General features: G+C 29.7%; 8 protein-coding genes across 12 annotated transcripts; 5 read left to right on the forward strand and 3 right to left on the reverse strand.

Annotated features, from left to right (window-relative positions):
- Positions 1–3453: 3453 nt before the first annotated feature.
- Positions 3454–25184, forward strand: LOC132935616 (hatching enzyme 1.2-like). Its single transcript, XM_061002215.1, has 7 exons — positions 3454–4017; positions 19233–19342; positions 19456–19552; positions 19746–19875; positions 22009–22205; positions 22631–22730; positions 24960–25184. Exons 1-7 carry the CDS (start codon positions 3891–3893, stop codon positions 25132–25134), a joined length of 936 nt encoding a protein of 311 aa, XP_060858198.1. The 5' UTR covers positions 3454–3890; the 3' UTR covers positions 25135–25184.
- Positions 24957–29905, reverse strand: LOC132935614 (mitochondrial thiamine pyrophosphate carrier-like). 4 transcript variants are annotated; one of them, XM_061002213.1, is made up of 7 exons: positions 29747–29905; positions 28396–28534; positions 28110–28265; positions 26311–26481; positions 25834–26008; positions 25607–25758; positions 24957–25439 (listed from the first exon to the last, which is right to left on the reverse strand). In XM_061002213.1, the coding sequence occupies exons 2-7, from the start codon at positions 28522–28524 to the stop codon at positions 25260–25262; spliced, it is 963 nt and encodes a 320-aa protein (XP_060858196.1). In that variant the 5' UTR covers positions 28525–28534; positions 29747–29905; the 3' UTR covers positions 24957–25259. The 4 variants fall into 4 exon arrangements, with proteins under 4 accessions (XP_060858196.1, XP_060858194.1, XP_060858197.1 ...); XM_061002211.1 differs by having other exon boundaries at positions 28396–28549; XM_061002214.1 differs by lacking the exon at positions 29747–29905 and adding an exon at positions 29296–29736.
- Positions 29906–35501: 5596 nt separating this feature from the next.
- On the reverse strand, positions 35502–44165 carry LOC132936383 (D-glucuronyl C5-epimerase). The gene is made up of 10 exons (XM_061003103.1): positions 43693–44165; positions 41883–42054; positions 41082–41204; positions 40715–40889; positions 40394–40621; positions 40119–40288; positions 37869–38009; positions 37584–37771; positions 35896–36169; positions 35502–35837 (listed from the first exon to the last, which is right to left on the reverse strand). The coding sequence occupies exons 2-10, from the start codon at positions 42012–42014 to the stop codon at positions 35571–35573; spliced, it is 1698 nt and encodes a 565-aa protein (XP_060859086.1). The 5' UTR covers positions 42015–42054; positions 43693–44165; the 3' UTR covers positions 35502–35570.
- An 836-nt stretch (positions 44166–45001) lies between these two features.
- Positions 45002–61149, forward strand: LOC132935478 (uncharacterized). Of its 2 annotated transcripts, none has more exons than XM_061002047.1 (5): positions 45002–45204; positions 54869–55073; positions 57550–57624; positions 58087–59199; positions 59751–61149. In XM_061002047.1, the coding sequence occupies exons 3-5, from the start codon at positions 57595–57597 to the stop codon at positions 60651–60653; spliced, it is 2046 nt and encodes a 681-aa protein (XP_060858030.1). In that variant the 5' UTR covers positions 45002–45204; positions 54869–55073; positions 57550–57594; the 3' UTR covers positions 60654–61149. The 2 variants fall into 2 exon arrangements, with proteins under 2 accessions (XP_060858030.1, XP_060858031.1); XM_061002048.1 differs by lacking the exon at positions 45002–45204 and adding an exon at positions 45252–45592.
- Positions 48055–51864, reverse strand: LOC132935480 (uncharacterized). The gene has a single exon (XM_061002049.1). The coding sequence runs from the start codon at positions 49088–49090 to the stop codon at positions 48383–48385; it is 708 nt and encodes a 235-aa protein (XP_060858032.1). The 5' UTR covers positions 49091–51864; the 3' UTR covers positions 48055–48382.
- A 17830-nt stretch (positions 61150–78979) lies between the features above and the next one.
- Positions 78980–94592, forward strand: LOC132935888 (uncharacterized). Its single transcript, XM_061002525.1, has 3 exons — positions 78980–79490; positions 86239–86662; positions 89853–94592. Exons 1-3 carry the CDS (start codon positions 79219–79221, stop codon positions 90216–90218), a joined length of 1062 nt encoding a protein of 353 aa, XP_060858508.1. The 5' UTR covers positions 78980–79218; the 3' UTR covers positions 90219–94592.
- A 12263-nt stretch (positions 94593–106855) lies between these two features.
- On the forward strand, positions 106856–114615 carry LOC132935618 (dnaJ homolog subfamily C member 1). Its single transcript, XM_061002218.1, has 7 exons — positions 106856–107282; positions 109504–109649; positions 110528–110848; positions 110918–111021; positions 111080–111208; positions 112572–113100; positions 113230–114615. The coding sequence occupies exons 1-7, from the start codon at positions 107276–107278 to the stop codon at positions 113335–113337; spliced, it is 1344 nt and encodes a 447-aa protein (XP_060858201.1). The 5' UTR covers positions 106856–107275; the 3' UTR covers positions 113338–114615.
- A 17453-nt stretch (positions 114616–132068) lies between these two features.
- LOC132941587 (uncharacterized) lies at positions 132069–132641 on the forward strand. Its single transcript, XM_061009710.1, has one exon. It carries the CDS (start codon positions 132069–132071, stop codon positions 132639–132641), a length of 573 nt encoding a protein of 190 aa, XP_060865693.1.
- Positions 132642–144179: the final 11538 nt, after the last annotated feature.

Genomic DNA, 144179 nt, shown 5'->3' on the forward strand with positions numbered 1-144179 from the left:
GACACGGAAAAGCTAGGGAGGGACATGTAACCCCCTTGCCTCTTTAATGGACGCCCTTGCTCGTTAAGTCTCATCTGTATCATGTCTAGTAATTTAATTTAATATTTTATTTCATGTGCTGAGAGTTGCTGATACTTTTTTTTTAGAGAGGATAATATGAACAAGTCCCAAAATAACACTTTCTAGAAGAAAAGCATAACAAAATATGTATATAGGTATAACTATACTTATATATTAGGTAGGTACGATGGATGTTTACAGTTTACGTCTTAATTATGTGACAAGAACAATTTATATCCTTTTTGAATTCACAACTTTACAAAAATTATTTTTTTATTTTTCTACATAATAGGAAAAATGTCGAATACACTGTTCCTATTGTTTTATAATAAGAAGCATTAATAACAATAAGTAATTTTAAGGTGACGGTCTGGCCATTTATTTAGAGGGAATTTATATTATTTCTGAGCATATTTTAGCCTATGATATACCTACCGGTACGTACTTGGCTTTCAGACGTGATACACTGATACACTAATATATAGGTACCTCCTACTCCTATACTGCTATACCGGCTATACCTACATCGCGAAACGTCATGGAACCGTTTGCAAAAAGTATCTAATCGCCGCTGCGGCGCTCGGCGGCTGATCTGCCTACAAGATAATCTACGCGCAATAGGTACATCGTACAGGTACATTAGGCATGTCACGCGCGTTCTATACTATATATATTTATCATTTTATCAACATAAAATAATATATATTACTTACCATAGGTACCCGCGTACACATTTCTATTATACAGTGTGGTACGCCAGGCATATGTGGCATGCGCTCATCCCCATGCTTTCCTTTAATAATGAATTCGTTCAAATTATCATTTTTGGAATTTTTAAGTACAGTCGTACAGTAGTTATACCTTCCTCTCAAATATTTAGATTTTTCATTTGTACCATTCAAGGCTAGTTGTCCCCTATGGTGATACAAACTTCTTTATTTTAAACGAGAATCACCATTTGTCCCTGTAAACTGTCGAGTAGATTATTTTTTTGAAAAATTTAGTTTTTAAGTTATTTTACTTTGTATGTTATAACTTATAATAATTGGAGAATATGGAGGATGTGGAGAATATGATAGTTTGAAAATTATAGCAATCAACATTTTATATTTTGTAAAAGTTGTCCAAGTACCTGTACCTACTTATATTTATAGAAATACCACGATTAAATCCAATAATACATATAGGTGTATCACATAAATTTTATCCTTGCAGGTACCTATATATTTTAACTATTCAGAAACTACTCATCATTCAAATTATGATTTGGACAGGTATGTAAAAGTTTTAAAAAATTATCTGCTTCATAAATTGCAGTGAAAAAAAAAATCGTTTATCATTTGAAAAAATAGAAGTTTGTATCTCCACTGACACTCTTTAAGTAATCTAAAAATCTAAGTATCTTAAAATACTGTCATTAAGTAATAAGTAAATACCTACCTACAATTTTCAGGATTTATAATTTGAATAAATGCCAGACTTTAGGAGTAAATGGGGGTGAGCATGCTTGGTGTATCACCCTGTATACTGTCATCATGTGTACCTATATGAATATATCGATACAATGAAGCAGCCGTACCTAATTCTACAAAACAAAATGATCGATAGAAGCTATATATAGGTACACGCGCGAACTTTCATTTACAAATATACGAAATCGGTCGTCGTCGGAGGTCGACGTATTAAATCAAAATAGTTTTTGCTAACCACTGGGATCATGTCGATGACGGCTACGGCAGCAGCGTGTATAATAAATAATAATAAAGATATATTATGTTATTATAAATCGATGCAGTCGATGACAGACGGCTCAAACGCGCTATATACAGAGTGATTCACCAAGTATAGTCTGTCCAATTTTTCCATCATAATGAATTTATTCAAATTCTAATTTTTTAAATTTTTAAGTACCTATACCTGTTATTATACTCAAAAACCATGTGTCCATATTATATTTTCAAACACTCTGATGCCACTCTAGAATTGTCCTGCAGCGCTGTGTCGATGAAAACTTATTTTTTAAAAATCAGCCTTTTTTACTGTACATGTTTGTGTTTTTTTTTTAATTTTAGATGTATTATATTAACCAAAATTAGTAATTTTTGAATTATTAAACTTTATAGTTAATACTATAGCTCACGATAAAAAGTTTTAAGATACTTGAATAGTGATTTGAAAATTATTATTATTATCTTGTATTTAGATACAAATTAGCAAACGGTAAAAACTGTCCGAGCGTAACTAATAATTAATAAAATATATACCTACAAAAATTAAACTAATTTTATATTTTAATAAACCCATTATTTTTATAGGACTATTCCCCTTAGTAAATAGTTTATGGCTCAGACATAACTCAGATTCAAATGATTTAGATTCGACAACATTTTCAAAAACAAAAACTGGACTGGTATGTCTTGTTACATTTTTACGGTAAGGTAAATGTACGTACATTACACAGATATTTTTACAGCTCATCGAATTGAGTGATTCCTCATTGCAATAATATTATTTTCATGTGCAGAATAACATTATTTTAATAATATTTGGTTCACGAGTACAGGACGGTGTGACAAAATATTATTATAAAGGGAAATTATGATAATTTTATAATCATGAGTGTGGTAATATATTTATAATAGCAATAAAAATATTATATTAATATCTATTACAATTAATCGATATGACTAATGATACAAATATTATTGAGTTCATAATGAACTTACCTATCAGGCACGCCCGTAGATAAGTAGCTCACTAGGTGCAAAATACTTTTATTGACAATATAATCTTTGACCAAATTAAATGTTATAACACACACGTGGTATTGCCGTTCTTTCATCACTGTACCCTATGCTAAAGTTCGACAAACGACGGTTTTTTAGAATAGGCGTTTACTATATTGGGCATAATTAAGTATAAAAATTATAAATTAACAGAGAAGGAATTTTAATATTTTATTTTTTATTTAAGTTCTTAGGTGGTGCAAACCCTCTGGGCGTGCCTGTTACCAGCTAAAATAACAAATTTTCGTACAATTTAACCGTAAATGTACCAAACATTTTTTTACGGCACATAACTCCCATCACTACACAGTTCGAATCTGAAAACAAGCCGTAATATTGGGTAAAAGTACGACCTACCTATACCTACCTATTACAGCTGCCTATTTAGTACCGGGATACTTGAAAATTCAGAAAAATATCGATTCTAATAAATGCTTCATGTCGAGGGGGGGAGGAACGGGGGTGATCGTGCACGGTGAATCACCCTGTATACACATGTATCATGTGTGTGTACGTCGAAATCGACACGCACATCCTGGTCGATTCGATCGCACTAGGTACGCGCGCACCACATATTATATAGGTAGACACGCGCGAGCGTCCGCGTTTATATATCAATCGTTAAACCTCTAACGAGCCGTCAGTAGTCTTCCGTCTCCCGACCGTTCCGTCTCGCGCGCGTATATTCACTGCACGCCCGGCCCGTTACCGCCGCCGCCGCCGCAGCTCGCGTATTATACACGATATTATTATAATAATATATCATACAGCGGTATACAGCGGTAACGGTATAGGCAGGTATATAACATCATTATATTATTGCTACCGCGTTTACTACCGTCCGCCGCAGTGATGCTGCACGGCCGCGCCGGACCGCCCCGCGCCGCCCTGCAGAGACGACGGTAGAGCCGCACCGAAGACCGCGACAATTATTTGCGAACAAAGTGCCTACCTACACAATATAGGTTATTACCTATATACCAGTAATTGCATGTAGGGAAGACGAAGACGACGACGACGACGACATTCGTATAATTATATAAAATGTGGCGGCTACTGTTGATGGGAACGCTGCTCCAGTCGACCGGAATAGTCGTCCAGTGCAGGAACATCAATCTGATATTGCCCAGCGTACCGGACGTCCTACACCCTCCGGTGCCGTCCTCCCAAGGTCAGTTTTTTTTTAAATCATATCTTGTTATTTCGTGTCCATACACAATATTATCATGGCACTTTTTCTATTAATTAGTATATCGTGTGTACCTCAAGCGGCCGATCGGCTACTGGCGGAAATCTCGATCCGGTTGCCGTAGGTATACCATAGGTTATAGCCTACAGGTAGGGAGGTACTCCAACCTGCAGTTTAGTGTATTTATTTAAGGTAATATTTTGTATTTACGAACGCACATACGGGGATAACATTGAATTGAGTCAAGCAAATACTTTTGGGTTATCGGAGTCGAGCCCGACCAATATTGTTAGGTTGTTCGAGTTACCCAGGACACACCACGTGGAGGTTAGCAGAGTAATCTCCCAAAAAATGTGTGTGATTGTTTACACTGTTTTTTTTTTTTTAATTGTAATAATTAGTATAAAGAGTCTATATTATGGACTCAATTCAAAGATATTAAGATAATAAGCTCAATTCAGACACATAAAAGTAGCATGGACTCGATTCAATATCACCGACATACGGTGCATATTGTTGTTAGGTACCTATGTACTTCTTAATCAGTTATAACAAAGAAACTTTAACGCAAATAAATATGTATAATATAATATTATAATACGAATGTAAAACTGCAAACAGTTATAGCTATGGTACAAATGTATTTATAAAGGAGACTTGTGGCATTTATTATTTGAGTAAATAAAAAGTTAAGTAGTATCAACTTGTGTTTTTTAGAAGTCGGAGAAATTCACATGGGTAAAATCTAACGGTATATTATAGACCGATGAGTACCTGAGAGTTAATTTATTCCGCTCGTATTAGTCGATCGCCATAAACGATAAACCATAAACGTGAAATATTTTAATAGTGTTTGCCCCAATTATATATTTTGTGATTTTCCTACGTACCTTTATGTCGAAATAAATACGTATTTAACTAATATGTAACTACTTAAAAACTTTGGAGTACGATGAATGATAAGTACCCATAATTATATGATACCTATTCGTGTTCGCTGTAGGTACTCGTGGTTTCCGAAGCAAACGAAACGAAAATAGTTAGTAAGTACGTTTCGTTTATTTTTTCGCTCATAACCCCCTGACCACTAGGTACCAGTGCGGTAAGAGGGTGGTTACCATGTGTATACGGTAACCTTCACAGCATAAAAATATTTCCTAAATCTTATATTCTATAATTCTATATTCTTTGGCCAAGAAGTTCATATATTTTTGAAAATATTTTTTTAAAAACATTTTAACCATATAATATTTTCAAAAAACATTTTACGGAAACTTTATAAAAATATTAAGTCAACATTTTTGTGCAATCATATTGTACAATATTTTTTTTTAAATTGAGAAGAAAATATTTAGAAAATAATATTAAGCAAATTTTCATTATTCAAGCACATTAAAATATTCACAAAATATTATCATTTCCCAAATGCTGTGTGGGAAACGATCGCTATTACTATTCGATTTTTTACGTTATCGTTATTTTTAATTTTCAATACAAAGGTCAGAGGTCAACATTAACCTGCAGAACCAAATTTCTATTGTTACCTAACTTTAATAATGAAGTGAATTATTAACCTATCATCAAATGTATAGGTAAGATAGGATAATCTAAGAAATCTCATAAGTCATAAGATTTTGTTGATATTTCCATTTTAAAGTGATCAATGAGCATTTTTAAATTGTAAATTGTTATATTTCACATACCTATCATAGCTTCAAAATTAAAATATCGTTAAAACCGACTTATCTACATACTACGATATTCAGACCCGTAAGGATTACCTCAATTCACTCTAATATTAAAGGCTAACGACACAAAATTGGTTCAGCTGAACGTAAATTTGATGTGCGTTACGGTAAGCTTAGGTACGTTTGTAAGACGCGGAGAAGTGAGAACAACATAATATTATTATACGACAAACGTGTATGTGTGTATGACGTCCTCTCAAAATAATAATATTGATAGTAATTAATTATTGTTATTCGCAAACGGTTTAACGGTTAAGGGGATTCGATACCGTGATTTTCTGTTTTTGTCTAACACACGCGTGACATAGTATTTTAGACGTGTTTTTTGCCAAACATTCCAATTGATCTATTGAAGCTATACGAATTCTGAAAACAGATTTGAATTCGTCGTCAAGTCTACTTGAAATCGACTTTGACACATTTTTAATATTATCCCCCAAATTCCAGAAAACGTCATATTAAAAAAGAGTATTTAAACATTTTTGTATTTTAATTTTTGAAGAAGCTAAAATCAAAATTGTGGGAAAGTCGATTTCAAGTAGACTTGACAACAAATTCAAATCTGTTTTCAGAATTCTTATCACTTTATTAGATCAATTGATATGTTTGGCAAAGAAACGGTCTTAAATCCTATGTCACGCATGTGTTAAAATCACGATAAGGAATCCCCTTAATATATATTACATTTTAACGAAAAATAGACAGCTACGATATAATTATATAATTATTTGCTGAAAAGAAAGCATGATAACTTTTTTAAATATTCGACCGTCTTCGTAATATTGAACTTGAAGGTTAGGTTTGTGGAAATATTGCGTTTAAAATAAATAGGTACCTATAAATAACAAGTAAACATTGTATGTATTATATGAAATATAACCTGTATAACAGAGTTAAATGTATGCTGATAATATGAGAATAAATATTATAATTATTATGTGTTCATACTTAATATTTATGAACTAACGTTTTTTTTTTTTAAGAAAATGTGGTTTTGCATTTTTTTGCACATTGCCCTAGAAACAGTACAATATATTTTATACTATAATACTTTACAAGTATTTACAATTTACTATTTAACTTTATACACTTTTACTGATTTTTTCTAAACCATTCCCGTTGAAGTATAAAAGTAACCTTATTAAAAACGTGTAGCTAGTGGACAAAGTATCTAAAAAAAAAGCCGTTAAGTAGGTAATAAATAAAAACCACTCTGCTGTAGTGCTGTACAGTTGTAGGTGTTAAATGTAGACACTAGGTACCTTCCATTGATTAGGTTACTGTAATTGACGTGTTAAATTTTAATTCAATAATTCGTATAATATTGTATACGATTAAAATGATTCTAAGCGGACTATCAGAAGTTTAATTTTTTGGTAACTATGTGGTTACCAAACTATTATTTTAATAATAATTGATATACCTAAAAATGTTAATAAATGGTCGTATTTTTTCTCCGATTATTTAAAAAAAAACTGAGAAATTTCTTATCAAAGATAAATACTATTTTATGTATTCAATTTTTTACCATAAACCTTCATCAAAGTCGAATATTGAAGCATTAATTGTTTTACCATCAAAAAGGTTTTCTCAAACAAAAAAAAATACATATCATTGTTTTCGGTGTACCACATTTTTCCGTTTACTCCGACTAATAAATGGTGGAGAAAAAAACCGTTTGAGCACGAGTCTGACGAATGAAAACTGATTATATCTGATACAATTTATTAGAATATACATCTCGTCTAATGAAGTTTTGAATTGTAGTTATTTGTGTAATTTATGATTATGATTATAATATATAATATTATATTGAACTCGGAGAAAGCGCATTTAGCAAATTATAATAAGAGTGGTTGTCCGGTGTAAATCGAGGGAAAGGTGGTTTCGAGGACGTATATGTTTTATATGTATAGTATATAAATCCGCAAATTTTTGAAATATGCCAAAAGTGTATAATATATAATGTATGCATAATATATGTGCCAAACTGCCGCAGTTGTATATATTTAGTTATGCGTCGCGTCGAATAATTTTTCGGCAGAACAACCGCTAATACCTGCATCAAGTATCAACAACGTAAAGTATTATACAGGTTGTTTGCCAAGAATGCCACCCCCATTTTAGATCATGAATGAGTTGATGAAAGTGTTGATTGTAGGTACAATGGTGCGTGTTTTTTATTCTGTCCGTAATCATTTTTCTAGTAGAAATAATATGCTTGGATTTTCAACTTAAGTATCTTTTCTGGTGGGAAACTGGGAAGGTGAATCTTGTTGGTACTTTTAAGATGATTCAAGATTAAAAACTCCCAGTAGTTTAAAAAAACTACTGGAAAACCAAATACTATTTTCAAAAAACATAAAGTTTTTGACAAAATCGCTTTTGGTTTTTTGTTGTTACTTAAAAAAAAATAAACTGTAGCTACATGATATTTTCACCAAATGCTTTTTTATGAATACAATTTTCAAAATATTTTGACTCTAAAGTTCAATTTCCATAAGTTTTTTTATAAAATAATTGTCGATAAAAATAATTTCGATCAGTCAAAAAACTTGAAAATTGAATTTAGGTAGACTTATTAGGGCTATATAAAGTTACAATGCCTAGATTTTTATTAGTTGTTAAAGGAAATAAAAATAAAATGGGAAACAATTCTACAATAATTTTTATGAGCGTCTGAAATTAAAACTTGACAAAATTCATCAAAATTACTAAAATTTGCAAATTATTTTAAGTTAGAAATAAATAAAAATGGTTTTATTTATTTAAGATTTAAAAATGTAATACAAGATGCATAATACATTTTTCCCTAGCTACACAGCTAACAAAAAAAAGTTTACTGGAACTTGGAAGGTCAATTATTTTTTTATAATCGTTTAAAGTTCATATCTTGTTGAATTTGAATATTCATCGTACATTTTTATAAAATTCGATGGCTAAGAGACTAAAAGTTGTAAGTCAAATTTTTCTCAAAATCGTTTTATTAGTCCGTAGGGATTATCTGGGTCGTCTTTTTGATTCGGTAAAACATTACAAGTCAATATCATAATTAAAACATGTTTTATTTATACTTTAATTTTTGTGTTAGGTTTTTTTAGTGCACACATATAACAAGTCCTAATTTAATGAGACATACAATAAATATTTTAACATGATCTAAATATCAAGCGGACAAATATAACAAGTCCGGACTTGTTACTTTTGTCAAAAACAATACATTCAATTTTGGACGTGTAATAATTTAGATAATATTGAATTTGTTTATCTATTTATAAAAAATTAATATGTCCGGATGTATTATTTTAAATAATAAAAATTTTTAATTTTAAATTACACTAAATAATATATGTTCAATTCGCATAAAATATCATTAAACACGGGTTTTATTTGACTAAAAATTTGATGAAAAATGCTACTTTATTATTTTTACATTCAATAAAAAATTGCAATATTTTTTTTACTTTTTTACTGCAATTATAAAAACAAATTGAATTTTTTATATCAAAAAAATTAGTCTTACGTACATTTTAACTATTTATATAATAAATTAATTAGAGTTTATATTAAATTAACAACTTTTAATATGTGTATCAAAACTTTATATGTCTACGGTAAAAATATATTATAATTGCCATTCATAACAAGTCCCATTTAAATTTAAAAGAAACATTATAATTACGTTGAAAAACAATTTTAAGACCTAAAAGTAATAATTTATGTAATCTACAGAATATTTTACAAATAAATCAGTTGCGACACCGAAATACAAAAATCTAGAACACAAATGTTTTGGTGTAGAATAATTTAAAATCTTAAACCTGCTCTCCTGTAAAATTTAATGTTTGGGACATACTTTTGGCCTTTTAGCTATCGAAATATTTTAAGTTCAAATTTGGATGAAATTAGATATTTAAACGAAGAATAACGATTTTGGTTAATTTGTTTTAATTTAAAAATATTATTTGTGGGTGCTTGCCACTTTTAAAGTATATTATTATATCTAAAATAAATTACTTCAATAGCAATAATATTATAAAATATACATAGTAGTTAGTAATATAGTCTGACAAACCGTTTTTACTCAGATTGGTTTTTTTTGTATGCACTGATTGAATTCATCATTGAATTCAAATTTAACATAATATCTATTACAGCGATCCCTCTATATAAACACCTACTATACCACCTTTTAAAAATTAGAGTTAATCGACGTATTATAAAATTTAAAAGTAAGATTATTATATAGGTAATCTCGTAGGCTTTTATTGATATTTTAATTTTGAATCAATTTATGATCTTTTTTAAGTTTTTAAAATATGTACAGTTTTCAAATGCTCATAACTTACTATAGACGTTTGTAAGAAGAAGACAACATATGAGGATGAGGTGTCCTACCGTTCGAGTTTTTATTTTAATATCTCAGAATTTGTAGAAAAAATATCTGCTAAATAATTTGCAATTACAAATTAGGTTCTCAATTGAAAAACAGAAGTTCATACTTGGATATTTTCACAGTACACTCCTTAAGTAAGTAAATCCAACGAAAAATCTCAATAATTTTAAAATATACGGTCTTAAAGTACAGGTATTTAAAAATTACAAAAATTAGATTTCGAACAACTGCATTATTGAAGGAAAAAAGAGAGGAGCATGCTTGGCAAATCATGCTATACCTAAATACTAAATATATGAATACGTCATGTACGTAATGATATAATATCTAGTTTATACATTGGAAAACTTAGGGAAGTTTTTGAAGGGAGCAAAACATCCCTAGTTTAATTTAGGTACCCCCCCCCCCCTCCCCACAGGGCCAAGACAACTAATTCCAACATTTTCAAAATTAAGACAATTTTTAAAATTATTATGATTGCAGTGCACACCGCAGTTGTGTTATAGATTATAATTTATTGGTGATATGAAATCATTAATACCTATGCATGGACATTAATAATTTGTATAAATGGTCTTGTATATTAAGTATAATAAATACTAGATCCAATATTTTATTTTTTTTTCTGGCTTTTACGGGCCATTTAGGTCCATTGCCGCAACAACCACTTGCCTCTATCCATCTCTATCTTGAGTTAGTTCTTTTTCGTCGATTACTCCCAAACTCAATGCATCTTTTGTAATCCTGTCTTTCCATCGCTGTCTGTGCTGTCCTCTCGGCCTTCTTGTGTCCGACTTCCAGCCCGTGGTCAATCCTATAGGGCCTTCGGACCTCCACATATGTCCAGCCCATCCCAGTCTACTACTCTGAAGGACTCCAATTATGTTTGTTTTGCCATATAGTTCTTCCACTTCTCGGTTTGTTCTTAATTCAAAGTCCCCTAAAGCGTTTCTTTTTGGCCCAAATATCCTTCTAAGGACCTTTCGTTCGAACGTAGCTAGTCTATTTTCAACAGTCTTTGTTGTTGCCTATGCGTCACAAGCGTATAGTGCTACCGGTCTTATCAGAACTTTGTACAGCGTTATTTTCGTTTTCCATGATAGCAGTTTTGACTGTCAGCATTCTCATTAATATTTACCCCTAAGTATTTGAAGTTTGCCATCCTTTCAAAGTCTTATTTCATGATTGTGTCTCGAAACTATCATGTATTTAGTTTTTTCCTCATTCACCATTAATCCAATTTTTTCACCATCTTCTATCAGTTTACAAGTAGTTCTCTTAAGGTTGTTATCTCCATTATTATAACATCGTCTGCGTACCCTGCCACTACCAGTTGCTGGCCATTTCCCAATATTTCATTTATTTTTGTAAAACCATTTTTAAAGATTATATTATCCTTAGTATATAAACATTTAAATAAATACAGAGTAACTATAATACTCGTTTGAATTTTGGATTAGGTACATCAACATTTTCAGAAAAATTATCCACTAAATTATTTCTACAGTAAAAAACCCCCGTTATCATTTGAAAAATATAAGTTTGTATCATCATAGGACACTTCTTAAATAGTGTTTACAATTTAAAGAATTTAATAATAATAAGGTCTTTAAGTGTATTTAAATATTATTCCAAAAATTAGAATTTGAATAAATTCATAATTAAATGAAAAAATAAAAAAATGGTTGTGAGTATGCTTGTTGAATCGCCCTATATATTTTATTTTGTTATCAGTGTTGTTATCATATAATGTGAAACCAACTGTCAACTCAAAACGAAATGAACCACGAGCACAGCGTGAATAAAGTGTGACAACTCGACTCGAAAGAAAGTCAACTGACCGCGTTGCAAAAATGGTTCGGAATGTGAAAATTGGCTATAATATATAATATTATGCTGCCGAATGCGTTTTAATATATTATAGTGCAGTTTCTGAAACGAGAGCTGAAAAGTCGCAATCACGCATTATAATATGTTATGTATATACTATACATCAACACATCGTATTTAAGTATTTAGTTGTAGGCATACCTACTAAATAAAATAATATTAGAATAAAAATAACTGTAGGTAGGCATGTACGGTTTGAGATACGTGGTATGCCCGATGAATGGCAATACACCAGTGGAGTATTTAAGATCTTAGCGAGGAGGGGATATGGAAAATTAAATTGTTCATGTCCCACATTACTTAATCATATATCAATAATAAACATAATCAATTATATATAGTAAACTGTATAAATTTATTTTTTAAGGCAAAGGCGCAAAGCACTTTAAAGTTTAAAGATAACTTCTTCATATATACTTATATTTCTTCTTCTTGGTGGCATGATAACGAGGCCGATCCATTTATATAGTATTAAATCCTATTATAAATACTATTATAACTTAACAACATAAGAGGACGTCACACCCGCATGTGTTGTCTCCGTCTTACACACGTACGACATAAACAAAACGCGTTTACGCAGTCTGAGAGAACTCGCTCGATTTTGACGTTACAATAAAAACATCTATTACAAAATTAAAAGATGACAATATTTTGGAAGGCAAGACGTTGGGTTTTTTTCAAAAATTTAAATTTTTAAAAGTAAAAGGTATTTTAAAAATGTTGACATTTTTGCTATTTCTAAACGATATAATGAACTTTATATTGGGTATAATGGAAAAACGCAACTACTTGCCCTCAGAAATACTGTCACAGTTCAATTTTATAATAGGTATTTTTTTTCTAGAACCAAAATTGAGCGATTTATACTCACAGCCTCAGACTGCATAAACGCGTTTTGTTTATATCGTAGGTACCTACGTGTGTAAGACGGAGACCACACATGCGGGTGTGACGTCCTTTTAATACAAATAATGTATTTTATTAAGTTGTTCTTAGTATTTGGTGGGTACTTAGTACATTGATAGCTATACGTTTCCAAAAGAAAAATAAAGTTCAAGGAAATATTTTATGTAATATTTAAAAAATAGTTTGTAAAAAGTGGAAACCATAGTGGGGTAAATGACGTACAAACTGCGTATAGGTTAGGTCTTGAAGAGCAAATCGCAGAATAATAATATTATGGAAGTAGAAATATATATTTTAATCCCCGTAAAGGGCGATCACTAACACGAAATATTTATCAAGTTTTTGACTGGCACAAAATGCTAGTATACTATTACCCTACGGCCTACCATAACGTAATTAAAAAAAAAAAACACAAAATGCACTGTGTAAGATATGATTATTGAATTTTAAATCATATTATTCAGTATGTACCTATATGTATTTACTATAATATAGTCATTATTCATTAGTCATAACTCATAACGCATAGTATATTATCAGTGTTGTCGTGTTGGGCAATAACAATAAACTCAAGTTAGAAGTTACTCTAATGAAATTACTTTTTAAGTACCTAATTTATACGTTATTTAAGTATTTTTTTGTACTAAATTTACTAAATTACTCGTCATTTTATTTTATACAATACCCACATTTTAAGAACCAATATTGATAATATGTGTAATTGTGTAAATATTTTTAAATATATCGAATATATATGATTTTCTGGCAATAACATTTTTGTTATATGCAGTTATAGCTGTTGGAAGATAAAGTTTAATTTTTAAGAAGTTAATTAGTAGTTTGGAAAATGCATTGTAATTTAAAATAAATTTAAATATAAAGAATACAATTCATAAAAAAATTGTATTGTCTTTTTCTTCTTAAATAAACGTTTTATGTAATTTAATTTTGTTGATTTTCATAAACTAAAATTCAATTCATTACCATTACCTAGTTAATATTGTATGGACAACAAAGGTAGTTATTAAACTCCAGTGATATTTTTGAAAATAAAAAATAAGAAGTACTTAACTTTAATTATGATTAAGTAACTTTTTTAACTCAATAAGTAATGTGACTTGACCAAATAAAAAAAAAAGTAACGCAACAATAATTTAGTCAACATTTTGAAAGGTGTAATGCCATTTAATTAGGTACCAAAAAAAATAAAAATATAACTTCCACAACACATTATGTACTATAGTATGACTACAAAAGTACAAGTTATATAAATACAACCAATTAACAAAAATAATATAAGCAAAGCAAATGGTAAATTTATCAAATTTCATGTAGGTACCGTAAAATACTATAATGTATACGAATTTTTGTATTTTATTTGAATAATGTGAATGTCTATGGAAAAGTGGGAAACTCCACCCCGGGGGACATAATTAATTTATGATAATGGTGGCTAAAACCTATTATCTATTTGAAATTTCTTATACAGCATTCCAAGTAATGTACAATAAATAATTTGAGGAAATTAATATTTTTTTTTCATTGTTGTTCAAAATGTTTGTAGCTTTAGTTGGTACTTGCTAGTATTATAATTTGGTTCCGGCGGCAATAAAGACCCAAATACCGTGCTAATACTAGCGCCTAGCACTGATTATAAAGTTGTTCGTTATTTGTGGGTAGCTTGTAATTATTATATTATTATTAATTATATTATACCTATATATATAATTTATTATTTATACCATTATGTCCTTTATTATTTACCTATGTAAAGATCTTTGAGGTGTTTTGTACTTTTGTACTTTAAAATAATTTAATGTTTCGAGTGTATTATCAGACTTTGAAAATATTAAGATTTAAAATATTATACATAGGTACTTACCTATTGTTTATGTCATGGGCAAAAAGTATATCGACAAAATTTTTTTCTTCTCGATAAAAATCATAAAATGTATTGCAGTTCACATAATGTTCTATTTAAAATTATACCTATACTAACTATTAATACCTATAATGTAGGCAGTAGATACTATAATATAATATTATTATAAACAGTATAAAAAAAATAATATTAACTGGGTAATAAAACTATATTATGTACTATTATATGAGTAGGGCAATGAATTTGTAGAAACATGCATTATTTTTAGCTTATTATTAATATGTTACTCAACAAAACCATACAAATGTTTGGTTCCTTGAAACGTAACTATCGAGAATATAACGACCACACTTTAAAAACGTTATATTATTCATTAATTAACGTTTTCTTCATATGATGGGTCACAAATTATAGGGAAGATTGATATTTCATATCTAATATATTACGATGAAGTTAGGGTTAGCTAATTCACCGCTCAACAATTTATTTTTATTATTATTTACTAATATAATTAAACAAGCAAAACAAATGTTGAACAACTTTACTACCTACCCAGTACCCACCCAAATTATTATTTATTTTTTTAAATTTAACTTTTCATTTTTACTAATTTATTGGTAAATTATTTTTGGTGGACAGAGATAGTCACCTCCTCGGTGTATCCTATAAATAATTCTAAATGGTTATCGTACAAATAATATTACTTATAAATTTAATTAATTATCGCTGCTGAGCGCAATTTATTATTACTTTAGAGAAATATATACCTACATGAAATGTATTGAGAGCAATTTATTACATATAAATGTATACCTGAAGGCTGAAATGTATTGAGTGTAATTTACTACATAGAAATAATTTATACCTGAAATGTATTGAATTGAATTTAGAATTTTTCCCTTCGTTGGGCGCAATTTATGTTTGTCCAAAAACGTTAAAAACAGAAAATAAATAATTTAAAAAAATTTTAAAAATGTGGATAGCGCTCTGCTGTACAATAGGTTAAAAGTGGGTCACTGTATGGATGGTTTTAAAGATTAATTCAAAGATATAATAATATAAGTATATACGGAAAACGATTCTGAGCGGAAACTGATAACCAAATGTAGGCTCATGGTTCAGTAGATCACATTTTCTCCGTTAGTTTAAAAATCAGAGTGAATCAACCTATTATTAAACTTGATGGTAAAAACTATACCTGTGATCGTATGTTGATTTTTTTACGATAGTTACATTTTTTTAGCAAGTTATGCGTATAATGTATATAATATACCTAGCGTAAATTAAAAATGCTCATAACTCACTTAAAAACTGAATAGGTAATTGTAAAAAACCAACATACGAACACAGATAATGTACCATCAAGTTTATCATAATAGGTCGATTCACTCTAATTTTTAAACTAACGGAGCTAAACGTGATCTGCTAAGCGTACATTTGCTATGTTACGCACTTGTTACACTGGCGTATTTAGAGGGGCGAAGGGGGGAAATTGCCGACGATATGCCAAAAAAAATAATTTTTCTTTTATTTTATTGGATTTGTTGAGAAATTATGTTAGTGATAATTGATAAGCGATAACCTATATCTTTCTTATAATATCTTTTGCATTTATATACATATTTCTGTATATAATATATATAATGTATATATATATTTATATATGTATATAATATATTTTATTATATTGTCACAAAAAAAGGCTAAAATCTAAAACGGTATAGACTGGTTTCAAGCCCTGCATTTTTAACGGAGAGAAAAAGTAAATTGTAAATTAGAGGAGGCTTGAAAGTGTTTTGTGACAATGTGTAATAAGAAACTGAGAAAAAAGGGGCGCCAAAATGTGTGTACCTATAGGGGGCCAAAATCGTAAATACGCCTCTGCTTGTACGACAGAGCAACACACGTGGGTGGGGCCTCTTAAGTCCTCTTAAGACTCATTTTATGGCTAGAAATAAATTATTGTTGGTATGATTATTGTAGGTTGTAGGTACTCATACTGATAAATAATATTTTAAGAGTTCATTAATAAAAATATTGGCGTATTTGGGGGGGGGATTATACCTTTGCCCCCCCCCCATCTCTCACTGGAAATTTCAACACTGTCACTATTTATTTTCTACTTTTATTATAAAAATAATTAATTACAAATATATATAATATAATATAATATCTTGAGCGGGCTATAAATATTTTCGGGGGTTAAGCCCTCTAGCCCTCCCCAGTTGCCCTTATAAGTTATATTATAAAGTACCAGTAAGTAAGTATCTAACTAAGTAAGTTAGGTTTTCTGTGGTACCTACCTATAGTAGTGTTTGAAAATGTCATAACATTTAAAATTGTGACTTGTGAGTATTTAAGTATTTCAGACTTCAGTATTTTAATACATTTGTTTTTTTAAAAATAAGTTTTATATTTACATATAATTGTCATTTATGACCTTCATAATTTTATGGTATATTTACCATACCTAATTTTTTACTTTCGTTTTTTCACTTATGATTTTCTCTCTAATACTGAACTGTTGAGCTATAATAATTTAACATGTTGAGTGCCACCTAGTATTTGGCGCACTGTCCAAGAATCGGGCCCGCAATTACGTCAGCCATCTGCGTATTGACGGCGACCTCCAGTGCAATGTGGTTGTTTTTACTTTTTTTCTCTACATACAACATACCAACTTGTTATTATTATTTACTATTTAGTGTTTGAATGATTAATATAGAATAATAAAATGTATAAATATCTTGTACCTGTAGGCTGTAGCAACGAATAATAATATATAAACGATGTATACGAAATAATATTATGATGTAAGTTCCTTGTATTATTTTCATTTATATATAAGTAAATTAATTACGAAAATTATATAAATAATAACATTAATAACTATATAACTGTATATTGCAAGAATAATGTAATATAATGTAGATATAATAACTATATACCTGTAATCATAAGCAATCGTTGAGGCGACGTAGTCGCTATCGACTATTTCCTGTGAAAAATAACCATTACTTTGCTGAAAATAAAATCTGAGTACACCGTTGAAAAATAGACATTTCACTGAATAACCACGAATAAAAACAGAAGCATTGCTCTGATAATCGAGTAAATTATAAAGCCATTACAAATTGTCAACTACCAGCTATGTGTTGACCGCGGTCCTGAAGACCGTGTAACATTTGTCGACTACGTATCGTCCGTGGCACTCAACGTGTATTAAAAGATAAATAAAAATAAAATATTTACCTAACCTTTGGTATTATACATTTAAAATGGTATTCAACATTTTTATATTGGTAAAAAACATACAAAAATGTTTAAAATATGTTTAAATGTTCAAATATACAATATTATACATAATATATACCTACTACAGTAATATGTCAACCACAGCAATCATATTTCATTAATATCAACGATAATACCTAGTACCTAGGTATTATTGGACTATATGGTTAATAATTGATAAATAATAAAATAACGATCATTAATATTTGTATTAAATACAATTTCAATGTTTCACGTTTTTGTGAAATATTTCACCATATGTAGGTAGTTCATATTTCATGAAATATTTCATACTTCAAACACTAGTCTATAGTGGTACCGCTATACCATAATATGCTTTACCATAAAATCAATAAACAATATAGATAAACAAGGCGCTTGACGCTTGTAGGCTGTAACCAGTGTAACCTGCAGGTTTCCATGCCGGATTGCATGAATAATCACTAAACATTTAACCAATCAATAGTGATCGCAATAGTGATGGCTCATTAAATTGTATTGAACCATTAAATTAATAAATTTTTCATGCAACTTGGCATTAATATACGGAACATGACATACGATATAGTATGTACGATACAATGTCGAAACCTACAGTAAAAACCAAATCCAAATCTGTGTTAACGCGGTCTTGGGAATACCTACCGAAATATTGTGAATATTATCGAAGCAATATTTATTATTTGTGACAACCGACGTACCGTAACTACTACCGTGCATGTATGCATGTATGCATGTGTATATTTATAATTTATACCAATATACATATTAATACCTACATGTTTTCTAAGCCAGAATAGGTTAACCAGAAAAAATATAGAGAGTAATATAATACTGTATTACTGTGTATCATATTATAAAAGTATCCTAGTTTATCTACTTATCTCCTGGCATTTTTAGGGGCGTCTACAAAAAGGTATTTTACCCTCCCCCCCTCTCCCGACAATGGATATGCCACTGAATGACACAATCCAATACCAAAAAATGCCGATATTTTCTAAAATAGGAATATAGTATCGTACTATAATAGTATACTTTACGGCTTACGTTAATGTGTTTGTAAAATTATGATTTACAGCCGGATATGATATAAGAGGAGATGATGTAGATGGTCTCCAGTCTGAGGAGGACATGGATCCGGAGGTAAGACCTGGCCTATTTCAAGGGGACATGGCAATGAACAACGAGGTAAGCCCACTGCACCGGTAAAGTATTGCACCGCTCGACTAGTCTTGGATGCGGTCTCATCGGATATTACTCCGTTTAACATTTAACGTATAATATTGTACTTGAGTTTACAGATTTTTGATTATTGGCGGGTCGGCCTACGATGGGACATTTTCCCGGAGAAACTTTGGCTCAACCGCACCGTGCCGTATTTGATCAGCCCGCTTTACGGTATGCATGCAATTATAATTTTAACAATCCTCATACATATTATATATTTATTTACATTGTTATTATATAGAATATATAATGTTAGGAAATTATTACAAACTGGCCGCAACGTGCGTAATTTATGCGATTACACGATCGATCGAATTATCCTATTTTGATATCGCGATAATAGTCTTTTGTCTTACTGTTGCAGAAACCGAACACCGGATTCTGATATACCAAGCCATCAGGACGATCAACTTTCTGACTTGCATCAAATTCGTACCGTGGACCGGCAAAGAAAAGGACTATTTGCTGATATGGCCTGTGAAATATCCTTCTGGGTGATTAATGATTATATATAATAATAATATGTTATTAAAATGTATGAAATATTATGTGATCTGTTCTACGAATAATACTTATAGTAGTATCGTATAGAGATAATACCTAGAAAATTGCATACAGTTAGGGACGTGAGACAAAAATTGACGAAGTTTTGATGATTTTAAATATTTAAATACAAATAAATATAATAAATATTAAAAAAAATACATTTATCGGCTTTATGGCGTTCGTTAATTTCATTAGGTACTTATTTAATATAATAACGATGTCGAGTACCTAATATTTCCACACCACCTTTATCTTATATAATATAAATATAATATGTACTAGCTGTATAACCCGATTTTGCCCAGAAAATAAATAAACAATTAATATAAAATACTGTGCTATAATAATATATAGGTGTATCAGTATCTCGGTTGTAGTTTTCCTCGAGTCATGGAGTATTCAGCATCGGTAAACCTCGCTTTGTGAACTTAATCGACCGTGATGGGCAATCCACTTTGTCGACGTTGTATATTTTTGAACTTGGTTAAAACTATACTCTCTACATTTCACCGATATCGCTAAGAACAATTTCTGAAATTTTCCTCAAAATTGATAGAATAGTTTTTGGGTAGGTACCGACATAGCTAGGCTACAAACATTCATTTATTTTAGATTTTGAACGGAGTAATGAATGTATTGATTTTACTATGTATGGTTTTTCTTTTAGTGCGTCTGTCATCACCTTTTGGGGCAGTAAAAATGCATCAATTGTGCACACAAATTATGTGTGTTTTTTTTTCTGTAGATCGGCAACATTTTGGATAGTAAAAATGCTCCAATAAACGAGATAAGCATCTTTTCTGATCGAAAAGTGAATCTTATTAGTTCTTTTGGGAGGTCAAAATTAAAAATTCCAAGTAGTTTTAGATAAAGTCAAGAAAAACCAAAAAAAAAATTGAAAAGTGTTAATTTTTATGCAAAACAAATTTTTTATAAGATTTTATTTTTTTGGTGAAACTCAACCCTTTGAAATTTAAACAAAATATTTATATTGGCATTTTCTATGAGTGGTAACAATTTCAAAATATTTTGAGCTTTTCGAGATAGTTATAGTTATAGCCTTGAAAAATTTTCAGAAATTTATAATTTTTTTTTAAAATTATTCTCGATAAAAACTTTTTCACTTAGTAAAAAAGCTTGAAAATTTAATACAAGGTTCTATAAGTTTTGTTAATTTAAGTTCAAAAATATTAGAAATACGTTGGCAAAATTATTTTTTAAATGCATTTAAAGGTAAAATTTTGAAAATGTTCTAACTATTTTTTATTTAGAAATTTATAAGTGTTTTTCCTTTCATATCTAACATTAGAAATGGTGATAAAAGACTTTCCACAAATGTTCTTACCTAAACCAAATAAGAAGTTTACCGGAAAGTAACTTTAACTTTTTATGAGTATTTAAATATTAAATATTTAAGGTATTAGATTTTCATCGGTAAATTAACAAATTTTCATCTCAAAACGAATAACCGTAGACTCTTCTGCAAATGTTTACTAAACATTTATATTGGCAATTTCATGGTAACATTTTTAAACTATTTTGATTCTTTTTGAGCATTTTATAGCCATAATGTTTTTTTCAAACTTCATAACTAACATAAGAAATATAATAAAAGGTTCCTAAAAAGTTTTTCTACCTCTATCAAAAAGAAAAGTTAAAAGTTTAAATTGAACTATTTATAGCCATGAGATATTTTAGATTTTTATAATAATTGTTTATTATTAATTTGATCCATACCTAAGAGGTGTAACAACTAAAATTATCAAGCTTGTATAATAACATGTAATTATGTACATTCCTATACTCGAAAATCGGAATAGTATATTATGTTGACTTATTATATTAAATATAATATAAGAAAAATAAAATAATATATCTGGTAGGTAGGTATCAAAAAAAATAAATATATTATACCGGGATTCGTAAAATAATAATTTAAAGGCAATCTACTAAAATGTTACAATAAATTCATCTTAATATTGTTTCAAGCTGATTTTCGTTCAATTAATATAATATTTTAACACGGCGACTCACCGTTGACAAATATTAATACGACTGCTTTTTGTATTTTAACAATACAGGTGTTGGTCGTACGTGGGCCGTTACGGGGGACCGCAAATTGTGTCTCTGCAGCCACCGGACGAAACTGGAGCCAATTGCTTAGGTACCGACGGACGACCTATTCACGAATTATTACATGCTCTAGGCGTTTTCCACGAGCAATCCAGATCTGACCGTGATAAATTTGTTAAGATTAATTTCGAAAACGTCATACCACGTACGTAATTAAAAAAGTATTATTAATTTGTTAAGGGGGCTCCAGCGTATCATGTTTTAAGGAGTAATATTTAGGCAATTCACATTACATTTAGACTATGCTCTTTAGGAATCACTTTTTTGATTTAAAATTAGATGTGCCAAAATAAATACAATTAGTGTAATGTAATTATTTCATGAGATTTTTAAAAAAAAATCTTAATTTTAAAGCCTTTTAAAATTGAAAATCGACTTCCTAAAAAGCTTAGATATTTTGTCAAAGAGTTCATACCTACATGTATACAAATTTAAAATCAAACATTCTGGAAGTATTTGTAATTTACCATTTCTTATTGGTCTAAAACGTATGAAAAATACGTGTGCTGCGATCCCCTAACCTCGGATCTTAGGTACTTATCTAACAATAATATTATTACTATTTTCTAGAATACCGTTCTAATTTTGATAAACAGAGTTTGAAAAACACCACTTATCAGTTTGAATATGATTACGACAGTGTCATGCACTATGGCAAAAACTTTTTCAGGTAAGTCAAACAATTCATTAATTTAATGGTTCACTAAAATCTATAAGCTACGGAATTGGTTCCCTCCCGAGTAAAAATAAAGTGTTCGAATTGGTTCTAGATAAAAATTACTCATACCAACTGTTTGAATTGATTCTCATACAAATATGTAAGCTCATAATATTTTTATTAGGTTTTCGATAACTGGGAAAGTTCTCATATCATATAACAATTTTACAACTAATATATTGGTTATATTTTTGTCCCATAGTCAGTCTTTATTAGCTAAAATTTTGTTCATTCAAAATTGCTAAAAATATTAAAAATTGAATGATTGTTAAATTTCGAGTTTACAATTTATACAAAATAAATATTGTACAAATATTTACATACATTTATATTAAATATTATATATTTCGTATTTACCTATTTTATTATTATTAGCATTGACAAATATGCTTATTGTTTGTAAAGAATACGGTATAAGTTATATTTGTATATAGACTAACTAGAGACTAGCATCACTTTTAAGTATAATATCAAAGTACTCTAGACCAGAATTTCCTTACCTTTTTGGTATGGTGCCCTACAAATTTTTTTTTATATAGGTATTGAATAATGAAATAATTAATACTTAAATCTGTTGAATAATGAATAATATATAGATTATTTTTGTAGTTTCTTATTGTTATAAGTTTACGACAGCGACCATTAAAAATATTTAGAGAAACACTGCTCTAGACAGTCCTGGGTCTGTGTAAAATGAGAAGAAAATTGATGTTGGTTAAATATTCAAGAGTTGGAAAAAAAAATTTAATTTAGTATATACTCTATTCCAAATAAAATCAGGCTTTGGCGGCGACCAGTTTTCGTTTCGCGACGATCAGACGTCGTCCCCACTACGGCGGCGCGTCATGCGCTGCCACGGAACAAAGCCACGCCCATGCGCACAACTCGGCCGCCGAAGCCTGATCTTATTTGGAATAGAGTATAGTTTTATTATCATTATGAAAGCTCATCAAAATCTTGACCGATTTGTATATTACTTGTAGACAATCCAGGAACCAATTACCAAATTATAGGCATCCATAAAATTTAATGGCTCAATCATGGGCTTCTTAATCGTATTTAATTATTTATTCATTAAATATTTAGAGATTGCTTATGCAACACAACAGAATATGTATTATATTGTATAAACGAGATAGGATTTCATGTTGAAAATAATATCAGTTTTATTACATAAATCTTGGATTATAGATGATAGCGCAATATATGTTTTCTCCCTCTGACCCATGCAAAACATAGATAAAATGTTTTCACCAAAAATAGTTTTAATGATTTTTGAGTAAAGCAGAATAAAATCACCTATTACAAAAATTATAAAGAATAATATTTTTGAGGGTATGACATATTGGATTTATATTTTATTATTATTTGACTTTGTATTGTTGTTTTTGTAATGGGTGATTTTTTACTCTAATCTTACACAAAAACATTAAAAAAATGATTCTATGTAAATTTGTTTTGTCTATGTTGGGCTTGGGTCAAAGATAGAAAACAAACTGTGAACTGACATCCATTAATATTAATTGAAGAAGTTAATTTGGTATGCATTTTACGAAAAATCTATACTAAACTGTTATAAAAACTGCATAAAACTGTAATAAATGATTAAATATGCATTATAATACAATATGCTAATTTAAAATAGTTTGTATTTAGCATTATTCGATCCTTAAACAAAATTATAGCTCATTTCATACCTATACAATGATTTATAACGAGTATGTAAAACTAAATCTGATATTTTCTATTCAAGAATTTTGTTGTATTGAAATCAATGATAAAATTTTATATTCATATAATATGGCATCTTCTATCAGCATATCTAATTAACATTGATTTTTATTAAAAAATTATTTTTAGAAGACTGACAACTTTCTGAAAACGCCAAATTTGAAATGTTAAAACAATTTGTTTAAATTATATTGTTCATAATAATATATAATATTACATATTATATAAGTTGAAGAATCTTAATAAAAATATATTTTGTAAACTTATACTGGGTTAACACAGTTACAGAAATATATTTTATAATTTATATATTATCGTTTTTAATGATTGAGATTAATATTCAGCGGGGAGGGAGGAGCGACAAAACTATCACAGTCAAATTATTATTTTTGCAACAATTTAATCAAATACATTAACTATTATAACTTATGACACTATTTTTTACTGCAGCATTGGCAAAGGAAAGCAAACCATTGTTCCAAAGATGGAAGGTAAAACGATCGGGCAGAGAAAAATGATGAGCAAGACGGACTGCTTGAAAATAAACGATTTGTACGGATGTCTAGGGACTCCGCCAAATTACAATTATAAATACTATACATTATGTAATTATATGGGTCTTTAATTGGCAATTGTATTTAACAACCAGAAAAATAAACGTTAAAAAAAATTGTACATTATTTAGTAATTTATTTCCAAGCTAAATTTCTAAAATAAAATGGTAATCAAATTGGTTTATAGCTATTACAACTAATAATTGTTGACTAAAGGTTGAAGCAACTTTAAGGTTTGTTCGTAAAGGGTTAGATGTAATGCAGTCGTGAACCCAGCTTTAATCAATGATGGAGACAGTCCTTTAAATAGACCAGTAATAGATTCTTCTCGAAGTGTAACATAGATACAGTCCAATAATCCATTGCACATAAATTTCTAAAAAAAAAAATTGGCATTGAATTAAACGAGTTTTAATCGAAATGTTAATTTTTCAGTTTGTAGAAACATTTTGTTAGATGTCAGTACAAGGTACAACGGGATGTGAAATCACCACATTTAAATACAGGAATAAACAATAAAATAATAAAACACGACTAGTTTACCTTGCCAAAACCATCCCTAGAATGAATAAAATCTTGTAATTGTATCCGTTTTTTTGCTACATCTAGTGGGTACACGATTGTTTTTGCTGCTACACCAGCCATGAATCCAGAGCTGAATTGTTTAACACTGTTCATGTGGTTGTCATGAATAGCTATAAGGCAAATAAATAAAGTTAAATGCATAAATTTTTTTATCCATCATTATTAGCATTGATCAGATCACATACTCGTATTAGTACTAGTATTCGTTGAAGAAAACTTTGAAAATGTGTTATAAAACATAAACAAGAAACCGCCTTGCAAAGCATTTTGCAGTATGGTAGGAAAAAACCCTCTGTAGTATGCAGATATACCTTCTGTCCTATACATGGATATGGCCACACTTCTCATATTTGCATAAATCTACAACATAAATACAAAATTTGTTTTAGGATTATTTTCTTTCTTTAAAATACATGTTATTATTTGATTAATAAATGTGTACAGTCCCTATGCATAATATGGTAAGCACTCTATTTGGTTCCTTTGTGGTTAAATCAAAACTTGGTCAAATATAAATCATTATATGTTAAGGCTAAATAGGCAATCTGTTTAATTTTAATAATTTGAAATTTATTATTTTTTAATATTTTAAATTTTCAATTGTTTTGTATTTGAATTTGTGTTAAAAATCATATATTAAATTAGTCATATATTTACATTACTTGATTAGATTTTTGAGCTACTAGACGAGTGCGTACAACATCAAATGGATATGACACTAAAGTAGCAGCAGCGGCAGACGAAACACCACATAGAAAATGAACACTTGAGGTCTGATTTAATTCTTTCTCAGTTATTGATAGTAATGCCAGAGTTTTTTGAAAGACTAAAAACTAAAACCATTAATTAAATATACTTTATACAATATAACTTAGGATTATAGATAGTAGGTGATATTCGAGGTGATATTATATTATACTTCTAAGTATTTATAAATACAGTGAAACCTTGATTTCTCAAATCAATAGGGGAAATGTGAGTTAATGTGGTTCTACTATAATAAATTATGTAACAAATTATGAATTCCTGATTTAAGAGTATGGGAATATAATATATACATGCACACCATCAAAATGTATTCACACAAAATCATTTTTTTTTTATCTTTTTAGGTAATCTAAGAGTAATTATACATTAAAAAAATAATAAACTCAAAAATTATAAAAAATAATAAACTCAAAAATCATAAAACCCGATTTTAGGTGAATGCGATTTATGTATTTTGCACATGTATCTGACAGAGAAAATATATTGTGCTGATAATTTCTTAATAATAGAGACTACAAACTCATTAGGCTTTAACAGTGTTTTATTTAGTGTTAATTTACACAGTGAATAATTGTTTGTAACGCATTTTAAACATTTGCGAATAATCTTTTATGAGTACATTAAAAATATTTATTGTTACTTTAAGATGAAAAATAATAATAATACAGACACTGTTTAACGTTATATCTAAAACTTTAAATTATGCAGATACCTAATACTATTCATATCTTGGGTAAAAAAAACTGTCATCTAATAATCAATGATAAAAAAATATCATTTAAGTTGATTATTATTAAATGGGAGTCTCATCAAAAATAACAAATATATTATGCATTAGGTACATTACCTAATATTATATTATATTATTTTGTATAGTTATATTTATAAGACAAAATGTTACAATTTGTAAATAAATCTAAATAAATGTATTATTAAACAAAGGTTATCTTCATATTTTTTATAAAGAAGAAATAAATACATTTATCTGGCTTTGCATTGACTACCTACAACTATTAATAAGTATATTAATTATCAATGCTACAAGTTTAAATTCAGTTTTGTACAATCCTGTTTTACATCAACACTAAATGTAACAAGTATGTATCAAAGTTAATCATTTTTAAAAAAAATACTATTTACTATGAATCTAACCTATTATTATTATAGTAGCAAGATTCTTAGGAGATATTTTAACCTATTACCAAAAATAAGTGAAAGTGGAATTAATTATTTGTGTTTTATAAGTTTGCATATTATTACAATATTGAATATTTAAAGTGAGAACTTCTTTTGTTAAAAATATTATAGAAATAGAAAAGTAAAATAATATTTTTTTTATTGATTTGATATTAATTATGGTATAGTAATTTTGTTTTTTAATAAGTTAATTTATTCATTCATTATGACTATATTTACCCTACTCATTCACAGAATAACAACCAGGCACTTATACAAAACTTGACTGTGGAATGATATTAGTCTTGTTAAGTACTTCAATATTAAATTATTTAGTAAATAAGAAGAACTAAACTACTAAATATAATATCTAGTATAATGTAACCTACCTAATTCTAGTATTACTTAATACATGGATGTATATAGTTAATAAAAACAGTGTAACGAAAGAACATACTTTATACAAAAACAATAAGTGTATAAAAGATTGAACTTTTAATGGAAAGGAACTAATTACTTGTGTTAATCCGTAGGTAGTTGATAAGAACTGTCCCGGTAAAAGACCTTTCCATAATGCCTTAAAACCTTCTTCTTTGTATATAAGATTAATTGATTGGTGAATAGATTTGTACTTGGAGTTATTTGAATTTCTTGATAATGGCTCAACTTGCAACTAAAAACAAAATATACACATAAAATAATATTATATATATTATAAAATAATATATATATATATATATATAATAAAACATATTAAATAAATATAAATACTCCCAGGATCCAGGGAGACAACTTAAATTTACCTGAAATCGTATTTTGAGTACATCAAATGGTTGACAGACCAAGCGTGTAAAAGCTCCACTACACGCGCCAGCCGTGCTATGTAATAACCATGTTGTTTTTTTTTCGTCATTGCTAATATCTAACGTCATCAATGAGGTCCTTTAGTACAAACAACTAAAAGTAATAATTTTTTAAGACATGCAGGTACCTTTCCAAAAATAATTAATCAAGTACAAATACATAAATGATGACGTTTTTTTTTTTTTTTAGTATTCAAATAATTGACCCAAACAGTCATCAAGTTACATAGGTAATAAAAACAATAGTGGTCACACGGTGGTGGAGGTCAACACTCCATGAGAATTGGTGAGGGTATTAAATTTGTACGCCTAATGGGAATATAAATGAAATCATAATTAGTATTTTAATAGATTTGAGTATTAGCGACAGCTAAATAAAATATTTTGTCCTAATTGGGTCTATGCATATAAAGTTATGTGTTCTAATTGGGTCCATATAAAATTATTTAATCTTATTAAGGACTAAATGGTGATTACAGAAAAAAATAAATTAGGTAATTACCTAAAATATTTTTTGGACTTTTATTCTAACATTTTTACACCCAAGCGAAGTTGAAAAATGTTTCACAAACAATTTTGTAAGTAGGTACTCATCGAGATCTCAAACAATTGCAAAAATTCATGGATTATTTATACTATGAAACAAGCATTTAGTGTAATCGACAATTATTTGTAAAACCATATCAAACAACAATAATATTGGTTGGTGAATAAACGTCTGTCAAACTATGGCTGAAGACGATGGACTCGGATCATTCAGAGATGAAACAAGTCACAGCTAGAGTAACAGATTAAGTAGGTAGTAGGTACATAGAAATAGAATAAATCTCAGCAACTTACGAGCAATGGGCCCGGTTTTTTGTGGATCACTTGTAACATTTGAATCTGGGATCCAATTAGTATGCGCTGATGGTAACTAGGTAACCGTCTCAAAATACGAATCGAATTTGTGTTCAAAACTCTGGAACGCACATGGCGTGTAATCGACTGTTATTCGGAAAAACATACCATCAAACGGCAATATTATGGTTGGAAGCAAAGTAACTTATAATCGACTATCGTCGTCAACACATCGCAAGCGGTGGTAAGTGCTCAGCGACGACCATCGTCAACGATAACATCGATCGACGAATAAATCCGTCAAATCACGGCCGAATACGGCCACATGGTTAGTACGAGTGACTTCCGACTGGACTTCCAAAGAGACACGAGTCCCGGCATTCCCAGCCCCGGTAAGTTAATAAATAATAATATTATAGAAATATTAATAGAATAAATCTCGGCAACTTACGAGCAATGGGCCCGGTTTTTTGTGGATCTGTCACAACAGAGATAGTTGTCCGACCTTCGACGAATAATGATAAGGAACTCTTCCAGCAGTCGGTACAATTAATTAATATTATTTATTAGGTACGGGCGTGAAATACGTGAATACTGCAGGCTGACGTCCGTCAAGATAACTCCCGTCCGTTGGCCACTTATCACTTCAGCTGATAAGGCGATAATCGCAATACTGCATATTTAATTGCCTATACATATCTCAAAGGGGGTTATACACTTATAAATTATACATTATTAGTCTACAGCACGGATTTCTATGCGGTTGCATGTTTTTTTCCATTTAATATTTTTGGATTTTTGTCAGTTATCTCCACGAATCATCATAATTTGAAATTAATGGTGAAATTTTTTTTTGCATATTTCTGCATATTTAAATGTTATTGCATATTTTGGCAAAATTCAATATTTATTGCATGTTGAAGCAAAAATGTATAAAATAATATTTTGTCAAGTGGAAAAATTAAAAATAAATATTATAGTCATCAAAAAACTGGAAACTCAAAATATGACTTTACATAAAAGCTTTTCAATAATAATTGACAAAACGAGAGAAAAAAATCACTCTAGTCCTGGATCGAAAGGTGCAACATCTACAACAAAATTAAACGAGCTTTCCAATAAAAAATAAAGGTCTGGAAATTCTATGAAAAATGAATGCAGTACTATTAGGTGAAAACGTTCAGCTCGAATAAGATCTTCATCAACAGCCGATAATACTAAAGGTATATATGCCTCAACAACTTCAGTTGACGTAGAACGTTGATACGTACGTTCTCAGTCTTTAATAATATTATGTTAACCGATAAACGTCACAGCTTCACAGAAGAAAAAAACTCCAAATTCATAGTAATATGATTGTTCGTTTTAATAATAAATACAATGCAAAAAAAAAAAAACATTGAGTTGTTCAGAAAATTCCCTACATTTTTTTTATTAAGTATTTAAGTAATTAATTATTATAAGTGGTTTAATTTGTAAATTTTGAATAAAAAAAAAATTCTTGCATATTGTTTGCATGTTTTCACTATTTTTACTGCATATTATATGGCATATTTCAATACTTTTTAGTGCATAAAAATCCGCGCTCTAATTATTACCTTACTATATAGTTATTATCGTATGGTATATATTATTGTACATTTGTACATTATAATTTATATAATATGAGCAAGCAAATAAAATTAGTTGTATAAAAAGTTAACACATTGACGTATAATACAGTAACTGCTATAGTAATATTAGTAGTTATATTAATTTAAGTCGCAATATGACCATGACTGGTATAGCAGTTGTATATAAAAAGTCGTAAAGTGGCATGACTGCTAGAGCAGTTGTGTTTCTTATGACTTCACCATATTGGAAATTATCTAGTGTCCTATTGTAACTTACTAACAATTCGGGCAAAAAAAAAAATCTAAAAATCTATAGATTATTCCCAATTAGAGTGACTACCAAATTACAGTAATTAGCCGTCATGTCCGCAACGCGTTAAAAATTAAATAACATATTATTAGTTATTACTATTATTTAAGATTCAAGTTCAAGACGGATAAATAATAATTATGATTATTATTGACTATTGAGATTATACCAAGTCTGGATTAAGGGCCATCTTCGTGTCTATAAGGGGCAATGTTTAGGTATCTAATAATATTGTGCAATCTACGGTTGCCGACCGTGGCCTTCGCGTTAGATGTAAATATAATATAATATAAATATAAAATATAAATTAAATATAATTATTAGATAATTAACAAGAGGAGACGTGCTTAGAGTATTAGATCATATTATATACTACGGATGCACATATTAGCGACGAGTCTGACGAAATATCTGCGAGTATACTGCATACGCGAGTATACTCGTTACATATTTATTACTCGTTATCACATGTATCACTGGTTATCACTCATAAATTCTCAGGGAGAATGCAGTTATTAGGATAAATGTGCGACGAGCATTAACTCCATACCATAAACATTATTAATATGTCTATAATAATATTAATATGTCTAATATGTTATTATTAATATGTCTATGCACCATACATAGTATATTATTATGATCTAACAAGACGTGTGAGTACTGTGTAGTAGTAGTTATGTAAGTCGGTAATACAACTTTGGTAAAGTATTATAGAGTAATTTATCTGTAAATAATAATGTGAAGTCCAACTAGTATTGTAGAATATATGATATCGATTTTACATTGGATATCAATCCATTTTTAGTAATCTTTATATTATTTTAGGCCCCAGATGCCGAATGGACTCATTGTATGCTTCACAGAGAGCCACTTGTGTTAAAAAAAAAATGTAAATTAAATAAAATTCTTAGTGAATCTGTTAAAATTATTAATTTTATTAAATCTGGAGCATTAAATAGTAGATTGTTTTACAAACTCATAATATTGTATGTTCATTATTTGTACACTGTATAATGGTAATAGTGTTTTTTGTTCCTTTATTTTACTAAAAAATAATTTTTATTTCGTAAATTTTTAATAAATACTATAAATTCATTGAATTTCCATATACAAAACCCTTCCGATAATATAGGTAGTTTGACTAAATGAATACTAATGGTCACTAATTATTGAAATATAAACAAAATCCAGTCGAAACGCATTAGAATATTGGTTCGATTTGGCCTCCAAAATAGTTTGTTTTATAATTATGTGATATACCTACTGACTGTAACGAGAACGATGTGTTGAAAATATAGCAGTTGAAAATACCTACCAATATAGTATTACATGTTTTCGTTTTTTATTCAAATTAGAACTTTATATTTTGGATTTACTTCACCCCATAATGCAAAATAAGAAACTGGTTTAAGATAATGAATATCAACTGAAAAACGACTTAGCTGCATTAAAATTGTTAAAGTTTGATCGCAATCTTATGACTATTAAATTCAGTACTTACAGGAACTTACTGCAACACACTTTAAGGTATATTACATATACCTTACTAGTAAAGATATCTATGAAGTTGGGACTAAAAATAGATTACCCACAACTATTAAAAAATACTTTTAAATAGTCAACTTAATTTAATAATAATACTATTCACTGTGGACTAATAATAAATACTTGAACATATTATAATAAACATTATAAATAACATGATTTAATACCTATTAATAATAATAATAATAATAATAACATAAATATTTAAATATTTAATATCTATTTTTGTCACTCCACTGTGTTCATCGATCACGGCAAAGGTAATGCAAGGATTTATGCAAAAATCACAGGCGGGAATCTATTGAAATTTATTTCAGGAGTGGCTAACATTAATGTGAGCAGGGGTTTTGATCCGACAAAACTAAAAAAGGAGGGACTTGACGGATGTTTAGGGGTTATGTCAAGTTGAAAATGTTATACATTTTTAACTAGGTACAAAATAATTATTAAAAAAATGTGAGCCTATGTATTTTTAATATTTTTCAACTGATAATGTATCAATATATCAGGAGCCTTGTATTATATTTCTCTCCAGTTTTGACCCAACAAATAAAATTTTAATGATGTTTATAGAAAAAAAAAAATAATTGAAAATGTCAAATTTCAAGTACCTATCTATAGTTATTTGTTTTTGAATAATAACAAAATAAGAAAATCTGTACATGAGAAATCAAGTGAATATCCAATATTGTAAAAATTTGAACTTCGAACGCTCATAACAATTTTAGACAATTTTTATTTAATAATAGTAGACATGCTTTTGAGGAATCTTTATATTTATATTTAAATCAAATATATATGTTTATGTATTTTATAATATAGTTATGGAGCATATTATAATAATTTCTATAGTTAACAATATTGTAATACTATCCTTATACATAGTAGATTTTATAATAACTTATGAGATCACTAGTGCAGTTATAGGCAAGTTAAGAGCAATGGGAATCATATAGTGTATAGTCATAAAGTTAATAGTATAAACTGTATAAAAATAAGGCGATATTATAACTTTTGATTGTCGCTATAATTCTAATGGAGTGTATTCATAAATTTACTTGCAATGGTTCTGTTTGTAAATTGTAACACTATATGATAATCATATAACAAACAAACATATAACAGCCAGATTAAAAAAAAACAACAGTTTCATGAATAATATAATATAGGTAGACTATAAAATAACATATTTTTCATTGGAAGTGAATTAAAACTAAAATATAACGGTTTAAAAAAAATAATACGAGTCTAAATACTTTTTCTTTTTATAGTTAAATTAAAAAATGCTAAATAATCTATATATTTTTAATTAACTACACTATTTTTTTTTTCATTTATAATAATATAATTTAATATTATTTCTAATTGTAATTATTTTAAACATTTTTATTAATACATATTCAATTTGTTGATTAAGTAGATATGATTTCAATACAAGGAGTATTTTTATTTTTATATTAACTCTCTAATTTAGTTATTTGTATATAAATTAAACAATAATCATATGATATAACTATTTATGATTTTTAATATAAATATGTTTTGGGCAGGCTACACATTTTTTCTGACCGATTTTCGTAATGTTTATAACATTTATTATTGTTACCATGGTTTTTGTGATAATATTGATATAAATATACAACTAGGTATGTTGACAAATGTTTACAAAATAATATGAAAAAAAGGCAGTTTGTAAGTGGTATTTTTTAAAAATAGTTCATAGACAATGTTCAGTACCTCCTTCACGCTAAAAAAAAACCATATTTATAATTTTTAGCTTTTCCTTGCAGGGTGCTAAATTTTTTTTTTAATTTGCTTTACTAAAAATGCAATACTATTATGATGTAATGTTTGATTTATTATTATATAATATATAATTTTTTTTGTTTTTGGCAAAATATGATTTGTTAAGAGGTTAATATTATAATTAAATGTTTATTAATGGCAAATTATCTGATAGTTTATCTTTATAAAAATTAAATCAGAAGATTTAGCTGTAACAAGAATATTTTTTGCAATTTTAAATATACAGAGGAACCCTGATATTTTGTAAACATGAAATAATTCTATGTTAATATTTAAAAGTATATGATGATAAACTAAATTAAAATAGGAATGAAACCATTTTTAAATATTTATCTTTTAACGATAATATGTCATGTTTCTATAATAAATCCATTAGAATAGTTATATTTAAAAACTTTTGTAACCAAAGTTAAATTATTTCAAAACATTTCATACCATGAAAATAGTAATTCAAATTAATCGTTGTTGTATAAAAACCTATCTAGTGTTTCATAAATTGTTTCTTATATTATGTTATTTTTAATACTGATTAGATGAAAATCAATAATTTGATTTTCTAATGCATAAACAATACTTTTAACCAATCCAATCAAATTTAAACAAAGTATTTGTTTTAAATCATTAAACTATAAGATTAAACTTAGGTCAGTATTTAATTATTGAATTTTTAATATTTTTGGTGACAAATCCAACATGACTTATTGATATTATAGAGTTAAGCATTATAGATTTCATATCTAAAACAAAAAAAAACCCCTTTACTGAAACTAAATGTTATACTTGCAATGAACTCATAGTTTCAATATTTAAATTACAGGTTTTAATAAAAATTAAAAATTTAGTTTTTTTTTAATGCACATTCCCCCTAAAAGTATAAAATAAATTAAAAATGCAACATATTTAGGAAAAAAAAATTGTCACAGCCATACTTTTTTTCCAAAATTATCTTAAATATATTTTACTAAATTTATATTCAATACTCTTAGTGTCTTAATAACTTAATTGTGCGATGCACGAGCACCATTCATATAACCAATCCATCTTTTGGCTGTAGTTTGTATAACTGTTGCATTGTCCAGTGTTGCCAACAACAATAGTTGGTTGATATGTGTAGCGTGATAATCCCATCGAGCAATATTTGGCGCTATATCAAGTGTTACATGTCTGAGATCATAGGCTGATCTTGACCCCATGTCAAACAAAGGTAACAGATTTTTCAATGATGTCATACCTTGTTTCCACAATGAATGAGCTTCTTGTGAAACCTAAAATTATTGTGATGTATGAAATATAGAATTATAAAAAGTACACATTTTAAATTACCTCTGAACCATTGGGAGCTAATGAAAACAAATCATATAATCCAATCAAGGAGTACATAAAACCATTTAAAATGAATATTGGTGGAACTGTAGGATATTCATCATACCATGGGTGTAAATTCATAAACTCAGACAAAACGCCACCATTTTTAGTTGAAATTTTAAAGGGCTTTAGAGCGGTATGAGCTGTTTTTAAATACATTTCATTGCCACCAGAATGGAAAAATGCCCTGGAGAGCAATGATATTGCTTGGCCCTGACCCATAGCAGATAACCTATAAGTAATTATTAATAATATTATTTTTTCAATTACTGTGCAAATATTGACAGCTTACAAAGTATAAAACATTTTTTAATATGCTAGTGCCTGAGTAAAACTTAGGTTTTACAATAAAATTGTCATCAATAATACAGGGTGTAAAAGAAAGAACTGACAGATATGATAAACAAACTATGTAATAACTTTTTTCTAATCAATTTTTAAAATTTAATTATTATGATTATATTAATTATCAGTGGTCGGGAGTAGCACGCTACTTTATTTGTAGCAATTGACAAAGCTTTGCTACAATACTTCTAATGTAGGGAAACATTTTAAAATGATAGAAATTTTTGGTTAGCGTAGCATAAATTACCATTATTTTGTCGCTACCTTCAACCTATTTGGTGTACAATAAACTACCAATTTTCAATTCGAACGTTTTAAAAAAATGTAGCGTAAAAGTAGTGATAGCGAGCTACTTTTATTGAGAGAGTAGCTGTAGAGTTGGTGTGCTTCAAAAAACCAGCAGCGTCCCGACCACAGTTAAATTAATATATTAAAAATATATATATGTTTCCGTAAAAGCCCGATTACTAGGTAAAGCTAGGTTTTACTAGTTAATGCTATGATTTACTGTTTGTACTCAGTAAATGCTAAAAATAATAATCTTATTCGTACTTTTACTAAACACGTTGTGTATATCCTAGGATTACAAATTGAGTTAGTCAAATCTGATAACAGTTACATAGTAAGTATATTTAGTACACTTCTTGCAATTATGTAACAGTTAGTGCCATAATAGTATATTGTGTACAAATAAATACTTTTTTTTTACAAAGAATGAAATAATTTTTTTTGTATAAAATCAGTAATTTGTTTTCATAATATATAATTGATAATTATAATTTTTATTTGCGTTAATCATAGCTTTTACTAACTCAATTTGTACATCCTATAATATACACAAGGTGTTTAGTAAAATCCTGAATAAAATTATGATTTTAAGCATTTACTGAGTACAAATAGTATATCCTATAGCTTTACCTATACTCTGTTCGGCAAGATAATGCAAGTAGCTTGCGCATTCAAATGAATGTGCTTCACCGTCTCAAGGTCTAAATTTCACACCACCGGGTACCTGAACGTGTATACAACATTGCCGCTGGAAGTTTAGTGACGACAGCTGCGCTTCACATGTGGTGCTCGCACTGGTAAAGTGGTGGAAATGCGCAGCAGTAGATAAGTTTTGGTCGGCACCCACTTGCATTCTCTAGCCAAACGGAGTTTAGTAAATGGGCTTTTACGATAACATATATACATACTTATATATATATATTACATAGTTTATTTCATTTGTCTGTTATGGCTGTTTCACTCTGATTCCATATACATTTATTTTATGATTAGCAACACTTTAGTAAACTTACCAGCCTGGCTTTAATGGTTTGATAACAGGAGATATTTTACGAGTAACTGGATTAATCCAACCTCCAGACTCTTTATCTTGATGTTTATTGAACCAATGTGCTGCAGCATAAAATTGACTAATATGATCACTAGAACTGAGTGTTAGGTTGTCCAAGAATCCAACTCCATACAGTTTAAAATCACATAACTAAATAAAATCATAATTAAAAATGCAATGCATGATTAATATTAAATTCTTCCCATAAAAAAATAGGTATTTTAATAATGAAGAAAAACTACACTACCTTATATTTTGAACGAAACATTTTTGTTGTTGTTTTTTTTAATACATGTAAGCCCTTTTGTAAGTCAACTAATACATTTCTTGTCAATTTTTTCCAACCAAATTCTCTACCACAATGCATTCCATGATAAATATTATGACCCTATTCAAAAAAAAAAGCAGCCATAAATAATTATGGTATTTAGGTACTACAATAAATGTTATATCTTTGCATAATTTATCATAAATTCACATTTATAATCTATGTTTGAACTATTATAACTGCATACCTATAAAATAAATACTATTTGAAAAAAAAAAAAATATAGGGTAAATGGAATCATTTGTTTTCACAACGGTTGGATGGCATGGGCTTTATTATTTTTAGTATCCATTGTTATCCCGATTTTAATAATAGCGGTTTTTTGTTAAATGTTATTTGATTTTGATTATTTTCATAATGGATCAGATATGTATGTAATCTCATTGAGTGCGATTTCTTCTTTGGGGATTTCTAAAGCCAAAAGTGTATGTAAACAAACCTTGAAGAATACCATAGTTAAAGAGAGATTGAAATAGTCATTAAGAGGACGTTACATGGACATTTGTAGTCTCCGTCTTACAAGTACTCAAAATAGCATATTTTACGCTCAGCAGATCACGTCTAGCTCCGTTAGTTTAAAGATAAAAGTGAATTGACATCTTATACATTTTTAAGCCTAGATTATTATTTAGGTCATCTTATAGGCTTTTTATTATATTTTAATTTTAAAACGAGTTATGAGTATTTTAAGATCTACAAACAATTTGCAATTTTAAAATATACTCATAACTTGCTTTAATATTGAAATAGTCATTAAGAGGACGTTACATGGACATTTGTAGTCTCCGTCTTACAAGTACTCAAAATAGCATATGCCTTAGAATCTAGGTCAGCGATTCCTAAAGTGTGCGCCCCAGTGCCCTGGTGTGCCACGAATCGCAATGTCTTTACAGGGGCACCGCTCCGCCGAAGAATTTTATATGATCGAAAAATAAATTTGAAAACCCAACCATGGTGACGGAGATAATTACGATTATGTAAATACAAATGTGTAAATTATGTGTAATTTAAATTAAATAAATATTTTCATATTACCCATCACAATCTTTACTGGTTTTTACTTTGATTTTTCTATTTTTTATGATTAGTCATGATATGACTTGGGGAAGGGTTGGTTCAAATAGGGCGCCGCAAACCAAAACATTTTGGGAACCCCTGATCTAGATAATAATCTTAGCTTTAAATTTTATATGAGGTCAATTCACTACAGTTTTAAACTAACAGAGCTAAGCATGATCTGCTGAGCGTAAAATTTGTTATGTTATGCACTTGTAAAGCAGAAATAACAAATGTCCATGTAACGTCCTCTTAGTGATATGCAATATGCAATAAAACTTTTAAAAATAAAAAACATCCAAATATGCAACAAAATGCAAAATCAAGATCACCCAAAAAAAGATACACTTAGCATTAAAATCCGGGCCACACATATTACAGAAAAACATATATAATATTATATAATATATTGATATTTTTAGCTTATAGTTGGTGACTATGACAGGGATATATTGATATTATTATTATTCATAATATTGAATTTGTATACACAAAAATACATGATTGCGTGTATAAGCGGTTCAAGGCTTATAGACGTTCAGATATGTAAATTTCATTTCATATTTGTTCATAATAAAGGGTTTTTTATAATCAAGGTTCTACTATACAGTATGTCCCAGAAGTCCCGTATCTCCATGGAAAATCAATATATTTAAATGCAGGTTTTTTTACAGTCATAAGTATTAAAATTCTGATTGAATAGCATAAAATTCAATTTTTTTTTTCAAAAATTCAAAAATTATCCTAAAAAAAATTTTTGAAAAAAAAAAAATCTAATATTATGCTATTCAATCAGAATTTCCATACTTATGACTGTAAAAAAAAACTGCATTTAAATATATTGATTTTCCATTAAGATACTAAGGGTGACACGGGACTTATGGGACATACTGTACAATAAAAAACTAACTATTAAAAAAACAGTATGTGTTTTATTGAGTTTTCTAATTCGGCGCTATATATTGGATACCCTATAATATTATAATTGTAAATTAAATATTTTATTTTTGATAATAATTATAAATTAGAATGCTTTGCGAGGAAATATTTCAATATGTCATAATATTAACAAGAATACATTTTATTTTATAGACAAAAAATTATTCATTTTACCTTTGCAAATATAAACGTTCTAGAACATATGTAATGCAGATTCCATACTTCTTGATCCTTTATTTCTTTTATACTAATAACAATGCTACTACTTGTTGATAAAGACAAAGCAACATCAAAACTAATGAAAAAATCTTCTTTGCTGTCAATTTTTAACAAAATTGGTTTATCTAAATAAAATAATTTTTAATGGTTTATTAGTAGGTATATTAAGTTGTTTGAATTAAAAAAGTATGTTATAAATTTATAACATAAATTACATTAATTAAATATACCTGTACTGAAAAAATCTATAACATTACTATTGACTTGAGCATTGAACGCTATTTGTATTTTTGAAGTTTTGGGAACATTCCATAGAGGATTTAACTGACCATTTTCTAAGACCCTTACTTTTGGTGATGGTAAAGTAAGATTTTTACTATAATGAGATAACCCAAATTGAGCTATTTGTGTTGGATAATAATAACCATGAGGATTCCACTGAGTCGATACTGGGACTCCTATGATTATTAAATATAATATTATTATTTTTTCCACATTTCAAATACTTAAATACTTATTTCATATACGATTGATTGTAACTTAAAACTTGCCTTCAGAAGCACTAACACACTTTACACGATCTCTTTCTTCAACTTTATAATTTTGGAAATTTGTGAACACACCCCGAGAGTCATATTTTCCATTTTGATGATATATTTTGGAATAGCTATGTGACCAATGGAATTTTTTTTTGTTTTCATCAGTTTCAATAATTTTTCCATAAACCTTAACAGAAAATAAAATAAATTTTATTTGAGGTAGTTTTTATATACTAACAATTTAATAAACAAATTGATAGACTTAAATGTTTTGTGCAGATTTCTTTCAATTAGTACATGATATAATAACATAAATAGTTTGATAAATTATCAATACATTCATGCAAATGACAGAAAATAATATTAAAGAAGTACAAACCTCAAAATAGTTTTTAAGAAATGAAAATGGAATATATACTGTGTTGTTTTTTATAAGGCAATCCACATGAACATTATTTCCATTAATGAGACAGTCTATTGGTTTTATATTTTGAACTAATGACTGAAAAAAAAATGTAAGTACAAAAGATAATAAGATTTATTTTTAAAATTTAAATAAAATGTAATTAATTTATATAGCATTTAAATATTATGTATTACGATTTACAATATCCTAGTTGAAACCATCTATTATACATTCATCATTAAATAATGCATTTGAGCATTGATTTTATAATATAGAATATAGAACGCTTGTATTAAATTTTCAAGTGTTTTGACTAATAATAATCAAAAATTAGAAATAGATCAGCATGAGTCAAAATATTTTGGAATTTAATGGTGTATAGAAAATGCTAATATAAACATTCAGTGAAAATATCATGTATCTATGGTAATTTTTTTTTAGAGTTACACCAAAAACCGATTTTGCGTAAAAATTCTCGCATTTACCGTCACTTTTGGAAATTACTAGGAATTTTAAATTTTGACCTAACTGGACTAAACTAGATTCACTTTCCCATTGGCAAAAAAACCGACGTTGAAAATCAAAGCATTATTTCAACTACTTATCGTGTACACACAAAAAAAAACACATCTTTGTAAAATTAATACAAAATTAGTAATAATTAATAAGTGGGACATTGATTAAAAAAAAAACAAATATTTTTGATACACTTGATACTGATTTTATTATTAATGTTATTTTATTTAATAAATATTATAGTAATTTGTTACTTACTTCATAATTGGGTTTAATATTCTTTGAAAATGTATCAAAGGTTTGATTTGAGCAATTGGACCATAGTGACAATGTGCATACTATAATTAAAGAAGAAAGAACTAAAAAGAGAGTTCTTATGTTTAATCTCATACTGGTTTAATGATCATTTGAACAATTGAATGATGAATAACTGCAAAAAACAATCAAATTAAATAATAATCTCATAAAATTGTTAGTTTGAAAATATTATCTAACTGTATTGCAATCTTTATGTTATAGATAAGTACATTATATTTTGCAATTTAATGGCTATTTTAGTATTAATCATCTTATAAATTATTAATTGAGTACCTTATTCAGTAAGTCAGTATGAAAATTGATTGGGCATAAAAAAATTAATTACACATTCATTAAAATAGTATGATGTAAAGATGTTGTTTTATAGATAGGTACTTATAGAATTATATTTTATAGGTACCTAATTGAATTATCTTATATTTCTATGAATAATTAACTAATAATTTTATCGAATATATTTAAAACTGCAGTAGGTATATGGAATCTGAATTGGTTATAATTAAAAATAAATTGTTAGTTACTTATACACTATACACTTTATACATTCATTAAATTATTAAAAGATAAATAAGTAAGTAAGTTATTTACTGTCTTTCGATAGCTAATCTTAAGAAAGGAAAATCTAAAAATGTATGAGTTTCAAACCATTAGTTTATTATATAATATTAAGTCTGAACTATCGTGACATTTGTGTAATTAATATAGTTATGTAATAATAAAAACTTAGCCAAAAATGTCCATATTCCCGGTTGAAATGAATTTATGGGTATTTGAAAGAAACTTAAATTCAATGGTGTCTGAGCATTTGCAAGGCGAGAATTTACCCCAGTCTAATTGTAAAAGCGGTCAAATCATTGGGCTGGTTGTTGGTAAAATAACATAACTATAATTTAGGTAATTTTGAGGAAATATAATATTGTGTAAGCACTATAAAACTATACTCATGTTAATAATTAATATTTATAGTTTCTTAGTTTAAATAAATAGATACAGACACTATAGAAAGTCTAAAAACAAACGATATCACTTTTGAATTTGTCCATGATTTTGAAAAATCCTCTATTATAGAAGGAAGGTACCTATTTAAAATTTTTCAAATTTGTTTTAGCAGTCGTGTTTCTTATTGTAATTTAATTTGTTCAACCCCACTAGAAAAATAAAAAAATTTGCACTGAGATAGGAAGATATCATAATTATTCGAGATTATTTAGCTTTTCCACATCTTTATTACTTTAAACTGCCTCAGACATGTATTAAGTTATAAAATATGGGAATAAATGTATCGAGACAAAAAAGTAAGTAGAAATTAGTTTGGAAGAGAAGATATTTGTTTCTTTTTTTGGTTCAGTTAAGGTATGGTTTCGTTTCCGCAGTTGACTGCAGCAGTCATAGAAAATACCGGTGCAGTCGACTGCAGACTACTGGTGCTCAAACCAGTCATGCAGTCAACTGCGTAAATGAAACCGTACCTTTATTTGAGCTGGTCAAACATTTGCCCATTCCAATTAAAAACTGAAATGATGCCACTGCTTAAATATTATCCAAGAAGAGTTGATGAGACTCACAATGATAATTCTACATAAGCTATGAATCATATTACAAAGCTCTGATTGTAGGCACTTATTTGGCCCTATCACCGTGGTCATACATAAATGGTTTTTAAAATTCCGAAAGTATGGGTAGGCTCAGTGAGGACAAATGCTATGGTATACCTTAATGTGTAAATGTGTAGCCTTCAAAGTCCGTTTACCTGTATCATTGGAGCCAGACGATGTCCGGTTGGGCGGAATATGGCGACGGTCCGATCATTTTACATGGCCGTCGGCGGATGATGAATGTTATTCTTATTACTTATTTCTGCGACGATTGTTCCACGACAAAATGCCGCCCATCGTCAGACAGCAATCGTTATGATAAAAGTTTAAAAAAAAAGCTCGCCAGTGCCTATTGCCCAATAACCGGTACTTAGGTACGCCTCACTAATATTTATCACGTCGGCCGAGTGGATCGACTACGACGATTGCTTTTTTAATATTATTTCAGCCGGACCGTTCATAGCGGAAAATTGCGACGACGATGGACGATGATGGCTAATGTTGTTACTTTCTCACTTGTTACTATGTGTATAATACTGTAATTTTATGAATAATAATATTATATTTTCCGGTGGCTGGCAGTATGACTCGGACTCGCGGTCGGTGCGCTTTTACTCATAAATGATAAGTACTGATAACTGATAACGACTAACGAGACTGGATTTTGATATACGCAAAAAATTGCCAGAAATTGTCACAGTACGGGGGGGACGGGGGGTTTGGCACAGCTGTAGCTGTAGTTCTATGACTGCAGTGTTATTAGCACAAATTAAGAAATTAAGGTATATTATCTTAATTCGTTGTTATTAGTCACCTATTAGTAAATATAGAAGTATTGTTATTTTATTTCGACGCGAAGACTCGGTACCACGGTTCTTAGAAGATGAGGATGTGCTCTGCTCGGCACAGAATAAACAATTTGGTGTTTCAGTATAGGCAATCGTGATTCCTTGATAATAATATTATAGGACCTCAAGACCATAGACCTATAAACTACTTAGTTTATAGGTCTATGCTCAATTTTAGCGGGGGCCTCACTCACCGAGGCTATCCGACCATTTCTTTAATTAACTTTATTAGGTATTTATTATCCATCTAAATTATGAATCATAATATTGACCTATTGTACCTGGTTTTCTACGCCACATAATATTATTGTTTTATTCCGTGGTAATTTTATTTAATATTTTGGCACATAGTATTTTACATTATTACCAATGCAAAGTGCGGCAATCACAAATATATATATACCTATCACCATGAACTAGCTTAATCTTAGTTCATGCTATCACGGACTGGTACCAGCTATATAACTATATTATTTAGTTACTAGCTCTTCGAGCGTCGCTGGGGGAGACCCCCAAATCCCCCGGGGTTGGCGAGGAGTGTTGCCGATGTCGGAAGCCGCATTGGTCTCGCGGAGGTCTGTGAAAAAATTAGTGATAAGGATTTTGGATTTATGATAAGATTGGTGGATTTGCGATAAGGATGGTGGATTAGTTAACCGGATAGCTGTAAGTTTTTTACTGCCGTCAAAAACGCCAAATCAAGTAATAAAATTCAAATATTTCGGACGGTCCAACTAATCATATAGCCACCTCGATTTATTTGGGGTCTAGCAGGTCAGTCACCTACGTCAACGTTGGACTTATACATCTCGGCAACAGGTATGCAACGTTCATAACTGCTGCAGAAACCACAAATTAAGTAATAAATTACGTGGAAAAAAAATGTAAAACATTTCGGACGTTCATGCAAATCATATAGCCACCGTATTTTTTTGAGTGTCTAGCAGGTCAGTCACCTCGAATGACGTTCGCCGTAGTAATAAGGGTAGACTACTGGGCGGACAATGTACGACGGCCGGGTCACGTCATCGGGTATGCAATCCGACTGCGTCGAAAAAAAAATTCAAAACATTTCGGGCTTCAATGCAAATCATATAGCCACCGTCTTTTTAGGGTGTCTAGCAGGTCAGTTACCTCAGTGGTCCGGGTAGGCAATCCGACTTCGTCGGATAGCGGACAATGTGCGACGGCTGGGTAACTTCGTCAGGTATGCAATCCGACTGCGTCGAATCGCGGACAGCGTTCTTTACTGTCGCCGAAAACGCAAAATTAAGTAATAAATTCAAAACATTTCGGGCGCATATATTCAAGCCTGTATAAGATAGTAATAGCGACACGACGGCGGAGCTCTCCGCGATGTCAATCGGCCCCCGGGACTCGTCGCGAACGAAGGGCGGCCTATACATCTAGGAGGGAACGCGAATAAGGTTTCAACGGAACTGTACGGAGTCCGAAAAGGCGCTAAAACTCGAATTTTGAAAAAAATCGTAAAATTTTCGTTAATTACAAATAATATAGGCGGAAGTGATAGCAAAAGGTAAATAACGAAAAAAAAAATACGGATTATCACGGCCGCCGCAAATTAAGGACAATCCCGGCGACCGCTAGCGAGTTGAAAACTAACGTCAAATCTATGACTCTTAAACCGTAATGCGCGAAAAAAATCTAACCCTCCGACGCATATATTCAAGCCTGTAAATAGTAATAACGACGTGACGTTGCTAAATTAATTATTGTTGTTTATCAATTATTTATTTAAAAACTATATTTACTAAACATACCTACATAAGCAATATCAAACAGTATAGGCATATCATTATACAATTTAACTACCAGACTTTACTGAAATATATGAAGATCTATTTGTTTATTAATATTGTATTATATGGTATCTGCAGCATTATAGTTTTTAATTTCCTCAACCAATCAAGTCACCTAAAAACTGTAATGAATTAAGTGGGTATTACATAGTATACATGTAGTTTAGTTATATTGTACTATTGTCTATTCAAGTATAAATGAACTATATAATCCAGCTCTTGTTAAATAATATAGGTGAGCTGCTCAATAAATGTGTAAATAATAAAATAGTCATATCATTATACAATTTAACTGCCTGAATTTAATTAAATACATAATAAGTTATATTTTGTCTATTAATATACATAATTTGACTCACATAAAAACTGTAACATTTTAAGTACCAACTACATAGTATATTATTTATTTAATATTTAACCACATAATCGAGCCAATGTCAAACGAACAAACCTTCCTATATAAGTAATATCAAATAGTATAGTCATATCATTCTACATTACATCAACCAATTAACTCACCTAAGCTGTAATATATTAAGCACTACTATTATTACTTTATTATATTATTCAAGCATAAAAGTACTATACCATGTAATCCAGCCCATGTTAAATGAGATAGGTGCGTTGCGCATAAACTATAAATACAATTTAATTGCCAGACTTTAATTAAATACATACATTTTTACTATGTTTATTAATATTGTATTTTTTAAATCTGTAGCATCGGTTGTATTCTACACCAAATTTGACTCACCTGAAAACTGTAGTACCCACCAGTGGTGGCTTGAACTTTTTTTTTCATGACTCACATTTAATAATTTTACACCAACCACCCTAAAAATTTTTCACTGCTCTCCAAAAGGTGAATTCATAGTTTTTTAGCGGATAAGTTATGCCAGTTATAGGTATTTAATTGGTATACACAGTAAATATTATATAACCCTGTATCACCCCTGAACCATATAATAATTGTACTTATTTTACATATCAATATATGCATTACATTTAGAAAATATTATATAATAATACATTATATTCTAAATGTTAAGTATTAAATGTAATATTTTCACCAATAATCTAAACTAAAAATTTAATTTAATGATATTAATTTTAAAAAAAATTCATGTGATACCAGTTTGTACTTTGTATTCACTAACCTGTAGTTATTGAAAATTTCAAGATAATTTCTTATTTCTTACTTATTTTAACGGTTTAAAGTCAATTGTGAAAATTGAGTGAATATAATAAAATTAATTGATGTGGATACATTATTAATATAACCATGAATCATGATCCTCATGAGAAAAAAAGTTAACCGGCTCCAACTTAGTAAATTCGAATATTTTTTTATTGAAATAATTACATTAAATTGGAATTCTTTTAAAATAAAAGTAAATAACTTATATTGTGATATTACTATTTATTCATTTTATTTAAACATAAGGTGTGATTTTAGTAAATCTGAAGAACAACCAAATCTATTTATAGCTTCTTCAATATTAATATCTATCCTTTTCACAACTTAAAAGAATAAGACTTTCAAGTCGTTCTTCAAACTACGTTGAGCGTAGTCTCGTCTTCACTAATTTTACCTAAATGTACATTAAATGGTGAGTCATCAATCATAAATAATTTCTACTCATAGTTTGAAATAATTAGAGAACAGATTTAAATGCTCTAAAGGACAAGAAAAATGCATTAAAAAAATATGGTTGAATACACTCATAACAACAATTATTTTTAACATTGAAAAAATTTGTTTTGTTATTATAGAAATTCTTATTCTTATTAATTATTTTTATCATCGTATTATTATTTTATTATTCATTTTATTATTTCGTTTGAAAAATCGTATAAAATAGAAGTACGACGAGAAAAAATAAATAATATTTTATTTTATTCTTTTAGAATGAATTTTAATTAAATTGTTATCAAATGTTATCTATTCTTATATAAAAATGACTTAAATAAATAAAAAAGTAAAAAATGCTCTAAAAAGTAAGTCTTAAAAATGCACAATTAAAGATACATTTTTTAATTCCTTGATGTATGAAATTAACTTTGTGCTTGTATAGCAATGTTTTCGGACATTCAGAAAAAATTGCAATCTACATTCAAATTCGTTCCCTAGTTATTACAATTTACAATAAACATTATTATTATAAAATATTATGAAATTAATAATATACCTTAGAAAAGCTTCGCTCAGCCGACGCTGAAGATGCTGGTACTGTTCCTAATGCTTTGTAAGCCAAATATAAGTTTGGGAACGCAGACACTAAATCAAAACTTGTTAAAACATGTAGGATACTAGATACTGTAATAGTATTTTTGTAACATATTGATTCAGTTTCATCATGATCAATTTCAGATTCACTGGTTTGTAAGGTTTCTGATTTTGATTCTGTGGTTTTTTCATTGATAATGCTTGTGTCGTGAAGATTAGCCGGAAATTTATTTCCATCATGCAAAGGTACTACACTAGTACTAAATACTTTGTACTCATTTTTTAAATTTTCTAATGATATACCCTCGATCCATTCTGCAACATAATTAAAGCAGTTTTTTGGTAACTCTTGCTCGGGATCTTTGCCAAATTCAATTAAACGCTCAGGTGAAAGTAAAGCTAAGTCTTTTAAAATATCTTGAGCACCACTGAACCGTGATATAAACGATGTTGTTATTTTATCTAAAGCCATAAAATATGTGTTAATTTTATACTTTTCAAATGGTGAATTTAAATTTTCTTTTTCAGCATTTTCATCAATTTGCCTCTTCCGTTTTTTTAATCTAATAATTTTAAAGTCCTTTTCAGGCTGATCATGTTCTTCACAAAATTGTTTGGCTTCATCTATAATTTTCTCATATTTGATGTCAGAACGCATAGATAATACATTTTCTTTTGCGTTATTCACAAGTCTTAATGCCTCAATAAAGTCTAGTGATTTTGACTGTAAATAGTGGTGTTGTGACCGAAAAAACCTTTTTCATAAAAATTAATGTTACAACAAAACTAAATGTTGAACAAATACTTTTAAATATACTTGCATTTGAAGACGTTACTCTATCATTGAATGATTCCAAAATATTTAGTGATTTTAATAATGCTTTAAATCTTTTGTATACAACAGTAATTACGTTGATGATACATCATGAGATGTCCATCTCGTATTAAAAAAACTTTTGATACGACGAATCCGTTCTTCTGGATATAAATCATGTTGACATTCAATAAACACAGCAGTCCTTTTTCTTGCCCTCATAAATTCAATAATTGATTGCAAGTGACCAAAAAAATTTTTTGTACCTGTACAAGAGTCATATGTATCAACCACAACCAGATTTAATAAGTGTGCGAAGCACCATACATAAATAGCCCTTGATTTTTTACGTTGAATATATGTCCTTAACCCTGAATAGGTACCTTGCATTGCTGCAGCGCCATCGTACGCCTGCGCACATAAGTTTTTCTTCCAATCAATGTTATGCTTCTCTGTTATTTCACAAAATTTTTCATACAATCCTTTTCCAGTCCCGTCAGCTGCAGCCTCTAATGCTACAAGCCTTTCTTCAATATCACCATAAATATTGACAAATCTTATTATAAATGAAAACTGCTCAATATTAGCAACATCAGTGGTTGTGTCAATAATTACTGATAACAATCCAGCTTTTTTAATTTTAGTTGAGATTGAGGATCTTACTAATCCTCCCAATATTTTAAGAATTTTATTTTGACTTATTTGAGATAAAAAAGTAAGTCTATTTAGTTTTTTTTTTCAATTTATCTAAGTGTATTTTTAAAACAGCATCATGGTGACTAAGAAGCTCTACTAATTCTAAAAATTTACCTCTATTTTTTGAAGTCAACATGTCCTCTCAGGGCTATATTCTGACGTGCTGTAAATATTATAATTTCAATGATGACACGAAGAACTTCTCGATTTTCGGCTATATTTCTATTTGCATTTTCCATTATATGCAAATCAATTCTATAATTTTTTGGTACAATCCCCGACTAATTTCAGATTCCAAATGTTCAGTGCTGCATTCGTGATTCTTTATATTTCTATTGAGGTTTGTCCAATCATTTGATCCATTGGCCATGACTGATTTTTTGGCTTTAGTAAATCCAAATAACTTGCAAGAAATACAATATATTTGGTCAGAAGAAGGAGAGTAGGAAAGCCACAATCGTTTTGCTGGTAATTGATTTACAGTTCCTTTAATATAGTAATATGTTTCATGGAAAGACCGGCTTCTACCTATAGAGTCTTTTTTAACAGGAAATGAATTACCAATTAATTCATTAGGTAATGGCTGGCAAGGTCCTAAGTCAACAAGATAATTTAATAATGAACTTTGCACTTATTGAGGGATTAAAGCTGGATCATTTGCATACTTTTTTGATTCAAGGAAGTCAATGTTCATATTTTTATTAAAATTCAAATCTTCAATTGAGTAATCTGGAAAAACAGCATTTACATTTTATTATATTTACATTAATAAAAAATACAAACATCACAAATTACACAAATGTTACAGAAAATTAGTTGATCCTTTCCTAAGGAAGGATTTTTAATTAAATAAATATTATTTACCAGGACATTGCCGCTGAGTAGAATCAGTTATCGAAACACACTCTAAGTTTGACCCATCATTCTCTAGGCTTACAGATTCTTCATTAATAAAACAACAGCAATTCAGTATTTTAGTATAACATAATGACAAATAAAATAAACAATTAAAAATGAATTTATAAAATAAATATTATTTACCAGGACATTGCAGCTGGGTAGAATCAGTTATCGAAACACACTGTAACTTTGATCCATCATTCTCTGGGCTAGCAGATTCTTCATTAATAAAACAACAGTAATTTAGTATCTTAGTACAAAGCATGACAAATAAAATGAACAATTAAAAATTAATTTATAAAATAAATATTATTTACCAGAAAACAGCTGAAAATAATCAATAATTGAAAATTATTTATTTATACCTAATAATTTTATTGTTGATACATAATTACCTAATATATTTTTATGATTCAATATCTTATTGTATAAAAGTTAAAATAGGTAGGTAGTATATTTAAAAGAAAACAGAGACGGGAGCAAATTCAATTTAATGCATTTTGCATAATATAAACAATAGTTAGGTATTTTTTATTTCAGACACATAAGTTATAATTAGTGCTAGGATTTATATGTAATAAAAAACCAAAATTAAGTACATTTATATGTAATTAAAATTGCCAAAATCTGTAGTATAAAATAAAAAATATGTAATAAGAAAAATTTAAAAATATGTTAACGTGTTAAATTAAAATACAATTCTAAATCATTTTTGAATAATGCAATTTATTGTTTTTAATTTCTAATCAATACTACTACAGTACTACTACTACTAAACCACCAAAATTGTCAAAATGTACGAAATATGTAAAATTAAAGCAGACATTTTACAAATTATGAAAAAATATGTAAAATTATATAAAATAAAATATTTATTTTTTATCTTTTGTATTGCAAAACATGTGAAACGAATCTATCATTTGCAATAAATAATTTATTATGATTTAGTAAAAATATGTATTTACATACAAATCCCAGCCCTAGGTTTAACTGATAAGTAGTTACTGGACTTATAAGCAATACAAATCTATAAAATATGTAGATTCATATAATTATTTAAAAAATACGCAATATTATTATGTTTCTTACAAATTGTATTAAACTACGATTTTGACCAAAAATATTAAACCATCTACCTAAATAGTGATGAACTGATAAGTCATGAAGACATCAAGTTACTTATATGTTTAAAAAAATCCCTTTAAATTAGGTATCATAATATTTCTGTAAATTTTGAAATTAATTGTAATACTTTAGCACTATTTTGGGTAAAAAGTAAAAACAACGTAATATTTTGTTAATAGAACAAGTTTATAAGTACTTACTTAAATGTAGTGAAAAAAAAGATTTTATATCTTGCGTTCGTCCTGCACCATTTTTAATGTTATTCAATTTACAAGCCTTTAAATGCTTGTTCCAATTCCATAAGTTCATTGATGCCTTAATTTTACCACACGCACATTTTGTTTCATTTTCATCCATAGCATATATTTCAAATGTTTACGTTTTAACTTTAAAAAAACACAAGTTTATTCACTGTAAGTTGCAACTGCCAATACTGTAGTAAAAATAAACAGTATTATTATAAACTTCAAAATGTATAAAAATTGTATACATTAAATAAGAAAGAAAGTAATCCGATTATGGACACGAAGTGCAATCAAATGGTTATCAAAATACCAAGCAGATATCGAAAAATAACAAAAATATTCAGAGATTCTATTTATAAATATTCGTTCGTTCCCCAATACCCATATGATATAATATAACATATCTAATATAATAACTGCAACAAGCCAACAACTATTTTAATCAGTAACCAGAGTAACCTACTATTATAACCAACGTTTATAGTTATCTTTCATCGATAATTTCTTTGAATTAATAAATATAATATTTATATTCCATTCTTTACACATGTGGGTACCGGGATTAACCGCTTAACCTAATGTTGGCTGTTACTGTACGACTTACGCTGATACACATGTAGTCAATATAGAGCTGAACATTATATTTCTAATTGAATTACCAACTTTTAAAACTTCTTCAAACTACCTTTCCTAACCACAGGACACCCACCCACCCATTAATATTTCTATGAATCACATGATTCAAATATACCTCCTTCGAGCCGCCACTGGTACCCACTAAATAGTATATTATATATTTAATATTTCACCCCATATTCGAGCCCATGCCAAACGATTTAAGTGCGTTGCTTTATAAACGTAGATAATAAAAGCTATAGCTGTGTATATTTGTTATTTATTAATTTGATTTTATGCTAATGATTAAATCTATCAAACGTTGCTCAATAAATGTAGCTTATTATTTATCAAATAGTTTAATTGATCACTTAATACTCATAACTAAACCTACCTACATAAGTAATATCAAATAGTATAGCCATATCATTATACAATTTAACTGCCAGAATTGAAGATCTATTAGTTTATAATTATTGTATTATATAGTATCTGCAGCAGTTTATAATTAGCAAATTACATTACCTCAAACAATCAACTCCCCTAAAAACTGTAATATATTTAGTACTACCTACATAGTATACATGTAGGTAAATTATATTACTAGGTATTGTCTAATTCAAGTATAAAAGAACCGTCACATATAGTCCAGCCTATGTTAAATAATAAACGTGCGTTGCAAAAGAAATAAGTATTATTTATTAAATAGTGTATTTCATATAATACTCTAACCTAGCTATACATGTTATTTCAAATAGTATATGGTATATAGTATTTACTCAATTAAATATATGAAGTTCTATTTTGTTATTGTATTAATATTGTATTATTTAGAATCTGTTGCAATATATTTTGTATGCTACACTAAATGTATGATTACCAAATTTGACTCACCTAAAAACTGTAATATATTAAGTACCTACTACATAGTATAGGTATTACATATTTAATATTTAACCACATAATCGAGCCCAATAAATAATGCTCAATAAATGTAGACAATAAAAGCAATAGCTGTGTATATCAATTTGTTATATACCTTATAATTATCTATTTATTAATTTGATTTTATGCTCTTTATTATGTAGTAGGTACATAATATATTACAGTTTTTAGGTGAGTCAAATTTGGTAAACAAAAATTTAGTGTAGCCTACAAAATATACTGCAACAGATTCTAAATAATACACTATTAATACAATACCTAACAAAATAGAACTTCATGTATTTAATTGAGTAAAGATATGGCCATATACTATTTTAAATAACATGTATAGCTAGGTGCCTAGGTTAGAGTATTATATGAAATACACTATTTAATAAATAATACCGAGACCGATATCTGTGGCTGCAATTCATTTTTTTATGCTCATATCATAATAGTGGACAGTGGATAGTGTATTCCAAGTCTGCCTTGTAAATTAATCTTAGTCTGTGCAATTATTATGCATCCAAGATACATCATCTTCTTTCAGATCTTTAGAACGTAAGTTAGGTACTAAAAACATTATTAATTATGTCGATTGACTTAACAATATTATTATTGATTATTTCGAATATGTGTAATGCACCTAACACAATTTTAAATTTTACGAAGCTTTCTCACATAGCTTTACCATGGTTAGATCACTATCATCAAACATTTTAACATACAATTTCATGAGTTTAATAAAATCAATGCTCATGCATCTGTATAATTATTATTGGACAATCATTTGGATTAATTGCTTACCGTAATGAAAAACTGCTATTGAACAAATTTTTAATAAAAGTAATTCATTATTTTTCATAGACCGTTCAAACCCAAAATAATTGATTTTACACTAAAAATAATAATCACACTTAATTGTAATAAGTAATAACTAATAAGTTATATTTAGGTACTGCACTAATTACTAATTTATATTATTGATATAATTTTATAATTTTGGTTTAAGATCAAGAAGCTCAAAATGATTTTATCATGGTTAAACTATCATTTTCTTATTATTTACTTAGGTCTTAGACTGAAGTATATTAATTTGCTTTGATTTTATTTCCAGATGATATTGATTCATGTTCCAAGTTAAGAAATATTTGAAGTCAAAATTTTGAAAAGATACTTTGACAATTAAATTACTGATTTGGCAGTAACATGAAAACATTTAGCAAATGATTTTGTTACAAATTGTGGTATGAATATATGATTAATCATCTTGTCACACAGTCACCTAGTCTTTCCATTAATCAAGCCATTGTCCATACTAGGTAATTACTAATGTATTTTAAAATTTAAAAAAATTAAATCATACAATAATGAGAATTATATAGTTATATGTTAAGCTATTTATAACAATTTTAGTATAATAATTTAAAAATTTAAAAATTATTTGAGTAGGTAGTAGCACTAGTAGCTTCTTACTAATTACAATTTATATAGGGGTTGCCAACCCTTAACAACAAGTAAGCTAAATTTAGTTTTTTAAGTATCTGATGATCAGGGTTTGGAACTTAAAAACGCAAATATGCAGTATAATATTCATATATTATATTATAAAAAAGATATATTTTAAAGTATAATTATAAAAAAAAATTATTTTTGAATCATAAATATTTTATTTATATTTTTCTTTTGATAATTTGAAGCTGTTATACTGAATCTACTCCCAGAATCCTAAAAAAAAAAATAGAATTTATCAAATACATTGATTATTAAATAATGTTAGGTATTAATTGTTATATTTACATGAATTACACTGAATGATAAGATGCTTTTTTATATTTTTGAGTTTAAATTATCGTCTGTTGTGGTTTAGAAGGTTTTTGTAAATAGAAAATGATCTTTCGACATCCACGTTTAATTGGTGCATACTTGTAAAAAATAAGGTCATTTGTTGTCAGATCTTCGGGAAGACCATCCATGGTGGAGATGGATCCACTAAGTATTGACGAGATTTGTTTTAGTGTTTTTAAACCGATATTTTTAGATAAAAAGTTTTCTATTTTTTTGTAGACTTTTTTCCCTGGTTCGTCTTGAACGGATTTTAATTGTGTTTGAACATTGTCCACAAACTCAACGATTCGGCTAAAGACATGTTTTTACTCGGCAGTTTTAAAATTGATTCAGAAAGAACTTTAAAATTTGAAGTACTATACACTAAATTATTTTGAATGTGTTCTTTTTCCAAATTTTTTTATGAAACTTTAATATTTAATGCATTATTGGAGTCCAACATATTTACATCATACATTTTTTCATAGTATTTAAAATAATAAAGTATAGCATTTATCTAGTTACCCCAATGGGATATGATTGATTCTAGAGGTAAAGGGATCTCCGGTGCGTAATTTTTGAAAATTTTATTGTTGATTTCTAATACGTTTTTAACATAAAATGCATTTATATTCTCAAAATCTTTTAATATGCAGAATCATATAAATGTAGTAAAATATACAAAAATATGCAACATAAATTTTTATATTTCAATAGTATGGTTCATGAAACAAATATATATTGAATCAGATTTGAAATATCTAGCCTCCTGAGAAATATGCAAATGCATAAAGTTCCAAGCCCTGGTGATGATCAACCACTACTTTTGTACCTAGGTAGGTATATAATTTGTATTATTACATGTAGTATAATAATACATTGTATAATAATATTCTTCTTTTATTATTAATTCTCCATCGTAAAATACTTTATTTGTATATAAAGCATAAAAGTGTGTTAAGTGTATAAGTATTTTAAAATTGTAAATTATGTGTACATCTTAAAATACTCATAGCTCGCTTTGAAATTAAGATATAATAAAAATCTTATGACATTCCATAGATAATTATCTTACCTTAAAATTTTATAAGAGATCAGTTCACTGTAATTTTTAAACTTACGGAGCTAAATGTGATCTGCTGAGTGTAAAATTTGGTATGTTACACATTTGTAAAACAGAGATAACAAATGTTGGTGTAACGTTCTCTTAATGATAAAATATAAATAATGGTACAATAATTTAAAAAATAATAATTTGGTTGTTTCCTTTTAAATATGCCGCCCTTTAATATTTTACTTATAGAATTAGAACAATTTCTTAATCAACTAAAAATGCAATCTCATTAATCTAAACTATATATTATTTAATCATCATATCTGGGTAACTAAACCAGCGCTGTGTATTGTCCTCGTTAATAGAGAAAAATGCTCCTGAATACACTTGTGTTGAATGAATTGTTAACATTTTTTACCTTATATAACTTTCAAATAATGATATGTAAAATCCTAAAATTCTACACTAATACTTAACTTTTGGGTTAAAAAAAAAAAATCTTTTATAAGATTAATATTTAATAAGTTTAATATATTAAAATTAATAATATAATTGACAAAACATAATTTTTATAGATCGATAAGCTTGTTTTGTTTCTTATGGCTTTTTTTTCTCTAAACATACTCTAATGTAAATTGTATTGATTGTTCAGTTTAAATTACAATATGTAAAATGTGTCCCTCTTAATATTTTTTTCCCGCTTAACATTATGTTTTTTATTAACCTTACTCCCACACTAAATAATGACATTCTGTTTGGTTTTATTTTAAACCTAGCCCAAAGTTCAATAAATTATCATTTAGCTTTTTTATTTATACAATATTGATATTATAACTTAAATGAAAATATAATGTTTATGTGTTTGTAAAATGATTTAATATTAAGATTAATATATTTATAATTATTTATATTTTTAGGAAATCTTACTGTTGGCTAGGGACCGAATTTGATTGATTTTCAATATGGATGGAAACCAGGAAAATACCATTAAAGTAAATATAAATTAATTAATATAACCTTCATGTTAATTAATAATAGGTAATAATAAAAAGTACCTATACTTTACAATTAATGTTAAATATATTATTTAAGTCTTCATTATTATTATTTATTAATTTATTATATTTACAGCTATTTAACATAAATAATAATTTCTATTATACTGTAAAGGTGTAAACAAAAATAAAAAAAATAAAACAATATATTTTTATCATTTATCTTAATAATATGTCGTAAACATACATACTCAATTTATTAAACATTCTACATTATATTTAAAATTATTAAACAAAACAATTGATTAGCTTAGAAGATAACACTTGTACTTTCAACAATGTTTTTATATAATTATACAATTACAACATATTTTTATTTTATTCAATTAAAACTTACCTCACTTACCTATTGGTATTTCATTTATTAAAAATTAATTTACCAAAATTTTATTTTTTCAGAAAGCACTTCAATTAATTAGACATTTGGAGTTTTTGCAATATTCTTTTTTTGACGGTCGGCCAGAATGGACAACCATAAAAAAGAATGATCTAAAACTGTTTATGGCATACACATATTATGACTATCCATTAAATGATGAACACAATAATGATTTAAAAGATATTGATGGTGAAAATCTTGATGATATATTTATATTATATAATAATGAAATTCAAAAAAGTATCTTGACTATGGTTAAGAAAATAGAGAAATTTATTCAACCTAATGATCAATGTAGTAGTATTGAAGTAGGAGTAACTATAACATATAGTATTTGTAAAATAAAGTGCAAATTGCTTGATACTACTAATGCCTGTTGTATTTCTCCTGACAAGGATATTATACATCAATGGAAATTAATCCGAATAAAGGTAAATAGTCAAGTTTTTTTTGTTGATTTTATAGCCGGGAGAACATACAAAAATTGGGATGATTATATGGAAAATAATACACTTCCTGAAGGAAATATATTCTACCCAAAATCAGGGATTTATGATGAAACAAATTCTTTAATACCATATACAACACCGGCTTCTAGAAAAAGCAAAAAAATTTTAAAAAATGTTGACCTATCCATGCGATTAGCAAATGCTGTTGGCGGTTTATCATTAATCTATGGTTTGTTAAATCCAATGACTGCACCTTTAGTGATCTTTTCTGCAGCATCACTTGGATCTTCTTCTATATGGGAAACAGGAAGAGAGATTCAAAATCTTATAGACATTTATCGACACAAACAATGCTTAACAGTATCACAATTATGTAAAGAATGGGTTAAATTATCGCTTACTATAACTGGTGCAGTAACAGCATTATTACCAGTAAAGGCCATAGCTTCAGTAACTACAGAAGTCAAAGTGATAACTAATGCAACAAAACTGGGAAAGTCTATGGCTCTTTTACAAAAAGGTGTTAGTATTACCCGATATTCATTAGAAATCATCCATACCACCCTGAATATCATGGATAAAAAATCTAAACTAAGATGGGAAGATGCCTTATCACTCAGTTTGGATTTGTTCGTTATTACAGGATCACTAGCTCCTATAAAAGATATTCAAAATATTATAATTGTAAGTAGCTACATGTGTTTAAACAAATTTAAATTTTTAAAAGTTATATAAATTGATTATAAATTGTAGGTGTAATATGTAAATTATCATTATGTTCAATATAAAAATAATATTTTACAATTTTTTGATAAATTTGAATACTAAATCAAAGTATACCATTTAAAAGTTTTAGTTAAAACTTATAATATCAATTCCATTGGTTAAAATAAAAATAGTTAATTTAAAATAAAGTTAATAAAACCAAAATGTTATTTTGAATACTTTCCGTCCATTGCAAGTACTTAAGTCCTACATGCTAATGTGATACGAAGAATAATTGTAAATGCTTTCCATCAATTATAAGTACTTAAGTACAAAATTTTTCTCTCCATATTTCAAAAAGGTCATTAGCATATTAGTTGGAATATTTATAAAGAATTAGTTTGAAAAAAAAATAATAACATTAACTGATTTTATAGTAATTTTGAAAATTAATATTATGGCCTATGGGTATATGTGTATACATTATATACATTCAGGCATTCTAATTTTGAATTGAATTATTTTTTTAGGGCATGTCATCAGAAGCCGTGTGTTTACCGATTTTCAAAACCATGGAGACATTTCCTTATTATCTAAGTCAACACTTCTGGAAATCCGTTTACTTTTTCAAAATGCACTTTGAGGTGTTTGCAGAGCGAGTAGTGATGTTTCTCTTGGGTAAACTCACGCTGGACAATCTGTTGTTCGCGTGGCAGAAGATCTACCATCTGATGAACGTTTACCAGAAACAAATGGCTGCACTGGACGACAGCGACCTGTTGCGGCACGTCGTGGACGGCATCACGGCAGATGAGAGACTGAAGTACGTGCTGCGTGGCCCACACATTTCAAAGCTGCTGGATGGTTTGCGCAGGGAAGCAATGGAGAAGCCCGTAACCCACCGGGCCCAGGTTAAGTATTGCGTGGATCGCATCATGCGGGAAGTGAAGAAGTTGTCCTCGCTGCACGACGACTCCTTGGCCGAATTAACCAGACTGGGTGAGGCGCACTCAAAAGTGAACGAGGAGTTTTGCAAGATGTTCGGGCTGGACAGGTGTACTATGGACCAGTACGCCAAGTGGGCCATTTTCGAGGTTGGCCGTGACCCGGCAGCTCTGTTGGCTGAGTACCGGGAACACGCTTCGCTCCCAGAAAACAAGTATAATGACCTACTGTTGTACAGCAACACCCTCAGCACCGGTCGGTCGATCAAGGCGTACTCGCTGTTGGCGCCTTGTAGCGCGCTGGAATTAGAAAGCTGTGTGCAGTTTGCCAACATGATCTATCCACAGCCCCATGGGTACCGAAACCACAAATTTGTGCAGTCCCCCGATGAAGACATATCCTTTCTCGTGTTATCGAGCGAGATTGTGTTCTTCGGCGTCAAACTGTTCGACGGGGTGCCCAAGATGAATGTCTGTTTTTACGGTTGACCCGGGAGCCTACCAAAAGTGGCCGCTGCAGAACATGCAGTTGTCTTCTAGATGGAGCAGAGGCTAGATTGTTAAGAGCACAGTACTGCCGGATCAATGTCATCATTGTCTCGGTTTTCACTTACCGACGTCTGTCCAGCAGTCGACTTCTCACGTTTTCCTATCGCATCTTCTATGCGCTTTTGTTTTACTAACGTCTTGGATCTATTTGTTGATATCGACTCGTTTCAAAATCCTACTTATATTTCTTAAAAACTTTCTAAATATTATGTACCTTAATATTATTGAATTTTAACAATTTTATTTGCACATCACATACTTACATATCATAAACATTAATACTTACTATGATTATTACGATGGTTTATAACCATGACCACATGGAGAAATTAGTATTCAAATGTATTATTATTTTTATTTTGTAAAGTTGTACCTAACAGCTAACTTAATGTTTTTATTTTTTATTTATAATACATTATATATTATTATCTCAATATTTTGTTGTTAATAATGTACGATCTACTTATTATTTCATTATTATTACAATATTTACCTTGTGTATAATATTATTTAGCAACCAAACCTCAAGTTACCTATAATATGAACTATGTCTGCCTGTGTCACTGGTATCATTAAACAAATACTTAATTAAACGGCTTACCCCATGTTTAAAAATAGTTGTTATTGTTAATTTTCTGGAAATTGGCAATTGTTATTAATTGAACAAAGTATTAGTTTATTTGATTACACAATAATTATTATATTATTTGAAAAATATGAAATTAAATTTAAACAGTAAACTCTAAATATCTTATGCATTATTTAATACATAGGTAATTATGTCTTGAACTGCTGTTTAATATGTTTCTATAATAATGACGTTCAATTTCTACAATATTCATATTTTTTTATGAAATTGAACTTTTCTTTATTTTGAATGTTAATTGTACTTCAATATGCATTAATTTTGTTCCAATAGGAGTATAGGATTAGAAAAATAAATATAATATTTAATATCAACAATTTTACTATAAACAATATTATTGAATTAAAATTTTTGTATAATTGTGACAATTTTATACTTATTTAATTTCTAAATTCTAAGATATTTTAGGTTCTGATGAATTTATAAGTTTTACAACAAAAGTTTGTGTCTTTCATCACATTTTGTAACAAAAAAATGCATACATAAAAATATTGTTTCTCTTATTCATTAAAATAAATACATATTATATAGGTAAATTCAAATTCACAACAAAATAGAGTACAGTACCTGTACTTTGAAATTAGGCACAACAAAATAAAATATAATATATTTTGTTCCAATGCCGTAGTCAGAACATATTTTTTCTATGGTTTTGTAGTACTAGAATACTTATCACTTGTTATTTTATGACACCATCGCCATTGTCTATAAAATTATTTTGGGGGCACTTCCCCTCTAGCTAGTCTAGCTGGTTACTGCACTACGTCGTACATAAAAAATATTATGATATAATATCATTGTATAAGAAAAACGATTCTGAGCGAAAACGGTCAGTCAGACTATGATATTACCAAGTATATTTGATGATATTATTGTGAATAAAGTCATTTATATATAATTTTTTTTTGTGGGCCTTGTTTTAAATTTTTAATCCCTAGCTATAAAAGTTGAACATTTTATACATTTTTAACTACAAAATAATTATTTAACTTTAAATTTGATAAATTTTGTCAAAATTTGAACTTTAATGCTTATAAAAAAATGTTGTGCCTATGTATTTTTAATATTTTTCAACTGCTATTGTAACAATATATCAGGAGCCTTGCATTAAATTTTCATGCTTTTTTACCCAACAAATAAAATTTTACTGATATTTATAGAAAAAAAAATAAAAAAATTGAAAACTGACAATGTTTGTAAACAGCTCAAAAAGAGTTAAATTATTTTCAAAATTGTATTGTGTATAGAAAACAAATAGAAAATGGTTTCTGTGAGAACTATTAGTTTGTTTAGTCCAAGGATACAATTAGTATACAACCACAATTAAACGATTAAAAACAGAGTACAAATTAATCAAAAACAAGAAAATTTGAGCTGAAGTGCATAATAAAAAAACTTATTTTTAAATACTTAATATGTGTCCTCGAAAACAGGGTAGGTCTATTGTATAATTAAATTACCCATATTACTTTATAGTTCATAAAGTTTCATGTAAAATCATGATAAGTTTAGGGTACAGTCCTTTATTGCAGAGTGATAAAAAATCATTAAATTTCAATTCATCATTGGGCATTTTGTCTTTATTATATGCCTTTTTTGGTACATAATGAACGATAAACAGTTTATAATATTTTATAGTAAAACACAATTACTGTTATTATTTAATATTTGATTGGAAATGATTTTTATGAAATTATGTTGTTACTACTACTGTCCCTACATTATTTCTCGACGTTTTTTTGCAGTTGAGTCCTGCATTTTAAACTAAAGGTCCAAGAAATCTATTGGTAGAACATTTTAAAAACAATAAACGATTTATTTACTTTAGCACATCATAAATGCATAATATTATATTATATTGGGTACCTAGAGCCTACAATCTATATTATTCAATTTACAGTCCAGTGAAACCTGCAGTATATTATGACGGTAAGTCGCAGCCCACGGGACAATAAAAAATGTCCACTACAGACAGGTGTCTTTTAATGTAGACAAACTTTAGCATTTCTTTTTAGTCAAGTACTCATACGTTCTATCCAAGGGCACTGCCTGTGTCTGTTTAATAAGGGGCAATACGTAGGCAATATAAAAATCACGCGACCTTAGTGTTGTCGTAAACAATATTAACAGTGCACTCGCTGCACTGCACGGCGCAAACATGTCAACGGCATCGTCGACTAAAATTGAAAAACGTGACTTTTGCTCAAAACATGGTTAATAAGAAAAAAACTAGCTTGTATCATATTTAGAGTGGTCTGAGAATGATTTTCTACAGGGTGCATGGGACTATGATTTTTGATAACGTTGCTTAAAAAAAAACTAAATGTTGTAAAAATTGGTCACATTTAAAATCACTAATAATACCTATATTATGATTTAGAAATAGAATTTTTAAAATCGATGTCCAATAATATATATGCCCTGTATACAGTATACATTCTCTATATTCGATAAATAAAAAATCATCCACGGATACGTGAGAATTGTTCTATGTAAAGCATGTTTTGAGCAAAAAACCCGGCCTCTAAAAAAATATATATATTTTATTTTTATGAAAAAAAAGCTAATAATAAACTATTATATTAATACATACTACGTATAAGGGTCACATATGCATGGATACATGGTTAATTAAAAGCACGTATATAATTACATGTTTAATATACCATCATATGTAATGGCCCGACTAATGGGTTATTCGGTCGTAAGTGTGGCCTTGACCGTCAATGTTTTAATATACCTACACGTAATGGCGAGCACCGCGTTGACGCGAACGGTGACTCTGTGGCGGAGTGTCCATATTATGACGTAGGTACTTATTACACAGGCGTGGATCTAGAAATCCAAATGTTTTTGAATACTATTGTAAAAATAGTAAAAATGCAATTTAATATGATAATATTGTCATATTCTAAGACAGGGTGATGCACCATCACCTGTATTATTTAACTTAGCGTTAGAAAGTGTGTTAAGGAGAATGCCACGACGACAGATAATGGAATTAAATGAGAACCATACCCTACTAGCATATGCGGATGATATAATAATTTTAGGTGATACGAAGCAAGATACCGTAAACAGTATGTCAGATCTAATGAAAGTATGCAAACATATAGGGCTGTCTATAAACCAGGAGAAGACCAAATATATGTTCATGACAAGAGAAGCACGAGATAATGAAGATGATTCAGACTTGGAAGTCGATGGGATATCATTTCAACAAGTACATGACTTCAAATATCTCGGAGTCAACATAAATAATAGAAACTGTATGCATAATGAAATAAAACTCCGTTTAAAAGCTAGGAATGGATGTTACTTTGCTATGTCACATCTGTTTAAGTCAAAATTATTATCTAGGAAAAATAAAGAGAAGGTATATACTACGTACCTCAGACCAGTTGTGACTTATGCATGCTGTACTTGGGCTACAACAGCAGGAGATGAGAATAAACTTAAGATATTTGAAAGGAAGGTGTTAAGAAAAATCTATGGTCCCGTATATAATCCTGATACCCAAGTGTGGGAGAGAAGGTCAATCGAACAAATACAACAATTATATGGAAAAGGAAATATAGTACAATTTGTAAAAGGCACTAGAATGGAGTGGGCTGGTCACGTTTGGAGAGCGGATAATAGTATTGTCAAGAAGGTAATTGTAAACAACTTAAACAGGAAAAGACCTCGCGGCAGACCGAAGCAGCGTTGGATAGATGCAGTCAAAAGAGATATCCAGGAGTTAAGACCAGATTGGCATGGAGACCTAATGCATGCATATAATAGAGAAGAGTGGAAGAATTTGATATTGGCAGCAAAGGGCCTAAATGGCCTATAATGCTATATAAAAAAAAAAAAAAAATATTGTCATATTTTAACAGATTATAATACGGGTAGTTAGGTAACGTTATAGATAAGATTTAACTTAACATTTTTATTAATAGCCTATATATTTTGATAGTTATGGATTTTAAGGCATATGAACTATTTATTATATAAATAAATACATAATATAAAATATTTTCAACGTGGATTCCAATTAGCCCCCCACCCCCTTAGGTCTGCGCCTGTGTACTAACGTATGCAAATATTGTATTTGAGTTTGAACCACGGTATATTATAGTATAATAATATACCGTGGTTTGAAGTTAGAATTAAAAATTGAGATTGTTCTCCGTTCTCAAGGTATCGGCGTATCGCGGGGAGAAACACTGTACTGTTCGTGTTACAGAAAGGGTTCGTATAGACAGTTTGAAATAGGTAGTATAATATCTATATTTTTGACGAAATTTAATTATTTTGTCAGTTGAGAGAAGACGTGTCTGGCAGTTACTAGTTGCCTTCCAAAATATACGAATTATTACCTCCTCATCGTAAATAAAAAGGTAATTATAATATACTATAGTTGCCTCGGATGATCATCGGGTAGTTCATAGTTATGTACGAGTTACCTACCATCTATAAATGTTAAGATTATAGTTGTCCCCAATATAGAAATAAAAAGTGATTCTTTAAATATACCATCGATTTAAGATGAATTTATGTATACATATTATATTGTGTTATAATACCATTAATACCTAATTATAAAATTAAGTTTACAGTGACATATATTTAATAAAATATAAATTAATGTAATAATATTACATAATAATGATTAAAATTAGTCTTATATAGACATATAGTTATATTATTATAGATAGTTTTTAATAATAATTAAACATCGTGATTTTATTTTTATACGTTTTTAGATATCTATAATTTAGAATTATGTAGTAGATACTATTAAAATAATATCAGTCTTAGGTAGGTATTTGTTATATAAATATAATATATACAAATACAACTATTAAAAGTAATGATAATAATATAATAATTGGTCAGTAAAAAGACATTTGGTAATATAATTAAAATTATAAATGTATAATATATTCATGGAAATATTATAATTTTTATATAATTTAAACATATAAATATATTTAAATCGTTAAGGAAATTAGAAACCGCTTATACAAATAATAGGTACATTTATTGCCTGCCAATTTGTAGCAATAGTTCAACCTTTTTTGTTTACGATAAAATTTAGGGTACGACGCGAGGCAACTCGCATATGGTGTAGAGATGTGAGCTCAGTAAATTGACCGGGACAATTTTATGGGTAAGCGTAAATTGTACCGTTCATAAAATAGAGTAACCCCTCATTTTTAATGTTTTTTTTCGCGTAATAACTTTTATTTAGGTAGCCAGAGTACTGAGTAGTCTATACGACTATAAATGCAGACACTGTATTTTGGTGTATAGTCGTATAATAGCCGTATAGAAGAATATAGGTTAGATATATAGGTTGGCAGATAGAAAAAAATAATATATTCAACCTACATCTACACTCTTTATCAAATGGTTTTGAGAAAGTAAGAAATTGGGAACGAAAGTTTTATCTAAAAATTATAATAAAAATTACACCTGCGCATTTTTTTTTACAAATTTTACTTAAATTTTACTGTTAAATTTACCAAAAAAATCTTCGGTAGGTTTCGGGAGACAACTGTATACTGTTATATATACAGGTGTCCGTTAAGTCAGGGTTTACAGTACTATAATATTATTATGTACCTAGTGAACTGCAGAGTGTTATTGAACTGACGGCCGTCAACCGACAGTTTTCTCTTTTATGTAACTATATATAAACACTTACTTATATATATTATTATAAATATATACTGGGTGATCTATTTAACGTAAGATACTCAGTTATTCAAAAAAACACAAACTTTTAAAAATATTTCATTTACCTAATTTTAAGTAGGTAATTATAGAATAACGTTTTTGGAAAAAAAAATTATATTTTTAATAAATATTTATAATCATAAATAATTGTTTTTTTTTTTTAAGTTTTTTACTAATTTCAATAGCAATGAACGTTTTTAGTTTCATATTCCGAAGCAGAATATTATTCATAGTATTTCTATGAATAAAATCGAATATCGTACCTACGAGTAGTTTTAATTTTATTAGTTAAAATCTTTATAATAGGTATTTAAAGTTTAGACGAGCGGAGTAGTGGGCCTAAATTTTGCGTGGCACTACTGCAACTTTCCACTCAGCTCATTGAACTTAAAATACTCGTTCATTGTTATAACTCATGAGCTACTCAAATAAAATTCGAAATTTTTGTTTATCAAAGTACTCCAGGCAATATTTTGTTTTGGAATAAGGAATTAAAAATGCATGTTGTCAGAAAGTAAAATGAATAAAAAAGCAAATTTTTTTTAAATGGTGTTTTTTAACGACTTAAAATTAGGTATGTAAAAAATAAAATATTTTCAAAAACGTCGACTATTTTTGAAATAATAACGAACGTCTTATGTAAAAATGGACCACACCCGGTTTATATTATAAACTAGTGCAGTGGTTTGTCCCATAACCAGTGCCCGGTGCCGTAACTGCAGCAATGTAATACAATATACCTATACATTGAGAATTTTAGACTAGTATATGTGTCCTATATGTTTATTATATACGCATATTCTCCGCATTTGTATATATTGCCCCGCCATCATAACATAACGTACCTTTAATACGATATATCCCAAACGTAATTTCACAAGTCGGTGGGCCCATTCGATACGCGCTCGTATATCCGGGGCCCCACTCGCGCTACAGTTTATAATAATATATATATGATACACAGCTCGTATACACAGTAAAAGTATACTGTGTGTACACACAATGCACAGTCACACACAGAACGCTCGTGTTTCTATGTAATATAATATTATTAATATTACTATAGTTTTTTTTACGGGAGCAGACCACGCGCGATTGCAGTGACGCGACGTGTACCGCGGCGGCGATGTCTACCCAACCGTAACTGTTAAAATAATAATAATAATAATAATATAATAATATAAATATAACGTCATTAATATCAGCGTAATTTGTATCATATCGCGTACAGCAATTACGTAAATGTCTCGATGATTAAACGGCGAGGGGGTGCAAGTTCTATTTTAACGGCGAACGCACTATCATTAGTTAGGTAGGTACCTAATAACTAGTGTGGTAAACACTAAACAGGATAATAATAAAAACAGTAATAATAATTAGACGGGTAATTGAGTTAGCTTTAAATTGTAATATAAGATATTAATGAACTGATAGTATGTAGTCTGTAGTCCGATTATAATATCATGCCCAAGTTGTATAATGATTTGAATCCAGAATAACGCCGGTGCGTTCAGCCCTGAAAACGCTATTTTTTACTCTTAAACTATGAAAGCTAGAAAGTTAATAGATAGCTCATTAAAAAAGACTTGTCATTAAGATACAAAATGTGAAATTTAAAAATTAATTAATGAATATTTTAACTGGTTTGAAAAAAGTGAATTTTAGCTAGATTTTTCTTTAGCACAAAGATCTCCGAAACTGGAGAACGGATTTGGTTGTTTGGAGTGATGTAGGAATCTCATTGGTTAGGATGAGTGCAGTTAAGAGTTTCAGACCTTTATTCGATAGTTCAACAGACCTTTAGAGTTGTACATCATAATTACCCACACACACACAAATAGAACCATTATAAAGAATGAAAAAAAAGATTACAATTTAAAAAACGGACCACTAAATTTATTTTAAAAAGAATGCGTTCTGGGTCAGAGAATTTTCCATTTCAAGCACTGCTGCCTAAAGTAAAATTTGGTTTAATCCTATTGTAATACAATTTATACATAATATAATATAATTGGTAGTTAATAATTCTCCGAAAATGAAAAATAAAGAAAATCTCGACTTGGCAAGCATTTATTTTATATAATTTGTATCAATTTCGTATTTGGGGGAAGGAAGAGAAAGGGAGATAAATCTCACCTCTCGATCTTTTAAATTCAGATCGGAGCGACAGATGTATTGATTTTACAATGATGTGTGAGTTTTTTTTGTGTTAGCGTATACACGATATATAGTAGAAAAAATGATTTGATCTTCAACCGTGAGGGTAATTTTATCTAGTTGGTATACTTAACAATATTGTTATTAAGAGGACGCTACACCCGTATGTGTTGTCTCCGTCACAAATGTACAACATACCAAAACTGTTTGGCGTGGGATAGAACCACTCAGGCTATAGTGATAGTTATTAATTCAAATTGATAAACAATATAGTTCAGAACATAATCTGTGAAATATCGTTTTTCTTATCACTGTATTTAGGTACGTAAAAAGTTCTTATTGTTTCAATATCTATTATTTTTGTGTTTTTAAAACTTGAATAACTTTTTTTGTAGTTCCGATATCAAAAAAATAAAACTATATTTCACAGCCCAAGTTCTTTTTTATGTTCTGAAAATTTCGTTTTTTAGTTAGGTATTAAAATTATTATTCTTTCCCGCGAAAAACCGTTTTTACATTTGTAAGACGGAGACAAGTGGAGGTGTAAACATCCTCTTAACACTTAAGTTTTATCGATTAATCGTTATTAAGTTATTTCAGTTGATCGTTATTTATTAGATTATATAAATTAATTTCTTAACGATTTCGCGTAATCTATTTCGTATTACATTTGTTATGGCTACCAAACATTAAAAAATAAATAAAAAGTATTTTGCTACCCTATTTTGCACTACGTGATGAACCGCGTTTGTTATCGTACTAAACATTTTTATTGCTGTAGGTATATTTATTACATTAGAGCGGTGACCATCAAAAAATTACAAATGATTCAATAGTTTTATCGCGAAGCATAAAAAAAATCAAAATTGTAAAGTGTATAGAAATAGGTTATGATAAATAGGCAATAAATTAATTTGGTCCGATTAACCATTCAAAAATGAATATCACTAAACTCGTGCCAAGCCCACATATTAGTATTATAAACGCACCCTGTAATTCATTAACACTCAATTTCTTCACTTTGATATTTCTTTCTTTCTTTATTGGCTGTGATGGTGTTGCATCTTGTCTCCATTTATCATGCAATCCAGTTTCATATGCAGTGATTTGGGCTTTCGACAGTATGCCTTTGTACGGATTCCCCTTCTGCATGAATATACCAATATTGTACACAATAACTACTTCTTCCACTTTATTGACTTTTTTGATTGAACCCGAAATCAAAGCCTCGAAATGGTCTTCCGGGTCAAGTATGATGATATCTTTTTTCTTCAAAAGTCTTTTTGCAGATGCTACCATATCAATACAGGGTATATACTCGGTCAAGTTAAAATTTTCTTTGTCCATCGCATGCGCTATCGGTATAAAAGTCGGTACACTGCATATTGTAAGTCCGGACTCCCTGACGTCATTTATGGTGCGCATTGGCGGCTCGTACTTTGGCTTATACAGGTATATCAATTGCATCGACGTGTACACAGCACTTATGTGCAACATGTATATGACCCACGATAGGAAAATCATTTTCGACGACACCGATGTGGGTTGCTGTCCACTGGCTACGCTGCACAATATGGCCCAAGAAATAACGAAACAGTAACCACAGTCGGAAAACGCACGTCTCTCCGTTGGTAAACTAATACCGGACAGCCAGAGCAGAGTAGACGTCAAGAAGAAAACTACGAATAGCGTTAGCCAAAAGTTACCGGAGAACACTTTTAATATGTTTTGCCAGTACGGCAACTTTCTCGGTAGTGGCGTGTAAATTGGAAATCGAATGACTTGCCGTGCCGGCGCGGAATCGAACATCTCCCTACGCTCGGCTGTGAGAATTCCACCCCCGATTAGGAAATCGGCTCGATGTCTGCTCAACTCACCAAACCCACCATTCCAAGTTCCGTTCGCTAACTTGACTCCCCATCGTTGATTCTTTTTTACCTCGTGAAACTCTAGCTTTACGTTCCCTATCCGGCCCATCAGCTTGACCACCTCGACGTCCATGCCATGTAACATCGTCCTAGGCGTCTGATTCGACAGCAAAGTCATAGGCGCCCAATTGAACCCGACTATCTTCACCGTACAGTTGTAGAACGTGTTCGGGATTATTTTTTCAAACACGTCGAGAAAGGTCCATTGACTGTCGTTGTTGTCTCCCAGAGTGCACAAGTCCTCCAGAGTCGGCGTGTGATACTCGCCACACCTCTTCTGAAACGGATACCAGTAAAACGCTTCAACTGCATCATCGTCGATCGCTGGTATCAGTAACACCGACTTGAACATGTTGTTGGTCCAGAACCGCCGAAACACGGGTTCTAGTATGTGTTGAGACAACTCGGTGAACGTTTCCAAGATCACGACGAAATTCACTTCCGGTCGCCACAACGCGTCCGTCACGTTAATCGTGTCCAAATGGTCGATTAGATCGGATGTGTTACGCGCAGCCACCAGGTACGCGTGCGGCAGAATATACTGATTCGGGTTGAATAATTCCACGTGAAATTTGTTCAACAACAACGCGGGCTTATAGTTTTGGTGCATAGAAAACAATAGTTCCGATCGAAAGTTACGAGTGACCCCCGGACTCATCGTAACGTAAACCGTGGTCCGGAATAGATTACTTACGTTCAGCAACTTCACAGCACATTGTGCTAATAGATTTGAGTCACATCCTGCGTAAGGCCAAACGAAAATCGTGGCGAAAAGTCTGAAAAAAATATCAAACATGGTCTCGTTTATTGCGCGCGTGTGTGTGTATGTGTTAACACTGCTTGAGAGTAATTTCATTACTGTCGTTCGTCGTTGGCACCAAGTCAAAACAATTAGTGTAATTTATTAATTATTTTCCGGACCAATACGTTCAGTAAACATTTTGACAGCTGTGAAAATATAATATTTTTTTAACGCTGATAAAGAGAGACAAATTTAAAAAAAAAAACCATGAGTTTTTTAATAATATAATTATTATTTTAGTTGTTGAGAAATTAATTTTTATAAACAATACACTTTCTTTGATATTATTATACAAACTATATATAAGTATATAACCATATAATTACTAGCTTTTGTTGTACACTGCACGGAAATACGTCACTCTGACTAGAAAATATTATTTTTAATAAAAGACATTCAATGCTTTATTAATTAAGCTGTATAATATTTTGTGTCCATTTTTTCTACCGAAATGCGTTTTAGCGTTTGTAACTTACCATAAGTCTCGTTTTACTTTTATCTAACACCGTTCAACGTCACGCACCTTTTAACAGCTCAAAACAAGTCAAAATATTCTGTGTTGTATAAAAAAAAGTTAATAAATTAATCAATTTTTTCAAAAACAAATTTCACGTAAAAATTCCCGTTTTTCCTTAAATTTTTTTTTTTGTTTTCCAGGTGCTTTTGAAAATACTTTTAATTTTAAATGTTGACCTCACCAAGCACCAACTAGATTCACTTTTCCACCGATCAGAATCTAAAAGTACATAAATACAAATATTTAAATTTGGAATTATGTATTTAACAAGACTGTATATATTATTAAGGACTGTTCATCGTTTCTTGGAATATTATACAGAATAGTACAACATAGATAATTTCATATTCATTTATTTTTTGTCTATTCAAAATTAAATTAACTATTTGGGTTTAAATTCAACGTGTTTTCAGACTGAACACGATATAATATACATGATCTCCAACATAGAATATAGTACACAATAATTATGGTATTGTCCGGATTATATTATTATTATATTAAAAATGGATTATTTTAAATGTTTAAGTCAGGTTATAGGTTAGAACAGAGATCGGAAATACAATTCAATGGCATTTTCTTTGAAAAAAAATGTCAAAAGCCAGAAAAAACTAAGATATTAGTTGATAATTAATGTATTTATTTTTGTGTTGAAAATACGATTCAAGCTGTTCAAAAAAAATTATTTAATATGATAATATTATATTAGTCAATTTTTAAAATTCGGTACACTCTTTAAGAACAATCAATGCTCAGTGTATTTTCAAGGTGGAGATCAGTTGCCTAATTTTGAAGGATATTTATTCTTTAAAAACGTCGTTTTGGAGATATGTATGTAAAATACATCCAAATACATCATAAAAATAGATCAGTTAATATCTATCGTGTGCGAAAAACCAGCATAAAAAAAAATATTTTTGGCAGACCAGTTATGTCCCCCCCCCCCCCCGTGGGCCGTCGACCCCTGGATTAGAAGGATGAACAGGACGAAAGAAACGTGCATAACGTGCGCAGTGCATAAAGTATATATAAAATCGTAATTGTTTAGGTGGGTAGGTATTATAATGGACAGTAGTTAAAATATTGTTGTTCTGCTGGGAAATTACGTGGACAATTTTTTTTAACGAAATTACGTAAAGCTGGGTACATACTTAGCATACATTGTAATAATATTACACAATATTACCTTTCTGATAATGTATATTATAGCCGCTACGATGTTCTGATTTCCCATTATAAATGGAAACGTACCTAATCGAATATCAACGCATTTTTGACAGCATAATATGGAAATGTATGCTAAGTCCCAGAACCCGGCTTAACATACCTAATTTCGTCAGAATTCTTACAAAAAGTTTGTAAGTAACAAAAATGTAATTGAATATTTCTACTACTTATCAAACTAATATATATTATATTTGGCATATTATAAGTATCTGTATACATTATATAATATATTATATATATTATATAATATATTATATGCGTTATACAATTTTGCAAGTTTTTAAAATTTCAACGAATTTAAATATATTATTTGGGTGCGATATAAACTGTTTTACTGTTTTATTTCTATGATATGACAATTATTATAATTTACTGTGCACACATTGTTGAGGATACAAATCCTGCTCATATCTGTCATCTGTGGTGAGAATTCTGAAACATTGTGCAATACTATGTGTAAACAGTAAATTTTTTTATTGTATCATCTGCTTGTGGCTAAACAATTTTCAAGAGTATGAGAACTTAGGAAATCAGGGAAGTCACTCTTCTGCGTAGTAGGTGTCGAGTGTATAGACACCTCGTTTTAATCATAAATGAATATTGTGTTAATGTTTGTAAAGTAAATAATAATATACGCATAGTGGTAAAAACATTCAACTCTTAACGAAAAATTTGTTTTAGATTACAAAAAAATAATATTATAAATTAAAATCGTACATTTTAAATTCAATCGCTCATACAAAATGAATGTGCATGTCCTTTGGTGAACAATTCAAGTATCTACGGTTTTTGGATTTAGAATTTCTACAAAATAAAAAAATCGTATGATGAAAATAATGCTAACTAAAAGCAATGCTTAATGTATTCTTGACCAACCTTAATTTAAATAATACTTTTTTATTTTATTAAGTTAAAGTCTCGTTTATGAATCTCATTTGATTCATAAGTATAGCTTAAGCAATACTTATTCTTAAGCATCGATCATGAATATGGCCCTAAGTTCTTTATCTTTTAATTAATTCTTGAGAATCCATTTTGTAACAAAAATAGGTAACACACCTTACGGCTGCTAAGGTCGTAACCCAACCTTACCACTACCTGCCGGTAATCCATTATAGTTGGTGGCAGCGCAACCTCGGCGGAACGATAAGACATTTTTATCGTGTAAGAATATAATAGTTAGGTAAGTATACAAAGATCTAGGTATTCGACTTATTAATTAGACTAAAATATATAGCTTCTTCCTCCTTATTTTCGTAGTCAGTACTGTGGTAGTTCTTAATGCGGGATATGGTATTTTGTGCCTATTTTAGTACTTGTAATAAATTAGCACAAATAATATTTACATTTAAGTACGTATGTGACTTGTGCCAAAATGTTTAAAAAAACATAATATTATTTTCACCACGTATAAATATTGTTTTTGGTAATCTGCACCACACATTCAATTTGAATTATTGGAATTCACCCTAAATTAACCGAACTCACATCAGTTATAGGCTTATAGCACATAAAACATGAATTAAAAGGATGCTACCCAAGAGTTTGTTGTCTCCGTGACTCCGTCTTACAGTAATTAATGTACTACATACCAAATTTTCGTTCACTATTTTCAATAGTGTGCCATTAGTTAGTTATTAGAGTGAATAGGTATTATCATAGGCGTAAGCAGTAACAGTAAGAACATTATCTGTGCCTAAGCGTCGGCGATATTTGATATTTTATTTTCAAGCGAGATATTAATATTGTATTTATTATTACAAATAAAAAATACTCATATCTTGATCGAAAAATTAAAATATTGAATAAAAACACTAAGCAGATGCTTAGCCACAGATAATGGTTCTACCATAAAGTTTTATAATAGGTAGGTCAATCACTCTAATATCAAAACAAACAGCACACTAATGAAACTAGTGAACGAAAATGTGTTATGTTATACGTGTGTGAGATGGACACAACAAATGTACGTACCTAGTGTTCTCTCAATAACACAAAGCACAATGAATTATAATATTCCTGATTTTTACATAATTTATTATTAACTGAGTTATTACTCATTTATACAAAAAGTAAGTAGCTAAGTATACCTACAATTTCATTTAGCATACATTTTTTATTTTACTTTATGTACATTTTAATATTTTTCTTGAAATGTACCTATCTATTGAAATTAACTTGGTTGATAAATAAAATATAAATTTATAAGTTTAAAAAACAATTTGTATAGGTACAATATTGCGCAGATTAATTAATCACATAATATACTTTTATCTAGTTTTATGTGGTGCAAATAATCACAGGCTTCAGAGTTATGAGGACGTCGCACCCGCATATGTTGTCTCCGTCTTATACACGTACAACATACCAAATTTTCGGTCACCAGTTTCATTTATAGTGTGCTGTCAGTTTTGTTATTTGAGTGAATTGACCTATTATCAAACTTTTATCTGTGTTCAGATAATGTTCTTACCTATGCGGGTGCGACGTCCTCTTTAAAATTTTTGTTTTTGTTTTTGGTGCAAATTACACAAGTACGTCCTTAATATAATTAATCTGAATTCAATTTCTTTTCTAATTTCTATTGTATAATATCAATATATTATGATCATATTATGCTCGTCTAAATGTGTGGGTTTTGTAGTTACTATGATTCATACTCAATAATTATGTTCATGCATTTTACCATCAAAGCGTTATTCCGCCAAACGACGAAAGAGAGCCTCATTTCCCAAATACGGAAAAGGCTTAACCAGGAAATTCTCGGTTTTCCTATAGGTCTGTCCACCTATGATAATAGCCTTTGACAGACCCTTGATAGTATTCTTTTGTTTAAGTATGATAGTGGCGTGATATAATCACTCTAATGGTCTAATATAAAAGCTAAAACTGCAAAATCACGGTAAAATTGTAAGACGAAGATATTTTAAGTTCTGCGACTCTTAAGTTATACTGCAGATTTATTTATTTTCCGATATTTTTGTATGATTTTGATCACTAAAACCATTTATACTATAATATTATTATCATGGAATTAAAAGAAAAAAGTGGGTAAGTGGGTGTCACTCTGCTGTACAGTTGGTTACAAATGGGTCACTGCAGTAATCAGATGCGTATTTCGGCACAGACCCTATAAGCCCGGACCAAGAGCGGTGAAATTAATTGGAGGGAGTCTAATTTAAAATAATTTTTTACAAAATTATAAAAAGTATTTTTATTTGATGAAATCAAATTTTACTAATTTCTTGAGTGGAAAAATAATTTTTAAACTAATTATATACTATATAATTTAAAATTACAAATTAAACCGTAAACAATCGCATCCGTTTGCTCAAAATTAAATAGCTACCTACATATTAAACACACACGCAATACGGTACGAACCAGTACGCACATAGGAAACAAAAAACGCTGCCATTCAATGTGGGTTGGGGAGGCATGAGTAGCAAAATTTAGGAGGGATGGGGAGGGATAGGCGGTGAATTGGAAAGTGCCTATAGTCGGAAACCCCTAAATACGCCACTGACTGTAATGGGCGTTGTTAAATTTGAATTCAGTGATATAATATCATTTTATATGAAAAACGATTCTGAGCGGAGACGGTTTGCATAGGAGTAAATAGTGTTTGAAATTGGAGGGGGGAGGGGCTGTAGCTCAAATCTATACTTGATACTCTTATGATGCTCTTAAATTTTAGTAGTGAAATCATTAGTTTTTGGAGGGGTAAGCCCCCGCCCCCTATTTGCGCCTATGAGTCGGTTTGTCAGCCTAGGATATTATTTTATATTAGGTATATTTATATTGTTATTATTATTTATTAATACGGTAGCCGGTAAGTTGTTTTAATATTATTTGCATATTATCATATTATTATAATAATATATTTGAGAATTTTTAAGTACCCACGAATAATATTTTTAAATTACAACAAAATAATTAAAATAGTATTTATTTTTTTTTTAAATATTTATTACGGCGTCAACAATGATGTCATTAGCCGGAAAAAACAATTTACATTTTATATTTTAATTATAATAATATTCATCATAATAATTATACATTACAAATTATAAATTTTCATTTTTTTTCCAGACGCTTTCTAAAACTACTAGAAATTTTCAATTTTGGCATCTCAAAAGTGCCAACTAGATTCACTTTTCAATCAAAAAAAATGCTGATGACGAAAATTGGAGCATTTTTACTAGCCCAAATGTTGATGAATGATGACAGACAGAAAAAAAATCATTGTGAATACAATAAGTACATTCTTCTGCTCCATTCAGAATCTGATACACTTACCTATATATTCTAACGATGTGATCCCGACATTAAATATCTATCTCTTTTTTCAAAATGTGTAGCAATCGATCTCTTTCAACGATTTTTCTTTTCATTTATCATAAGGTTAATTTTTTTTATACTCGTAAGGAATTCCTGCAACACTAACTGTTCACTAACACGAGATTATATACGATTAAATGCACACAGGATGGCGTGGTATTTAAGTTTTTTCAAGGTTAGGTTCCGTTGCTAAACTCAATTAGTGAAATTAACACCTCTGTAACCTAACATGTCATTGTAGATCATTAGATAGGTATACTTATTTTTAAATTGAATCACCCCAAATGAAAATTAACAAAATTTTGCGGGACTCAGTTAACGCACCAATATATGACTATAACCTTTTTTTTTGGAAACACGATTTACCTTAAATAATTTCCAGCTATTAACATCCCCCCCCCCCATTTTATGAAGTATTTTTTATTTCGCACAGGCTACCTACTGTTTAACGGCGTAGTTTTATTATTATGATTTGAATAAGCGCTTGGCCCAAATGATGGATTTAATTTTTTTGGTCGTAATTAAAAACTTTTAAAGACCTTCATAACTTTTAAACGTTCAAACAAAATGTTAAATGCACATTAATTTGGAGCGGTTTAAACGGCGTTTTTCCGGGTTTCAAATATAGTTATATGTTTTGATGTAATATCCCCGGTCGTATAATATGATATACCATTATACCAAATATTATGACCTATACACTCCGGCGGCCCCGTCGAAGCGGTCACACTGGACGTGACATCATAGCTTATATACATACATAGTAATAATAATAAAATGTATTATGATACGCCGCCGCCGATATCGCCGACACCGCCGACGCCGCCTACCACGGGAGTCTCTCCACTATCGATTAAAGTTGTATTGTTGTTGTGTTACGCGCGCGACCCGGCCCGGCTGCGAGCGCAGTACGCGCCCGTCGGCACGAAAACGCGCACCATCGCTGCCGCCGCAAGCACCACCGGTCTCCGAAGAGGAAAGCGCGCTAAAGTACGCCGCGCCACAAGTTGCAGCAGGACGTCTCAGACACGTCATCGCCATCAAAACCGGCTGCGCGTATAATACGACATACCTACCTATATACCTGATTATTGTATTACTATCAAACGAGGTTGAGTCGCGGTATATACCGTGAATACCGCGGTGTGAGTTTATCGGTAACGATGACGTCCAGCGACGGAGGACTGCAGTCGTGTCGCCGGCCGGACAATCGGAGCGGCAGCGGCGGCGGTGGCGGCGGCGGCCAAAACCTGCCGATAATAATGGCCACCGGTTGTCGGATGCCGCGGTCGCCGTCTCGCGACAAGGACTTTGCGTCGTGCGCCGCCTCCAGGACCTCCACCGGCGCCCATCAACAGCAACAACAGCCCTTCGCCACCACCGCCGTCGTCCTGAACCGCGTCACCAGCTCTTATCCCGAAGCGTTTTTCAAAAGGTATATTATAAAAATAATAATATTATCTACGACGATGTGGATAGGTATGATGATATTATAATATTTACAGGGATGGCCAAACTTGTTTTGATTATGTTGTACTGAGAATATAATATTAATTTTCCTTTGAGGATCAGCTGTCGTAAAAAATTATTATTTTTATTTTTAAGTATCTATAACTAAAATAACCTAATAATAATTAATATAGGTATAGCTACTTAAAAATATAAAAATAAAAAGTTATGTAAGAGTGTTTTACACCCGGTTATGCATTAAATGTCTAAATAATTTCAAAATAAATTAAAATCATACTTTTGGCGTAGAACCGTGTCATTCGTTGACCAGTTGATTGTTATTTAGGAAATAGTCGCTGACTGCTAAACGAAGACGCTGCTCTTAATGATTATCTGAAAATGTTACTCGGTATTCTGTTTTTATAAGCTTCGTGTGAGAAAATGCCATTTTACAGAAACAGGTTAATCCGAAATATGCATGCAACTATATTGTTGTTATTTTATAACATAATATAATATAGGTAATATATAATATATTATAACATAATTATAACATAATATTATTATGTACCGAACAAATGGGGATCGACTCTGAAATCGTCAAAGATCGACTGTTTGGATACCCCTAGTTATATAATGTTGCGGGTAAAGAATAGGAAGTCGGGTATTGCCGTCAAAGTAGGAGCATTATAATATAGTCTACCTTGCCCCGACATATTGTGCACAGTGACCGAATAAAGGCGAGTGAATTCAAATATATATTAAAATTTAAAACTAATATTTAATTAGAAAAAACAAAACAAATTAAAAAATACTTTTAGGGGTACCAACATTATTTTTTATTTAAGCCACTATTACGACAATTGAAATTAACTTAAAAGTTGAAAAATTACAATCAAGTAGCTAGGGAAAAACAAAATATTATTTAACATATTAAACAAAATAGGTATTATTAAAAGCAGTACCTACCTACCTACCTAATTGTTATTAAGTTATTTTTTACCACTATTAGAGTTAAAATGACCATAATGAACTTAAAATATACAATTTAATCAAATATATTAACACGCATTCACATGAAATAATTAATATTTTTACCACTATTATGGAACTTTTGCAACCACACTTATGTGTGTCTTTCAGAAACTCTTATGTTACGTAAAGCGATCATATCCTTATATCCACTCTGCAATTTGGTTAATTTATGCAGTATTATTGTGATAACTGATATTGTAAATTCTACCCTGTGCCCAGTGGCCTGTGTTCAATACGTACCTACGGAGTATAGGCATGTCCGTTCTTTTCATTTAACAATATTATTCAATTTAATTAACTTTGTCCACATAGTATATTATACTTTCACCGATACTTGTACCATGTTCGGGCGTTGTTGGAAATATTGGACTTTCAGTATTATAATTTTCAGATAACAATTTTCTACTTATTTTACCCTTAACGTATTATACATAATTCCGAATTAGAGAATCCTGCGATAGATAGGTACTTTGTCTTCACAAAATCGTTTCAATAGTCCGCTGGCTAAACCGAGGTTAGTCTTATCATTCAGCCTGAAAATGTTGTAATAATTTTAAAAAAACACTGTTTTCTACATAATATATTATAGGTACTTGACATACAATATTATATACTTACAGTTTTTAAGAACTTGACCTATAAGCATTAGCGCACACATATAACATGTTTGGACTATTATTACTTTTGTCTGAAGCAATAGATTTCAATCTAGAAACGCTTTGAGAGAAATTAAATATGTTACAATCTTGTGTCCGGACGTTGTATTATACTATTGATACTAGCCCCGCATTTATATTTGATATGTCTGACATAGTATATATATATTTATTAGTAAAACAATAAATTATAGGTAGTAGCTAAATAGCAATTAAAAATGTTTAGTACCTATACCTATATATAATATGTCAATATAGGTAAGAACAACAAAAATGCCACTAATCACAAGTACGGTTTAATTGCAGAGAAAAAAACAAATTTATAAATATTACCTATAATATTATTATAGCTAAGAAAATCATTTTTTTTCAATATTTTATGGTATTATAAATATACTTACTATTATATAGCAGCTTTTAATAGTTCCTTTATACTTTTGGTGGAAACATATAACGCCCGTCGTCCATACCACCGAGCTACTATACAGGGTATAACACTATGCCACTATGTATACATATTAACATATTATAATATATAAATATATATTAAGTGTAAAAACGTTCAATAATATTGGGCGTTCAGTCTAAGTAGGTAGGTACGGGTTTTCAGTAGGGAAAAATCGGGTTTTATTTTAGTATTTTCCACTTTTCAATTTAAAAGAAGCACTCATTCTAAGTTCATACAGTATATAGAATAAGCTATATCGGTTAGTGGTTACAACGAGAAAAACTCACTGGCCCTTGGAATCGTTGCAATTTTCACTGTACCTACGTAGATACTTATAATATTGAAAAGTGGCACATTACTGCAAGCCTGTATCAACCACTTGTTAAGTTCAACTTAAAGGCGTATTATATAAATTAATTGTGATGAATGCATATATTATACTATATGAACAATTATTTTATTATGAGTGTATGATTTTTGAGTTAATTCAAACATTTTAATATTATGTAGATACGCTCGTTAATCGATATGCAGTGAAAATATTTTAAACGGCCATGGAATTATTTAAAAAAAAATATAGGTATATGGTATTGATTGCACGTTATACATAATTTAATATACATAATTATGCGAAATATTCAATATAAATTAAATATGAATGCATTATACATCACGTGAGTTTTGTCATCATACAGTTAAAATTTTAAAACAGACGAGTTTGGTATAGTAAATAATTAATTGACACGCACTTGTACACTAAAAATTTAGTTAAAATAGTGATTGTCATAAACATCGTCAGATCATATTATTATCATATCGTATGAATATAACAAGCTATTTTACTCTAAAAATATGAGTTAATTAATGTTTTAAATAATATGCATTATGCGCATGAATTATAAAACTTAATAGAATGCAGGTACCCGCTAATGAATATTAAAATAGAAAAAGAAAAATAATCCTGGTAAAAAATGTTATTCAATAAAATAAATTGTAAATACCCCAAATATTTTATACTCTATGATTCTCATAACATTTTATTTACAACGACTACGTAATTTTATTATTCAAATGGTTAGAAATAAAATGATACAAATCTGAAATTGCAATACTTATACTTAGATACACATATCTTTACCTTAATTAAAAAGTTCGTTTTAAATTCTTAATTATTATATTATTTTCGGTTGATATTGTATTACGTTCTATTTTTAAATGTCGAATTAATCAAATAATTTTATAAATTGAGACGTAAATAACACTGACACGTAATAAAATGTTTTTAACCAATAATTGTTTTTGAGATTTCGCTTATGCGCTTTTATAGATAATTAAATTTAATCAAATTGTAATTCAGTAAAATAAGATATTTAATCAACTTAGATATGCCAAGGACCGACATATTTTTGCTTAAAACATTGATTATAAATTTATAAATACCATAGTAGGTGTGTATACCTATAATAGAAGTATTTATAATTAATTATAATATTTAATTGAAAAGTTCATTTGAAGTTATTACTTATTCTCATTAAACTATTCACATATTAAATTACGTTTTGCCATACTATATTATTATATATTTTATGCATAAAATAATTTTTGTTATTAATTTTATGTTTAAAAATTAGCAGAATATAGGCTGTATCAAAAACGTAATAATGCTTCACAGGTGAATAAAATAAAAATGTTAACAATACAAATATGAAATAATATAGAACATGCATTGAAATTATATTCCCAAAATCCTGACGATTAAATAATACCGGTTACATTAGCAAAATAAGCGGAAGGATGGAAAATATAAACTATAAAAGTGGAGCAATGATATCTATGGGAAATTATACTATATCATATGTAAGATCCGCATATAAAATAAAATTTTTTTAACATTTATTGGAATATATTATACAATCTGTAATGGTAGGTATTTAGAATTTACAATATGTGTGAAGATAAAAATATATATAGGTATATGTACAAGACGTGGAGACGTGATGAGAGAAGTCACCCAGCAGTAACACTCAAAATAAAATAAAATAGATTGTTTAAGTTTTTATTTTAATTTAATTATTTATAAAAAAAAAAATGGCATACCTATCGACCCATAATATACCTAATAAATAAACAACATTAATACGTACACAAAGTTTAAGAAAACAATAAATTGATGCATTTATTATATATTTACACATATTTATTTTAACAATAGTTAAATATTATATGCTTTCAAAAAATATATTATTACTATTTTGATTTAAAAAACTGAGACTAAAAATGTATATCCGATAAAAAAGAGAAGAAAATTTAAATTAGTTGTAAAATATTTTGTCACAAAAATTATTTTTAATATATTTTTAAAAACAAAGAATTTTTTTCCTAAAAATATATTACAGTACAAATAATTTAAAATTTAAAATTATCATCAACTTTTATTTTACAAAAATATTATTAATTAATATTACTTTAATATTATTAAATGAATTCAAAATTAATTTTTATTCTTGAATAAATTTAGAAATCATAGTAAGTTATTATATAGTCATTGAAAATTATCTGTACTTTTTTACTGTGGTTTACGTTGGTTTTTTTTAACATTAATTGTTTTCTCTTATATAAAATACTTAATCAAAGTAAGAAGACTTTTCGATATCATAAAATATTAAAATCTCTACGTATATTATCACCGAAGGGTGCAGGTTTCGTCTTGTACCATTTCTTATATGTTATTGATTATGTTGTCACAAATCACCTACCCTTATTTATACCTACCTATATAAGTTGCGTACCACATGCATTGATTTTGTTTTTAAGAATATACAAAAATAAAAAAAGTAATTTAAAATCAATACCAAATTTAAATTTCAACCCACACAAAATTTGTTAGAATCTATAAAAAAAAATTGCCTCAGAAAATTACTTTTATAGAATTGTGTGTGATAGTTTAATTTAGGTTTATGTATTTATTGAAATGTCAGGCTATATAGTAGTTTACTGACTAGTATGTTTGTAAATATGATGCATAAATTCTACAAACACTAACATTATATCACATTTAAAATAAGTTTTTTTTTTAAATATTCGTATTTAATAATACCTATAATAATAGTAATCATTACTCACCAGGTTACTGTTAATGACTGTCGACTGAATACAAATAGATAATTACAATTATGTTATATTTTAGATAAAATAAAACATTTTTACTAGACGATTATTAAATAATTATTATCATATGTGCCTCTGCGTAAAGATCCAAACTGTTTAATGAAAATAGTATATACCTATCATATTTTTCGTTAAATATTTTTGGATTACATAAAATGTTCTTAAAATAGACGTTTTTGAATTTTTCGCAAAACTTCATATAGGTAGGTATATTATAATTAAAATATTTATCCATAGGTATACCGTTTGGATTTTAATTTTCAAACGTATCAAAAATAACGTATAGGTACTCATATTAATCAATATTCATTATATATATATAACTACTTCGCTTTAAGTAGTCGTTTCATAAGCAATTACGTTACGACCTTCGCTCAGTCTTATGTAATCAATTGCAATAATGTTTATCCGTGCAGTATAAGCTATATGTCTAATAAATAATATATTTTGTCCGTAAACAAACGCTGCAGTGAACGATAAAATATTCGAAAAAATATAAATTTTATAGTATAGCAGGTTCCTATCTTAAATCTGATAATATTGCTAATTTATGGAACAGACGTGTTTAGCCGGTAAACAATATCTATGGGTATCTTGCAGTATATGACAAACGCCAAATTTTACATCAGAGCAGTAATATATATTTTCCAATTTAGTATACAACACAATATTATATTAATGCTTAATATAATTTGTTCAATATTTATTTTTCAATACTGAATCGGTTTGATTGTATAAAAGTATAAAACATAATATTAAGATTAATTAATTTAGTACATATTTTAATATAGGTAGTACGCTGTATGTAAAGTCCTAAATTAATATATTATAGTTCACAATATAATTGTTCTGTACAGGTACCAAAGTCATGAGATTGTCGAACACGTATTGATACGTACAATCCTATCAATATACCTATTTATTCAAATACCTAATATATATATATATATATACCTTGAGTGTTTCCATGAAAACTGGATACTCCTATAACTCGGTTACCTACATTACTCAGTGCCCTAAACATATTTTAGAATTCTGTCTGCGGGAGATTTATAATCTAATAGTCTAGTATCATGTCCCGCAAACTGAATTCAAAAATATGTATAGGGTACTGAGTAATATGGGTAATTTCATTATACAGTATATAGGTACTTTGATTTCGCGAACACACGGTATATTGTATTATATATAATACGAATTTATATTTTATGTTGTACCCATAATATTATTAATGTTGTACTTTAAAAATTATTAAAAAGTGCCTGTTGACACAGTAATTTCAAAATTAAATTTCCCTACAACAATGTTCATCTTTATTTTTATTCAATCCTGCCAATAAGCCACACATTACACATATAGGTCATACCTATACCTTACTCAAATCAAATACTTAAACGTTAATATTATTGTTTCGTATGTCCGAACAGGATGTCACAGGACATAACTAATTCGGTGTGGTTCGAGGAAGAGAACGATTTGATAAAAAGCTGCGGGGCACTGCAGTCAGCGCTCGGTCTATCCAAAAGCTTCAGCACCAGCGACATCGCAGACGCGACCAGCATGGACACTGGGTGTTGGCTGGCGGACAGCGAGGACGTCCGCATGCCGCACAGCGCTTCCGAGCTGGCCATAAACAAGTTGCGCATAAACTCGGACGTGCTTCTGATGGCCACCACCATGCAGGGCCGGTTGGGCAACACGTCGCGATCTCTGTCCACGTGCGTGGTGGTCGGCGACATGGCGTCCACGTCGCAGCTGCCGTCGCCGAGTCGGTACTCCAGCTCGCTGCACAACAGCTACGCGTCGTCCGCTTTCAGTCCCACCGACCTAGTGAGATCCGTCAACAAAAAGGTACAGGCTTCAAATTATTATTTGAGCGTACAGGTGTGTGGGTGTGTGTGGGTGTGTGTGTGTGTGTTTGATAGTATATATATACATAATATTAAAAGATAGTAATAGTACATACATACATAATACTACGTAACACAAAACGCCCTGTTATCGTCGTAAGTTCCCCCAAAAAAGGTTTAATACAAAAATAAAGATTTTTTATTTTTATTGATTCAGTATAAGTCATACATATCAATCTATATTTATATAATAATATATTTTATAATATTTACATTTTTTTTTATATAGGTTTTATATATATTGTAATAATACAAATATTCTTATATTAAAGATGCAAAAAACCATTTTTGGGGGACAATATTATAAAGAGCCAACTTCCTCGTGGTGGCTCCTGGGTAACGGCGTAACGCTAATAGTTATTACAGACATACTGTAAAATATAATGGTTGTTATAAATTTACCAACCTATCTAAAATAAGATACGTAATAAATGTTTTGCAATACAATCATCTAGATTAGTTGTTGGTCTTAAACTTTGTTTTTCGAATTTACCAAGTATCGTTCATGTTTATTACGGATCAGTCACGTATCACTTTAATGTCTAAAGATAGAACCGTTCTAAATGTCGCAAAACATCGGCATTGTCAAAATTATAAAGCAGTAAAAAATTATCTACGTAGCTACGTTATAAATTATTTAATTTATTATCTACTTCCGTGCGAGATCTGTATCGACGATTACTGCAGCATATTGGTATATTTTCCGCGATTCGAGATAAAAATAAATATAAGATAAGATAAATTTAATTATTACGTACAATAATATGATAATAATTTACAAAAAATGTAAAATAATATTAAATCCACCACAAACGTCAATGAATAAAAAATCCGTTCTATCATATTTGTCTTATATAGTGGTATTATTATAGTGGTCTTTGGGCATACCTTGGTGTGGCCTTATTAGCGGAGGTATTACAGTTTAGAACCTACGATATACATAATATTATATACTTAGGTAGACGATTTCAGCCTTCAGGGTAACTGGTAAGTAAATTATTTTGGCTCTCTTTACCCTTACACCTGGGTAAACGTATACACTCAATTATCACTCAAGCATCTATTGCTATGTACCAAATTATTATTATTATCCGGTAATGTATATAATATAACAATTAAAACTTGCAATCACCGAAATAGGATAAAAATCTAGATAACGTTATGTGTAATGGCCTAAAATTATGTGTGTAGAACGAAAAAATATTTATTATATTTCAGTCAACAGTAACTGTTGATATAATATTAATTTGTCGTTATTATAGCCACTATATAATGACGGTTAGGTATAATATGTCAATAATATATGACTAAATTGCCGCATAATATATATGTATTTAATAACTATTAACTATGGTCTATAATAGGTAAAATAATTAGTTTTAAATGATTTTTTTTTAATTGCTTGAATTGTGGGAGCTTCTAGGGTCGGAGTCTCTCTTAAAAAAAAGTGTATGCTTACCTACTCCATTTAATCATGCACATTATAATAGGATAATCATATTAAAAAAATTTAGGCACGTGGAGGGTACGAACTGTTAAGTCCCTTCCAGCCCCGCAATATGCACTCACGTGACACCGATACGAGCGTGCATCGATCACTATGATGATGGAGTCGAGGTAATTTTTTTGTAATTCTATAAACATTTTGGTTTTCCTACTGATTTTCAAATACCAACTTGAGTAGATAGCTAATGCACATACATCTTGTCAAACATTCATGTATATAAGGTACTTACGGAGATGAATGCATCGTCAGATGATTTATTGGCCTTCATCAGTCAGCAGGCCACGGGCCGTACCGTATCCGTAAAAATTGGCAGTGGCGATTATGTAGTTTTTTTTATTAAAGGAAAATATTTTAAAATCACCGAAGGAAAAAAAAATTAATTGCTCCGCTCACATTACACTTTCAATACAATAATAATTTAACTTGCATGAAATAAAAATGTTTTTGTCACGCCTGCTCTGAAAGTTTGGTGTTCGATAGCGGTTGAACTCGTTGAAGCGTTGGAAAGCGACCTTTTTGCGTCCAGCGGGTGGCAAAGTGGAAATCCCCAAAAGTGCATGTCACACGTATCTCTTTTGCACAACCAGACACTAAAATCTATACCACGGTCCTTACAAAACATAAAATTTTGGTTACATCTTATAGGTATTCATATTATAGCCTCCATGCATGACGCAGTGACGCTTAAAATAAATAAAACCAAATCTATTCTTTCAAGAAATATTATTTTTGAAGAATAGTCTAGCTGTTGCATATAGATCCTTACCTTTGCCGTGATCGATGAACACAGAGGCGTGAAAAAATAGTACGTGTGGCTCGTGCGGGAAGGCAATTTCAGTCATTCGGCCCTTGCCTGTGGCGTCGTCTGCGGCTCGTACCACACACGTCGCCCGCGACTGAAATAGCTCACTTCCCGCCCTTTCCACACAATATACTATTACGCGTCGTGCAAAGAGGTGCATGAATAAAAGATGTAACCAAAAGCTTATGTTTTGTAAGGACTGTGGTATAGATTTCAGTGTCTGGTTGTGCAGGAGATACCTACACGTGATATGCGCGCCCATCACTTTTAGGGTTTTCCATTTTACCACCGGGTACCTACTATGGGAATTCCCACTTTACCACCCGCTGGACGGAAAAAGGTCGCCTTCCAACACTTCAATGGGCATCAAAAACTAAACTTTCAGTGCAGCCGTAACAAAAAAAATTATAGTCATACTTCGACAATATATAATATTTTTCGGTAAAGTGTTGACGGTTTAAACTTGAATTATTTTTGTACGTGGAAAATGACACACCCACTTTCTAGTCATTAGTCATTACTAATATTTTTAATTTTAAACATAACATCGAACATGCGTCGTCTTCACAAGCTTTTATCGATTTACACGGTAAATGCGATAAAATTATTGTGATAAATTGATAATTTAATACAAAATATAAAAAATCAAAAAAAAAGCAGAAAATGCATTTATTGGTGTATCAAATGTAGCAAAACACTTTTTTATATAAGAATTATTGTTCTATCTTTGTCTGTCCAAAACAAAAAAGCGTTTAACTTAAAATCCGAACCTTATATTATATTATTATAACATAATTAATGATGTACATGTGTCCTCTGCAGGTGCGGCAAAATTATATTCAACGACGTCTACTGATCACTTACAAGACATTGGAACGTTTGTCACTGAGCGAATTCAATTTAGACAAGTCGAGTTCTGGAGGAGGAGCCGACCATGTACCGGACCAACTGCAGTTGTCCGACCGCAATGACGGCACCGGAGCTGCCATAGCCGCCGCCGCGGGTTCAAGCAAATATTTGAGCGTACCGAGGACCGGCAAGCCGCTGTGCCCGGACGACATTGCCGTGTGCACAGACACCATAAAGAGATATCAGCCAAAGGCGTTCACCAGATACGACAGGAACATGTTCATAGTCAACTGGCTGGATAACATCGATCCGCAGAACACCACCGCGGAAGATCAATAAAACACACACACACACGATATTGACAATTTATATTATAATTATAATAATATAATAATTGAAGGACTTGCTGCAAAAACTACCAGACAAGTCGACTTTTTGAAACAGGTTACTGCAGGATCAGCATACAAAACTTTTTGATGGTCTAAAATTTTTTTTTTTATTATACTTATTCACAATTATTTTGAATTCCGTGAAAGATACTGCAGGACATGCAAGACGAACAGTGGACACTGTTGGTTCGTATTTTATGTAGATGTCTAACCTTAATTTCATACAAATGTAATAATATTATATTATAAACTTCAACAGAAACGAACTTATCTGGTTTTTTCCCAACAATCATTTTTTTTTTGTCGTTTAAAACCACGTATTTGACACTAATCGAGACGAGGGATGTATGCATACTATAGTATGTTTACTTATGTTTATTTTTTATGTCATAATGTGACCATTATTTGCAGCAAAATTCAGAAAAGTCCGCGGACTTGTCTGATTCTTGTACCAAAAGAAAAAAATAAATCAAGATACAGAGTCCGTTCATAATAAAAACTATTCCTAACCTACTTATATCTTTTATATTATATATAATTATTAGTATCTACCTATACCTGGTTATTGTACCAACTTATGGGGGATTTTTGTTTTTGGTTTTATGCCGTAAAAATTTACATTTTCAAAAAAAAGCGATTTTAAGGTGATTTTTGCAGCAACTTCTTCTATTTAGTGTTATTGTTATAGTGAAATTCGCGCGCAACTTAATTCGATATGAGCATCGATATCAATGCTGCTAAAAAAAAATTAACTGCTATATTGTATAATATTCTTATTATCTATTATTTAATTATTATCTGATTGTTGTTAATTTGGATGCGGACATCATCGCGTGTGAATCATAATAATATATTATATTATATTAGGTAGGTATTTATGATTCATATAATGAATGCGTTATGACCATATATTATTTTAAATCGATGAATTCTAAATGTTTCGTTAACATATGTTATATTATGCACATATGTCATATATAGACGTGAGTGATGTCGTTTCAAAGACGATTTTTCACTTCCTAAAGTTATTACGTCATATTTTATCAAATTGACAGAGAGATAGAATAATTAATAATTATTAAATCTTGTTTAGGCTTGAGCCATTTAGTTGAACATATTTTTATCAAAACATCTAAGTGTGTTGTTCCCTACTTGATATTAGGTATTTAAGTAAATATCCCACCTTGCATTTGCGTTAAATATATGTTTCTATTAGGAAAACCGAAGAAACATAACATTATGATTGCATGAATTTAAATTTCATATATTTTATAAATAGGTAGTATCCGTGAATCACACGACGATTTAAGGTTGCAGGCTAACTGTTATTATAACATTATATAAATGTTTCATTTTTGGTCCCTACTTCCTAACAAGACTATAAAAGTCTAGCTATTTGATTATTAGCTACCTACATAATATATTTATCCATGAAAGTACCTACGAATATATATCGTCCCTTTGACTTAAAAATATTCCTATTTCGTTTGTACCTATTTGATAAATTATAATTTTGTACCAACCTATCTTAATGTATTGATGTTTCTATTTGTTGACTTATATCTTATAAAGCGTAGGTAACAATATTCAAAATATATTAGGTATGTTTAAGGCATGGTTTAAGTTGGAAATCTGTATAATAATTACATTTATCAGGTAACTGATAAATTATATGTAGACATAATTTAGTTAACTTGTTTACATTAAAGTGATCAGTGAATTTGTCAAGAATCGAAAGTCAATTAAATTAACATTTTTATTACGATTTTTAACAGTATATATACTATATACTACTATAGGTTAATCAATTTACATGTATTCAAATTAATGCTGGAATTGAAAAAAAACCAATAATATAGATATTCTAAAATGTTTTCGTTAACTAATGTCCGCCAATCTCCTTTTGTAAAATATTAGTTGAGGTACGCTCAAATATTTAAAAACAAATTTAAATATAGTACTATGTCTCCTCAGTCCTCACATTCTCTACACTATTACTAAATTGTCCCATTCCAGCATTGTACCTATAACAGTATTACGCTTTGATCAATTTAGACGAAGACTTGAGAAATTTGTTTTAAGGCATATATTTTATTACAACACGTATAACGAACCAAATGATTAAATACAAATCTAATATTTTAAAAACATTAAATTGTTAAAAATAACAAAATTATAAAAGTAAATAATAAATGATGTATAAAAACATTTATTCATACTTAAAAATTTTAGTGAAGCTCATTAATCATTATTATTATAATATTATTAAATAATAATACAAATAATTTATAAAGTTTGATTTGTACTAGCTACTTAGATATTTACCTAAACTGTATTTCCTTTATACATTTCAAATACTTGTTTTTACTTATATTATATGAAGTGGCCAAGCCCATTTATTTAAAACATAATTTTATACTTAAATTTGTATGACATTATGTTGGCAAAAAGTTTTAAATTGACAAAATACAATTTTTATATTTTGCTTGTATTTTAAAAGTATTAATTATATGAATTACCTAAATGTTTTAAGTCTATTTAAAATGCGGCCTTAAATCATGTTACCAATTCAATTTTTTTTTATGTGTTTAATTTATACAACTTAATTCATTATAATTATCAGACTAAATTATATACACCAGTTAAGCTTATATTCTTATAAAATACTATTTTTTTATCTAGGTAATAATAATAACAATATTATTCCATTATTTAAATTATAATAATAATTGCATTTAATAATAAATCTTTTAAAAATGTCAAATCAAATGTTTTCAACTAACGTGGCAGTACAATTGATAACAGACTCACTTACAATCTAAAAACAAAAATAGTAAAATAATATATTATAATGCATGTTGAGCGTAAAATATCTTGTTATAATATAATGACACATTGTTTATGTTCTGGACCCACTGTACCTAGTCATGTAGGTCAGGAGCAGGAAAATCCCTCAGAGTTTTTTTAGGTGTTGGGAGTTGTTGAGTGTTTCAGTGTTTGACGTATGTATTAAAAAAATACTGTTAATGGATAAAATACTAAAATACGCATATTAATTAGGTAATTTTATAATTTGTATAATAACATAATTTAACAATTTTGCCTATTTTGGAACCCTACAAGAATAAAATCAGTTTTTATTAAAGACTTTTTCAATTTTACGGTATTTCTTAAATCCGTCCATATACTAAAAAATACATTTTTCTAATTTTTAAATACTCAAATAATTCTACTTAATATATTATTAATTAAATAATTTTTAAATAATAAATTAACACCGGCATTTCCAACAGATCCATTGAAATATAACCTGTAAGCCTCTAGAATGAAACCATTATTGTATTTAAAAAGTTGTATTTATCAGTACCTACTTAGAATGATCGTGGAAAGCTTAGTATTGTTATGTTTTTTGGAAATATAATTTTGAATTGTATACCTACGTCCTACATACTATTACCTATGTCTATTAATCGCTTGTTCAATGTTTTATATAATATATATATATTTATTTACATAGTTTATAGTATAGTATAGAATACCTATATAGTATTTGCTTATAATTTATCGTTGTCATGAATAGTTTAAATAGTTTATTAATCAATATTCCTACATTATATTATTATATTGATATTGTATTTCATAATTTCTTCATCTTAAATGTAGTACATATTTTGGTTATATTATTGTTATTATTCCAATATATGGTAAATAATATAATATTATATTAATTAGGTACCTATATCAGTATAATAAAAGGTGAATAAGTTTCAGACAAAGTTTTACCTAATGCCTATAATTGGCTATTAGTTACATATTGAATATTTTTAATCATTAAAATAAAATAATACAATTTAAACAATTATAATTAAGCTTAGATTGTTTTAATTACTTATCCATATTATTATATAACTATAATAAGAAAGTGAGCAGTGAGCAGGGATGAATTAAATATGTTAAACCAATTACACATCGTTGGATATACATAATAATAGAATATTGTTATTGTAACACTCATTTGAGTGTTCTCAATTTTAAAATTCGGTTAACACACTGTGCTTACAATACTGATTTAGGGCAGTCTTGTTAAGTATTCAAATACTTTCAAAATACTTTTTTTTTACATTTTGTTCTAGAATACCTACTAAATACTTTTCTCATAAGTATACCTTTATAAAAAAATCTATACCGGAAAGTCATATTACATATTTATGAGCGTTTGAAGTTTTAAATTCTTACAACCTTGGATATTCACCCATAAATTGATTTCTCATCGAACGATTTTTTTGTTTTGTTGAAAGTTAAAAACGAAAAACCGTAGATAATTGAAATTTTCTAAAATGTTTATAATACCTATTATTATTTTCTAATTCAATATTTTAATTTTTTTTTCTTTAAATATCAATTTTATTTTATTTGTTGAGTTGAAAAGATTTTTTTAAAAAAATGTAATATAAGGTTCCTCACACATTGTTTAAAATATTAAAAATACATACCTAGGCAAGTATTTTTTTATAAGTATTTGAAGTGTTCAAATTTCTTTCAACAAAATTTATCATATTGATAATTCACAAAATTATTTTACAGTTAACAATTTATGAAATTTTCAATTTGTATAGATAATGATTAAAAATTAAAAACAAGGTTTCACATAAGTACTTTATAAAATCTAAAAAAATACACAAACGCAGTTTTTTCATAGTTATTTGAAGTTTAAGTTTGTTTGAAATTAGATATTTAAACGAAGACGAACGATTTTAGTTTTGTGTTATAATTTAATAATATTATTCGTAGGTGCTTGAAACTCCTAAAGTACATTATTATACAAATAATATTATTTCAACTTCCGTGGCTACCGTATGAATAATAATAATATGTATAAATATGATATAAAACATCTTTAGCTGACAAACTGTCTCCGCAAAATCGTTTACAATGATATTATATCATTGAATTCAAATTTAACACCATCTATTACAGTAACCCACCTGTAACCTACTGTAAAGCAGAGTGACACCCACTTACCCGCTTTTTTTCTTTTTACTGTCGTGTCGTATACTTATATCAACGAACAATATAATATAATATATTATTTGCTTTGTATAACAATTTTAAAAATTGTTCTTATAATGCTTCTAAGAATTTTATTAAATACGTAGATGACACAACACCTAAATTCCATATCTACCCTGCTGAAGATTAATTAGACAATAATATTATAATAGGTATGTGACATCTGAAATTCTTGAACCAATTAATGAATGTACGTATTTATTATATTTAAATTAACACAAATATCAGTAATTTTAAGTATACATTTGTTATATACGTAAAAGCACTTAAATTCACAAAAAAGTGCCTGTACAGTATTTTGAATACTTTTGAAATACAGTATTCGAATACATATTTTAAACACTAATGGTAATAAGTATTTAAATACGTATTCTGAATACATTTAAAAAGTATTCTTAAAAATACTGGTTATATGAACTTTTTACTACTGTATGACATATCTGTAAATGTTCGTACTTGGTGAAAGTTTTCGTTTAAGGATGCCAAACACTAGACCATTGGAAATCATAATATTCTAAAAAAATATACCTATTTAAAAAAAATTAAATATAATTTTATACATCATAACTTTTTAAAGCATTGCAATGCATCACAATAAATAGACGAGATTATCATACATTTATTCATATTATATTTTACCAATAAAAATGACTACCTATGATGGTAATAAAAACAGTTTGGCGATTAGTGATGACACCTGCAGGTATAACGATGAGCTGTCTATGGTGTATTCGTATATTACATTCACTAACAAACTTATTAATCGATGTTCATTAAAATAATATGTAGCACAAAATAATAGTTGCAATTTAAAAAAAAAATCATTGATTGGTCTATTTAATAAATAATAATTGAAAGAATATATAATGACTAACATTACAAAATAAATAAATTGAATATGTACTTATAATTACCAACGATTTATAAAAATACTTATATGTCACGTGGGCAAGTGAAATGGCTACTAATATTCAGAATATTAAATAATAAAATATATTAAAAATATACTTTTTATTTTAAACTATATTTTTAAATAATTATAAGTACTTCTATTTTTAATTTTCGTGCTATCTGCTTAAGTGTTTCGTTGCAATACAAACTTTTTTTTTGTGTTAAATTATTAAGCAGATGATTTTTTTTTTTTGATAATGATGTACCTACAATCTACCTAAATAATAATTCAAAATAGTAGGCAGCTTATGAATTATTCAAATGTACCTATATAGATAGCATAAGGATAATATGTTCCTTGAAAATTATTTTACAAAACTATAAAATATACCTACCTAGATAGGTACCTAATATAGAACAATTTAATGTTTACGTACTGACATTAAAAATCGTAAAAATTTTGAAGATAAAAAACGTTATTAGTTTAGTTATTAATTAGGTAGGTAGGTAGGTAGGTACTTCAAAAGGTTTTTAAATACATAGATTAACCAAGAAAATTAATAATAATTAATTTAGTGATAAAACTTTAAAATAATCATCTTATTTTATATTATACTTAACTACATAATTAATATTGCCACATATTTCATTCGTACTAAACGACACAAATTAATATACATAGCCAATAGTCATTTCATTTTTATGAACCTTATATCTATAACTGTTATATATTATATGTCAGCATAGAGTGCGTATGCGCAAACAGCAAAATATTTTTAGGGGGACCAAAGACCCCCCCCACCTTTACTATTTATTATATCTTTGATAGTGTGTATAGGTATATAGATATTAGTAAATTTATAGTTACCAGTATAATAGTACCGTGATAATAAAATAAAATTTAGTATTTTCGCATGTTGAATAAATTAATAATAGTTTTTAATACTTTTAATTAATATTATATGCACCCAAGTTATACCATTAATTTATACATATAGTGTACTTGTATGGTTACATATAGGCTAACCAATGGTAGGTAGGTATGAATGTATAACAGTTAATTTTTATGTTGACTAATGATTATATAAATGTGAATACCTAGCTATATTATTTGGCTTCATAATTATTTCATATTTCAATTGTGAATATATATACGTAAATACCCCATAAGGCCGTAACTGGTGGAAGAAGTATAGAATCCAGACCCCCCCCTCCCCCGAAATTTTTAAGTTATTCTTTATTAGAAAATATATTTACCCGATTAGTCAAAGTTCCAGCCACATCAATACCAAAACAGTAATTATTGACAAACCAAGAGGCATCAAAATGCCAGAAACGTAAACTAGTATTTGACCATTTCATCAAATATAAATGTTATCATATTACGGTGGCTCTACCGTGGTAGAGTTTTGAACTATTGTTAGCCATTAATGGAGAGAAAACTCGCTTCTTCCACGACTTGTCTGCGTTATATCCGAAGCAATAAAAATGTTATAAAAAATTGATAAAAAATCAATAAAAAAGTTATACAAAATTGATAAAAATTAAAAAAATTTATTTTTATTGATTTTTTGCTCAATTTTCATTATAAATTTTTTTATAAATTTTTTTATTGATTTCTTATTACATTTTTTATTGATTTTTTAACATTTTTATTCAATTTATTTTATATCTATTTTTTATCACATTTTTACTAATTTTATTTTAAATTTTTTACTTATTTTTTATTGATTTTTTTATCAATTTTTAAATAACATTTTATACTAATTTTTTTATAAACTTTTTACACATTTTTTTATCAATATTTTTTTTGATTTTTTTGTCATTTTACTTATTATTAAACACATTTTTATTGATTTTGTATAATATTTTTATAATTTTTTTTTTATTTTATCAACACTTTTATAACACTTTTTACCTATATACTAATAAGCAATGCGTATTCACCTTTTTGTCAACAGGAACCTTTTAATTGTTATCGGATATTATGAAATTGTGTTATGTAGCATGTTATATTCAAAACGTAACGGTCTATATAAAAACCCAATGCTTGCGGAAATAACGAACACATTGTGTGGCCCAAGCTATGAATGAAAAGAATGTAATAAAAATTTATAAAAAAATCGATTAAAATTGATAACAATTCTATAAGAAATTTAATAAAAAATCAATAAAAAATGTTATAAGAAATTGATAAAAATCAATAAAAAAAGTATTAAAAAATGTTTTACTTATTTTTATCAGTTTTTTAATTAAATTTTAATTGATTTTTATTACATTTTTTGTAACACTTTTTATTGATTTTTTGTTACATTTTTATCTTTTTTTTTTTTATCAATTTTCATCAATTTTTTATCAATTGTTTTACTGATTTTTTATTAAATTTTTATCAAATTTTTATTGATTTTTTAACAATTTCTTACAATATTTTTACTGATTTAGTTATCAATTTTTTTATAACATTTTTATATTATTTTTCATTATAACTTTTTTTATTTCATTTTTTTATTAATTTTTTACCGATTTTTTTATCAATTTTTTATTGATTTAAAGCTTGGGCCACACGATGCGTTATTTCCGCAAGTATTGGGTTTTTATATGGACCGTAAAGTTTTAAATATATTATGTTACACAATGCAATTTCATAATGGCACTTACTACTTATCCAATACGTATTCAATATACAATAGGAGATCGTGTTCAGCCTATCCATTTACAACGTTCGTGACAGATTGCTAGACGCTCAAACTTTTAAGCATTCCTGTCAATCCTTATCTCCAAACCATATCGATAATCCTTATCACAAATCCTAAACTTTCGTCTTAAAACTGTCACGACTTTTATAATTCAAACGACTTGCTCCAAAATTGGTACCCACTCTTAGCGAGTTCAACAGGCGTCTGAGTTTCACTTAGAGCCAGTATCTATATAAAATGTGAAAAAAAATGTCAAAATTGACAATATTTTAAAATCGTGCTTGTTCAAATTTTGTTTCATTTGAAATTTTTTATCATATTTAACAGTATATAGAAAAAACAAGATTGATTCTTTTTTTTGTATCAACATTTTATTAGTTTATATTTTTACAAATTATCATCTTTTTTTTTATATAAAACCATCCCAGGTACGTCTCAAGACTGTTTCATACTTTGGGAAGGGGAATTGTGAAATCGTTTCAGCTCAATAATTGTATAATAGGTATAAATAAGTTTTAGTAAAAGTAAATAAACATCTTTTTAGATACCATTTCAAACTTTGTCCATTCATGACTGGAATATTAACAAAAACGTGTATTATTGTTAACCAACGATATTAGTTGAACCTAGTGTAATTTTTATATCATTATATAATGTAAGTAGCTATATTTGAACGATTATCATATTACAATTTGTCGATAAATTACTATATTATCTTAATTTATTAAAGTTCATTTCGTTGAAAAAATATGAAGAACCAATCAAATATTTTTCAAACTATAGATATTGCTATAGATTATAGTAATATGTACAGATATATGTGTCCAATTTAATGTGTTTCAGATAACATTAATACTTTCTATTATAAGAGTTTAGACGTTTGAAGCCCTTTTCCTTAGCCCAAGTCACTGAGCTAAGTCGTTGGAGGTATACATACATATATATTTTTACATTTATATATTTATATATAACTACTATTTTATTTATATATTATTTACTGATTATAATGAACACACTGACTACATATTATATTGTATTTATAAAGACCTCTAGTATAAATTTTTAAGCATTTTTTTTTAAATAAATAAAACTTTTTTACAAAATATATACCGTGGAACTTTGATATCTCGAACAACGGTATCCAGATGTTTAAGTAGGCACGCAATTTTTTTTCAGTTTTCATCACTCAGCATTGGATTTACGTGTCAATTTATTCCGGTATGATGAATTTTTTTATATGTATAGCCATGTGGGAGTCATTATTCGGTAGGTACTTATCAGTGATAGGCTATCACTTATTATAATTCACCAACTCGAATGTATATGACAGATTAGGAATGAAGTATGAGAATTATACCTATACATGAACTTTAAATTTGAAGATACAACAGGCCCATTAACAGTCAACAATTCCTGTAAAATGTATTTTTATTTTTTTTTCAGTTAAAATTTTAGGTAGGTTAAAGGTTTCCGCATACACTATGTGGCAAATAGGGGCAGTTGTCCCGTGGAATTTTATCTACATTGTTCACTGTATAGTGTGTCTGATAAATATGGTCATATAACAATAATATATAGAATATATAATAGGTATTAATATAGGTTTAGGGCATAAATAGTATCGAAATCAAATCCCGAATAGTGATTGATTCGGATTTAATTTCGATTTAACATTTTAGTATTAAATTTATAAATATTATTTTGCTGTATAAAAATATATTAACATTATAGGCAAGATTACAAACGGTGAGACTGAACGTTCCTTACTGTTTTATAAACTCAGAAAAATAGTCCCATTTTAAAAATAGTTATACATTTACTGTTTCAAAAACCATTATTGTTTGTGTTCTTTAAACTTGAACAACTTTTTTCATATAAACGATATCAAAAAAATAAAAACAACGTTGCACAGCTTAAGTTCTCCTTTTTATGTGGTAAAAATCTCGTTTCTTAGTTATGATTGTAGCCTTCTTGGTTCTGTCCCGAGCAAAACTGTTTTTGCTATGTTGTACATTTGTAAGACGGAGACAACGCATGCGGTTGTAGCGTCCTCTTAATGATAAACGGACATGATTTGAGCCTATAAAGTGTATTAATAAAAATGTAAATATTTCTTTACTAATACACAAGGTTCCTTATAAGTTTTGTTAGTGGAAATTAAAAATAAAGTTAAGCTTACAACCACAATATTTTTTAATGGGTGTCTGACGAACATTTGTAAATTATTTTGAGTTAGAAATTCATAAAAAAATCGTATTATATCTAAAATTTGAAAATGTAATACAATATTATTTATAAATATGTTTAGCTATATAACAAAAAAAAGTTAAACGGAAAGTCAAATTAAATTTTTTTTATGGCTTTTAAAGCTTTAATTTTTCCCACATTGGATATTCACCCTGCACAAACTAACAATTTTTCATCGTACATTTTTCTTATTTTGTTGAAATTCAAAAACGAATAGCCGTAGATTTTTCAAATTTTCACCAAATGTTTATTTTATCATTTCCCTTACATGATAAGATTTTTTAAATACTTTGATTCTTTTTGTGCTTTTTAGAGACATTAATTGATGTTTAGCTTTTATCTATAAATGTTGATTAAATACAATGTTCCTCATAAGATGTTATAATAGCATATTAATTGAAAAATATTAAAGATACATATAGATAGGTACAGTTTTTTTTTATTTAAAAGCATTTAAAGTTTAAATTTTAATCAAAATTTATCAAAAATGTTCAAATTATTTTGCAGTTAAAAATGTACACCTATAAGGATTAAATATTTAAAATAAGGTTTCTCATAAGATAATCCGCACTGGAACCAAAACATATAAAAAATATACATATACCTATTAAAGGTCTGCACGGGCCAATACTTTACAGCCCGGTCCGGCCCGGTAAAATTTTTAGAAAGCCCGGCCCGGCCCGCGAATAGTTTTTGTCGTAAGTAAACCTGGCACGAGTAGACCCATTTTTTATTTATTTGTCTGGTCCTGCCCAATACCTATCTAAAAATTGAATGGATTAAGCACGGCATGGTTAAGTCCATATATTTTCGTCCATCATGACCATGGTAAGATCATTTTTGAGGAAGCCCAGTCCGAAGTTTTTGTAGTTTTTAAGTAGAGACCTCTTATTGTTTTAAAAGAATTTTGTTTTTAAATGATAAAATAGTGTAGGTAGTAGGTAGTAGGTAACTGTTTTAATTTATATAACCTCCAAAGGTCGTAGGTATTCAAGAAAATCAGAAGAAAACTAGAATTTACCTATCTTACTTACTTAACAATAACATAAAAAGTAAGTAAGATAGGTAAATTCTGATTTCACCAACATGTTGAGCATACAAAATACAAATACTAACAAATATCACACAATATACTCAGTCTTTTGAATAACAAATCAAGTAGTAAGTACTAAGTACCTAATATATTAGAACTAACTTTTAAAATATTATTAAGGATTTTATTTAAGAAAAGTCCAGCCCACCCCGGCCCGTAACTTTTGTGCTAATTGAAGGTCCGGCCCGGCCCGTCTTGCATTTTATAGAATCCGCCCCGGCCCAAAGTCCGTCCAGGCCGAGCCAATGCCGGGCCGGTCCGGGTAAGCCCAGCCCGTGCAGGTCTTTAATACCTATACAACATTTTTTTATATAGATACTTTAAGTTTAAATTAGGATGAAATATGACGTTTAAAAGAAGAATGAGAAACAATTTTAATTAATTTTAGTTTGTAATATTTCAAAATATTATTCATAGGTACTTGAAACTTTTAAAGTATACTATTATTCATTATATTTTATACATACAGTGGATAATGACTGATGAAATTTTTATCAGAAAAAATTAATTCAACTTACGCTGTTATTTACTTATGTAGTTATGTAGTTATGTCTTATATATTATTTTACTTAATAGTAAAATAAATTACTTTAATAGCAATAATATCATAAAATATACGCTCAGAATCGTTTTTCGTTTACCTAAAAATTACAACGATTAATTAATTAATAATATAATTGAATTAAAATGTTACTCATTCATTGCATGCATCAGTAACCCCTCTAGACTACACCGTACAGCAGAGCGATTATCACTTGTCAACCTTTTTTTTAAGTTATCATATTCCCTTGCTTTTTATTATGTGTATTTTCATTGTGCAGTACATGTTAACTATTATTACTTTCAAATACATTTGTTAATGCTAAAAATTAATAAAATCCAATCTTTCAAACTAAAATTTATATTTTTCTAATTTAGTGTAGGCATATCGTGTTGAATGTATCTATAGTTAACTGTTAAGGAATAATAAACGAGCAAAGTGAATTTCAAATAATTTTAGTCAGCTATAATTTTCTGTTAGTATAAAAAAAAATCATGATGTTTAAAAAATTGTCCCCCCCCCCCTCACCTTAAAACATTACTGCTGACGTTATTGCTTATAATAGGTGAATGTTGTTTATACGACAGTTGACAGCAGATATTATATTAGGTAATACAATCATTACATATAAACACTATTTTATATGTTTTAGTTAGACATATGATTTTGAGTAAGTATTAATTTTATTACGTTCTTATTTTATCTTAAATATCTAAAAACATGTCTAATATAGCAATTAGCAATATATTTTTACTTTTTTACGAACGGTTAAAAATTAACCGTCGTAGAATATTTAAATTGTACGATAATGTTATGCTTATGTATCTATTTGTGTTTATACATTTATTAAGTACGCAGTTTTGACAATTTGATGTGTGCATATAATTTCTATAATATTATATTAATAAATGATAAATGATTATATATGTAGGTACCAGGTACCTACATATGAACCAAGTAGCCACGTAGGCACCTATCGTACCAGTGGCGCCAAAGTCCAAATTTTTATAGTTTTATCTATGACATTAGACACCTCCACATAAAACGTTGACACCCACCTATCACTTATAATTACCTTACAAAATACCAAGTATAGTTTTTATGTTGTCTGTTTAACAAATTTTCATAAAATTACTATAGAATGACAAAGGTGACCCCTACCTACTAAAATCACCTATGACAATTGTCATAGGTAAATATATATTTTGGCGCCACTGCCTCGTACCTATACCTCCTTGGTAGTCGGTAATACTATTATATTATATTGTTTATTCATCAATTATAGTATAGGTACCTAAGCGTTTTGAAATCTTTACATATTCAGATTATATTATATTAGTAATTTAAATCTGAACGCAGAGATGTTATAATTTAATATTTGCAAATTTGTAATAATACTATTATAATATTGCTTCCGCTAAAAAACTACACGCGCTGTATACTGTATACATCAATATAAATATCTAATATTCTAATCCATTGCCGTCGGGCCGACACGGTCACTCTCGGTATACCTGTAGGCCGCGATCAGTCTGTATAATATACAATATACCCATTACACCTATACATAATATCTCGTCTGGCTTTCACTCCAATTAGTCGTGCTCTTAATATTTCGATTTTTTTCGTGACTTGAGTTTATATTTACGATAAATTTGTATCGACGCGTCGCGATGTGAATTATCTATAACTATTATTATCTTGAAGATCTAGGCATTTTACATTTTCACTCTGCACTTCTGCAGTGACAAGACGACCACTGCAATGGTACGAGGTATTCACTCGCATAAATCTCGTACACAAAATATAGATGGCTAAACGACCAATAGTTATGCGTTCAGTTTTCTCAAAAGCGTTTTATAAGTCCATTATTGGGTTTATCTGGGTTGTCTTTTTCATTCAACTTTGTTGAAACTTGAAAGTCAATATTAGATATAATGTAATAGTAATGACATGTTTTTTTGATATTTAAATGTTTATGTATTTAGTGAAAGATAGGTTTTTTTTAGTGCAAACGTCTTATAACAAGTCCTATAATTCATGATATACATATCAGCCATATAGGTACAATAAATACCTTATCGTGATCTAAATAATAAGCGGACAAAATAAATAACAAGTCCGGACATGTTAATTTTGTCTAAAACAATTCAGTAAATTAATTCGAGTTTATTTTTTATCAAATTAACAATTTTATATTAATAATAACAATAATATATCCATAAAATTAATATAAATTAATTTATAATATTGCCATTTATAACAAGTCCCATTTAAATTTGATGTTGCGTACTGGGTCAGAAATATTATTAGTGAAGGATCTAGAATTTTGTTTTTTTTTTGGGGGGGGGAGGGCGTTGTCTTTTTTCTAGTTTTAAGACACAAATTTTTAAAAACAGCCCAATTTATTCACCTACAGATGCTAGGACAATGTCGGGGCGGGCCCCTCTGCCCCCCTCATTAAATCCACCACTAAAAGACAAAAGTAGTTATTTTTGTAGTCTTCATTACTTTACAAATAAATCAGTTGTAACACTGAAAACAAAAAACTATACACACAAATTATTTTGTTTAAAATAATTGAATATCTTAATACTAATAATTTAGTGTTTATTGTGGCATACATATAGTTGCCATCAATTTAATATTACACTGCAGCACGTCAGCACGACTATACATAATAATATTATGTTAGACATACCTAAACCTAAGCACTATACCTACACGGCTTTACAACAGCACTGGAGTAATCTACCTATAGCTCCTTCACTATATAATACCATTGATTATAAAAACTAGTGTTTATTATCAATGCTAATGCCTTTTTAATGTTTTATTATTATTATTATTATTATTGTCATTCTTCGGCGCAGACTTCTATATAACTAGTATTAATATTATATTATATAGAAGTCTGTGTTCTTCGGTACCCAGTCCGTCGCACCGATAAATGATAATCGTGACGTGTAATAGCGATGACGACCTTGAGAAAACACATTTTCCCGACCTGTATCTATGTGGCTAAATGGTTTTTGGAATGCGAAATGCGTGACGCACTATACCTTACGCGAAACACTGTGCCGGCCAGACGCTAAATTGAAATAGGTATCGTAACATTGTGATTGTGTACATTGTACATTTGTACATAATAATATAATATCACAATAGCTGCAGTTGCGTACATGTCCTGTGGGAGGGGGAATAGTTTCGTTTCCTTCCCCTCCCCCTAACGACAGTTTTTTTTTCTATAATATTATGTCGTAGTTGTAGGTGTACGGAATTTTGAATAGGTAAATGGCGCTCAAAATGGTACTTTTATCTAATGTATATTATTATCACCATATTATTTATCTTGATAATATATGGTATTTAGTATTTACGTGCATCCATCGATTTGCGATATCTGTGTAAAAATAAAATACAAATTTAAACGAGATCGACATGACCAAAAATGGGGGGGGGGGCCTTAATAATTCCGCGTGTGCCGCACCACAACGAACCCGTGACCAAGAACTGTCGTTTATTTATAACAAGTATATACGATGGAGAGTAGTATCGTGTGACGTCCAAAAGTAGACGACATACTAAATCATAGGTAGGTCGTAGGTATGGCATAAGTAGTGTCAACTTGAAAAATGCGTACATTTTCCCCTCCTACACCGCCGTCAAGTAGGTTTCCGAACTTTCGACGGGAAACCGTGGACGCGTGTACTTTGGCAACGTGTACCCACGTCGACGATGACGACGTAGGTATTCGCATTCCCCGCTTTCGTTATCCGTATAAATATTTGCTGGTCGCAGAGAACGTGCGTGGGCCGAACCGCCCGCACCGCACCTCATCCAGATGGGGTGGCGGGTCGTGGGTGGACGACACGTCTCGCGTCGGCAAGCAGCAGCATCTGGTGGGTGGTTTCCAACTTCCGAGCGCCGCCGCCGCGTCACACACCCGCGCACGGCGTCGGCTGATAAGATCCCCTCCCCTTCCCGCTGCGCATGGAACCACTGACGTTTTGCTTGCGTGGTGCGTGCCTGTGTGCGTGGCGTTATCACCGTTCGAGCTGTTATCACTTGTCGGGCTGGCGGCGAGTCCTACTCCGGTCGCGAGACGTCGTCCACACATGACACATTAACTGCCTATAGGCCATAACACGAGCGTCTAACTGCCGACGACACTGCGGCACAGTCGTCTAGTCCGTGCGGCGTCAACACGTAGCTCGCCGTCGCCGTCAGCAGCAGCAACCGATCCGTCGGCTGCCACGTTTCGACTGGGTTACGCGCGCGCACACGCGGACGGTCGGGCGCGGATACGTTTCTCGTCCGGTCGTCGACTGTACCCGCAGGACGTCGAGTGATAAATAGATAGTAGGTACGTGTCTGTTTCTTGACGCCGCCAACGGACGGGCTCGCGAAGAACACCTATCTCGGTAACCTACATACCCACTAGGAAAGCCAGTGCCGCCGCCGCAAACATGATCGGTAATTATTATTATTATTACTAATTTATTGTCATTATTTTCGCGACGCGTTTATAATATCGTTGTCCCGATTTCGAATATTATTTATTATATTAGGTAAGTCGTAAGTGTGTGTGTGTGTGTGTGTGTGTAGTCTGCGCGTATCCGATTTTTACGAAACTTGTGTGCACTCGAAAATCTGTAACACATAATTACAGGTACGGATAGGTAGCAGCAGGTGGTACCTCATACCTATCCAGTTTCGCTACAATATGGTGACACGGTTTTGTCGTTTGTATAAATTTGATTTCTTCTGGTTTAGTTATGACTTATGAGTTTTTGGTTTTATCACTCGTCAAACGCTCTGTTCCGTTGACTTCAAATGTTTCTCTGTTTTCAGAAAATTAATTTTTTTTTTGTTTTGTACAATAGGTACATCTTACAGTACCTATCGTCAAATAAACTAAAATATACTCAAATAGCTATTCAAGTAAGTAGGTTGATTTTTGAATGAGAACTATATTTTACGAAAAACCTTTGGTATACCTTCTTTTATATTCTGTATAGGTAGTTAAATCAAATTTTTTTTTTATACTATAGTATACCACTATAGTAATATAATATTATGTGCTTTTGATGTAAATTACTTGTATTTTAATATATAGGCTATTATACTTCATCATAGTGTGTAAATGCTAGCAAATTCTAGTAATATGTGAAAATAAGTACCTACCCACCTATATTGTCAAAGTGCAATTTTTTTAAAATGAGTTGGTGGTTCTTAAAAAATAATTTATAATTTTTTTGATTAATTTTTATACCTATATATTTTTTAAAATCTATTAAATACATAATAATATGGTAGGTTTACTCAAGTTTTGTTATCTTTGTATCTCATGAATATAGGTCAATTGCCACCTGTCAATTTTTAGCCGAGTTTTTAGAGATATTCGCAGATATTGGACAATAACAGGTGTGAGCGAATAATTTCCAAACATAATATATTATTACAGGCTTTACAATATAATATATTATGAGGCATTACATACAATTTTTTTTTATTGCAGTAACAAAGTTATGATGAATCTTATTACGTACCTAATACATTTTTTAAATTTTTGCTGAATTACAATATTGAAAACGGATTTGAACGATATAAAATATTTACTTGGGATACTACTATCAACTTTTTCCGTTTATTTATCTGAAATCATAGTACAGTTATAAAATGTTGATAAGTAACTTTTGAAGATGTTAGCGAGATCTAAATAAGATAACATGATGAAACTTGTTTTCAAAATCCATATGGCATAACTAGATTGATCACCGATCAGTATTCAACCCGTCGTTGGTATCGCGATGCAGAGTCCCGCCATTGATATTGAGTGGGCGCTGCGCTCACCTCGTTGTTTTTTCATCATTATTTATGATAGAATGAACATAAAATATTGAAATCAACAACAAATTATTTATATTTTAATCTTTTACAAAAAATGTTCTTACATTTTTTCTTAATTATAAATTGTTCACCACTAAAAATTAATTTATAATTTTTTTATACATAATATAATCATTATCATTCAACTTGGCCCTAGTGGTCTGGAATATTTTACTGATTATTATACAGTACGCATATGAATATTGTGTGCTCCTTAAAAATAGGTCTAACTGTCTGAGTTTACGAAATAGTATTAGGTCGATCTATTGAGTGAGTGCAATGCTCAATTTATGAATTTTAACAACATTGCATATTGATATTTAATTGAGAATTATCTATAAAATTATTATATTTGCAAAAGTATATTTAAACATGTTTCGATTGAAGGTATAAAGAGTATCAGGTAAATCTAGTAATAAATAAATAAGCGGCTCTCAAAATACTAACGAGGTGAGTGCCGCGCTCACCACTGACGGGTTAATAATTTAAAGTGTTGGAATGAAAATACATATTTTTAGCATGAAAAAAATTGGTTTCGAATCCCTTCAAGTGTTATATTAAAATGTTCTACCGGGGGTTGCAATGTGTCAAATGTCTTACTATTGGGTTGCAATTGACCGAATAACATCTTATAATATGTAGAACATAAACTACAGGGCAAAAATATTAAAATTTTATAGACGGTATACAATATTAATTATACAATCCATAAGCATCTAATTTTATTTTTATTTAGTTTTATTCATATTATGTAGGTATTACACATTACTTATGTTATTCTCTAACATATTTACTTGTTTTTCAGGTTCAAAAATGTTAGGTTTATTTGTAGCTGTGTTGGCAATCAACACAGTAACAATTCAAGCATGGGATACTGATCAAATGGAGGTTTTCGATCTGGTTGAAGAAATGAATAATATAAATTTTTATCAGTTTCTAGAAGTACCTGAAGTGAGTATTATCTATACTTCTTTATAACTATTGTATGTACAATTAAATTATCTATGAAATTATCATAACACATTTTAACCTATTTATAATTTAAAAGGGTGATTATTGTTATCGCCCTGTCTCCGGGTTCAACATCTGCTATATTATGTTATTTTTATATACCATTTAAATGTCACACATTTTATTTGTTTTGACGAAATATTTTTGTCGTAAATATTGAATGGCAGTATTAAGTAATGTAGGAAATAAATCATTAATGTTAATTTTTAACAATATTTTATAATATGCTAATAACGTTTGTAAAATAGGTACCCACTCTAAATTATATATATACCTACAATATAATATAGACAATTCTACTACATTGTCAACTAACATGATTAAAATATAATTTCAAAATTTGTCTGGTCGCGAAGTGATACATTATAATATATGGCTCTGTGGTAGGGTGATAATAAACATGTACCAAAATAAGCACTGATTGTTGTAAATTATTTAATGATCAAAGAATTTTAATTACTCATTTATTTTTATTAACTTACGTGTTTTATACAATTTTAAATAATACTACAAACTTGAAATATTTAAAAATTTTAACACTGTTTGTCAAATTATATATATATTTTTTCTTTTAATTGCTACTATAGTTCAAATATGAAACACAATTAATGATTTGTAACAAATAAAACATAGATTTTAAACATTTAAATCTTCTTTAAATTAATTTTTTATATGACATGTTTCAAAAGTAGACATTGCTATTAGTATCTTTAATAAACTTGTGCAATTTATTGTACATATAATTTTAAGGTATCTAGTAAGGCTAATAAGTATATTTATATTTGATTTATATAATTTAATGTCATTAATTTTTTTAGGATGCTAATTCATCGGCTATACGACATGCATTTAGAAGGATGTCACTGATATTACATCCCGATAAGAATGACTCTCCAGATGCTGAAGCCAGATTCAGAGAATTAGCTTCAATCCATGATGTTTTACGGGATCCTGTAAAACGTGGTCATTATGACAAAGTTTTAAGTGAAGGGTTACCGGATTGGCATCATGCTGTTTATTACTATAGAAGAGTTAGAAGGATGGGATTCCTAGAAATGATTGTTATTCTCTTTTCTATAATAAGTGTTGGACAATATCTTGTAGCTTGGGGATCGTATATAGAAAATAAATTCACTGTGGTATGTAATAATAATTTAATATTCATTAATATCACCTGACTAATTATTGTCTATTTTAATATTTTATAGGAAGAGTTATTGAGTTCAAAAATAAAAAAAATTCGAAAACAAAAGAAATATCGAGGTGATTCAACATTACCACCGGAATTCGATGTGAACATACCAAAACCTAGGTATGTTAATTTTTTTTTTTTTTTGTTTTTTTTAATACTTACATAAATTATTTTTCAGTTTGAAAAATACACTTCCATGTCAATTACCTTATTGGATATGGGTATTCATCTTAAAATCACCTTCACTTACAACTTCTGCCATATCATTTTTGGTCACAAAGTTCAAAGAGAGAAAAAATAACCAAAAGTAAGTATCTATTTAATTTGGCCTATTTACACACTATACTCTGTCCGATATGAGAGCTCATCTAAGCAGCAACCAAAACACGTCCATTGCGTTATTTTCTCCGTGCTTTACTAGCATGAACGTCGTTTGTTGAATGCCGCCACTAGTGGCGCAGTGGTATTCACATAAAGATACCGCAGGGTGGGAGAATTTAGACATCAAGATAGCAAAGCGCACTCATTTGGATGTGCGAGCGAGTTGCACAGAGTAGTGAGTTAATTGGACACTACAATCAGATCAGTGCCAAGGTGAGGGCATCGCAAATGGGGAAAGTGCCCTAGGGCAGAAAAAGTTGTCACATTTTAAAGGGCAGCAAATGTTTTAATTTTAATAGGGGCACCAATGAAAGTAATAACCGCACTGACTACAATAAGCTATGAAGCATATTATATTGTGTTTCTTTTTAAGATAAAACATTTGAAGTAAATATTTAATTAAATATGTAAGTAGCTATACAATAATAATGTCTTTATAAATGTAAATAATTTTCCAATATATGACTTGGATTAAATCACTTGCTTCACTATTGATATCTGTTGTACAACACAGTTTTATCTGAATAAATTAGTATTTACATATTTAATTATAAACTTTTTTTACTCAAAAGTTATTCATAGGTGCTCAGCAAATTAGTGGTATAAATAAGTATTTAAATTTAATTTTTCTTTATAATGTTATGATATATAAATCCAAGGTATTGTGGTTATTTATATTATTAATGTATATTGTCATAGAACTACATCTTATGGATGATAATTATTAGTTTATAACAACTACAACAGTTTTCTGTAACACTGAATATCTACTTGGTAAATAAAAATAATTTGTTTCATAGCACAAAAAAAAAAAAATTGTAGATATACTTTGTTCCACGAAAGAAAATTCCAGTTCTGCACAATACGTAGAATGAGGTCTGTTGACTGACTAGGCCATTGTATCCCCCCCGCCCACCCCCATGCGGCTAAATGTCGCTGAGAATAATCGACACAAAATTACTGCACATGACATAATATGTAATAAGCTGCTGTCGACATTGAGCAGCACCATTACAATTATGTGTCACCTATCGAGAATTCAGTGGTGGATGTGCAGAGCTGACACATTCTTGTTATCACCTGCATGTTCTCTTGTGGAACAGAGTATTGTTATTAAATTAGTAGTGGTCTTCACAAAAATTACATTATTTTTACACTATACATAAAAAAAACAGCACCACTATTTTCAAGTCGACCATATTATATATCTAGCTTTAGTTTTTAAAACAATAATGTTCAACTATTTTTATTTTTATAGCTAAAATAACAAAATTTTTATTTATTTTTAGTAAAGTGGAATTTGAAAAACCAGAACCAGTTATTCGTGAAAGAATAAGACGTCGTAAAACGCCATATAAGATACCAGAAATTAATGATTATAAAAACACTAATGGAGATACACGTGGAAAAGTTACTACTGAAAGTAGTGATACTCCAGCAGTTGCTGGTGGCTTATGGACTGATGAAGATTTATTCGAATTGTCTCAGATGGTAAATAAATTTCCCCCTGGTACGTCAGATAGGTGGCAAAAGGTTGGCAAAGCAATGCAACGCCCTGTTCCGGAAGTTGCATACATGGCCAATAAAATGAAACAAAATGGGTATAAGGTGCCAACTCCTGGAGAGACAATCGAGTCAGTTATCACCGAAGAACCAAAGAAGGTTAAAACAAGAGCGACAGAAAATCTTGATTCTAGCGATAGCTCATGGACTCAAATTCAACAGAAAACGTTTGAAAATGCTCTTATTAAGTTTCCTAAGGGATCCACCGAGAATCGTTGGGAAAAGATATCCAAATGTGTACCAAATAAAACTAAAGTAAGTATAAAATCCAAAAAATAATTGCATTATTTATAAATAATATTCTCTGTAGTACTTCAACTATTAATGAATAATACATTTTTTGTATTAAACTGTAAGTTTTAATATTTGTTGAATGTTTCTTAGGAAGAATGTATGGCAAGATACAAGGAATTAAATGAGCAAGTGAAAAAGAAAAAAGATTCAACTGATGGCAGTATAGAAAATGTTGAAAGCAACACTAATGAATTATAAACTATGAATTTCTGTATACCTTGCTTTTATGTCCCCTATTTCTTCTTAAGTCTGATTTGGTTGTGATTATTTAAGCTCATTTTATAACTGACATAACATCAGCGTGTGTTGATAGCCAATTGAAATGTAAATCCATGTACTAAATCAATATTAACCCTAAACGCTTCGAAAGACCTATTGTTTATCATACAAATAACTATGGATCCCAATTAAGATATAATATATGATAATTTCCCTATTATGTTATAACTATTTTATTCATTAAATAAATTGTATGTTATTTACCTGTTTAAAATGAATATACCATGTATATAATGTGCTAAAACTGTTTTAATATTCTGTAAAAGTCTTCAATAATGACTTGGGTATTCTGTCATCTATTTCATTTGGCTTATTGTTATTTTAATTTTTCTTATGTTATCCTATTGAAGTTAATTCCTTGTATGTTATTACATTATTAATGAGTATATAATACAATTATATTAGTAAAAATATAACATACATATTTTTTTGATGTGTTACTCAAGTTCCATATTTTTTTTTACTTAAAATTAAAAAATGTATCATTTATAAGTTACAGCATTTAAATAGTCTTGGTGGTAAACATTTTTAAATGTACTTTAATCATTAAATTCTAGATTTAATAATATTGTAATGTATTTTTACATCATTAGTTAAAAACTGTAGATTACATACGCAGTCTGTATGAACAGTGTTTTTTAGTCTAAAATATTATAACTAATATAACATAAGACCTATAATTTAATTCTGATATATATAGCAATGTTACATCACAATAGAATAAAATAATAAAAATAAATTAAAAACATTTTATAGCACAGAACATTTTTATATATCATAAAAATAATGTCATTTTTTATAATAATTAATAATGAAATGTGATTTTTACTATAACTATAACAATTTATAATAGAATAAAATATAATTAAAAATGTATAAATAGTATCTCTCGTAGTAACCGGTAATATTTACACTGTACGTGTAATCATGATAAATATTTGAATTTGTCTTATATAAGGTAAATGGTGCTGTATTGTGGAGTAACAATGTATAAGATCTGATAAGGAATAAAAATGTTTCTTCTTTAATTATATTCATCTATTATTTAATAGATTACCAGTAAATTTTATTTTTAAATTATTGTTAAGACAGTTGATTAAAAATTAAATATAAATGGCAGAATCAAATGAAACTTATCATTATACATATATTATAATATTTCTTAATATTACGTTTAGAACATTTTATTAGTTTTAATGACTATTTCTGTTTTTTTTTTTTTAATAATATATACCCATCATCCATAATTTAAAACATTTTTAAAAGCTTTCCATCATATTAAGTCCTTTATTTGGATTGTTATTGTTCAATTTTGCTGTAAAAAATATAACTAGTAATATAAAATCAATATTAGTACCGATTTAAACAATAATTTGATAGTTGTTTTCATATCAGAATTCATGGTTTAATGAACAAAATACTTGGTACCTGTCTTAAATAAATAATCGTATTGTGATTACATTTTAGAATTTTAATTGGGTTCCTTACAAATAAAGAATTTTGATTATCTTTGTGATAATTCAAGTATTTCGTAAACTCGTTAAGTACCTACCTATTAAGTATTAAAATTCTCGGGTTATTTGCACTTCTTATATCGTTGTCGAAATAATTGACTATTCTATGAAAAAATTCATAGTTCAACACTAAATGTATGTATGTGCTATGTTTGTATGTATGTATTATCTCCTAACTATGTATCTGATTATTAATTAATGGTATATGAATAAATCGACTAATCAATGTGGAAATCAATTAATTTAAATAATCAATGAAATCTATGATTATATTGTCATATGTATGTATATTGTGTGTATGTTTGTATGAATGCACATTGTACGTATGCATGTATGTATATACATTATCTTCTAGCTATGTATCCTATAACTAAATATTAGTAAAAGATTTATTATGTATGATGTTTATATATGCTCCTACATTATATATATATCAATGTATATAATATGGTTGGATATAATATCTTTATTTGTATAAGGATAGTAGTTTTAGGGTAAAATGTTCAATAGCTTAGAATTATTGAGATAGGTGAAATACTGGAATGTATAGTCGATAGATTAATAACTCGATTAACGGTGGCGATTTTTATGAAAAAGTTGGGTAAGTGAGCCAGCTAATCAATGAAAAATTGAATAATTATTGAAAACTTTGATCAGGTTTGTATGTAGGTGTGTGTGTATGTATGTATGTATGTATGTATAGTATGGCGAATGGAGTAATCGGTTGAGAGGTAGTATGCTATGAGTTCCTTAAGTGGTTATGGTCTGTAGAACTATAGTTAAACGTTAACTATAACTATTAGTTGTCGATAATATACTAGTGAGTAGAATTATTAGGTTATATTGATGGTGTAAAGTTAGTTGAATAGAGAATACCCCAGGAAAAATATATAGTTCATCATGTGTAGCACATACTATAAATGTGTAAATTATCTTTTAACTAAATATTGCTAAACTGTTTATGTATGTATACATCTTAAAGTATACATAAATGTATATAAGTATAGATCAACCATGTACAACTATAGGAGTTTGGAGTATAATGTTCAATGGATTAGAATTGAGTTGAGGTATAATGTGTAATATGTAGTCGAGAGATTGTTAAGTTGATTAGATAATGTTCGATAAATCGGAGGTGAATAGCTATATAAAAATTGAATAGATGAAATCTATGGCTTGGTGCAAGAAGGGCCAATGTCATATTTTGATAATGTTCAGGAATTAAAAATATTAAATTTGCCAATTTTTAAAATTTACATAGAAATCTTAAATTTTATGTTGGAACTCTAAAAATTCTATTACTTATAATTACATTTGTTTTTATTTCATAATTGTATGACTCTCATTTTGTTTTTAAGTATAAATATGTACGTTTAAGTTTGACATTGGCCCCCCAGAAAAAATAACAAAATTACTTTGGTTTGACATTGGCCAAAAACTAAAATTTAAAATAGGAAATTTTTAATAATTAAAGAACTTGGCCGTTCTTGCACCAAGCCACAGATTAATAATCATGTAGGTTATTAACGTGTTCAATAAACAAATAGTAGTGAAGGGATGATCAAGAGGGGGTCGTCCATGAATTTTCTTAAAGGATTGCGAGTTGAACACTGCTCGGTATGTACGCGATAGATATAAGACATGCATGGATATGGGTGGGGGGTGGGGTGGCATGACCATTGTGTTGGGTGGATGTCCATCACACACAGATCGATATTAAGTAGCAGTGATTCAGAGTGACTGGATTTAGCAAAACGAAACATTTCACTAACAAAATCAGTCTAATCATTAGAATCTAATGCAGCGCTTTTCAAACTGTAAGTCGCGACCCACTGGTAGTCGTCAGTCATTTTTGGTAGGTCGTGAACAATTTTTGAATTATATAGATTCCAAGAAATTCATGTTAAATTAATATTAGATATACTTATTAAATATACAGTATACTTATATTATTATAGTAATATAGTACCAAAATTGACGTGGGTAATAAATAATAATTCGTCGTGTATTTATTTATTACGACAGGTATTAATACGCCTCATTATTAAAAGTACATTATTTTGTAAAAATATATTGATTATAAACCTATAATATAATAAATACCTAATAAAAGTAAAAAACAAATTATGTTTTTTATAACTACTTTTTGAAAAGTTAAACCACGTGGGTCGTGAAAGATTTTTCGGGGGAAATTTAGGTCGTGGTACAAAAAAGATTGAGAACCACTGGTCTAATGTATACAAAAACATTTTTCGAAAAATTTATTTCCTAAACCAAATACATCGATAGGTACTTAATATTATCAAGTATGATTAATTCACATATTATACTAGTAAGGCTCCGGGTTGGGGGCAGTTGTCCGAAAAATTATAAGGCAGTTTATACCACAATACCATACCAGCATATACCAGCATATTACAGTGACACCAATTTGAAAAAAACATCGAACAGTGATGCCATGCTAGCGGCACTCGTCGCGTAGCGACTCGGCGCCGTCGCTCCGCTCCGCAAATCGAAAATATCCCCCGACTTGCTGTACAATACCGCCTCAAGTTGGTCACAGGGTAACCACAGGTTAACCACCGTACAACCACTTTTTTCGGTCTTAATCATTATTCGGACAACTGCCAGCCACCGTAAGGCTCCGTGGCTTAGTTAGATTATAGCACCTGAATGTAAGACGGAGGCCGAGAGTTCGATTCTCTCCAGAGCCTTTTTACAATATTTATTTAAAAATATTCAGACACACTCTTTGCATTATGCACACGCACCTCCTCCACACTCATCGAAATCGGAACATTCGTCATCTTCAGCAGGTTTCCCAACCGCGTGGTAACCGCGGTCACACTGGCGACCAAGTCGTGTTTGGTCACCTCGTCACGTGATTCCGACCCGCGATTCTGACCGGGGCGCGACCGAGGCTTGCGATTTATCTGCAGATATATACTATAATATTATAGTAAATATCTGTGGGTATGTCATATTATTTCTCCATCAATCAGTGGCGTAGCCAGGATTATGAAATGGGGGGTGTTTAAGTATAGCCAAGTATACCAAGTTTTTACAGTTTTCGTATATAAATAAATTTAGGGTTCGGGACTTGACTTATTGCGTTAAAAATTATTAAATTATCTATGCAGTCAAAATTGTCAAAATATGCTTAAGTATATGCAGCTACGCTTTTATATTATTTTTGAGAAATGCATAAAACATATTACAATTTTGGTAATAAAAACTAATAGGTGGATAAGTGGATGTCGCTCTGCTGTACAGTAGGTTACAAGTGGGTCACTGTAATGGATGGTGTTAAATTTGAATTCAATGATATAATATCATTGTATAAGAAAAACGATTCTGAGCGATAACGGTCAGTCAGCCTATGATATTACTAAGTATATTTGATGGTATTATTGTGAATTAAGTACCTAATTTATATATAACTTATTTACGTGGAACCTTGTTTTAAATTTTGAATCCTTAGCTATAAAAACGTTGAACATTTTATAAATTTTACAAAATAATTATCAAATTTGGAAAATTTGAATTTTAAATGCTTATAAAAAAAAATTGTGCCTATGTATTTTCAATATTTTTCAACTGCTATTGTAACAATATGTCAGGAGCCTTGCATTTTCACGCTTTTTTACCCAACTAATAAAATGTTAAGGATATTTATAGAAAAAAAAAACTCAAAAAATTGAAAACTGACAATGTCCGTATTTCGTAAACAGCTCAAAAAGAGTCAAAATATTTTCAAAATTGTATGGAGTATAGGAAAAGAAAATATAAACATTCAGTAAAATTGTTATATATTTACAGTTATCCGTTTTTGAATAACAACAAAATAGCATAATCGTTACATTAGAAATCGAGTGAATATCAAATGTTGTAAAAATATGAATTCAAACGCTCATAAAAATTTAATTTGACTTTCTTATAGTCATTTTTTTTTTTGATAAATGTAGACAAACGTATGGATAATCTTGTATTACATTTTCAAATCTTATATTTAAAAAGAACGTTTTTTATGAATTTCTAACTCAAAATAATTTGCAAATTTTCGTCATTCTTACGTATTTTGTCAATATTTGAACTTTAAATGCTTATAAAAAAAAATTGTGACTATGGATTTTTAATATTTTTCATCTGCCTTTAAAACAATAACCTAGGAGCCTTCTATTAATTTTTCAAGCTTTTATAACCAACAAATAAAATTATATTGATATTTATAGAAAAAAAACTAAAAAAAATGGAAACTGAAAATGTCCGTAAACAGCTCAAAACAAGTCAAAATGTTATAGTGTATAGAAAATGCTAATATAAACATTCAGTCAAAATTTCATGTACCTACGGTCATTTGTTTTAGAGTTGCACCAAAACCCAAAATTGATTTTCTCGAAAACAGATTTTCGTAAAAATTCCCGTTTTCCCTTCATTTTTCTTTTGTTTTTCACGTCGCTTTTGAAAACTACTAGGGAATTTTTACTTTTGATTCCCAAAAGTATCAACTAGATTCACTTTCCTATCAGTAAAGTTACTGTTGAAGAAAATCCAAGCACTTTTACTGTCCCAAAAGGTGATGACAGGCACAAAAATAACACACATCATTGTAAAATCAATACATTCATCGCTTCACTCAGAATCTAAAATAAGTAGGTATATAAACATGATACCTATATTGATTAATATGATGGATAGTGGACTCTATTGTACGTTTTGGGAATTTTAAACTATTGTGAATTAAAACAACTGGTTAAACGCCCAAAACACCCCCCCCCCCCCCTCTGGCTACGCCACTGCAATCAATTCTACGTTTTCCGCCGCCTTGACAAAGTACCCGTAGCTCATTGGGTGATGTAATGACTGGAGAAAAGTTGACTTGATCCTTCCCATGCTAGCTAGACGTATAGGCATGACATTGATATATACATACTATATAGATAAGGTTGTAACGATGTTAGGTTAGTTATGATTCTTATGGCCGTAGAAAAATGGAGCGTGGTATAGATCGACTTAACTTGGAAAGATTAGCCATACTCGTGGGTGTGAGCACTAATTTGATTATATTTTTTGATGTACTTATAAGTTAAGGGGAATGGGGGGTATACAATAGTTATATACATGGGAGTCATTAGATAGGAATATAAGAGGATATATGGGGGTATATGTTCTTATCACATTAGTTTTCATATATACATAATGGATCAGCTAAGATGTGATAGTTATTCATCCGCCATCCGGTCAAGGATTCGGTGGGGAGGGGGTAAGGTCAGGTACGTATGTGATAGATATAGATGAGAGGGTGGGGTTACGGCCTGGTACGAATGTGATGGACATGGATGAGAGGGAATGGGGGGGGGATTCGTAGTTCATGGGGAATCCCGGGTATGGAAGGTATGGGAGAGACATGGAAGTTAGACATGGATGGGTTTGTCGTGGATGATAGGGGAGGGGGCACGGCCAAGCATGTAAACGACAGATAATAGATATGGATAGTAGGGGGAGCAAGACCGGGTATCTACCTACGTACGGTACCTGGATTTTCGGGGGATACAGAACCTACTAAGACATAGGTACAACAAACATACTTTTTAGAGGGCACTTGAAAAATATTGTGTATGTTGATCCTCCAATCAAAAATCATGATTTAAGAATACAATATTACACACGTGTAACCTCTTAGATTAAAACCAAATACTGGCAGCAACTACTCGTAAATGTTAAATTTACGTCAATTTGAGGCATGCACTACCGAGTGACATTCGAACAATTTAATCGAATGATTTATATTTCTAATTTCTGTAAATAAAATTGTAAATAAAATGTATAGTATGCCTTAGAAAAAAATATGAATTTATGAATTTAGAATTTGTTTTCTGAAAGTGTACATGAATAGGTATAGGTACATGTTTTGATAATAAATTATGTAATTTCATAATGTGTAATAAAAAAAAAAATTGTAGGTAATTCATAAAAAGTTAATTCTAATAATTAATTCATTACTTTAATAATAACAAGTTTGATTACATCATAGTGTAAAAGTGTTTGGAAAGAAAAAAACTTGAAATAAAAATGAAAAAATCAAATTTAGTAGGTAAATTTGTCAATTTTGGGTTTAGAATACAAGTTGATCAATCAAAGTTACTTTAAATAAAACAATTAATCCAAAAGTATTTAAAATAGGGGTTGCTATTAAAAAAAAAATTAAGTTGTGATGCGCAATTTACCAATCTTAAAACAATTGTAATTCATAGAAATGTCTAGTTTAATTTCCTGCAAACAGAATTGAAAAATATTTAAAGGATAATCAGTGATAAATTAGTGTACCCTCTTTGTTAGCACAAAAGTCATTTCATTTGACAGGTTTTTCTGTTACACCTTACTGTGTATTATACTATTATTATATCAAAATATTCTTTTAATTTAAATATTTTTATATATCTATACGTAATTACAGTAAAAAAAAATTAGCATAATAAAATCTATAATAACTGGTATAACAACAATAATAAAATTTTACCAGTGCCTCAACATAAGGTGGGGACATTTTACGCGCTCCATTATTATCTTGAAATAATTTTTGCCAAATACATTGCATTTGAAAAATTCTTTGTGTGTATAAAATTAAATCTCTGTTCAAATAATACCAGTATCTAGGCAGTATAGGTACCTATACTATAACGTATATGAGCATAGGCGTAATTAGACCTTAAAGTTAGGGGGCTTCAAACCCACCATTTTTTAATAAGCAAATTATAAATAAGATGCATAGAAGCTTTAAGAAATTCTGGGGGGTGGGGGGTTGAAGCTCACCTAAGCACTAAGGGAGCTTAGTTATGCCTATGCATAAGTGGTATGCTTTCGTCTTAAAACTGAATGTATTATGTTTAAATCAGTACATAGTCTCTACGATTACATAAGCGTTAAGCTCAACAAATATTTAAAAAATAGTGGGAAAGTGGGTATAACGCTCTGCTGTACATTAGGGTGTCTAGAGAACTAGAGAAGTCACTGAACGGATACGGAATATAATATAATCAGTTCTTAGATTGTTTGCATGAAATAAATGTTTCTACTAAACCAATATACCTTTTAAATAAATAGATTTTAAAATATTTTGTTTTCCGTTATTTTTTGTTCAATGATATTCTATGAATTACGTTTTGCGTTATGTTTTGTTTAATGATATAATATAATATATTTTGTTAATAATTGTTATGTTTTGTTTTGCGGTATTTAATTATTTTTGTTTATCGCTTTCCGTTATAATTACGTTTACAAATTTCAATAGTTTTTTGTCAAATATAACGTTATAATCAAAACGATATTATAACGTTTGCAAGCCCTGTAAAATATGATATATAATATAATATAATACAATATATCATAAATTAGTCAAGTCGTGGATATTAAGGGAACAATAATAAATTGAAATACATTTTTCTATATAATTTAATTAGGTATTTTTTTTATTTAATATTATTATACTATTTTTTTACCATAACTGACAACATTGCAACAATTTTTATGCGGAATCGTGTTACTTTCCGGTTAGATAAAAAAATCTTTTGTACTTATTACAAAAATGTGAAAAATCGGGTAGGTTGATAAAAAGGTATATTGTGCGGAATCGTGTGTTACCCCAAAAAACTTGTAAATTCAACTATTTCCGACCCTTATTTATGAGTATTAAATACCTGTTTTACTTGAAAATTTAACTTTAAATTATTTGTTTATTCATTTTGTAATAATAATAATATGTATCATAATGGAATCATAAGCGAAACTAGACTATTATAAAGGCCAAAGATAGGCCAAATGATAAATATGAAAAAAAATTCTAATATAAAAAAAAAGTTTTTAATTTTAATTTTAAATGCCTTTAAGTCAGTAACAACGGCTTAGTTCATTAACATATTATATAAATTATGTACCTTTTTATAAAATAATTATGAAAGTATTGCAACACCTAGGTATGTAGTTTGTAGGTACCGATGCATAGTTTTGTCAACTGCAAATTTATTTAAAAGCTTAAGTCGTGTCATTGATAATTTTTAAATTAAAGGTGAAGTAAAAACTCCTTTGGCATTGTACGCATCACAATTGGTTTTGAATTGGGCATGGCCACCTTTATTCTTTGGGCTCCTTTATTCTATCAGTTAAAATGGGTATACTAATTAAATTAATTAATTCGTAACTGTTGTGTAATTTTAAATTACTCTAACTAAATCATTTGTTTTTCAGGGTTTAGTTGAAATTTGTGTTTTGTGGATAAACGTAGCTGGTTGCATTGTAACTTTTTATAAAATAAACAAAGTGGCTAGTTATTTAATGATTCCATACTTAGGTTGGGTATCGTTTGCAATAGCATTGACATATTACATAGGTATATAAAAATAACACTGAAATATCAGACAAAAGTTAATGATGAATAATTGTATTTGTATTACAATAAGTTTGAATAATCGTTTTTTTATTGTTAAAATTTAAATTGTAATCATATAGTTGTATGAATATATTGTGTAAAAAATCTGTTATTTATTTTTATTTTGTAATATAATTATTAAAAAGTCACAGCACGTTCAATACCAAAACTAACTATGTAAATAAAAATGTTTAAATGTTTAATACTAGGGTGTCTTCTTATTAAAATTTGTATTTAAATGTTATTTTTTTTTTACATATACCTACTTAGGTATTGCGCTTAAAGTACAGGTTGTGTATTCTTTAATGTAAAATATGTATATATTATTATGACTCGACTGAATTAAGGCTGTATAAACGTCTTATTTCGAGAATAAAAACACTTAACAAATACGATCGCCCATAACATTAATGAATATAATTTTTATACTAATTTTAAAACTTAAAAGTAGTTATAGGTATGATAATATATTTACGTAATATTACTGTAAAAATAATTAATTAGCAACTGATCTTCGATTTTTTTTTTCATGGATGGTTGGCAGCTTGCAGGAGGATAGTTAAATAAGAAAAACTATATACAAGTGTATTACATTTTAGAATGCAAAAAAAAAATGTAGGCAAGTACTTTATTTTTAATTAGTATTTGTAAAACATAGGTATAAGTCGTAATATGTCAGACTGTATTTTATAAGTACTCCAATGTATATAGGCACGATTATTTAATATTTATACCAATGTATACATTTACCGAATACTGATTACTAGCAAGGCATTATCAGCTATCGGCTTAATTAAAAGTGCTGTTCTAATCAAACATTTTTATAATAATTTCGAATATGCATAATTTATTGAACACGATGTGGTAAAAAAGTAAAAAGTAATAATTTTAATTTCATCAAACAGCGCACAAAAGTATACTTTGAAGTTTTGGAGAACTTCTAGGAAGGATTAAAAAAAAAAAAATGGTAAATGAGAAAGTTACTTATAACTGAGCTTTTCCTAGTCCCTTTAAATAAATTTTAACCTTGGTGTACTATTTTTAGAATTATATTCAATACAACACTATAATATAAGGGGCGTTTATTTACTGCATTTTTTTTTCCATCGCAGTATAATATTTTCCGATATAGGATAAAACCTACCTCAGGGGAAAGGTGCAGGAAATTGATTCACAAAGATAAATAAATGCATAGCTATACCGCCGTATATCTATTATACACCAGACTCATTTCTTGATTGAAATAATTATTTTTACACTACGTACTTCCAAATGAGCGCTATATAATATTATGGTTACGGCACTGGGCGCTGTACGCTATGTTATTTCCTAGAACAGACTTACATCGATTTAAGTCAATACCGGTAATGATACCTACCTACGTTTCTGTGTGCCGTCATTCCGGGAATCACGTGTTTGGTGTGTTCTATATAGCTGCTGATAATATCGCAGCCATCATGCATTTCAGTTTTGATTCTCCCCACATTGCACAGCACATATTCAATAATATCTACAGTTCACATTTAACTTCGGGGGCGTATATTATTTATCCAGCCACCGCCAGTGCCGCGGGGGTGGAAGTGGATGAGTGTGATTGGGTGGGGGTGGGGGGGGGGGAGGGAGAGAGAGAGATGTGCGAATGGCTTAAAAAATATTCACCGGCACGTACGTAATAGTATAATATATAGAGTGTGACGTCACAAATTCGTTTCCCGCGGCATTGTCGGATGCCACGTGTCAAGATTTTGGATCGGCCTGGCTATATTATGTCGAAGAAAAGCCGCACGGGATTTGCAGCCCAGACAATGTGCCGCCGTATGAATGTGAAACGGTTTTCTGCTACGCAGTGCCGAGCTGCAATATTTAAAACTATGCTGCAGTGTAACCTCTATATATAACGATTGTTTTACGGAACCCTAATACGACACATTATTGTTGTAACACGTCTCTATATTTAACGAATTTATTTTGTATTTTACGACGAATTAACTCATCCCTCCCCCCCCCCTCCACCAAATAACGAACCGCGGAGAGTGATATAAAAATCTAAAGTGCATTGCAATCGGTTCCAGATAATTAAGGTGGCAAAAAATTATGGTAATTTTAAACAGCTATCTGGAATGTGGACTTAATTAATAGTACGAGGAATATTAGAGAATTCATATGATCATTGATCATACATAGTATATACACTAAACAGTAATACTTAAATACTAAAATAAAGGTTTCAGTTCCGGTTCCGGTTCTTAATGTATTAAAGGTTCCGGATCCAGTACCGGTTCTTATAGGTTCGGTTCCAGTCCCTGATTTAAACGTTATACTATTTTAATGTTTGATGTTATTGTACCTACGTCCAAATGTTATTTGATTTTTTTTCGTTTAACTTTATTATATTTTAGATTCTTAGCGGAGAGATGAATTTATTGATTTTGAAATGATGTGTGTTTTTTAATTTTTGATTTTAGTGTGTGTGTACACAATAAGTAGTCAACATTTTCAACTTCAGTATCTTGTTTGATCCCATTGGGAGGTCAAAATTTAAAATTCCCAGTAATTTTCAAAAGCGCCGTAAAAAACAAAAGAAAAATGGGAATTTTTACACAAAATTGGTTTTCAACAAAATAGTTTTTGGTGTAACTTTAAAAAAAATTACCGTACATAGGTACATGAAAATATTTTGACTGGATGTTTATATTAACATTTTCTATACACAATAAAATTTTCAAAATATTTCATTAGCCCCCACCATATTATTAGTGGGGGGATATTAATCGCATGTAAAAATGTTTTAAAAGTCTTAAAATTGGAAATACAAAGTAAACTATAAATAGCAAATATTAGTTACAAATAGTTAATTATACGTAACCTATCTAGTTAATTTTTTTTTGTTGAATAAAAGGGTAAACACTACCGTTAATAACGGTTACAAGTACTCATTTATATATCTTGTTAAAGTTGAGCTAAAAGGATTATAATACAGTCAAAATATATCAATATGCTCACTGCTTATTCGTTATCTTGTAAAAACTGTGCTAAAAAAAAAACATGGGATCCATAAATAGAACCATATACTTATAATATTATATACTATATTATAATATATAATAATATATAAGTGTAGGCACATGGCATAAACTATATGTATACTATTATATTTTCGTTTATTGTTATTTTATCTTGAAATAGTACCTACCTATCACTAATATTAACATGATGTATACAAAGGAAAAAATTAAACACATATTTTTAATTTCAAAATATGACTTTTTTTATCTCTGATTTTCTGACCGAGTCAATAAAAATTACAATTATTTAACTTTTCTGTTGTGTGCTTTTATATAATTTTTTAAAATAATTTTTCAATAGCATTTAATATTTTACTTGTCATCAAACATGTTTAGACCATTCGAAGATAATGCCAAAAAAATAGGATAATTTTATAATATTGAATATGACACGTTATCATTTAGATATTTATGTAATATTACCAAACTAAAATAGGTAAGTAAAATTACTATACTTATATATAGTTATATGTCACATGCGTCATCCTTCGGGTTAGTTATTCAAATCACAACGGTTGAATTATTACCACAATCCTTTTATTTGTAATTTAATCATAAAAATGCTGGTGCGTCGGCTGCAGTAGGTACCTACATTACGATACACCCAGTCCCGTTGACCCTTGTCCGGTAACTTAATTGTCGCAGACGTGTATTTCTAATTTCAACGGTTGAATCAATTTTAAAACTCAGTTATATATAAATTATTACATTATTTTAAAGACATCTATATTATAGTCTATATATGATATCGAAAACATTGGACACCGGGAAATTCACTTCTGCCGTATAAAGTAGACAGATATTGTAGAAGGGGGAGGGGGGGGCAATAATGGTCTGTGAACCCGGTGCTGATGTTATTTTGTACACAAAAATACACTCTACGGGAATAATGATCCTGTTCTGAATTATATTATACATTTATACCATTACTTGAAATAAAATAAAAAATCTGAGTTCGACGAGTTCTAGGAAGTCTTCTTCTTTCAGATAAAAAATTTTTTTTTTTTTTTATTTTTATAATTTTTATTTACAATCTGTTACAATAAAATGAACAATAAGTAAAATAGATAATAGAATAAGTGGCTTGAGGAAAGGACGGATTTAAGAAGCCTTCCAGTGAAGACACTTTGTCAGCTGTTTATGTACATTTCAATAAGTTAACAATAAAGTTATGAATAGAAATAAAGATTAGGTAGTTAACTAAATAACTAAATTAATAGGTCCCGACACCACCACCTTTTCAGTCTTTTCCTAGGATTGTCGGGTATGTTTGCCGACGCAAGTCCTTTGATTAGGGGATTATCATGATTTTTAACAGATAAGTTAAATCATCTATAAAAAGTTCTAGCTACATCACAGACGGGTGAGATGGCGAGATCGTTATGTAGGGTCTGGTTGGACACGTATAAAGGTGCTTTAGTTATGGCTCGGAGCGTTTTGGATTGGAAGCGTTGGAAACGGTTAGTGTTTGAAATTTTTGCAGAGCCCCATAGTTGAATTCCGTACGTCCACATTGGTTTAAGATAAAGTTTATATATTAGAAGCTTGGTTGGTAGTTTTATGTAGTTGGAGGTTAGGAGAGAGCGGAGAAGACGAAATCGATTGTTTAAGGATAGTAGTTTGCTGTGAAGATGAGCAGACCATGTGAGGCGTTGGTCAATAATTATGCCTAGATAGCGAGTGCTCTGCGTGGTTGGCAAGATTTGCTCATTTAAAGTAATAGATGGGCATATTCCCTTCCTAAGAGTGAAGGTACATTGTATAGATTTAGATTCGTTTATTTTCACACCCCACTCCTTATACCATTTTTCGAGGAGGGATAGGTGTTCTTAGATAAAAAATAGTTATAAAAATCCGACAACTCTACAAGGCCTCAGAATTATTCCCGTGAAGTCATTTTTTCAATATAATACACCCTATCAAACCCCCCCTCCCCCTAAATAGGTATAGTTATAGCAAGTATATGGTACAGCTCGCAAGGTGCGGGCCATGATCCACTCCACCAACTCCATGCGCACGACTATATCTACAATGTCATATAAACGTATAAAATATCATCGAACATGACCATGATTTTGGTATAAATGTATGTTTATCAACTTACGAGGTGAGCGTTAATAATTTTGTTTTTCAATTTGTTATTACGAAATACGCGCCTACGACAAGAAAACAAACTATTAAACTTACGCACCCCACCCTTGTATATGCCCCTGTCACATAACAATATAATACATAATACGATATAATAATAATAATAATTATTATAACAATGCATCAATGTAGGTACCTATGTTCGTATAATGACGAGATAAACTACACAATACGAGTACAATCAATAATCTCCTGGTTTCGTGAAGTTAACGAGAAATTATATTAAATTTTAATTAACCATACTAAATATTAATATTTAATACTAAAGTACTCGTATACAATTAATGAGATATTCTAATAATAACCTAATCTATTGTATATTAATTGTATTAAGGTTTCACAATGGAAATACGATAATATTGATTTTACTATATGAATGCGACATAATATACGAAAAGGCTATAATATATTATATCATTATACGACAGTTATAATTATTATGGGTACCTAATAACGTTATGTGAAAAAAACTAAAATAGAATGTTCAACGCCATAAAAAATTAATATTGTACACGCGTGGAATCTAGGTAAAAAAATTGTCCAAAGAAAAAAGTACCAAAAAAATAAAGCGTAAAGCGTATAGTAGAAAGAATGTTCGAGAAAAATATTTTCTCGTGGATACGTGCTATTATTATATAGAGTCATATTATATTGAGTGATTTTTTACAGTAAACATTCAATACATAATTATCTCGAAAATGATATACTAAAATATTTTATATTTTTAATAAATGTAAAATGTGACATCAGAAAAAATGGTACACCAAGTCAAAATAATTTCCATACAGGCAAAAAAATGATGTCCTTGCTACAGGTAGGTAATAGCTAAAACATATATTTTGTCTCAATAAAATTAAAATTAATTAAAATAACGTATATTCAGGAAATATTACAAAACGCAATGTTATTTTATCCAAGGTTTTAACACTGCTTTAATATTTATTTTTCACATAATTTGAATTCAATACAAAACAAAATGTTTTACTTTTTTCAACGTAATTAATTTAAAGTTATTTTACTTTTGTGAATGACAACCTACATTTTTTTTTTAATATTCCTAAGTAGAATATTTTTCGTAGAATTTTGTTGCAATATTAAAATTGAATTTAAAATGGGTAGATAATTAGTTATAGATATTTTAGAGCGGAACGATGAATATATTGATTTTACAATGATACGTGTTTTTATTTCTGTCATCGACTTTTTAGTGCAGTAAAATTATTAGATTTTCAATTTCAATATATTTTCTGTGGGAAAGTGAACTTAGTTGGTACCTAGGGAGGGTTAAAAGTTAAAGTATTTTTTAAAATGATAGATAAAAAGTGGAATTCTCACGTACCTTTAAACAGTTTTTGACAAAACTGATTTTCTTATTTTGTCGAATTTCGTCAAAAAAGCGAACATTTGCCAATTATTTATATGCATAACATTTTTAATATTTATACCTATGATTTTAAAATTTGATACAAGGTTCTTCGTGAGTTGTTATTAGTGGAATTAAAAAAAAAAGTTGAGCGTCATCACAAAAATATTTTTATGGGCGTCTGAAGTTTAAATTTTGAGAAAATTTAATATTATTTACATGTAAAATGACGATTTATCAAAATACGATTTTCTTATTTCATTGTAATTCAAATACAAATAATCGTAGATACTTAAAGTTTATCACTAAATTCTTAGATTAACTCTTCTATACGTGGTGCAATTTTTTTAAATTATTTTGACTCTTTTTGAGCTATTTAAAGACATTTTCGATTTTTTTAGGTTTTCTTTAAATATTGATAAAACATTTTCAGTTTGTAAAAAAGTTTTAAAATTGAAAACATGGTTCCTTATTTAAAAGTAGCGACTGTAGCTATTTAAAAATATAAAATAATACACATATACACGAATTTTCATAATCACTTGAATTCAAATTTTGACATAATCCTTCCCCTACGCCATTAGACATATATATATAACCATTTAAACCATAATATTTCAAGTTTCTTGTTCCAGTGGTTTAGTATTTCAGACATATTTCATTACATTACATGTATCTAGTATATTATAGATTATAATAAATAAATATTAATAGTTTAATAAATCCAATGTTTTAGGAAAAATTTAAATAAACCGAATTACTTTTTTAAAATTGTTAATCTATTAATTATTTTTTACAATAAGCACAAGTGATGTTTATAAGAAATTTTAGAAAAAATAGAATTAAATTACCGTATTAATCAATAGTTAAATAAATTGCCTATTATATATTAGTAATAAGTAATATATATTTACTTTTAGGGTGGATAGGTAGACAGCCTCCAGGTACAGCGGCTATAGGACTAGAAAAAGACATCTCGGATCACCTTTTCCCCCTAGGCCAATCATTGATTGGTAATACGTGCTGTTAGACGGTCAATTAGATCCCATCTACGCACTCGCTATCGCTGATGATAATAACGTAAATCCTGACAGTGAGTGCCCCCTTATCTCCACCGAGGATATTAGGATAGCAGTTTCCCGACTGTCGAGGGATAAAGCTGTATGGGATTACTAACAAAATGCTTTCATTGATTGGGAATAAGTCTCATAACATACTCGCTAAAATGTACAACCGATGTTTGAGAGCCAGTTTTTCCGGTTAGGTGGAAACGGGTCAGACTTCTACTTCTGCACAAGGGACTGGACAAGCCAGTCACTAACCCATCTAGCTTTCAGCCTCTTTGCATGTTAGACTCCATGGGTAAGGTGTTTGAGAGGATTCTCTTACTTAGGCTAAACGAGCACCTCGACAAGACGAGCGGACTCAGTATCAACCAGTTTAGCTTCCGGAGAGGTTGCTCCACTGAGGACGCTATCAACAAGGTTCTTGATTTGGACACTTGGGCAAATCATGGTCCCTCACAAAAGCAGGAACTATGCGTCTTGGTGGCACTCGATGTTTAAAATTCCTTCAACTCCGTGCCATGGAATCACATGGATGAGACTCTTCGACGGAGAGGGGTCCTCCGTTACCTATTGAACATTTTACGGTCGTGCATGGAGAGCCGTACCCTTACCATAAGGACAGCTGAGGGGAGGAGCACCATTAGGCCGGTCACAGGAGGTGTCCCGCCAGGGTTGGTACTTGGGCCCACACTGTGGAATGTGTTCTATGATGACATCCTCAGGATGGACGTACTGGAAGGGGTTCAGCTGGTCGGGTTTGCAGATGACTTAGTCCTACTTGCAGCTGCACAGACATCGGATGCTCTGGCTGGTGTGGTAAACCCCACACTAGAAGCCATTGATATGTGGATCGGAGACCATGGACTTCAACTACCACGACACAAGACTGAGGTCATCATGTTGAAAAAGAAGTGGGCGTACCGGGATCTGGTGTTCTTAATAGGAGGACGCCCAGTTCCTTTACTAAAGAAGGTGCGATGTCTAGGACTTCATCTTGACCCGCACTTAACTATTAGTGGTCTCGGGTAAGGCGTCTAAGGCTGCTCTGGCTATAGGACGGCTATTATGCATAACCTCGGAGGGCCCTCTCAATCTAAAAGAGCGCTGAAATTGGTGAACAGCATGCGGTTGTACGCATCACCGACATGGGCAGAAAGAGCAACAGAGTACGCTATTTGTTGGAACCTTATGATTCGGTCCCAGGGATTGGCGGCACTTAGAGTGACAAGGGCGTACCACATCGTCCCTGCTGAGGCAGCCTTATTCTTCGTGGGAACTCCTCCAGGTGATCTTATCGCTTTGGAACGCAAAGGAGTTCGGAGTAAAATGAACGACCCCGATAGATTGGGCTCTAAGGATGAGATCCGGAAAGAGGAGCGCGATATCCTGCTCGCTGACTGGTCCAGTAAGTGGAGGCACGGTAAGAACGCAGCTTGGACGCGTAAGATCCTCCCGGACTTGATAAGATGGATGAGAAGATGCCCCAAAGGCCCCACGTTCCACGTAACTCAGGCTCTTACGGGACATGGGTGCTTCAGGTGCTATTTGTACTGGAGGAAGCGTGCCTCAAACGCGGCTTGCCCCTACTACCAGCACCCGATGGATACGGCTAAACACACAATTTTCGACTGGGAATGAATGCGGCTGACAGTGGACGGGTTCATAAGTAACCTAAAGTCACTCCAAGTGACGTACAGGATCTGCTGTGGTCCCACCGACGTCCCGATCTACATTAACGATCGAATACAGGCTGCCTCTCAGCGCGCCACGCAGGCCTTCTATGAAATGGTTGAAGGCATACTTAGCTGCAAGGAACTGGATGCGAGGCTAGCTGAGATTGAAGCAAAAGCCGCTCCAAATCAGTAGAACGAGATTCCAGGCCGGCGGGTGCATGCGACACCGGGCCGATAATAGAGCGAAAAACGAGACTAGGCATTACTAGGTGACAAAGCTCAGTCAACCATTTCCTGGTTAATTATTTGTGATATGTATAATATACATATATTATATGCATGTGATTTATTGTGTGTGATAAATGTTATTCACCAATAAACGATGGCAGCAGAGGAGTAGTATTGTGCATCAGACCCTCCTCTGCTATCGGTTCAAAACAGAAAAAATATATATTATTATTTACTACCTAGTTTAAATTAGTGTTGTAGTGTGTTAACGTTTTTCAGAATACTCGCAGAATAATCTAAATTTTAAATGCTGGATTAAAATATAAACTATTGACTACCTACCTAGGTCATATTATAGCCCTATGCCATGTGAAAATGTTGAAGATATGAAATTATTTGAAATATAATCTGTTGTCATTCAAAAATTAAAAATCTCTGTTTTATCAATAACAATTAGATTTTAAAAAATATTTTTATCTAATGTCTAATAATAAATTCAAATTATGTAAAAATAATTTTAAAAAGCATGAAGTGGATGTCGCTCTGCTGTACAGTAGGTTACAAGTGGGTCAATGTATAATGGAATGTATTAAACTTACTTACTTACTGATACTTTGTATAAGAAAAACGATTATACAATTTACTATAAATATATTTATGTTCATGATATTGTTATACTTTATTAAAATATGTTATTTTTCATATTATTATACAAATTTAATTGATAGTATTTTAATATTATTGAAGCAGTAATTTTTTGAATGTTTATCGTAATTCAAATTTTGTTACATCGTAATTCATGTTTTATTTTTTTTTGGTGTATCAACTGTAGGAAGTCACCTAATATTCCTTTGATAAAGTTTAACTTAGTCCACTCCTAACCCTAAGCACATTTTTCGCTAAACAAACAGCAAACTGCTGGATGAAACGGATTAATTAATTTAGGGAATCGATGATCCTTCAGTTTGGTTGTAAGTTAGTTGTATGTACCTTAATTTTGGGGAATACACCACGGATATTTTCTATTGTTCATATTTAGTTGTGGTGTTTACTATATTATACTTCCTCCTTTACACAAGTCAGTTAAACAATAGTTAACTAATTCATTAGATTCTCGTGTCGCAGTAGAATTTAAAAATGTCAATTGCGTTTTGCGTGTGTTCCTTTCCTATAACATTCAGAATCGAAACGTTATTACGTCTTGTTACCCGTCAAATACTTAATGACATTAATTAATAATATATCAATATTATCAATATTTTTTGAGGCTTTGCATCCTATAATGACTGAATGGCTGATATCACTAGACATTTTAACACATTTTTAGCATTTCTACAATATTTGCTGTAAAGTTGTTGAGAACATTATCTATCAAACACTCTAAAGCTTCGTCTACACCTAACAAACATATCTTTGGCGTATGGTATAAATGGCTTAAGTCAAAAATTGACATTTTTGTCTTTTAATGTTATTAAAATCAAAAATTTTTATATTTTGTTGGTACAGATCACGTAAGTCGAAACTATAACTCACTATCAGTGAAATTTGTTTTGGTCTAAACATTTTAAGTCACATTATATTGGGTACGAAACACGTATGTCTACTTAAGAATAGAGAATCTAACAGAAATAATTTTAAAATGGTCTTAATATCTTAAGTCAAGTTTAGTAATAATTTTAAATGCATGCCCTAATAGCGTAAGTCATATTATATAATAAAAATCTAACTATCTTAAGTCACTTAGAAATAATTAAGAATTCATTTTAAAGTTCTACTTAATAGTTAACATAAAAGTTGGTACATTGAATATTAAATTAAATTAATTATCAGTCCAGATGCTATTGTCTACAATTTTGAATGATTTTGAATTTTTTATTTAATCTTCCTGAAAACTATTCGTTTTTGACTTAACATATAAATACTATACGCCAAAGATATTTTAGTAAACTTTTTTAAAATGTTCGACTTGTTTCCAAACAAATTTGTTAAAGCACGTCTAATAAAACTTTGTTTTCCAAACAAAAAGTTCACTTGTAGATGTAGGTAGGCATAACCTAATAATGTTAAAAAGTAGTTGGAATTAATTTTAAGCAGTATTATTAGGTATCAATAAATATCAATACGTGCAACAGTCTATACTCTATACTAACACTGTAAATAAATATCAGATCGTGTATATTTAATAATGGGCAATATATTTTAGACAATATGCAATCTCGTCACCACCACTCTTGGACTGTGATGAATATGATAATATTAGTGTGAGTGTGTTTGTATACGTGTAGAGCAGTTTATTTTCAATTATGTATCCACATACATATACAGATACTTTACTTAGGAAGAGTCACTAGATAGGCATAGATACAATTTGTTTTATAAGTATTCAGATACTGTAGATAAATTGTTATTTATTTATTATCAAAACAGATACGGGACGAACCCATTAAATATAACTATACTTAGAATACTACTATAAATAAATATAAGTAGTACACAAATTTAATGTATAACTGAAATTATTTAAGATACATTTAACAAAATATTTTATTCATTAAGATTTAATATCTTAAAAAATATATAGTCACCAAATTAAAGTTAAATAAATAATACATCATGTTTAGAGGTAGATCGTATATAGATTAGAGATTGTACCTAGGAAATTCACATATTTCGTATAATATTTTAGATTCTGAGCGGAACCAAAGAATGTATTGATTTTACAATGATGTGTATGTTTTTTTTCTATCTGTCGGTAACATTTTAGATAGTAAAAATGCTCAGATTTTCGAGATTAGTATCTTTTCAGTTTCTGAAACCGATATAAACCATTAAAAAACCGAAACTGAAAAAAAAACGCCATTATAATCTAAAACCAAAACCTTAAAAAATTGGATACCGGTATTATAATTTAAAACCAAAACCAAAAATATAATTAAAAAACAGTATTTTTTAAAAAACCTTTGGTATCTTAAATATTTTGGAAAGATTACTTTACCCAAAAGGCGATTCGAATGCGCGATCCCGCGATTTAAAATAAATTAATAAACTAAGAATGGACGTTAATAGTGAAGCCCTTGAAACCGATTTTAGAAACCAGTATAAGCAGCTTAAAAACTGAAAACAAAATCAAAAACGAAACCGGAAAAAGTTGAAAACCAGTAATATAATTTAAAACCAAAACCAAAAAATTTGGAAACTCGTATTAAATCCAAAACCGAAAGCTTCAAAAAAAACGAAAAAAAGTGAAAAAATTAGTAATTTTTATGCAATTTTATTTTTTTGTGTAACTAAAAAACCAATAACTACGGTTACTTTTGAAATTATCAACAAATATTTATATGAGAATTTTCAACAAATGGTAACAATATCGATTTTTTTGTGCTAGTTATAGTATTGAGAAATTTATAGAAATTTGTAAATTCTTTTAAATAATTCTCGATAAAAACTTTTTCATTAAGTAAAAAATTTTAAAATTTAATTTAAGGTTCCTTATAAGTTTTACTAATGTTAGTTCAAAAATATTAAAGCTACAAAGCCACGATTATTTTTTATATGAATTTAAAGTTCAAATTTTGACGAAATTCATCAACATTTTGATAATGTTCAAACTATTTTCAGTTAGAAATTCATAAAAATTTTTCTATTTATAACTAATATTCAGTCCCGCGGTGGAAGTCGTTCGCTACGCAAGCACTTCAATCGTTCCCTTATCGCAATTAGTGCCACAATGCTGTATTTTTTCGAGTGTTTGTTTTTCTCTTTTCTCAATCAGAACACTGTTTTATTCCCACACTCACTTGTGTTTTGTGTTTAAATCTAGTTTCTACTTCAGTTTAACGCACACGTATAACACTTGCATCTAAAATAACTAAAATAAAAATTAAAAAAAAAAAAAAAAAACCATCGATCGTCGATCACGTCAACGCGTGCGCACGTTGTCTTATCTCGGGTTCGCTACACTCGTTAGCTTAATTGCAATTATGCCAAATTCTAATCTAACTAAAAATAAAAACATCACTAATAACAAAAATGATAAATCCATAAAATCCTCAATTAAACACACTACTACAATACCTATTCAAAATTACGTACAAACGAAAAAGAACGAATCGTATCCAATGGACATTATTACGAACACCTCAGATACTGGCTGGACAACTCAAACAAACAAACGTAATCTCTCCAGTTCATCAAATTCAACATCCAATTCTTCATCTCCCACTGCACCAAACCAGAATAAAAAAAATAAAATTTTCGCCACACCCAACCGCTTTCAATCACTTGCTCAAGATGAACCTTCTCAAAAACAGTCAAATGAGGCTAATCCTCAGGATAGTGTTGAAACTGACGAAGTCGATGAAGTCTTCAATCCCCCCTTCCAATCTTTATTAAAAACGTGATGGATTTCCCTGCCCTTTGCTCGGCTCTAATTGAAGAAATAGGCGTCGATAACAATATCTGCAAGTCATCAAATGATAGTTTAAAAATTCAAACTTCAAGTCCAGCGGCATACAGAGCCCTTGTTCATTACCTCAAAGCAGAAGAAGCTGAGTTCCATATTTACCAGTTAAAAGAAGACAAACCACTTAGAGTAGTTATCCGCAACCTTCACCCCACCACACCACTATACCTAATCAAAGATGAACTTCAAATACGCCTATTTGAAGTAAGACAAGTCACCAACGTTCTACATAGAGTGAACAAAAATCGCCTCCCTCTGTTCTTTGTCGACCTCGAACCAACACATAGGTTAAAAGAAATATTTCAACTGACCTCCTTTCTCCACACAAATATCAAAATCGAAGAACCGCACAAACCAAAAATAATAAGTCAATGTTATAACTGCCAACAATACGGACACACCAAAGCTTATTGTGGTTACCAACCTAGATGTGTTCGATGCGGTGACGTTCATCTGTCACCTGACTGTCCTAATTCACGCGACGCCCCTCCAAAATGCGCCCTCTGCTCTGGCAATCATCCTGCCAACTACAGAGGCTGTACAATTCATAAGGACCTTCAACGAAGAAAACGACTCAACTCAACAAGTAATTTTTTGCATGTTAATACCTTTCCTAAACCTTTAAATGTACAAGGAAGTCACCCATCTAAAAACAATTCTTATAAACAACAACCAACTCAAACACAAACTTACGCTCAGGCCACGTCAAATACTCCCATCGATCACACCTTACCCCCTACTAGTACAGAACATGTCCTAGACATTAATAAAATGCTAACAGGCTTTCTTGCCGACTTTAAAACTATTATTAACCCACTTATAGAAATTCTTGTCAAAGTAATTTCTAGTCTATCCAACCTATTAAATAAATAAAATGTTTAATAACAACACAAATAATTCAGTCACTCATAAAACATTATTAATATGCCTATTCAATGCAAATGGCCTAAAAAACAACGTTCACGAACTTGAAACTGTCGTAAACAATAAACGTATAGACATCGCCCTAATTACTGAAACGCATTTCACTAAGTATACTTCTATCCATATTCCAGCCTACAAACTGATTAAAACAAACCATTATCCTTATTAAATCGTCAATAATATTTAAACCACTTCCTAGCTTTAGTCATGATTTTATTCAAGCCTGGGCCATTTTACTTAACCTGGACAACATTCCAATCTCTATTGCTGCATTATACTCCCCTTCAAAACACAATATTACAAACTCAAAATTTTCTGAATACTTTGACACATTTAAAAACAATTTTATCATAAGCGGCGATTTCAACGCCAAGTATCAGTCATGGGGATGCCGCTCTAATAATCCTCGGGGTTTAGTCCTTTACAACTTTGCTACTTCCAAACATTTCAAAGTTCTCGCCCCATCTGGACCAACATACTGGCCAACCTCCACTAAAAAAAATCCAGATATACAGACATCTTTGTTTCAAAAATTTCGAATTGTCTTCACTACACCACAACAAATATCTTACATTTAAACTCTGACCACTCGTCTGTAATGCTAAACCTCAATACCACTCATCCACTCTGGCAAAGCCCCCAAAGCTTTTCAATCGTACTACAAACCACAAACAATTTTACGACCTCGTAAACGAAGAAATTAAATTAAATATTAAATTAAAAACCTCAGCTGATATTGATTCAGCCGAAAATAGTCTAACTACCATTATACAGTCAGCTGCCTGGTCAGCAACAAACTATGATACAAATCCACTGATACATAAACCTCTTCCAGAGATCATTCGAACCCAAATAGTCGAAAAACGCAAGGCCAGAGCGTTATATCAACACACGCCTCCCCTCACATAAACATGTCTATAATCATCTAGCTAACTCTTTCAAAAAAATGCTAATAAAAATTCTAATTAAGGATTTCTAAAATCATCTCATCAATCTCTCACCCAAAGACGGCTCTCTCTGGAGGTCCACAAAACAAGCACTCAATTACAAAACTCAGAACCTTCCAATAAAAAAACCTGATGGATCTCTGGCTTCCTTTGACTCAGAAAAAGCCGAACTGTTTAAAGCCCATCTTTCGGTCACATTTCAGCCCCATCCAGACGTTTTTAATGCTAATAATATGAATATGGTAGAAACCTTCCTTGATTCCCCCCTTCCACTTACTCGTCCAATCAAACCCTTCACACCAAACGATGTAAAATATTCTCTACTGCACTATTCACTGAAAAAATCTCCTGGCTATGACCTGATAACTGCTGAAGTCGCTAGACACCTTCCAAATAGAACCGTTATCCACTTAACTCACATTTTCAACGCAACACTAAGACTCTTCTATTTTTCTCTAGTCTGGAAATTTTCTACAATTATAATGTTCCCTAAACCGAATAAACCTCCGGACCTAATAACTTCCTTTAGACCCATCAGCCTCCTGCCTCTTTTTGCCACAATTTTAGAAAGGTTAATCCTTAAACGCATTTCTACTATAATTACCGAAAAACATATACTCCCTGACACCCAATTCGGTTTTCGCACCTTACACTCGACTACACATCAACTTCACAGATTGGTCAATGCAATATCCTACTCTTTGGAAAAAAAGTTATACTGCACATGTGCATTTCTGGACATATCTCAGGCCTTTGGATCGGGTCTGGCACGATGGCTTATTATTTAAACTTAAAAGCTTTCTCCCTCCAACCTACTACCTAATCATCAAATCTTACCTCTCAAATAGACATTTTCAAATTCGTTCCGGTTCTCTCTCTCTCCATTAATGCTGGTGTGCCTCAACGGGGCATTCTCTCTCCTATTCTCTACAACATTTAAGCGTCAGACCAGCCCAACTCTCCCTTCACATCTGTGTCCGATTACGCAGATGATAAGGTTTTAATCTCAATCAATGCTAACCCTCTCATTGCCTCTGAAAATTTACAAAATCACATATACTCGATGGAAAACTGGTTTACAAATTGGAGCTTTAAAGTTAATCCAAACAAATCAATACATACAACCTTTACTCTCCGACTTGCCCCCTTCCGTCACTTTATGCGGAACCCCAATCGCCTCCTCATCAAAAGTCAAGTACCTGGGCCCCAAATTCGACCAAAGACTAACCTGGACCTCTCACATCAAATCCAAAAGGCTGACTTTAAATAACCGACTAAGAATGCTAAAAACTCTGCTTCATAATAATAAACACTCCTCTTTAAATGTCAAACTAACTAACATAGTTAACTAACATGTAAACTCTCCTTTTGTAAGTATCACCAATAGCCACCTTCTTTCTTCAATTTTATCATGTCATACTTTACTCTGAGTCTATATGCTTATTGTGTCATCTGGTACAGATTGTATATTACTTATTTAAAATAAAAAAAAAAATAACTAACATTAAAAGCTTTGATAGAAGAATCCCCACAAATGTTCCTATCTTAAACAAAAAAATTTAAAGGAAAGTTATATTAATATTTTAGGAGCATTTGAATTTATTTATATTTACGATATTGGCATTTTATTGGTAAATTAACGAATTTTCATCTATCAATTTTTGATATTTTGTTGTAATTCAAAAACGAATAATTCTAGATTCTTGAAATTTTTACCAAATATTAAAAAAACCATTTCCCATACATGGTGAAATTTTCAAACAATTTTGACTCTTTTTGAGCTATTTATAGCAATAAGAAATGTTTAAAATTATATAAATTATTTTTTAGTTAGCAATTCATAAAAGTTTTTTTTCATTGCTATGATTAAAAATTTTACTAGAAGATTTCACATAAGTTATTTTGTATAAAAAAAGTTTACTTAAACGGAAGATTATATTTTTATGATTTTTTGAACTTATAATTTGTACGATATTTGATATTCAGTGGTCAATTATTATTATCAAATTCTCATTAATCGATTTTTGACATTTTGTAGTACCTATTTGTAAAACGAATAGCCGTAGATTCTTGTATTAACCACTAAGTATTTATATTAGCGTTTTCAATAAATGTTGACTCTTTATGAACTATTATAGCCATTTGAAAATATTTCAAATTTTGTAAATTATTTTTCAGTTAGAAATTCATTAAATTTTCTTTTATATTCATAGCTAACATGAGGAATATTAATAGAAGGTTCCCAACAATTCTTACTACCTCCAACAAAAATAAAAAGTTGACTAGAATGTTACGCTATATGTAGCTAAGAAATATTTTATTATATTTTTTTTAACTATTAAATATGTTTATTTAATATTTATACAAGTATGCTAGGCTGACACAACGTCTCCGCTCAGAATCGTTTTCGTATACAATGATTTATCGTTGAATTCAAATAATATAACACATCCATTACAACGACATGCTTGACAACCATTGTATTGCAGAGTGGTACCAACTTGTCCACCTTTTTTCAAACCTAATTTGCTTCTAATAATTAATAACTTCTTAAAAAAACATTTAAATTTAAAAAAGTAGGTAACGAATTTTAAAATGTCGATACTTTTTGAATTTAAAATGTTTTTTACCGCTGGATCAACCTTACTTAACAAAAATAATGATAATATTACAAAAAAATTTTAAAGTAAACTGCATAATTTTTATTTACAATCAACATTTTTCCAAAAATCAGACTTACAAATTGACAAATTTTAATTTTTCAAAAAGAATTTTTATCATATTTGAAATATTTAATTTTTAGTATTGATAAATTAAAATTAAAAATGTATATGACACTTAATAGTGTCTGTAAATGATAAAAATAAAAATAGTATTAGTTAGAAGAAAATTATTTAATTTGACAGGTATTTTTTTTACACTCTGCATAGAAAGATACGGCACCTCTATAATAATATTAATAAAGATACGCATATATTATTCGTATAAATCGCCATAAATCAGCAGGAATATATAGTATTGTAATACTATATTATAATTATTAGTTTTATCATGAGCTCGTCGAAGCGGTCCGACCATCATTGACGAGACCATATATTATTTTAAAAAGTGCTCATACCGGAGTTTAGAGGGCCCTGATGTAGCAGAGACGGTTTTGAGCAGCTGATTTCTTTCTCCTCCTAAAGCGATGATTTATCATTATATTATTATATTATGATATATTTTAAAAACGATTAAGTTTACGCGGAAATGGTGGTCAACATTTTGTCTGAAAACAAGTGATCACTTATAATATTATTAATCCTTTTTTTGTTTTGCCGGCATCAGCTATGTTCGATATCCTGCAGCAGCACGTTCAACTGCCGGGAAATTCGAAAAACGACCTCGAGTACCACCCGCGCGTTCAATTTCCAATCTGGAGGGTCGCTGAACGAGGCTTTTTGAGGCTCACTGCGTGCATGTATTGCATGTATATACGTATATAATATATATATGTATATATGTGTGTGTACTGTGTATAATAATACATTACTGCGCGCAGCCTTTGCCAAAATATAATAAATGGTATATAAAATCAATACGCGTCCCGCTCCGCGGCTATCGGTGAAATCTGAAATTCCGTCGTATCTCTATACATATACGTGGTAATATATAAATATTAAATGTGTGTAATATAGGAAGGTAATATGGATACGCGTATATTACACTGTATACGCATCACGTACACGAACTTAGCGTCGCTGCACGTGTAGAACACTAACACGTTATATATTATAATATAGGTACCTACGGCCATATGCAGCGGCCGTCAAAGGGAACGATGACGATGGACAAAAATAACATAACATTATAAAAAACCGTATACGTCCGTACCTATACGATATTAGTGCTGCAGCAGCTAGGACGACGACCGACCGTGCTGCAGATGTATTAAATAGTAGGTACCTATATAGATATGCAAACGTTTATACAAATTTATAATAATACAGAAGATCATATTATTGTCCATAAGTGATGTTGTCACCTATAACGACCATCAATGGACCGTTTAAACTAAGTAATTATAGCCGATATACATTATAAGCAAAAGGTAAAAAAAGATACATTTAACATTCACCAAAAGATACTAAATACTTTTTTTTCTTCTAGATACAAGGTACATTGTATCATTTAATGATTATTGGGATGGGCAATAACACACTTGAAAGAAATTTTTTTATTTATTTGATTGTAATTACACTATAATAATATTAAGTCAGAAGTATAATATATTGTCACATATAGGTAATATACTAAACAAACTTATAATATAATTTATATTATTAAAATCCTATATTATGATCGAAAAATATATCGATAAACATAGGTGATATACCATTACATATCCTTATAAAAAAAAATACGTTGTTATTATTATATTTTATTTTACAAAATATCAAATACTACAGCCATCAGAACTGTTGTTTTCAACTATACAGCCAAACCCATGTATTGAGTAGGTAAATAGAATAACTATTTTTTTTAAATGTTTTTTGTTTAAAAATGAAAATGAATATTCATTTCTATATAGTATCTTTACACGCATAGGTACCTCAAAACAAAGATACGAGATCCACTAGAAGAAAACGTATTTAGATACAAGATACACATACCTAGGTGTTATAATGTCTACAAGTAATTAATAGTTAGCCGTCCAAGATAAAAATGTATAATCAATGGTTTCTCAATAAATAGTTAGTCATTTGCAGTAACTGCAGGGGCAGACTGGGTAGACGACAGGCCAGTTAGCAATTTTAAAACTTCGGGCCATTTTTTTACGGAAAATTAATAAATATAATAAAGTCAATTTTTTTTTATCAAAATACTATTATGTTTTCTTACCAGTTGCCACAGTAATTGTTGACTATTTATTACCTTACATAAATCTGATAACAACAAAAGA

The sequence above is a fragment of the Metopolophium dirhodum genome, chromosome 1 (genome assembly GCF_019925205.1).
Source record: "Metopolophium dirhodum isolate CAU chromosome 1, ASM1992520v1, whole genome shotgun sequence".
Lineage (NCBI taxonomy): Eukaryota > Metazoa > Arthropoda > Insecta > Hemiptera > Aphididae > Metopolophium > Metopolophium dirhodum.

What these genes read in the sequence shown, in the direction of transcription:
- LOC132941587 (XM_061009710.1), top strand. Translation starts at nt 132,069, where the DNA reads ATGCATAACCTCGGAGGGCCCTCTCAATCTAAAAGAGCGCTGAAATTG.
- LOC132935616 (XM_061002215.1), top strand. Translation starts at nt 3,891, where the DNA reads ATGTGGCGGCTACTGTTGATGGGAACGCTGCTCCAGTCGACCGGAATA. An exon ending in TCCGGTGCCGTCCTCCCAAG is followed by an intron (nt 4,018 to 19,232) that starts GTCAGTTTTTTT and finishes TATGATTTACAG; the next exon opens with CCGGATATGATATAAGAGGA. An exon ending in TATGGCAAAAACTTTTTCAG is followed by an intron (nt 22,731 to 24,959) that starts GTAAGTCAAACA and finishes TTTTTACTGCAG; the next exon opens with CATTGGCAAAGGAAAGCAAA.
- LOC132935614 (XM_061002213.1), bottom strand. Translation starts at nt 28,524, where the DNA reads ATGACGTTAGATATTAGCAATGACGAAAAAAAAACAACATGGTTATTA. An exon ending in TACTCAAAATACGATTTCAG is followed by an intron (nt 28,266 to 28,395) that starts GTAAATTTAAGT and finishes TTTTGTTTTTAG; the next exon opens with TTGCAAGTTGAGCCATTATC. An exon ending in CTACCTACGGATTAACACAA is followed by an intron (nt 26,482 to 28,109) that starts GTAATTAGTTCC and finishes TAATGGTTTTAG; the next exon opens with TTTTTAGTCTTTCAAAAAAC.
- LOC132935888 (XM_061002525.1), top strand. Translation starts at nt 79,219, where the DNA reads ATGACGTCCAGCGACGGAGGACTGCAGTCGTGTCGCCGGCCGGACAAT. An exon ending in CCCGAAGCGTTTTTCAAAAG is followed by an intron (nt 79,491 to 86,238) that starts GTATATTATAAA and finishes ATGTCCGAACAG; the next exon opens with GATGTCACAGGACATAACTA. An exon ending in TGAGATCCGTCAACAAAAAG is followed by an intron (nt 86,663 to 89,852) that starts GTACAGGCTTCA and finishes TGTCCTCTGCAG; the next exon opens with GTGCGGCAAAATTATATTCA.
- LOC132935618 (XM_061002218.1), top strand. An exon ending in TAGAAAATAAATTCACTGTG is followed by an intron (nt 110,849 to 110,917) that starts GTATGTAATAAT and finishes AATATTTTATAG; the next exon opens with GAAGAGTTATTGAGTTCAAA. An exon ending in GTGAACATACCAAAACCTAG is followed by an intron (nt 111,022 to 111,079) that starts GTATGTTAATTT and finishes ATTATTTTTCAG; the next exon opens with TTTGAAAAATACACTTCCAT.
- LOC132935480 (XM_061002049.1), bottom strand. Translation starts at nt 49,090, where the DNA reads ATGCGTTCTGACATCAAATATGAGAAAATTATAGATGAAGCCAAACAA.
- LOC132936383 (XM_061003103.1), bottom strand. Translation starts at nt 42,014, where the DNA reads ATGAGATTAAACATAAGAACTCTCTTTTTAGTTCTTTCTTCTTTAATT. An exon ending in TGTTTCGTTCAAAATATAAG is followed by an intron (nt 37,772 to 37,868) that starts GTAGTGTAGTTT and finishes GATTTTATTTAG; the next exon opens with TTATGTGATTTTAAACTGTA. An exon ending in TAGCTCCCAATGGTTCAGAG is followed by an intron (nt 35,838 to 35,895) that starts GTAATTTAAAAT and finishes CAATAATTTTAG; the next exon opens with GTTTCACAAGAAGCTCATTC.
- LOC132935478 (XM_061002047.1), top strand. Translation starts at nt 57,595, where the DNA reads ATGGATGGAAACCAGGAAAATACCATTAAA. An exon ending in ACCAGGAAAATACCATTAAA is followed by an intron (nt 57,625 to 58,086) that starts GTAAATATAAAT and finishes TTATTTTTTCAG; the next exon opens with AAAGCACTTCAATTAATTAG. An exon ending in ATATTCAAAATATTATAATT is followed by an intron (nt 59,200 to 59,750) that starts GTAAGTAGCTAC and finishes TTATTTTTTTAG; the next exon opens with GGCATGTCATCAGAAGCCGT.